The sequence below is a fragment of the Entelurus aequoreus genome, linkage group LG03, assembly GCF_033978785.1.
Source record: "Entelurus aequoreus isolate RoL-2023_Sb linkage group LG03, RoL_Eaeq_v1.1, whole genome shotgun sequence".
In the NCBI taxonomy this organism is placed as follows: Eukaryota; Metazoa; Chordata; class Actinopteri; order Syngnathiformes; family Syngnathidae; genus Entelurus; species Entelurus aequoreus.
Window position 1 is genome coordinate 44911125 of NC_084733.1, and position 144179 is coordinate 45055303.

At 41.2% G+C, this 144179-nt stretch overlaps 1 protein-coding gene across 7 annotated transcripts; it reads left to right on the forward strand.

Annotated features, from left to right (window-relative positions):
• Positions 1-31099: 31099 nt before the first annotated feature.
• LOC133646489 (uncharacterized) lies at positions 31100-111704 on the forward strand. 7 transcript variants are annotated; one of them, XM_062041899.1, is made up of 3 exons: positions 31100-32227; positions 32640-32740; positions 111213-111704. In XM_062041899.1, the coding sequence occupies exons 1-3, from the start codon at positions 31100-31102 to the stop codon at positions 111283-111285; spliced, it is 1302 nt and encodes a 433-aa protein (XP_061897883.1). In that variant the 3' UTR covers positions 111286-111704. The 7 variants fall into 7 exon arrangements, with proteins under 7 accessions (XP_061897883.1, XP_061897887.1, XP_061897881.1 ...); XM_062041903.1 differs by having other exon boundaries at positions 32662-32740; XM_062041897.1 differs by lacking the exon at positions 111213-111704 and adding exons at positions 37253-37363; positions 41434-41746 and having other exon boundaries at positions 31100-32740.
• The last annotated feature ends 32475 nt before the right edge of the window (positions 111705-144179 follow it).

Below are 144179 nucleotides of genomic sequence, written 5' to 3' on the forward strand. Positions count from 1 at the left end.
ACTGGATGAAAAGCGGACGTGACGATTTTTGGGAGGGGCACTGAAATTTGGGAGTCTCCCGGGAGGGTTGGCTAGTATGAGAATTAGCGGTGAATGCAGAGTTTGACACCCATGTCCTGACTGTTGAATTCGGGCTGTCATATTTATACATGCCAAGCAGCCTAGCAATTAGATTTAATTTTGGATGAAGATGGTCCTTAATGAGTACAATAGTGTTGCGTCCAGCTTGATTCTGCCTAAAAAGATAACGTTGAAAATGTAATGAATGAAAAGAGGACGGGGGATGGGGGTCGGTCTCTGAAAAATGAAGAGCAAGTCAGATAAGAGGAGACTTGAAAAATGATTGGTATATCCAGCTGGGGTATTTGATTAACTTGCTTCATTTTGTGTGTGTGTGTGTGTGTGTGTGTGTGTGTGTGTGTGTGTGTGTGTGTGTGTGTGTGTGTGTGTGTGTGTGTGTGTGTGTGTGTGTTCTATTGAATGCAGGGCGCCCTCTCCTGGCAGTTTTTGAGCTGTCATAAATCCTCTACTTTCTAATTATTGGTCATATCCATATGCTTGTGCAAAGAAACTGAGACAATTTGTGTTATCATAACCATACACTCTCTGTTATCAGTGTGTCCCTCCACTCATAATATGCTTCCTCTGCGCACTCAGCATTTCTTTGCAGCCAATTCAGAATATTCCTATTCATAGACAACAATTAGCGGGTGAATATTTCGTCATTCTGCCCATGCTGAGTATCTGAAAATGAACAGTTTATTGCGGTCGTTGACGCCATTTAATCTCCTGCTCTTGCATTTTCTTATTAAAGGCCTACTGAAATGAGATTTTCTTATTTAAACGGGGATAGCAGATCCATTCTATGTGTCATACTTGATCATTTCGCGATATTGCCATATTTTTGCTGAAATGATTTAGTAGAGAACATCGACGATAAAGTTCGCAACTTTTGGTCGCTGATAAAAAAGCCTTGCCTGTACCGGAAGTAGCGTGACGTCACAGGTTGTGTAGCGCCTCACATCTGCACATTGTTTACAATCATGACCAGCAGCAGCAAGAGCGATTCGGACCGAGAAAGTGACGATTACCCCATTAATTTGAGCGAGGATGAAAGATTCGTGGATGAGGAAAGTGAGAGTGAAGGATTAGAGGACAGTGGAAGCGATTCAGATAGGGAAGATGCTGGGAGAGGCGGTGGGACCTGATTTTCAGCTGGGAATGACTAAAACAGTAAATAAACACAAGACATATATATACTCCATTAGCCACAACACAACCAGGCTTATATTTAATATGCCACAAATTAACCCCGCATAACAAACACCTCCCCCCTCCCGTCCATATAACTCGCCAATACAACTCAAACACCCGCACAACACACTCAATCCCACAGCCCAAAGTACCGTTCACTTCCGCAAAGTTCATACAGCACATATATTTCCCCAAAGTTACGTACGTGACATGCACATAGCGGCACGCACGTACGGGCAAGCGATCAAATGTTTGGAAGAAAGCTGCGTACTCACGGTAGCGCGTCTGCTATCCAACTCAAAGTCCTCCTGGTTGTGTTGCTGTAGCCAGCCGCTAATACACCGATCCCACCTACAGCTTTCTTCTTTGCTGTCTTCATTGTCCATTAAACAAATTGCAAAAGATTCACCAACACAGATGTCCAGAATACTGTGGAATTTTGCGATGAAAACAGAGCTGTTTGTATTGGGACACAATGGTGTCCCAATACTTCCGCACAATCCGTGACGTCACGCGCAAACGTCATCATACCGAGACGTTTTCAGCCGGATATTTCCCGGGAAATTTAAAATTGCACTTTATAAGTTAACCCGGCCGTATTGGCATGTTAAGATTTCATCATTGATATATAAACTATCAGACTGTGTGGTCGGTAGTTGTTGGAAATAAATAACTTCATATTTTGTCAATACAAAAGGTTAAACATGATATGATGTTGCACATTGATGAACTTTTACGAGACTGCTATGACGGACACCTGCAGGAAAGCCGATCAATGCCAACATTTCTTCTGATCTGTGGGAAATGTTTTACAAAGTTGTACATCCAATATAGAAATTTTTTGTTAAATATGGTCTTTGTAGTTTTATTTCTTTTACATTTCTGAAACAGGGATTTAACTTTTTTTTTTATAGACTTGATGTTTTAATTTAGTGAATGGCTAATTAAGCTGCATCTCTTCACGTCAGTTAAAAGCAATACAAATAAAACCACTTTATTTTATTATACAGGGTGTCCCAGAAAATTTGACATCATTTTATAAGCAATTATCTTGAAAAATACTAAGTCTGGCTCAATTTTTAAAAATTGCTCAACTTAGGTGTTGAACATCATGAGTTCAGTCTGAGACTGATTTGTCATAAGTTTCATCCAAATTTTGAAGACACGCTGCACAGTCTTTGGTGGCTATGTGCGAGCATATTCTGAGACGCAAAACGACTTCTGAACGGCATGGCTCTACCTGAAAACAGAACAAAAATAAAATACTAAATATAACATCTTGATCTGTTTCTATTAGAGGTGGGACTCATTGAGCCCCTCACAATTCGAGTACGATAACGATTCAGGAGCTACGATTTTAAAAAAAATTGGTTATTTTTTGTACATTGATGCCTTTATTTTCGTTTCACTAAATAAGCGTCTATCAATTGCAACTTAAAAACAAAACAATCATTTGGAGTAAGAAAAAGGTAAAGGTGCCATATGTAGTTATGTGGTCAGAAATGGTACTGCAATCACAGTCAAAATTCTGTAGTCCCCTCCCACTCTCCATGACTTACGTTGCCAGATACGCAGCCGAATCCGAATCCTACTCCAAGGACCTTCAAATGACAATCGACGAGTCCTACGGTGTAGGTTTCTCTTGTTTATACTTCTTGCAAGATGGTTTACTAAGTAATTATGCCGCATTTTACTAATGTAACCTGTATGTACCTTTCAGCATTAATGGTGCCTTCACAGATGTGTAAGTTAGCCATGCCTTGGGCATTAATACACCCCCATACCATCACAGATGCTGGCTTTTCAACTTTGTGCCTATAACAATTATTTTCCACAGTTTCCAAAAACAATTGGAAATGTGGACTTGTCAGACCACAGAACACTTTTCCACTTTGCATCAGTCCATCTTAGATGAACTCAAGCCCAGTGAAGCCGGCGACGTTTCTGGGTGTTGTTGATAAATGAGTTTGGCTTTGCATAGTAGAGTTTTAACTTGCACTTACAGATGTAGCGACAAACTGTAGTTACTGTCAGTGGTTTTCTGAAGTGTTCCTGAGCCCATGTGGTGATGTCCTTTACACACTAATGTCGCTTTTTCATGCAGTACCGCCTGATTGATCAAAGGTCTGTAATATTATCGCTTACGTGCAGTGATTTCTCCAGATTCTCTGAACCTTTTGATGATATTACGGACCGTAGATGGTGAAATCCTTAAATTCCTTGCAATAGCTCGTTGAGAAATACTGTTCTTAAACTGTTCGACAATTTGCTCACGCATTTGTTGACAAAGTGGTGACCCTCGCCCCATCCTTGTTTGTGAATGACTGAGCATTTCACGGAAGCTGCTTTTATACCCAATCATGGCACCCACCTGTTCCCAATTAGCCTGTTCACTTGTAGGATGTTCCAAATAAGTGTTTGATGAGCATTCCTTTACTTTCTCAGTCTTTTTTGCCACTTGTGCCAGCTTTTTTGAAGCATGTTGCAGGCATCAAATTCCAAATTAGCTAATATTTGCAAAAAATAACAAAGTTTTCCAGTTCTTACATTAAGTACCTTGTCTTTGCAGTCTATTTAATTGAATATTGGTTGAAAATAATTTGCAAATCATTGTATTCTGTTTTTATTTACCATTTACACAACGTGCCAACTTCACTGTTTTTGGGTTTTGTAACAAAAGGGTCCCCAAACTTTGCAACTCGGGGGCCACTTTGGGTTGAAAGAATTTGGCCGGTGGCTGAGCTCACACACACACACACACACGCACACACACACACACACATCCATCCATCCATTTTCCACTGCTTGTCCCTATCGGGGTCGCGGGGGGTGCTGGAGCCTTTCTCAGCCGCATTCGGGCGGAAGGCATGTCATGGCTGTCTTGAGTTTCCAATAATTTGTATTATTTTTTTGTGATAGAGTGATTGGAGCACATACTTGTTGGTCACAAAAAACATTTATGAAGTTTGGTTATTTTATGAATTTATTATGAGTCCACTGAAAATGTGACCAAGGAAGGAACTTCAAGTAAAGCCACTGCTTCTCCACATCGAGAGGAGCCAGATGAGGTGGTTCGGGCATACGGTCAGGATGCCACCCGGATGCCTCCCTGGGGAAATGTTTAGGGCACGTCCGACCGGGAGGAGGCCACAAGGAAAACCCAGGACACGTTGGGAAGCCTATGTCTCCCGGCTAGCCTGGGAACGCCTCGGGATCCACCGGGAAGAGCTGGACGAAGTGGCTGGGTGGAGGGAAGTCTGGGCTTCTCTGCTTAGGCTGCCGCCCCCGTGACCCGACGTCGGAAAAGCGGAAGAAAATGGATGGATGGATGGATGATTATGCCCATCGTGATGCAATGGTGCAATGTAATTACTCTTGTCATGTTCCATCATGATTGTTTTGGACTTCCTTTGTTTAGTGTTTTTTTCATGTCCTGTGCTCTTATTTTTGTGCCTCTTCCTGTTTTTGGTCCATCTTTCTGTGACTACAACATTGCTTCTGAAGCCTGTTCTCCTCACCTGTTCCTGATTCACAATCAGGAGGGTTTATCTGCCAGTGTCGCCTTCCTTGCGACCCTAGTTCATTGTTCCAATGATTATGTAGTGCCTTCTTGTGTTTGTGCCTTGCCCACCCATGAATTACTTTTGTAGCAATGCTGGTGCTTTCTAATTTCGGTACCCAAAAAAAGACCTTACACTTGCACATCACCTGCCTTCTCTGCATACTGGGACCACGCCAACCGAACCCATGCGCAAACGCAATAACTCCTTAGCATCACAATGTCATGTCTGTGTTAATCATGTTTTTGTTTTGCTTGGGTTTTGGGCTCTTTTTTTAGTTCCTGGTTGCACTTCCTTGTTTGGTTTGGTTTCCATGGTCACCCATTAGTTTTCACCTGTCTTGTCACGCACCTGTTTCACGTTTCGAGTCACGCACCTGTTTTCACTGATCACGTCACTATTTAAATCTGTCTGTTTCTGTTGTTTGTCCTGGCGTCCTCACACATTCACACTCTGATGATCCATGCTGCTCTTTTTCATGTTTTTTCATGCCAAGTAAGTTTTGTTTATTAAGACCACAGTTAGTGCTGTTTTTTCTTTGTTCATAGTTTTTGTGCCCACGTGCATGTCTTTTGTTTCTTATTCAAGTTGTATTTCCGCCTTTGTGCGCGCCATTTGTTTGCTTCCTTTTTGTTGTAGTTCATTAGTGTTAAACAATAAATCATGTATTTAAATTCACGCCTTGCCCGCGCCAATTTTCCTTTGCCTTCCGGAGAAGCAAAACCCAAGAACCCAGTCTCGACAGTAGGACGCCAGCAGAAGAGTTTCTCCGCAAAAAAATTGGACAATTTTGACGAGGCAACGTGGGAGGTCCTCCGCGCGATGGAGGAAGAGACGCTGCGTTATTCCTCCGGTAAGCGCAGAGACCTGATGTGGGGGCCAGATGGAAATCTGGTGCCATTGAGCTCCAGTTGGTCAGAGGACGGCGCTGCGTCACCGCAGTCCCGGAAGCGCCGCTCCAGACCAAGGACATCAGGGAAGGCGAGCGGACAGCATGCGGCGCTGCCACAGGCTCCTCCCACTCCGGGCGGAAGCAGGTTGCTGCCAGCTCCACAGCTCCAAAATGACATCACAGACCAGGATTTTTTTTTTCTGAACTCTTTTTCTTTTCATCATCCGCCTCCAACCAAAGACTCTAAAAACATGATAAGACATTACCAAGACATGTTTTTAGAAATAAGAGCATGTCAAGCCAAGCCACCCAAATTTCATGCCCCGCCCCCCAAGACTCAAGCCACGCCCATGTCACAACAGGTTTCTTTTTTTTTTCACCCACTCAATCACATGTAGAAAAAAAAGGACATTTTGGACAATTTAGAGGGGAGGATTCTGCCCCCCTGACCTCCCTCCACCCACCCCAAAAGACGGTTCCAGACCGCGGGGAGCGCGTCTGGGATCCGCTCCTTGAGGGGGGGGCTAGGGCTGGGAATTGTTCAGGTGGGGTGGGTCAGCATCGCCATGCCAAACCACAGCCACCAGCACGGCCACCACCACCTGTCTTTCGACCTGCCAAGCCACAGCCACCAGCACGGCCGCCACCACCAGTTTTTCGACCATGCCAAGATCCACCTGCTCCACGCCCAGCTCCACGGCAAGCCCCACCACGCCAAGAGCCACCAGTACCTGCTCCACGCCAAGCGCCACCAGTACCTGCTCCACGCCAAGCGCCACCAGTACCTGCTCCACGCCAAGCGCCACCAGTACCTGCTCCACGCCAAGCGCCGCCAGTCGCAGCTCCACGCCAAGTGCCGCCAGTCGCAGCTTCATGACGCCAAGTGCCGCCAGTCGCAGCTTCACGACGCCAAGTGCCGCCAGTCGCAGCTTCACGACGCCAAGTGCCGCCAGTCGCAGCTTCACGACGCCAAGTGCCGCCAGTCGCAGCTCCACGACGCCAAGTGCCGCCAGTCGCAGCTCCACGACGCCAAGTGCCGCCAGTCACAGCTCCACGACGCCTACTGCCGCCAGTCGCAGCTCCACGACGCCCAGTGCCGCCAGTCGCAGCTCCACGGCGCCCAGTGCCGCCAGTCGCAGCTCCACGACGCCAAGTGCCGCCAGTCGCAGCTCCACGACGCCAAGTGCCGCCAGTCGCAGCTCCACGACGCCAAGTGCCGCCAGTCGCAGCTCCACAACGCCAAGTGCCGCCAGTCGCAGCTCCACGCCAAAACCAAGACACACCATGCCAAGACCAAGACACACCATGCCAAGACCAAGTCCAAGACCCCCCATGCCAAGACACACCATGCCAAGACCAAGTCCAAGACCCCCCATGCCAAGACACACCATGCCAAGACCAAGTCCAAGACCCCCCAGGCCAAGACACACCATGCCAAGACCAAGTCCAAGACCCCCCATGCCAAGTCCAAGACCCCCCATGCCAAGACCCATGCCAAGACCCATGCCAAGACCAACCATGCCAAGACCCATGCCAAGACCAACCATGCCGAGTCCAAGACCAAGTCCAAGACCAACCATGCTGAGTCCAAGACCAAGTCCAAGACCAACCATGCCAAGACTAACCATGCCAAGACCAACCATGCCAAGACCAACCATGGCCACGACAAGCTTCGCCACGCCAAGCTTTGCCGCCTGCTTCATCTGCTGCTTCTATGCCTGCCATGACGACGACGCCGCACTTGTCTTCTCGTCGGCCACGGATATGGCTGCTGCCTGGTCGTCCGCCACGCCAAGTGCGCCCACGTCATCGTCTGCCACGGATGTGGCCCTTCCCGGGTCGCCCACCTCGCCTGTGGCGGCGGCGTTCCACTCGCCGCCGCCACATGACTATGCCTCGGTGGATTCGGGGCCACTTGGCCTGGCGACCCACCGCCATGTCCCCCTCCCGCCCCCCCATGACTCTTGTTCATTTTTTTTGTGTTGGGACATCTGGGATCTGTCCGTAAGGGGGGGGCTCTGTCATGTCTGTGTTAATCATGTTTTTGTTTTGCTTGGGTTTTGGGCTCTTTTTTTAGTTCCTGGTTGCACTTCCTTGTTTGGTTTGGTTTCCATGGTCACCCATTAGTCTTGTCACGCACCTGTTTCACGTTTCGAGTCACGCACCTGTTTTCACTGATCACGTCACTATTTAAATCTGTCTGTTTCTGTTGTTCGTCCTGGCGTCCTCACACATTTACACTCTGATGATCCATGCTGCTCTTTTTCATGTTTTTTCATGCCAAGTAAGTTTTGTTTACTAAGACCACAGTTAGTGTTGTTGTTTCTTTGTTCATAGTTTTTGTGCCCACGTGCATGTCTTTTGTTTCTTAGTCAAGTTGTATTTCCGCCTTTGTGCGCGCCATTTGTTTGCTTCCTTTTTGTTGTAGTTTATTAGTGTTAAACAATAAATCATGTATTTAAATTCACACCTTGCCCGCGCCAATTTTCCTTTGCCTTCCGGAGAAGCAAAACCCAAGAACCCAGTCACGACACACAAATCATAATGATGTTTGTGTTAATGATTTTTTCTCTTGAATGTTTGACACCTGAATTGCATCTTTAAGCAAAAGGAGAATGAAAGAATGACATTGCATGATGTTCAGAAACAGACTCACAAATGACAGATAAAACAAAGTTTATATTATAGTAGTAGGTTGTGTGGTGTACTGTGAGTTGATGGCCCCCACAGTTCCTCACTTACCGAAATCTCCACTGCTGTTGTTGATAATGAGTACTGCACTATCTCTCTTCCTCAGGCTCCCTGCCCCGTATGCTCATCCCCGCCTTTTCCTATACACTCTCCCCCGAAAAGCTTCTAGCGGTATCAAAGCCCATCCTTTGAACTCTTACAAGCAAGCATAGCCTTGCAACACACCTCTGTTTTGCTGCGACTGAACTGCTGCACCACCAAATTGATTGCAAATAAGTATGACACAAAAGCTTTATGGATTAGAGACGCAATACTTTGTGTGGATCTCTCATGCGGTAGTGCAAATCTCCGAAGCAAGACTTATTTGTCAAGACGTGGCTTAGCTGAATATTCTTAAGTCTGGGGAATCAATTTAATTTAGTGACCTTGGACTCTTACACAATATATGCCCACACAATGTGTGAGTGATTATTAACGGCGTTAAATTAAAAATTAAAATAACTTCTTCATGCAGGACTTAAAATTGTTTATCCTTCCTTCTTTGGTTCATGCGGAATTTGGGGAAATTGTAAAAATTCTACTAAGGCTGTCAAAGTTAACGCGATAAAACGTTAACTATAAATTCCTTTAACATAATTTTTTTTTTAACGTGCAATTAACGCTCATGCGTCTTGACTTCCTTTTTCCCTTTCTGTAGCGTGGTGAAATATAATGGCCTCAGTTGCTGTTGAGCCACAAGCTCGAAAACAGCGAGCAGTAGTGCACAAATAAAAGGGTACGTTATAGAAATACCAGATTCAAAGCCATGGCAAGTCGTTCTCTTCGATTGCCGTGAGACGACATCATTGGAGCGAACGCCTGCTGGCGCCTGTGCCGTCTCATAAAGGAGGAAATTTGCTTCCGTGTTTGGTTAAAGTGAGTTGATAACATTAAATTTACATTCAAAAGGCCACTTTTGTATTGGAAAAAGTCAGATCCGCCTTCATAACATGTCCGTCGAGCATTACTGTGGTGCATCCCGAAAAGGGCAGAGGTCTTTTATTGTCCACACTGTCACGGATTAAAAAAACAAACACTTCGGTGCCAATTGAACAAAACTGCACCGCAAGAAAAGGTTCAAGCACAAAATCAAAAAACACGATGACAACAGGCGGGCTGCCGGTAAGTGCAAGAAGGCGCAGGACGGGATTGGTCTTTACTAAGCCAGGGATGTGAAGAGTAGTAGCATGCAGCATCAAACAATAACGAACGCCCTGGAATCAGCTCAGCCTCCAGCCTGGACAGAAATACAAAAACATATAAGGTCACTACATTAGGGAAAGCAGGCAAAAATTCAAAACAATGGAACTGACCCACCCTGTGTCACAGCAGGTGTGATGATATTACCCTACCCCCTCGATCAATGGGCACCGCCAACGGGTCTCCCTGGCTTGTCTGTAATCTCCAAAATAAATCAGATATTTGAGAAGGATCGAGTATGACAGAGCGTGACAACCAAGAGTGAGCCTCTGGACCATAACCCTCCCAATCCATGAGAAACTGAACCCCCGAGCTCCCAGCCACATCCTCTAGAGTCCTGAATAGACTTAACAGTAAAGACTGGATGGCCGTGAATCATTCTGTGGGGAGAAGGATTCACTGGTTGAGGCTAGAGGTCACAGGAAGCCACAGGTTTCAGGCGGGATACATGAAACACTGGATAGGATTTCAGGGATGGGGGCAGCTTTAACCTTGCCGCTGCCGGATTAATCATACGTTACACCTTGAAAGGGCCCACATATCTGGGGGCCAATTTCTTGCAATCCACGACTAGACAACCACACCCTCTGGCCAGGTTTGTAGTCATGGGCTGGAGTGCGATGTCGATCCGCCAGGCTTTGATTGCGTCTTTCCGTCCGGGACAGGGATACCCAGGTGTTACGCCACACCCGGTGGAACCAACGAAGAAGGGCAGCCGCCAAAGAGACAGCCGATTCTGCTCCCTGAGAGGGGAAAACTGGGGGCTGGAAGCCATTAGCCACCTGAAATGGAAGAACAAACGAGTGTTATGGGCATATTCTACCCATAGCAGGTAAAGGGTGTTGGTGACACGCACACCTCAAAGCCGCTTCTAAGTCCTGATTAGCCCGTTCAGTCTGTTCGTTTGACGGAGGATGGAATCCAGAAGAAGTGGGCCGTCGCGCCCACTGACTTACAAAACGCTTTCCATGTCTTGGAGGACAACTGCTGGCCTCTGTCAAATTCAATGTCACGGGGGATCCCATGCAAGTAGACCACATGTGTAGCGTCACGTGGGAGAGCGGTTTGCTGATGTCAGCGTTGTGAATCGAGTGGCCCATGGTGAGGGTGGGGTTATGGTATGGGCAGGTGTATGCTATGGACAACAAACGCAACAGCGTGTTCCAGTTCCTGCCAACTTCCATTGAAGAGGAGTGGACCAACATTCCACAGACCACAATCAACAACCTGATCAACTCTATACAAAGGAGATGTGTTGCACTACGTGAGGCAAATGGTGGTCACGTCAGACACTGACTACTTTTCTGACCCCCCCCAAAAACCCAATAAAACAATACTGCACATTCCAAAGTGGCCTTTTATAGTAGCCAGCCAAAGGTACACCTGTGCAATAATCATGCTGTTTAATCAGCATCTTGATATGCCACACCTGTGAGGTCGGAGGGATTGTCTTGGCAAAGACGAAATGCTCGCTAACCAGATTTAGACCGATTTGTGAACAGTATTTGAGAGGAATAGGTACTTTGTGTATATAGTAAAAGTTTTAAATCTTTGAGTTCAACTCATTATAAATGGGAGTAAAAACAAAAGTGTTATGTTTAAATTTGTGTTCAGTATATGAAGGAAGCTTGCGCAGAGGAATACAATGCGTAAATTTAGAAAATCTGTCCACAATAGTGAGAATTACCGTAAAACCTCTTGAAGCTGGAAGTCCAGTAAGAAAGTCCATGGCAAAGTGCGACCACAGGTGGGCAGGAATAGGGAGGGGTCGAAACAAACCTGCAGGAGCTTAGTGAGAGGCGTTGTTCCTGGCACAGATTGAACAGGCTCACAAGGCACGGTAGAAGCAGGGGACAGCCAGCCTCCAAGCCAGCGACAGACCACACCCCACACCGGCAGAAAGACTTAACGCCCCGCCTCGAGGGGCCCAAAGACTCACCGCAGCCAGAATGGGAAGACCGCCCCGCCTCACCAGCAACCGAGCCCCCACGAGACACGCTGACACACAAGGTCACTACCCTAGCAGCTGGCCGCCTTGCAGCCCTGCAGAATACCCTGATGAGCACCGATCTGCCATGATAGAGGCAGGTACTAGACCTAGCAGGCCCCAACCAAGACGACCATCCGGAAGGGGTGGACGGCGGGACCCAGGGGCACCCAAACACGCAGCTCGGCTGCAGTAGCCTAAGGCGCCGACCCCCGCCGGACAAGCAGGCCCCGAGAGTGCCCCGAAAAATCTCTCTATATATATACATATAGACACACATAAATGTATGCATTTATATATATATATATACACGTATACATATACAAATACACACATATACACACACACATACACAAACCATGAGCACACTACGTAAAATGACGTATTACCTGCACTCACTGGAGGCTTTGGTTTCAGATGCAGGAATACATTTGTTCTTCTTCTGCCTTTTTTAAACACTTTGCAGTGTGCAGTCATTTGTTCCACGCCTGTTATCGCAAAACTACTACAAATACACCTGTATTTTCTTTGAGTCAAAGGACTCGCTCCAGTTAGCGCTAGCATTAGCCATGTTTTGCCAGGTGTGCAGCTAAGGAACTAAAGGAGATGACGGACACTCCTGGGGGCAAAAAGCATCCCGGACAAAGAGGAGGAGGAAAAAAAAAAAGATTTTTTATTTTTTAAATCGTTTGCAACAAAAACTTATAAATTGGTTATATCGCTCAGGCGTAATGTGTATACATATACATAAATGTATATATACCTGTATATACATATACTGTATATATAAGTATATGTGTGTATGTTTATATATATAAATATATATATATATATATATATATATATATATATATATATATATATATATATATATATATATATATATATATATATACACATTAGGTCTGTAAAAATCATTTCGAGTTAATTGCGATTCTTATTTGTAACGATTCTTCATTGATTAAAAAAAATCTAAAATTGATTAAAAAAAAAATTAACAATGAATTTTTTTTTTTAAATTGTTTTAATCTGTCCTGTCCAGCCACTCATGCAAATCATATTGTTGATGTAGATGATCATATTTGCTGTACACAGTTACATTAGTAAAGAAAAGTGTTGGATACTTATCTTTCTTTATTTGCATTTCATTCCTTCATTTTCTACCGCTTGTCCCTCTCGGAGTCACGGGAGTGGCTGGAGCCTATCCCAGCTGCATCCGGGTGGAAGGCAGGGTACACCCTGGTTAACTCGCTGCATCATCCCAAACATTTGTATTTGACTTTATTAAACGTTTGGGTATAATTTATTTTGAAACAAAACCAGTTTTCTTTTAAGTAATATACAAATTTATCACAGCGGTTTATCTATTTTATGGAGGAATGTAGTCAATCATAGAACTGGCACTCAGTGTTATGAAAGAAGTATTGATTTTGAATCAAGAATCCTTTTGAATCGAGAATCAATTCTGAATCGAATCATTACCCCCAAGAATCGAAATCGAATCAAATTGTATGGTGTCCAAAGATTCACAGCCCAAATACACATGTATACATGCTTCACATACAGTCGGCTTTCCAAATTTTTGTACCTTTAGCCTAATGTGGCCACTTAGTCAAAACTTTTGTACACCCTTGGTATAGACTATGGTGTGTTGCCTTTGTGAGGACGTAGTCTTCCATCAGTTTAAATGTATTTTTTGTTTAGTCCTACAAAGTGTTTAAATCGTACTTATTATGTGCATTATAACATGCATCTTGTTTGTAGTTTGATTACCAAAATTGAAGGTGTTAAAATTGCCAAGGAAAAGCACTAATGCTAATCGGTAGCATGTCTACGGCAACTCCAATGTAAATTAGCATCAAAAGTGGAGCCTTTCTGCAGTTTTGAGCACATTCTTCTTGCTTTGTTGGCATTGAAAATTATAACATTTGCGAGAGGCAGTCCGATTGAGTCCACCCTAAGTACTTGATTGCTTGTTTCCCCAAGTGCTTGAGCTGGTGCCGAGTCTGCCACTGGACTTGACGTCACGTGCAACATAAGTATGGCACCATTTAATGTTATGTGAATCGATACCCAGTAGTAGTGACACGCTTTTGTAGGTACCTATAAAAATACAATATTCGTTACCCACCCTCAGTGTATGTACTAACGTGTAGAAAAAATCAATATTTTACTACATGTTACGTACTAAAATGAGCAGATTCGTCTTACATATGTACCTGTATAGTGCGCACATGATTCGACTATCAATCATTTAAACCCCCTCTGTGGGAGGGAGGTGAGTTGTGTACCTGAGGCCCTTTGCGTACATAAGGTGTGTTGGGAGGATGTTTCGAGATGGGGACGCAGGGTCCGTCATTGTGCTCATTCAGGCCTTGGTGGGACTAGAATGGGAACTGGACGCGACACGATGCGGCCAATTCGCTCAGGCAGGAGGCCTGCCTCAGTGCTCCCCTCTGGCCACGGTAATGATCTTTCCCCAAGTTCACCTACGGAAACCTTGCTTCCTCGTTAGGCCAACTCCGACGGGGCCAGGTTCTGCTTCCGAGGACCTTGCTAAACCATACAATCTCTACTGTGTTTGTCTATCTGAGTGTTTTAGACTTTTTCTTTGAGGTGGACACAGTTTCAGATGAAACCTGTTTATTTGCGGGGATGCCCATTAACTGCTCTGTTTAAAAAAAAAACTAAGAAATGGCGCCATAGGGTTTGCCCTTAGTCCCTTACCAATTGATTTGTCCTGATATTGATTTGGAGAAAGAAGAGGAACGAGGACCCTTCTTCTAAACAACTCTGTGCAGCAGCAGCTTTGTAACATTAAAACTATGGCCACAGCCAGGGCCGGCCCGTGGCATAGGCCGTTATAGGCAAATGCTAAGGGCGCCGTCCATCAGGGGGCGCCAAGCCAGTGCCACAAATGTTGGAGAAAAAAAAAAAGGTTGGTACTATTATTTCTAAATACAAAAAATAATCCCACATTAATTTAAATGCAAAGTAAAGCCTATTTAATAGAAATATTATTTGTTACAACATTACGCCCCCACCCCCTCATCCCCCCGCACGGTGCGCCCCCTTCCTTCCCGTTTCATGACTCTTTTTGGACGTCACCACATCAAAAAATCAACACAAGATGTCAAAACGGCCAAAACTGTCAGGTGCCCCAGGGAAGAAAAAATAGAAAAGAAGAGGAGAAACGAGAAAAAGACAGAGGTAGCAGGTAGGTAACGTTAGCCTACATGAAATTATTTGTCTGTTACAGAATGTGATAGTAACCTGGCTTTTTAGCATTAAGCTAATGTTACATGATTCGGCAATTGCTAATCAATAAATAGCTAGTTCTGTTTTAACGTCGGGTTAATATTGTGGAGGGGGCTAAATTGTTATGGAAAATATAATGTAACGTTAGGTAATTACAGTACTCCCACCTTACATTCCTCAGGGACATTTGTATTAGATCTTTTAAGCAGGTGTTTTTTGTTTACATTGTTATTGCCTTCTGGTTAGCTAACGTTTGCCCTGCAGGTAGTAGTCACTTTTCCACCCCTTTATATATTAAGTATAGTTGTAAGCCTAGTTGTTAAAGTGCACATCATTAATGTTAATTAAGCAATATCACATGAGAGGGAATGCTGTTTTTTAATTTGAGCACTGCTGTGATTCGGTTAAAGATAATCATAACATAACATTCTCATATAATATGTTAATTTGCTTTCTTTAAGTAAAAAAAAAGGTCAAAGACAAAGCTATCCGGTTTCTTGTATATGTATATAGTATATACACTTCACTGCCGATGTGGGGGGGCGCCACCTAAAATCTTGCCTAGGGCGCCAGATTGGTTAGGGCCAGGCCTGGCCACAACGTGCAGTCTGCAGTGTTACCTGTCCAGGAAAGCAAAAATGTGATTGTAATTCTTCTTGCTTCATCCCTTTAGGGACTACTGTCAGTAAAAAAATACAATTAATGGCGGGGTGACAGCTGCGGTGTGTTGTTTGTCTGCCTCAGCTTGTCTCTGACAAAATGAGCAATCTGGGAGAAAGCGTTAATTTACCCCCAGGTCTCACTCTTACTTCATCAATGAATGAATGGGGAAATTGGAGGAATGTGTTGTTCCATTGTCTTTGTTAACAGTTGCTGTGTTAACAATTATACAATTCCCTCTGTGCTTTTTCTGTCCTTATACTGTGACTACTTTGTCAGGAGTCTCTGTATGTCTCTCTCTCTCTCTCTCTTTCTGACTCACACATACACACGCACGCACATGCACACACACACGCACACACGGACGGTGCCATCATCAATTCACAGTTCACAGCTTATACATCTCATGTTGGCATCAATGGCCCATTTCGCTCTCATGTTATAGAGCTATGGACTTCATCCATCCATTCATAAAGAACTGTCATCTCAATGATGTACTGGTGCTGACTGTATTAGAGAAGGAAGACAAAGCGGTTGGTTGACTGAGCATATAAACATTGCAATGACAATGCAATCATGCTAAAATGATAGCAACTAAATCATATCAGCACAAATAATAGTAATTGCAAAAATGGTATGGTATGGTGTGATTTATTTGTTCCATACATGGCCTCCCTCAGTGCCTTCTAATGGTAATGATATTTCTGCAAGTTCCTCTATTCAAATACATTTTGGGGGCTGCTTTACCAGAAAGATAAGGACTGGGGGGGGGGGGGGGGGGGGGGGGACGACGACGACTATTAGTCTTGATAGTGGACATTTAATTTTTGGTCTATTTGTTTTGTCAAAACATTGCCTTGTCCAGGCAACAGGAATGCTCTGCTTTTTTTTAGGACCTACTGCAAAAACGGTATTCAAAGATCATCTATATCAGGGGTTCTTAACTTTTTTGACCTCGAGGGCCAACTTTTCCAGTACACCCTCTCAAATATTAACACTGAATTATAGGTAGCTAATTATAGGTATGAATCTTTGGGCAGCACATGATTCGATTCAGAATCAATTCTTGATTCAACATGATTGTTGCAATGTATTTGGTATAGTTGGTTTGTACACTGTGGAGTCTCACTCCAGCACCGCCTGACAGGTAGACACCTCACAGGGGAGGAGCAAGGGCATGGAGGTTGCAGACCTGCTCAGTACCCAGCCACTAGAGGTGAGAATCTTTGGGCACCTCACGATTTGATTACGATTACGATTCAGGAGCTATGATACGGATAAAGAACCCTTATTGATGCATCTTTAAATTATGCATTTTGATGCAGTTTTACATTTCTTTTAATTTCACTAAATAAGCATTTATCATTTGTAACTTAAAAAAAAACAGTGCAATTGTAATAAGAAACAGTTCAATAAATTCCCACAGCCATTAAATTAATGGAAATGTGTGCAAAACTGCAACATAACAGCCTTATAATAAAGGAGCTGGTCAGATTTCTCGGTAAGGTGGCTTGCTGCAGTCAGCCAAATTTTAGAACTGTCTGCATTACTTTCGAAGTAATGCAGACAGTTCTAAAATTACTCGAAGACTTCTATGGGAATGAAACAACAAAGACTCAGATTTCCCTCGCCCGGACGCGGGTCACCCCTCCAATGGGCTCACCACTCATGGGAGGGGCTGTAGAGGTCGGGTGCATTGTGAGCTGGGCGGCAGACGAAGGCAGGGCACTTGGCGGTCCGATCCTCGGCTACAGAAGCTAGCTCTTGGGACGTGGAACGTCACCTCGCTGGGGGGGAAGGAGCCTTAGCTAGTGCGCGAGGTAGAGAAGTTCCGGTTAGATATAGTCGGACTCACCTCGACGCACAGCAAGGGCTCTGGAACCAGTTCTCTCGAGAGGGGCTGGACTCTCTTCTACTCTGGCGTTGCCGGCAGTGAGAGGCGACGGGCTGGGGTGGCAATTCTTGTTTCCCCCCGGCTCAGAGCCTGCATGTTTGAGTTCAACCCGGTGGACGAGAGGGTAGCTTCCCTCCGCCTTCGGGTGGGGGAACGGGTCCTGACTGTGGTTTGCGCTTACGCGCCAAACCGCAGCTCAGAGTACCCACCCTTTTTGGATTCACTCGAGGGAGTACTTGAGAGTGCTCGCCCGGGTGATTCCCTCGTTCTACTGGGGGACTTCAACGCTCATGTTGGCAGCGACAGTGAAACCTGGAGAGGCGTGTTTGGGAAGAATGGCCGCCCGGATCTGAACCCGAGCGGTGTTTTGTTATTGGACTATTGTGCCCGTCAAAGATTGTCCATAACGAACACCATGTTCAAACATAAGGGTGTCCATATGTGCCCTTGGCACCAGGACACCCTAGGCCGCAGTTCCATTATCGACTTTGTAGTTGTGTCGTCGGATTTGCGGCCTAATGTTTTGGACACTCGGGTGAAGAGAGGGGCGAAGCTTTCTACCGATCACCACCTGGTGGTGAGTTGGCTGCGATGGTGGGGGAGGATGCCGGACAGACCTGGCAGGCCCAAACGCATTGTGAGGGTTTGCTGGGAACGTCTGGCAAAGTCTCCTGTCAGAGAGAGTTTCAATTCCCACCTCCGGAAGAACTTTGAACATGTCACGAGGGAGGTGCTGGACATTGAGTCTGAATGGACCATGTTCCGCGCCTCTATTGTCGAGGCGGCTGATTGGAGCTGTGGCCGCAAGGCAGTTGGTGCCTGTCGTGGCGGTAATCCTAGAACCCGTTGGTGGACACCGGCGGTGAGGGATGCCGTCAAGCTGAAGAAGGAGTCCTATCGGGTTCTTTTGGCTCATAGGACTCCTGAAGCAGCGGACAGGTACCGACAGGCCAAGCGGTGTGCGGCTTCAGCGGTCGCGGAGGAAAAAACTCGGACATGGGGGGAGTTCGGGGAAGCCATGGAAAACGACTTCGGGACGGCTTCGAAGCGATTGTGGACCACCATCCGCCGCCTCAGGAAGGGGAAGCAGTGCACTATCAACACCGTGTATGGTGAGGATGGTGTTCTGTTGACCTCGACTGCGGATGTTGTGGATCGGTGGAGGGAATACTTCGAAGACCTCCTCAATCCCACCAACACGTCTTCCTTTGAGGAAGCAGTGCCTGGGGAATCTGTGGTGGGCTCTTCTATTTCTGGGGCTGAGGTTGCCGAGGTAGTTAAAAAGCTCCTCGGTGGCAAGGCCCCGGGGGTGGATGAGATCCGCCCGGAGTTCCTTAAGGCTCTGGATGATGTGGGGCTGTCTTGGTTGACAAGACTCTGCAGCATCGCGTGGACATCGGGGGCGGTACCTCTGGATTGGCAGACCGGGGTGGTGGTTCCTCTCTTTAAGAAGGGGAACCGGAGTGTGTGTTCTAACTATCGTGGGATCACACTCCTCAGCCTTCCCGGTAAGGTCTATTCGGGTGTACTGGAGAGGAGGCTACGCCGGATAGTCGAACCACGGATTCAGGAGGAACAGTGTGGTTTTCGTCCTGGTCGTGGAACTGTGGACCAGCTCTATACTCTCGGCAGGGTCCTTGAGGGTGCATGGGAGTTTGCCCAACCAGTCTACATGTGTTTTGTGGACTTGGAGAAGGCATTCGACCGTGTCCCTCGGGAAGTCTTGTGAAGAGTGCTCAGAGAGTATGGGGTATCGGACTGTCTGATTGTGGCGGTCCGCTCCCTGTATGATCAGTGCCAGAGTTTGGTCCGCATTGCCGGCAGTAAGTTGGACACGTTCCCAGTGAGGGTTGGACTCCGCCAAGGCTGCCCTTTGTCACCGATTCTGTTCATAACTTTTATGGACAGAATTTCTAGGCGCAGTCAAGGCGTTGATGGGATCTGGTTTGGTGGCTGCAGGATTAGGTCTCTGCTTTTTGCAGATGATGTGGTCCTGATGGCTTCATCTGGCCAGGATCTTCAGCTCTCACTGGATCGGTTCGCAGCTGAGTGTGAAGCGACTGGGATGAGAATCAGCACCTCCAAATCCGAGTCCATGGTTCTTGCCCGGAAAAGGGTGGAGTGCCATCTCCAGGTTGCGGAAGAGACCCTGCCCCAAGTGGAGGAGTTCAAGTACCTCGGAGTCTTGTTCACGAGTGGGGGAAGAGTGGATCGTGAGATAGACAGGCGGATCAGTGCGGCGTCTTCAGTAATGCGGACGCTGTATCGATCCGTTGTGGTGAAGAAGGAGCTGAGCCGGAAGGCAAAGCTCTCAATTTACCGGTCGATCTACGTTCCCATCCTCACCTATGGTCATGAGCTTTGGGTTGTGACCGAAAGGACAAGATCCCGGGTACAAGCGGCCGAAATGAGTTTCCTCCGCCGGGTGGCGGGGCTCTCCCTTAGAGATAGGGTGAGAAGCTCTGCCATCCGGGGGGAACTCAAAGTAAAGCCGCTGCTCCTCCACATCGAGAGGAGCCAGATGAGGTGGTTCGGGCATCTGGTCAGGATGCCACCCGAACGCCTCCCTAGGGACGGGGCAGACCCAGGACACGTTGGGAAGACTATGTCTCCCGGCTGGCCTGGGAACGCCTCTGGATCCCCCGGGAAGAGCTGGACGAAGTGCCTGGGGAGAGGGAAGTCTGGGCTTCTCTGCTTAGGCTGCTGCCCCCGCGACCCGACCTCGGATAAGCGGAAGAAAATGGATGGATGGATGGATGCATTACTTTATTTAAGTTTAATAAATCAATTATCGATTATTGACATTTACTAATCAATGTTTATAATCGCTCATGTCCGAATTGCGATACACCTAAAAAAAATGTTTTCCCCAACCTCTACCAACCACTGTTGGAGGTTTTGGGGGAGGGCAGAGTGTCAAATTTTGCCCTGAGGGGGAAGCTGAGTGGAGCCTATGGCACTTTCCAGAAATCTTCCCGGCTTACCACCCGACCCACAACCCCCTCCCATAACATCCAGTGTCCCTACTTGCCTTGCACCACTGCCTTGACCCTGTACTCTTCCTCGTCCATCTTTGTCACTTCACCGATCACCAGGTCCTTCCTCTCCTTTCTGCTAGCATTGGTGCACTTCATGGACTGGTCTACCCATCCAAAGTCAGCACGCCCCATCTAGACTCTAACCTCCACCTCTTGGTTCTGCAGCCTGCCCACTGCCATTTGCACCTCCTTTTCAGCCCTACACTTCCACCCAGTCACTACGCTGGCTTCCATGTCCCTCACCATCTTATCTGCCGAGTCTCATAGTCTCATCACCAGTCTTGCCTTCTCCTGCCTGTACCCTATGGTGATCGATTTCAGGTGAAGGTGGAGTGTGTTGTTTCTATACAGGCTGGCCTATGAGTGGCACCTTGGGAGTCCTAGCCACTTGCGGACAAACACGTTGGCTTTTGATTCCATCTTGCTTGTGGTCGACGAAGTGACCTCGCACAGCTTCAGAGGCCACATTACCCTTGGGTACAGCGTGAAGTCGAAAAGGCCTTGTACTTCACAGGCAACTGGTTTGAATCAATTTTAGCCAAGCCTGCTGAGAGCTGCTACATTGTGGTATTTTCCATATCCTTGTCCGAAAGACTGGATGTGTATTGCCTCAGGATGGGCTGATCAGTAATGAGCAGAGGTGTGGACTCGAGTCACATGACTTGGACTCGAGTCAGACTCGAGTCATGAATTTGATGACTTTAGACTCGACTTGACAAAATGTAAAGAGACTTGCAACTCGACTTAGACTTTAACATCAATGACTTGTGACTTCACTTGGACTTGAGCCTTTTGACCGACATGACTTGCTACTTTCCCCAAAACCTAAAGCTTAAAAAGTTATTTGGGAGCGCTCTGTATTTTTCATTTTCTTCATCTGTGTCTATCAGCGTGTTGTTCCTGTCAGGGTGTGTGCTCTCAGTACAACAGCCAATCAAATTAGATCTACATTGTTTTCATCACACAGCATTCAGCCAATCAAAATGCAGGACAACCAATGAACAAGAGTTGTCAAACAACGCCATCCATCCATCCATTTTCTACCGCTTATTCCCTTCGGGGTCGCGGGGGGCGCTGGAGCCTATCTCAGCTACACTCGGGCGGAAGGCGGGGTACACCCTGGACAACAACGCGCCAGTGAGAAAGATTTATACCAAAGTTGGTTTCGTTCGGGTATAAAAACTACGACTTGGTCAACAAAAAACGAATTGCCGTATGCAAATCACGCAGTTCGAATATTACAGACGGAGACGCAACAACTTCCAACTTCGTTCGACATTTGAAGTTGCACAAAGAAGGGTAAGTTTTGAATGTAAGATAATGACTTTTATTTGCTGTGTAGTTAAATCAGTGAGGCTGTAAACTCACTGCTAACGTTATAACCATAGATATCTTATAAGTAGACGCAGCATCGAGGGCAACTGCCTACTGGCGCAGACGAGACGCGGGGCCGCCATCTTGTATTGGTGATCCGCTGCACTCAGTGCAATTCATTTGGCAGGAGCAATCAATCAATCAATCAATCAATGTTTATTTATATAGCCCTAAATCACAAGGGTCTCAAAGGGCTGTACAAGCCACAACGACATCCTCGGTACAGAGCCCACATACGGGCAAGGAAAACTCACCCCGGTGGGACGTCAATGTGAATGACTATGAGAAACCTTGGAGAGGACCGCATATGTGGGTAACCCCCCCACCCCCTCTAGGGGAGACCGAAAGCAATGGATGTCGAGTGGGTCTGACATAATATTGTGAAAGTCCAACACATCAGCGAAAGTCCAGTCCATGGTGGGGCCAGCAGGAACCATCCCGAGCGGAGACGGGTCAGCAGCGTAGAGATGTCCCCATCCGATGAACAGGCTAGCGGTCCACCCCGGAGCAGAGTAGAAAAGAAAAGAAAAGAAAAGAAACGGCAGATCAACTGGTCTAAAAAGGGAGTCTATTTAAAGGCTAGAGTATACAAATGAGTTTTAAGATGAGACTTAAATGCTTCTACTGATGTAGCATCTCTAACTTTTACCGGTAGGGCATTCCATAATATTGGAGCCCGAATAGAAAACGCTCTATAGCCCGCAGACTTTTTTTGGGCTCTGGGAATCACTAATAAGCCGGAGTTCTTTGAACGCAGATTTCTTGCCGGGACATATGGTACAATACAATCGGCAAGATAGGCAGGAGCTTGACCGTGTAGTATTTTATACGTAAGTAGTAAAACCTTAAAGTCGCATCTTAGGTGCACAGGAAGCCAGTGCAAGTGAGCCAGTATAGGCGTAATATGATCAAACTTTCTTGTTTTTGTCAAAAGTCTAGCAGCCGCATTTTGTACCATCTGTAATCTTTTAATGCTAGACATAGGGAGGCCCGAAAATAAAACGTTACAGTAATCGAGACGAGATGTAACGAACGCATGGATAATGATCTCAGCATCGCTTGTGGACAAAATGGAACGAATTTTAGCGATATTACGGAGATGAAAGAAGGCCGTTTTAGTAACACTCTTAATGTGTGACTCAAATGAGAGAGTTGGGTCGAAGATAATACCTAGATTCTTTACAGAGTCGCCTTGTTTAATTGTTTGGTTGTCAAATGTTAAGGTGGTATTATTAAATAGATGTCGGTGTTGAGCAGGACCGATAATCAGCATTTCCGTTTTCTTAGCGTTGATATGCAAAAAGTTAGCGGACATCCATTGTTTAATTTCATTAAGACACGCCTCCAGCTGACTACAATCCGGCGTGTTGGTCAACTTTAGGGGCATGTAGAGTTGGGTGTCATCCGCATAACAGTGAAAGCTAACACTGTATTTGCGTATGATGTCACCTAGCGGCAGCATGTAAATACTAAAGAGTGCAGGGCCAAGAACCGAACCCTGGGGAACTCCGCACGTTACCTTAACATAGTCCGAGGTCACATTGTTATGGGAGACACACTGCATCCTGTCAGTAAGATAAGAGTTAAACCAAGACAAGGCTAAGTCTGACATCCCAATACGCGTTTTGATACGCTCTAATAAAATATTATGATCAACAGTATTGAAAGCGGCGCTAAGATCAAGAAGCAGCAACATAGATGACGCATCAGAATCCATCGTTAGCAATAGATCATTAGTCATTTTTGCGAGGGCTGTCTCCGTAGAGAGATTTGCCCTGAAACCGGATTGAAAAGGTTCACAGAGATTGTTAGACGCTAAGTGTTCATTTAGCTGCTGTGCGACAATTTTCGAGATAAACGGAAGGTGGGACACCGGCCGGTAGTTCACCATGAGGTCAGGATCGAGGTTAGGTCTTTTGAGTAGAGGATGAATAACCGCTTTTTTGAATGCTAGGGGAACAGTACCAGAGGAAAGTGATACGTTTATAATATTTAACACTGATGGACCTAATAAAACAAAAAGCTCCTTGATAAGTTTCCCAGGAATTGGGTCAAGTAAACATGTTGTTTGTTTTGTCCCATTTACACATTTTAACAATTCCTCCAATGTTATTTCATCAAAGAGGGAGAAACTATTTTGGAGGGCAGTGTCCGTCGTATATACAGTCGTATCTGTGTTAATAGAACCCAGTTGTAGCTGAGATGCATTGTCTTTAATCTCTTTTCTAATGACTTCAATTTTCTTATTAAAGAAATTCATAAAGTCATCTGCTGAGTGGGTGGAGCTACTGGGAGGAGTCCCTTGTTGGGTTAGCGATGCTACTGTACTAAACAAAAATTTAGGATCATTTTTGTTGAGGTGGATGAGATTTGAGTAATATTTAGCTTTAGCTGAGGTAAGCATGCGTTTATAAGTTATTAAACTATCACTCCATGCTTGATGGAAAACCTCAAGTTTAGTCGCACGCCATTTGCGTTCCAGCTTTCTACATGATAATTTCTGGGCTTAAGTTTCTTCTGTAAACCATGGGGCACGCCTTTTAGGGGCCCTTTTTAGCTTTAGCGGTGCTACACTATCAATGGTGTCGCGCAGGGCGTCGTTAAAGCTGTTAGTGAGGTTATCAATAGAGCCCACATAATTTGGGAATGGTGCCATTACCGAAGGCAGTAGGTCAGTAAGAGTCGTCGTTGTGGCAGCATTAATGTTGCGGCTGCTATAGTAGTTATTATTATTATTATTAGTTTGTTGACAATGAGTCAGAACTTCGAATTTTATAAGGTAATGATCGGACATTACTTTAGTGTACGGGAGTATCGTAACTTTAGAGGTGGTGACACCCCTGACAAGCACTAGATCTATCGTATTACCGTTGCGATGCGTGGGTTCATTTATTATTTGTGTAAGACCACAGCTATCAATTATAGTCTGGAGCGCCACGCATGGAGGGTCCGATGGGGTATTCATATGGATGTTAAAGTCTCCCATTATGATTATATTGTCGGCATGCGTCACTGGATCAGCAACGAACTCTGAAAATTCATTGATAAAGTCCGAATAGGGCCCTGGGGGGCGGTAGATGACAGCCAGGTGCAGAGGCAGCGGTGTGACAAACCTCACAGTAGGCACCTCAAACGAGTTATATTTATTATTTAGGTCCGAGGTAAGGCTAAAGTTTTTGTTGTATATTAGTGCAACACCCCCACCCCTTTTAATGGGACGGGCAATATGCGTTCCCGTATAGCCAGGAGGAGACGCCTCACCCAGCGCAAAAAATTCGTCTGGTTTGAGCCAGGTCTCGGCTAGACCAACGACATCAAGATTGTTGTCTCTAATGACTTCATTAACTAATAACGTTTTGGAAGACAATGACCTTATGTTTAAAAAGCCCATATTATAGGTAGTGTGCTGTTTTGAGGCGTTTTTGTTGAAAGTATCCGTAGTAGCAATATTAATAATGTTACGTTTATTATGCGTAGTGCACTTTAAATAATTTCGACCATATCTAGGAATTGATATGACAGGAATTTTTAGATTGTTTGCCACCTCAGTAAAATGCATGTCCACCTCTGACGCAGAAAAAACATTATGTGAGTTGTATATTATTCTAAGAGAATTGCTATGTGTGCAGGGATTATCCAGCCTGGCGCTGGCTAGTTCTAGCTTAACAGACTCCTTATTAGCGCTTCTTTGTGGATTAGCATTTAGCTTTTTCGTTAGCCCCGCTAACAACAACGCATTTAGCTTTGTTGTTAGCCCCGCCCGACACCCCCGCTTCTGCTTCCGAGCGCATCGCTTACGTCTCTTTCGTTGACGGTCTCCGCTGGTAGTGGACGCCACTGCTTCAAAGGCCACTGCTGGATGTAGCTCGCGAAGAATTCCCAAGCTAGCGAGTAGGTCCACCGTACACGCATCTTTCAGCCCAAAATGGCCCGATCTCTCCACATCCAGAATCGTAAGTCGGTCGTAAGTGATCACGGAGTGAACACGCTGTGAGCCAGCCATGACATTGACTGAATTGACGGGTGTTTTTGCCAAATCGGTCTACACTTCCAGGAGCGCTCGCAAGAAGCTGCTGCCTTGAAGCGCCGCCATCTGTCAGCGCATTTAATTCATTTTACCTCACTGAATACCACTCATTTTCACACGCTTTTTTGTCATACTATGATAAAGGACACATGTTTTATTATTCATAGTTTGCTTAACAGTAATATAATATTCTTATATGCTATAAGTGACCAGACGTCCGAGATCAAAACTGGGAATATAAGCCCAGAGAAGGGGGAAAAAAACGGTCAGCTATTTTTAAGTTGAAGAAACAATATGATTACATTATATATACATGCGTATATCCTACATACACACTGTATGAATACATTAGATATCTATATATCTTATAGACCCTATCTCTGTTGCTGCAGCAGCAGAGAGTTTATTCTGTCTTGACACTTTGTATTGATACTTTGTATTACATTCTTCCCTTAAATGATCATGTTTACAGTGATTGTTATATATGTATTTTTTATGTATGTCGCTTTGGATAAAAGCGTCTGCCAAATACTTAAACATACACATATATAAACACCTGAAAGTCTTTATATCAGCTAAAAGCACCAATCTGTTTCACTGGATTCAGAATAAAACCAAATGCTGTCTTACCCAACAATGTTAGTATTTGAATATTGTTACTTGAAGACTTATTCCTGGTTACAATTATACTGTTAAGAAAGTATTGTCTTATATTTTGCCTAAAATGAGAATGCATCATAATCAGTGGCGGCTGGTGAATTTTGTTTTACGTGGGGCTGAAAGTTTGTAAACCAAACCCCTGTAGGGGCGTCATCCTCTCCCAGAAGATTTCTTTGTGATTTTCACATACACATATTGAAGATCTTTGCTCCTTCTCAACTCTGTGGTAATGTTATTTTCATAAAATACAACCAATAGTACATTAATGTTAAATCTTACTTGTGAAAAGTAATCCCCCGATTCCTATTTTCAACAGTTCGCTCATTTGAGCAGGAAAACGCTGAACACAAGCCCGGCATCTTTGTTTTCTACCTGTCAACTGTCGGTTTAGGCTGCTCACCGGCTCCTCATCACCACTTCAAGATGCAAATTGCTCGCGTCACAGCAACCAATACTGCGTCTACTTATAAGATGTCTATGGTTATAACGTCATTGCAAACACGGCAATATGTTGCGTCCACTGCAGTTTGCTACCTTATTCATACTTTTTGTCAAGTGATTTTTTTAAGCAGGGTTGCATGAGGTACCTATACTTAACGTTACGTTAGTCAATGTATCACACACAGCAATGTAGCAGCACCGCATATTTTAGCCACCTACAAAAAGACAAACATAGTCAAATAAAGGTCAGTTAAAATGTATACTATATTAAGAATATGTGTACATATTGCATAGGGCCCTGACATCTAAAAAGTACAACTCTGTTCATTGTTATGTTCATGTATTTGTTATGTTTTTCATGTGTACACACACATAAACACACATACAGTATGAGATGAGATCAATGAGATAAGGTAAGAACAGAATAGAAACTGCTGTGGAACTAGTCACAATGCAATATGCCATGGAAATACAATGTTAACACTTTTGTACAAATAAGTTCAGTTGCACTTGTTTTTCAAATGTGTTTATTCTGTAAAGGAATGAGTTAAATGTTTAAAATTGTTTAAACTATTAAAATGACTGGTTAATAGTGCTATTATGAATTGCAATGTCAGTACTATTTTTTTTCCTGCTATTTCAAATGCACTTGTTTTAATAAATAAATACAGCGGTTTAAAAGCATACACAATCTGTGTAAAAATATTAGTCTGTGGTTAAAAGGACTTGAAAGGACTCGAAACTCAAAATGCAGGACTTGTGACTTGACTTGAGACTTTCCAGTCTTGACTTTGGACTTGACTCGGGACTTGCCTGTCTTGACTCGGGACTTGACTCGAGACTTGAGGGCAAAGACTTGAGACTTACTTCTGACTTGCAAAGCAATGACTTGGTCCCACCTCTGGTAATGAGTGGAATGTTTTCGCCAATGGTAAACGTGACCCCATTGTTCCGCACCCCTTTTCGCAGGGACAACGTCCTTGACTTTCTTGCTTTGAATTTTATCAACTTATCCAGCCTCTTCATCTGCCTGGATATGCATTGGGCAGTCTGGAGCAAGCATGTGATGTCATCCATGTAGGTTCTCAGTGGGGGGAGCCTCCGTCCTGCTGGTAGGCGGGCTCCTCCAACCACCTGTCTTGCTCCAAACAGGATGACTTCAAAGGCTGTGATGGGGGAGATGGAGCATCCCATCGCGATCCTGACGTCCAGCTGCTTCCAGTCAATGGTGAAATTTGGCAACAAACAGCATATGTGCAAGTCCTGGAAGTATCTTATTGCCATGATCCTGATGTTCTGTGGGCTGTAAAATAAGTCCAGGGCGAATGCAACCAAGCTGTGTGGCACTGACCCATAGGCATTTGCTAAATCCAGCCACACTACGCAGGTCTATCATCTCCCACTTGGAAGACTTAATTTACTCCGAGATTATGGTGGCATGTTTCACAAACCGGGGAAACTTGGGATCCCGGCATTCTTGGAGCTGGTATAAATATAGCCATTCTCCATCATCATTGTCATTCTCATTAGGACTTGGAGCAGATGCTGATCGCTCAGAAAGCTTGGGTGGGGACGCATCATTTATAATAAAACCTTTTGAAAACAGGTTACAAAACCTCCTTTTAGTTGCTGACATATGACGTATACGTGCAGTGAGTAAGCATGGAGATGGCTTAAAACATATATTTTTTAAATGAATTATTTTAAAAAATTATGAATTTTTTTTTATAGTTCAATTTCAAAAATCAGTAACCAAGAATTGCAATTTAAATATGAATCGATTTGTTTGAGTACCCCTACTGAATTTGTAATCTTACAGTAATTTTGATTTAATTCATATTATTCATTAATAATATCCAACCTGCTTACAGTTTAACAGGTCACAACCTTGTCAAATGATTTAAAAACATGTGTTAATCATAAAGATTATTCTATATCTAACACATGAACTAACACATACAACAACATGCCCAACAAGCCTAAGGTCAGGCAGATTATAAAAAATAATATTAATTAAATATACTGCAAAACAAGGAACTTGTTGAAAAATACATTTACATACAATAATGCAGCGCTAAAATGAATAGATTTAAACTAAATTAATTACAAATATATAAATACTCAGTCAACCCGAGTCATACCAAAGACTATAAAAATGGGACCCATTACCTCCCTGTTTGGCATTCAGCATCAAGGGTTGGAATTGGGGGTTAAATCACCAAAAATGATTCCCGGGTGCGGCCACCGCTGCTGCCCACTGCTCCCCTCACCTCCCAGGGGGTGAACAAGGGGATGTGTCAAATGCAGGGGACATATTTCACCACACCTAGTGTGTGTGTGACAATCATTGGTACTTTAACTTTAAAGGCCTACTGAAATGAAATGTTTTTTATTTAAACGGGGATAGCAGATCTATTCTATGTGTCATACTTGATCATTTCGCGATATTGCCATATTTTTGCTGAAAGGATTTAGTATAAAACGACGATAAAGATCGCAACTTTTGGTATCTGACAAAAAAAAGCCTTGCCCCTACCGGAAAGAGCGTGACGTAGTCAGCTGAACATTTCCGCAAAGTTCCCTATTGTTTACAGTGATGGCGGCCAGAAGTGAGAGCGATTCGGACCCAGAAAGCGACAATTTCCCCATTAATTTGAGCGAGGATGAAAGATTCGTGGATGAGGAACATTAGAGTGCAGTTCAAGACATATATTTTTTCGCTCTGACCGTAACTTAGGTACAAGCTGGCTCATTGGATTCCACACTCTCTCCTTTTTCTATTGTGGATCACGGATTTGTATTTTAAACCACCTCGGATACTATATCCTCTTGAAAATGAGAGTCGAGAACGCGAAATGGACATTCACAGTGACTTTTATCTCCACGACAATACATCGGTGAAACACTTTAGCTACGAGCTAACGTGATAGCATCGTGCTTTAACTGCATATAGAAACAAAAGAAATAAACCCCTGACTGGAAGGATAGATAGAAAATCAACAATACTATTAAACCGTGGACATGTAAATACACGGTTAATGCTTTCCAGGCTGGCGAAGGTTAACAATGCTGTGCTAACGACGCCAATGAAGCTAACTTAGCAACCGGATCTCACAGAACTATGCTAAAAACATTAGCTCTCCACCTACGCCACCCAGCCTTCATCTGCTCATCAACACCCGTGCTCACCTGCGTTCCAGCGATCGACGGTGCGACGAAGGACTTCACCCGATCACAGATGTGGTTGGCGGCCCGGAGACGTAGGAAGTCAAGGTGAGGTCACCGGCTAGCGCGTCTGCTCTCCAACAAAGTCCTCCGGTTGTGTTGCTGTAGTCCGCCGCTAATACACCGATCCCACCTACAACTTTCTTCTTTGCAGCCTTCATTGTTCATTAAACAAATTGCAAAAGATTCACCAACACAGATGTCCAGAATACTGTGGAATTATGAAATGAAAACAGAGCTTTTTGTATAGGATTCTATGGGGTACTGTTCTGGCTCTGCCATTAGTATTGTGTGCACTGGCTCTTTAAGAGAATCAGGAAGTGAGTGTCCTGGCCATGCTGCGCAGATATGATGATGTAATGTGATTCAGACCACGGAGACGGCATGTTGTTCTGTTCTGTAGCTGTGTTAAGAGTTCATAAAGGCATTCCCTGTGAGTATTGCAGTAAAAAATTATGTTTAGATGGAATATATGTTAGAAAGTAGTACATTTAAGTAGTTAATTTAATGTTTAAGGAACTATTTACAAGTCTTATTTTGAATGCATTATTTTGGCTCATATCAATGTAATGAGACAGTATATGATTTATGTTAAGCTTTAATTAATAATTGCTGCATTATTTGTGTATACTGATGCATCTATACTGTATCTGTTTGTTATAGTTTCACACCTGCCATATAAAAACGGGTCCAACTCATCCTGACGTCTGCGACTTCTTGTGTGGGGGTGTTTAACTAACTTGAAAGTGAAAAGGTTTCATGAAGCCAGTACAGTGAAAAGGGACACCTTTCGATGAACTGTTGAACCCCAGGCTGCACTGTCATACGCTTTTTTCAGACCAGCACGACAGACGTTGTTAAGTCAGCGTAAAGGCATAGTGAGTACATCAACACGAACAATGGAGAACGCTGAATCTACGGTTTCCCGGGCACGCAGATCGTCCGGAAGCAGATCGTCTGCCGCAAGTCTAACGTTAGCAGCTGCCACAGCACGTGCAAAAGCAGAAGCTGCCCAGGCCAGAGCTGCATTTGCAAAGAAAGAAATAGAAATTAAACTAGAAAAAGCTAGATTGGAAGCAACACTCCATGCACTCGAGAAAGAAGGTGAAGCACAAGCTGCCGCCGCCGAAGCAGCAGTGATGGAGGACGCTGCTGCAAGACTGGAAACGACAGTGGAACATTATATTCATCTGCCCTCACTCCAAAGCGCCCATGAGCGGACAGCTGAATACATAAGAAAACACAGTGAGCCCAGCATTGAGCCCAGTGATAAAGAGCCACGTGAAATAAACACAAAGGACATTAAACTAGATGAAGGGATGAACAAAGTAAAAATTAAGGAATCAGATAGGGAACAGGAATCTGTACCCACAGTCTCAAAAGACTATCAGCCCCAAAGACCCCCAGAAAACAGTGCCCATAATATTCCTATGTATACATCGCCCTCTACTGTCCGCAACCAGTATTACTCACCCGCTCAATATCTTTCTAATGACACTAATGAACTTGCTAAATATCTAGTAAGGAGTCAGTTGTTAACGTCTGAGCTCACAAAGTTTGATGACAAACCAGAAAATTATTTAGCTTGGAAATCATCATTCACTAACGCTACCGAGAGTCTTGATCTTAAAGCTGGGGAAGAAATTGACCTCCTGATTAAATCACTGGGCCCAGAGTCAGTTAAACATGCACGTCGTATCAGAGCAGTGAATATAAATAAATCACCAGCTGCATTACAACTCATCTGGGACAGGCTAGAAGAGACCTATGGTTCGCCAGAGGCCATAGAGGGCGCTCTTTTTGCAAAACTTGACCAGTTCCCCAAAATAGGGCCAAAAGATCACCTAAAACTAAGAGAGCTAAGCGATTTACTGTTGGAAATGAATTCAGCAATGCAAGAAGGATATTTACATGGACTGTCCTATCTTGATACGGCAAGAGGCATCGCTCCAATCGTGGAAAAATTGCCGTATGGACTACAAGACAGATGGATGATGGAAGGCTCGCGCTACAAACAGGAATATAAAGTAATTTTTCCTCCTTTTACCTTCTTTCTGCAGTTTATTCAGACACAAGCAAAGGCACACAACGACCCAAGCTTCCATATCCAGCCATCATTCATCAGCAGAGTAAAAAAGGACAGATTTGGAGAAAATTACAGTAACAACCGCAGAACAGTTTCAGTGCATAAAACAAGCGTAACAGCCACACCCACTAATGAACCAGACAAATGGTGTCCTGTACATAACAGACCTCATGCACTACAACATTGTAGAGGTTTTAAGGAAAAACCTCTACAAGAAAGGAAGGGACTGTTAAAGCAACATAATATATGTTACAAGTGCTGTGTATCTACCAGACATGTGGCTCGTAACTGTGAAGCAGCAGTTAAATGTTCTGAATGTGACTCTGACAAGCACCTTTCTGCCTTGCATCCAGACTCACCTTCCCTTCCTCTCAGGTCTTCCTTACCTCCAGCATATCACGGCGGGGAGCAAGAAGATGGGCAGGAGGAAACAGTCGTTGCAAGTTGCACTGAGGTATGTGGGGAGGGCTTTTTAGGAAAGTCATGTTCTAAAATATGCCTGGTCAGTGTTTACCCAGCTAATGACCGCAGCAAGAGCAAAAGAATGTAAGCCATGTTGGACGACCAGAGTAACTTGTCATTGGCACGCTCAGAGTTTTTCGATATGTTCAAAGTTAACAGCCTTGCAGCGCCATACACTCTGCAGACCTGTTCTGGTGTAGGTCTCACAGCTGGTCGCAGAGCCTCTGGTTACGTCATAGAGTCCATAGATGGCGCCACTGCAATACAGCTACCAATGTTGATCGAGTGTAACATGATACCAAACAAAAGAGAGGAAATTCCCACTCCAGCCGCTGCACAAGGCCATCCTCATCTCGAACGTATTGCACACAAAATACCACCTCTAGATGACAGTGCTGAGATTTTTCTATTACTCGGAAGGGACATTCTAAGAGTCCATAAAGTGCGCAGTCAAATCAATGGAACACACAATGCATCATATGCACAGAGGCTGGATCTAGGCTGGGTGATAGTGGGAGAAGTTTGCTTGGGCAGCACTCATAAGCCTTCAGAGGTCACCAGTTTAAAGACTCACGTTCTAGCAAATGGGAGGCCCACTCATTTTCCTCCTTGTGAAAATCACTTCACTATCAAATCAGAGACTAATCTTCCAGATCGACAGCTAGCTCTCAGTAGCACAAAAATGAAAGAAAATGCAAGCAACGTAAGCTTTGGAAGAGACGTTTTCTGTCAGACTAAAAATTACAACAAGCTTGCACCTTCAATGGAGGATCTGTTATTCCTCAAAATTATGGACAATGAGTTCACACAAAATGAGTCAAAGAGCTGGGTGGCCCCACTACCTTTTCGTGAGCCAAGGAAAATACTACCAAACAACCGCCAGTATGCAGTTAGTCGCCTCAAGTCACTGCAACGCACACTCATAAAAAACCCAGATATGCAGTCCCACCTCACAGACTTTATGCAAAAGATGATGGACAATGGACATGCTGAGCTTGCACCCCCAGTACAGAAAAACAAAGAGTATTGGTATTTGCCCTTTTTCGGAGTCTACCATCCACAGAAAAAATCGCAGATAAGAGTGGTATTTGACTCCAGCGCACAGTTTGAAGGTATGTCACTTAATGATGCATTACTCTCAGGGCCTAACCTAAACAACAGTCTATTGGGTGTACTAGTGAGGTTTAGGAAGCATAAAGTTGCAATAACCGCAGACATTCAGCAGATGTTTTACTGCTTTCTAGTAAGAGAGGACTGTAGAGATGTTTTAAGATTTGTGTGGCACAAAGACAACAACCCCAAAAATGACATAGTGGACTACAGAATGTGCGTCCATGTTTCTGGCAATAGCCCCTCCCCTGCAGTAGCAGCCTATGGGCTAAGAAGAGCTGCACAACAAGGTGAGGAAAAATACGGGGCAGATGTGCGTCAGTTTGTTGAAAGAGACTTTTATGTGGATGATGCCTTGAAGTCTGTTCCCACTGAGCAAGGCGCCATCAAACTTGTCAAAAGAACACAAGAAATGCTAGCAGCCTCAAATCTCCGGCTCCTCAAAATAACCTCCAACAAAGTTGAGGTGATGGATGCTTTTCCAGTGGAGGACCGTGCCAAAGATCTCCAGGATTTGGACCTGTTCAAGGACGACCTTCCTGATCAGCGAAGCCTTGGCATAAAATGGAACATAATGTCAGACTATTTCACCTTTCACATCCCCCATACAGACAAACCCTACACACGCAGACGGGTCCTTTCAACAGTAAACAGTGTATTTGACCCGCTAGGGTTTCTGTCTCCAGTCATCATCCAAGGACGACTCCTTTTGAGAGAGCTTTCGCTGCACACTACAGAGTGGGATTCAGCCCTGCCCGAGGACATGAGAGGGAAATGGATAGAATGGCAGCAGTCCCTACAATGCCTCAGTAACCTCCAAATGCCGCGCACGTACTCCAACATCCCACTTTCTCAAGCCGAATGTGTAGAACTATGCATCTTTTCGGACGCATCTATGAAAGCAATATGTGCAGTTGCTTATATTAAAGTTACCGCTGCTGATGGCACAACAGAAGTTGGCTTTGTTCTGGGTAAGGCACGACTCACCCCCCAGCCGGAGCTTACAGTCCCTAGGCTTGAACTCTGTGCAGCAGTTATGGCTGTGGAAATGGCAGAAGTGATAAGCGATGAGATTGACCATAGGATAGACAAAATTGGCTTCTACACAGATAGCAAGGTGATCCTGGGCTATATCAACAACCAGTCAAGGCGCTTCTACGTCTATGTAAACAACCGTGTTAGACGCATCAGAGAGTCAACAACACCTGAGCAATGGCACTTCGTCGCAACGGATCAAAATCCTGCTGACCACGGCTCACGCGCTGTCCCAGCTTCAGAGTTGCAGAAAACGTCATGGTTCACAGGGCCGGCCTTCCTACAGTGCTCTTCAGACATCCAGCCAGAGCAACATCTGTATGAGCTACTGGAGCCAGACAGTGATGCGCCCAGAGGTAAGAACCCTCTGCACAAACACTACAAAAACCGTGTTAGACACAAAACGCTGGGAACGCTTTTCCTCATGGAAATCACTGAAAAGAACTGTAGCAAACCTGATTCACGTAGCACAATGCTTCTCATTTTCCAAAACAAACAAAGACTGTACTGGTTGGCATATCTGTAAAACAGCCATTACATGTGAACTGTTAGAGCAAGCTGAGAACATCATGATGAAAAATGTTCAGCAAGAAACGTATGCAGATGAGATCAAATGCATTTCAGCAAAACAAATCTTTCCAAACACAGCCCGCTCATAAAGCTTAACCCCATCATTGGAAATGACAGCCTATTGAGAGTCGGTGGTCGCATTATTCGCTCAGGCTTAGAAGCAAAAGAAATGAATCCTATTATATTACCAGGCACCAACTACATAACCACCCTCCTTGTGCGACATCACCATGAAAAGGTTAACCACCAAGGGAGACACTTTACCGAAGGGGCGGTCAGAGAAAGTGGCCTGTGGATTGTAGGTGCAAAAAGGTGCATTGGCAAAGTTATAAACAAGTGTGTTACATGCAAGAAACTGAGAGGAAAGTTTGAGGAGCAAATAATGAGTGACCTGCCAGTAGACCGACTTCAGCTAGAGCCCCCCTTTTCTTATGTGGGCTTGGACACTTTTGGCCCATGGGAAGTATTCACAAGGCGTACAAGAGGAGGACAGGCTAACAGCAAACGGTGGGCAGTACTCTTTACCTGCTTGTGCACAAGGGCTGTTCACATTTAAGTTGTGGAGGAGATGAGCTCATCAAGTTTTATCAATGCACTGAGGCGCTTTTTTGCGCTGAGAGGTCCTGCTAAACAGCTACGCTCCGACTGTGGCACTAATTTTATTGGTGCTCACAAAGAGATGACAACGTCAGTGCCAGACGAGAACAAAGTGCAACAATATTTACAGGAACACAAGTGCACATGGGTATTCAACCCACCCCATTCATCCCATATGGGGGGAGTATGGGAACGTATGATCGGCCTGGCGAGGCGCATTCTGGACAACATGTTGATGCAAGCTGGTCGTGCTCAACTTACCCATGAAATACTGACTACATTTCTTGCTGAAGTCACGGCCATAATGAATGCCCGCCCGCTAATACCAGTCTCATCAGACCCAGAGCATCCTTTCATTCTAAGCCCTGCTATGCTGCTCACACAAAAAACGCATGCTGTTCCTCCAATCTGTGACAACATCGACCAGAAGGAGATGCTGAAGAGCCACTGGAAGAGTGTTCAGTTCCTCGCAGACAACTTCTGGAGCAGGTGGCAAAAGGAGTATCTCAGCAGCCTCCAATCTCGTCAGAAATGGCACCACAAAAGGACTGACATTAAAGAAGGGGATGTAGTACTCCTTAAGGACGAACAAACAAGAAGAAATGAGTGGCCAATGGGCGTCATTGCAAAGACAGTTCCTAGTGTCGATGGAACCGTGAGAAAGGTTGAGGTTAGAGTCGCTAACCAAGGGACTGTTAAGACTTATTTTAGACCCATATCAGAATTGGTTTTTCTGTTATCCGGTGATGTTTAAGTTTGTTTATTTGTGGTATCCATAGGATGCCAGACGGGGAGTGTTCTGGCTCTGCCATTAGTATTGTGTACACTGGCTCTTTAAGAGGATCAGGAAGTGAGTGTCCTGGCCATGCTGCGCAGAGATGATGATGTAATGTGATTCAGACCAAGGAGACGGCATGTTGTTCGGTTCTGTAGCTGTGTTAGAGTTCATAAAGGCATTCCCTGGGAGTATTGCAGTAAAAAAATATGTTTAGATGGAATATATGTTAGAAAGTAGTACATTTAAGTAGTTAATTTAATGTTTAAGGAACTATTTACAAGTCTTATTTTGAATGCATTATTTTGGCTCATATCAATGTAATGAGACAGTATATGATTTATGTTAAGCTTTAATTAATAATTGCTGCATTATTTGTGTATACTGATGCATCTATACTGTATCTGTTTGTTATAGTTTCACACCTGCCATATGAAAACGGGTCCAACTCATCCTGACGTCTGCGACTTCTTGTGTGGGGGTGTTTAACTAACTGGAAAGTGAAAAGGTTTCATGAAGCCAGTACAGGTACCAATACTTCCGTTTAACTGACTATGTCACGCGCATACGTCATCATACAGAGACGTTTCAGCCGGATATTTCCTGGGAAATTTAAAATTGCACTTTATAAGTTAACCCGGCCGTATTGGCATGTGTTGCAATGTTAAGATTTCATCATTGATATATAAACTATCAGACTGCGTGGTCGGTAGTAGTGGGTTTCAGTAGGTCTTTAACAACCGATGGACGTAATACTGCCCCAAGTGATGGAAAAGTATATTACAACAGAGTACCGCTGCGGCCCATACAGACCACAGCTAAGAAACAGATGCAAGGCCGCTCGAGGCCAAACAATCTACGGTAATCTATATGACAGTGATCTAGTGTTTTTAGGGATTTGCTAGAAAAATGTGAGTGTCGCTTAAGTTTTTTTAACTGAACTCGAGGGCCGTTTGATGTCATTCCCAGGCCACCAGTTGAATAGCTCTGCTCTGGATAGTCATCGTTATCTCGGTGCTCCGCCAGAGTGGCTTTGGCTCCTGAGGACCTCACTAAACAATCCAATGTCTCTGTATATTTGTGTTTTAGCCTTTTTCTTTGTAGTAGCAAACGTTGCAAATTAGATCTGCTTATGTATAGGGATACCCACTAAGAAAACGGCCCCCTAGATTTCTCTCATAGTCCCAGATTTCCGTCCATCCATTTTCTACCGCTTGACGATGAAAATCCTTAGCTGAAGAAAACCTTAATTTACGGCATAGCTTTTTCATGTTTAAATTTTGTGTTAAATGTAAGTAAGGAAAGCATTGAAAAACATCAATCAAGCAAATAAAACGCATGCGTCTGGAGACTAATTTACTGGTCTAACATGTTCTGAATTGCACACATCAAAAACAATTCCTACATATAAATGAAGTTATAACTTATTGGTGATGGTCAATCAATGCAATGTTTAACTTAATATTGCATAATCTATCATATTATTGTAGAGATGTTATTGTTGACTTTAGCTGCTTTAGATTTGTGTGAGTTGTCTTTTATTTCCTTGTAGTTGAGATGATGTCATCTTCAGTATTTGTTCAGTTGATTGATGTTCATTGAAGTACTTTGTATTCTTCCAATCCTCCATTTACTTTGGTGTATATTTTACAGCTGGCGCTCCAAGTATCTTGAATTTGTCCCGGCTTACTTTAAACTGTGTGCTTTTTTGGCGATGTCAGTGTTGTGTTTTGTCAGATGCTAATTGATGTGGACGTTTGTTCCTTTCAGCTTGACTCTCTGTCTCAAAAAAGCCACATTGTTTTTTGGTTGGTGAGCTGTGTTGTTAATCCTGACAGACATTTGGAATGCATGCATTGATCTTGTTGACTTCCACATCCACCCGCTTTGTTTGCAGAAAGTTGGCCACCTGTTGCTCTGTTGAGGCAGCAGCATCGTGTCCACCTCTGTTATCAGATTACTTCTTTTTTTTTTTTTTACCTCCGCCAGGAGGTAAATGTAATCGCCGAAGTTTGTTTGTCTGTCAGTTAGTTAGTTGGCTAGTTAGTTAGCAACATAACTCAAAGAATTATGGGGTGGATTTTAATGAAACTTTCAGGAAATGTCAGAAATTGGATAAGGAAAAAGTGTTTGGATTTTGGGGGTGATTCAAATCAGTTCTATCAAGTTACCTTACGTTTACATTACAAGGCCCAACTTCTCTTTTACCGCCTCCACGCACATAGACAAAGAGAGTTTACTGACAAGAGGGTTCACTCTGTTTACTTCAGCAAAATAGCTCAAAAAATGATGGCCGAATTTGGATGAAACTTTCAGGAAATGTCAGAAATGGGAAAAGGAACAAGTCATTCAATTTGAAATCCGAATTGCTGCCTCGATTCTCCACACCCAAAAGTGGTTTTAGCAACATAAATGCCGGAGAAGGTGTCTGTACCGTCAAATAGGCGGAGGCCATAACTCACACGCAAAAAGGAAAACAAAAATTCTGCTGTCATCCAGATTTAGCCTTGCCCAAAAAATACTTTGGGGAGCGTGTATGCTTGTTTACACTATGCTGTTTGTGATAAATAACAGTGATCATGGCAGGTTACAATAGCAGTTTGTTTTCATGGAAGTGAAAACAACTGTGAAGACAGCAACTCTCGCTGGAAAAGCAAGTCATGATTTGATAATCCGTGGCCATAACAAGTGGCTTGTCAACATTTACTTATTGCTATGCACTTCACTGCCATTTAACGCTCAACCAAAACAGTGAAAAAAAAATCAGTTTTATTTCACAGACTGTGATCATAACTTTTTGGGGGGGTTTATGTTATTGTTAGTCTTCTAACTCAAAAAAGGATGATATAATACAACACCTATATTAATCTTGGTACTATTCTTATAGTGACAGTAAAACATCCTTCTTCTGGGCATACATTATGTAATGTATATGTTGTGCAAATATGTATCTTGCGTGATGACATGTTCGCCTTCGAAGTTCATATTAATAGTACTATAGTACAGGTAGTTATGATATGATAAATATTTACCTAAACATAATTTTTTTGGGGGGGTTGCAATATGCTGATGGATGCTGTCTATTGGCACAGCCTTGTAATTCATAACCTGAGCAAACAGCAATGGTTCATCGATCTTCATGATGTCAAAGAAGGAGAAGCTATACATTTATTTTTATTGCAAGATCTCTGCTGGGCAAACTGCCGCAGTGCGTTGTATCTTATTGACATGTCAACCCAGAAGCAATAACAGCAGATCATCAGAGAAAATTATGCTCACATTTGCAACCAACTGCACATAGCAGGCTAAATCTGCTTTTTGCCGCCCTGCTTCATTAGTCTGGAATGAGCTACTCGGCACACTCATATTGAAGAGCCACTTTACATATTACAGTATATTTAGAAATATTCAAATATTGTTTTTACCTAACAGTGTCATGGATTTTATTTTTGTTTTTTTGTTGAAGGAGGTTGTTCGACTAGTTCTGAGGCTATCGGTTATTTTAGCAATCGAGCAATCTATTAATTAGTTTTTTCAATTAATTAAGTAATCACATAAAACCCACACTATGGCCTCAATGCATATTTAGGAGAAATAATTGAAATAAACAAAGATTATTCTGCTTGATATAACCTTCATTCTTTTTTCTAATAAATCATTGAAAAAGCACTTCATTTGCATTAATACAAAATGAAAATACAAAAATCTCTCGGCTGTTTGCTGCCATACAGATTACAGCACACACACACACCAACACTCTTGTATGCGCTCTATTGCTGTGGCCGTGCAGAAACTATGTCTGTGTATTTAAAGTTCCATGTGGTGTGGATTTAATTTTTTTTTTTTGTTACAGTCAAAACAAATAATCGAAGCAACAGAGTATAAATTCAAGCTTTTTCTAATCAAATTAATAGATTTCATCGATTAATTGTTGCAACTCTTTATTTGACTAACATGCTTTACAGATTCTGAATTAACAAAATGTTCCTAATTGGAAATAAAATTTGCATTATAAAAAATTGAAATAAATTAGGGCTGTCAAGGTTAACACGTTAACACATGATTAATTTAAAAAATATCCCAATAATCATAAATAAACACAGATTTATGATTGAATATATATTGACCGCACATGCTCCTTTACCTTAACCACAAATGGTTACCTGAATGGCGGCGCAGATTGATTTAAAACCAGTGATCAGGTCAATGCACACATCAGTGCAGATGAGTGAGGAGACTCCCACTGATGTGCTCGCTGGTGAATGTCGCTTCATCAGCTATTTTCAGTATTATTCCTGAATTCTTCAAAATGTGCACTATGCTGTTACTAATTTTTCAGCAAAAATATGACATGCATTCAATAAAACATCTATGACGTCTATGACATTCTGATCGTAAAATGACATTTAATGCAGTAACATTTAATTCTGTGCTGTGTTTATGTTTTGGATTGTCCTTACACATTCATCGTTCACTCTGTCCTGTGCACCTCATTCACTGTCTGGTTTGGATCTGCAACCAAGCTGGACAGACACCGACTGAAACGGACAATCAGGACTGCAGAAAAGCTAATCAGTGTCGACTTTCCCTCCATTCAGGAAAACGAACATGTAGCATCACTGCAGACCCCTCCCACCTTGGTCACAAACAGTTCAAACTCCTCCCTTCCGGCAGGCGTTACAAATCACTGTACGCCAAAACTACCCGTCATAAGAACTGTTTCTTCCCTCAGGCGTTCAATCTGACGAACGCTGTGAAATAACTCTGGAACTAATCTGTCACTGTGAATGTTCAATTCATCATCTTTGTGCTTTGCTCTATTCACCACTGCACTATTATTTATTAGCCCTGCACATGTATGTTATTTAAGTAATTGTTTATATGTTTAGATAATATTGTTTACATTGAACTGAAGAGCACATGTAGCCTATCATGACAAAAATCAATGTGTGTTAAACATACTTGGCCAATAAAGCCTATATTCTGATTCTGATTCATTGTGTCACGGTTTACACCTGTGTCTCCTCCAATCATCTCTCCATTTTCCACTCACCTCTACTTTCAGGTGTACATTGTTGTCCAATTAGTCAAGGTATTTAGCTCACAGTTTCCTGTTTGGATCTTTGTCCGGTTGTCATACATATTTTGTGTTGAGTCTGCTCCATGCCAGAGGTCGTCTCTCAGCTCTTTCCTTACATGTCCTTAATGTTTTGTGTCCTTTGGACGTTGCATTTAACATTTCGCAATACAGCATTTTAACCTGTGAAACTGAGTTACATGCTGTCCGACAGCATGTATAGACAAGGCAGAACACTTTGTAAGTTTAATTGGCAAGTGATAAAAGCACATAGTGCTCCTCGACCTAGTAATCTTTTTTTTTTTTTTAGAAAGAGGACAGAGTACGCGGACGAATGCCAGGTCTGTGCGCACAAAGCCTAAATTTTATGACCCCGCAGACTCTCCTCCGTGCATTCATGTCACACAAAACAGTGCTCGCCGTGTATTTTTCACATCGACATGTGTTCCACATCTGGTTTTGGCCACCAAGGCATGTCATAAAATTAAAATCAGGCCAATGAATTAAATTTCTTCCACGTCACGACTCAGCTCTAAAACAATTTCTGACACAGCTGATGAAGCTTCTCGCCGAGAATACACCTCTTCCTCGTATCTTCTGGCATTTAAAGGCAGTACTGCACATACCACCGACCGTCTCTTTGGTTCACTGCTCTGCAAAAGGATGAACATGATGAAAAGTAAACATGGATTGTGAGATATGTAGCCTCTCACGGAAATTTCACAAGAAACTGCGTCGCAGATGTGGAAACTCTGATGACTGTGGACATTCCGCACAAAATCTACCTGGCCGCACGGTGGGTTAATTTGCAGCTCTACGAAGGCTCCTACAGACGCCAGCACATTTCCCGTGGAATGTCAGCAGTCGTCAGAGTTTCCACCTCTGCATTGTAATTTCTTGTGAAATTTGAAGATCGTTGTCACATCAAATGCGAATGGATGTGAGAAATACATGCAATGTTTTAAGTTAAAGTACCAATTATTGTCACACACACACTAGGTGTGGCGAAATTATTCTCTGCATTTGACCATCACCGTTGATCACCCGCTGGGAGGTGAGGGGAGCAGTGGGCAGCAGCTGTGGCCGCGCCCGGGAATCATTTTTGGTGATTTAACCCCCAATTCCAACCCTTGATGCTGAGTGCCAAGCAGGGAGGTAATGGCAGAGGTGTGGACTCAAGTCACATGACTTGGACTCGAGTTGGACTCGAGTCATGAATTTGATGACTTTAGACTCGACTTGACAAAATGTAAAGAGACTTACAACTCAACTTAGACTTTAACATCAATGACTTCACTTGGACTTGAGCCTTTTGACTTGACTGACTTGCTACTTTCCCCAAAACCCAAAGATTAAAAAGTTATTCAGCGCTCCGTAGCTTTCATTTTGTACGTGTCTGTCTATCTATCAGCGTGTGTGCTGCTTGTCATCTGCTTGTCAGCGTGTGTGCTCTCAGTACAATAGCCAATCAAATTAGATCTACGTTGTTTTCGTCCCACAGCATTCAGCCAATCAAATTGCAGGACAACCACCGAACAAGAGTTGTCAAAGTTGGTTTCGTTCGGGTATAAAAACTACGACTTGGTCAACAAAAAACGAATTGCAGTATGCTAAACATGCAGTTCGAATATTACAGACGGAGACGCAACAACTTCCAACTTCGTTCGACATTTGAAGTTGCACAAAGAAGGGTAAATTTTGAATGTAAGCTAACGTTTATTGGCTAAGTAACGTGACTTTTATTTGCTGTGTAGTTAAATCAGTGAGGCTGTAAACTCACTGCTAACGTTATAACCATAGACATCTTATAAGTAGACGCAGTAGACCAAGGTAAAATTTTGTTTATGAAATTCAAACGTGTGCACAGGCCTGACGGACATCGGCTTTTGGTGTGCCAGTATCTCTGCGGACTCCGCTCCGTTTACGTTCCTCTCAAGTCTGTGAGAGTCCTGACTGAGTTATTAATGTGAAATGTGTAGCTGTACAATACCAGAGATGGTATACAAATACTGGGGTAAAAATATTCACCAAAAATTTTCATTGAAAAGTGGGGCGTATAAAAACCAGACTGTTTTTGAACATCAGCTGGTAACGTGTATAAAAAAGCACCATTTAAACCTCTCTGCCTTTATGGGCAAGACCAAAGAGCCGTCAAAGGGAAAAGATTTTAGACCTGTACAAGGCTACGACACCATCAACAAGAATCTTGGTGAGAAAGACGCTGTCGCGCAACAATTTGAAAATGGAAGAAATTCAAGATCTTACCTTTTAAGAAAAGCATGATTCTCAAAAGCGAGAGGGATCCGCCCAGATTTACACGAAAACTGACAAGGTTGGAAGAATGTCATATAAGCAGATGTTGGGGTTGCTGCAATTAAGGTTTAGTCACTATGTTACTGATTCCCGGTACCTAGGAATCAATACCAGTACTCAACTGTACACAATTTTGGGTGTATTCAAATGTATTGATGAGTGTTGTTTTATTTAACACTGAGCTGTGCTTTCCAGTTATCTTGTTTTCTTACACTTCTGTGTCTCATTTACAAGTACTGTACTTTTTTATATACAGTAGTAGACTTTTTATAAAGTTGCAATTCTAAGACGTTAGATGGCAGTAGTGTATAGACGACAGTTTGTTGCCCTAGTCAGGAAGTAGTCTTTGCTATTAAGTTGAATTTGCCAGTCTTTTAATTTTTTGAGCCCTAAAAAGTGTTTATATTGTCAGTATTGTACTTATTATACACCAGCTGTTTGATTGTAACGTGCATCTTAGTTGTTGTTTTTGTTACCAAATTTGGAGGTGGAGCAGCACGGTGAAACAGGTGTTAATGCGTGTGCCTCACAATGGGAAGGTCGTGGGTTCGTTCCCCGGGCTCCGGGTCTCTCTATGTTGAGTTTGCATGTTCTCCCCGTGACTGTGTGGGTTCCCTCCAGGTACGTCCTCCCACCTCCAAAGACATGCACCTGGGGATAGGTTGATTGGAAACACTAAATGGTCCCTAGAGTGTGAATGTGAGTGTGAATGTTGTCTGTCTATCTGTGTTGTCCCTGCGATGAAGTGGTAGTTGTCCAGGGTGTACCGCCTTCCACTCGAATGCAACTGGAATAGGCTCCAGCCACTCCCGCAACCCCGAGAGGGACAAGTGGTATAAAAAACGGATGGTAATTGGAGGTGTTGAAAATCTTTGAAATTGCCACGTAAAATTGCTAATGCTAGTCAATAGCGTGTCTATACCATATACATCAAGGGTTGGAATTGGGGGTTTAATCACCAAATGATTCCCGAGCGCGGCACACGCTGCTGCTCACTGCTCCCCTTACCACCCAGGGGGTGAACATGGCAATCGTTGGGACTTTAACTTTAATTTTTACATGGTAAATTCGCATCAAGCTAGCGCATTTTTAAAAGTGTAGCCTTACTGTACTTTCGAAAGCCATCTTCCTGCTTTGTTGGCATAAAACAATTGTAGCATTACCTTACAGGCAGTTCAGCTGAGTCCACTCTTAATGCTTGAGTAGGTGCGAGTCTGCAACCAGATGTGACGTCACGGGCAACATGTCATCACTTGGACTATGGCGTGGTTTGTTCTCCCGTGGTGCAAATCATTTGGACCGGACATGGCGTGAAGATGAATACATATTTAATTTTAACACTCAAAAAAGGAATAAACGAAAGGCGCACACAAGGGCAGAAGTACAAAACTTGGCTATACAAACAAAAACTCGCACAAAGGCAGGACTATGGACAAAAAACAAAACTTGCAAACTATGGCATGAATAAAGAAAACTTACTTGGATGAGAAAAGGGCATGAAAAAGAACAGCATGGATCATAAGGTTGTGTAGACAGTGTGATGTCGCCAGGCTGACTTACTGGCAACAATGGGCTTAAATAATAGTGACATGATTAGTGAAAACAGGTGCGTGACTCAAAACGTGAAACAGGTGCGTGACATGACAGGTGAAAACTAATGGGTTGCTATGGTGACAAAACAAACAAAAGTGCACAAAGAGTCCAAAAACAAAATCGAACATGACAAAAACAAAACATGATCACACAGACATGACACAACAAAGGTATCGACAGACTTCGGTGGGTAGCTATAAAAGTACCAAATTTCGTACCCATTCCTAAATAGATGAATAATCTCTCTCCATTCCATGTTTGTAGGGAGAGAAATGCTGAATATGATGCCACAAATATCAAACATGGATGTGGATCTCTGCCAAAAATGTAGAAAGACTTTACCGCATTGAGGGGCTGATGAGTGTGCCCATTTACTGTAGAATCGTGGAAACAATCCTTCTGGCCTCAACTAGAAGCGTACTTGCAAACCTTGAGACCTACGTTTTCGGGAGGTGGGGGGTGGGTGGAGCGAGGGAGTGGTTGGGGGCGGGGGGCGTGGTTAAGAGGGGAGGCGTATATTTACAGCTAGACTTCACCAAGTCAAGTATTTCATTTATATATATATATATATATATATATATATATATATATATATATATATATATATATATATATATATATATATATATATATATATATATATATATATATATCCTGAAAATATGCAAACAAAACTGTGTTTAAATAATTGATACTTCAAACTTGCATAAATAAATCTTAAGGAATATAACATAACTTGGCTTCTGAGAGCTTCAATATGTAATGAATAAAATGCTAAAGTTGTTGATAAACAAGCAATTACTTTAATAATTAAATATGGTCATTTTGAATGAATTATTATGATAATTTAAAATTAATTATTTCAAATATGTTTATTTTAATGTATAATTCTATGGCTGGATGTAATAAGGAGTCAGAAAAAATACAAATAAAAATACAATTAATTTTGATGTTTTTAGCAAAATATAGTAAAAATGTATTTAGTTTTTTAAAAAAAATTAATAAATATATTTATTTTTAGGTAAGATAAACATAATAGTACAATTTATCTCTAGTCTGGATGGTTTAGTTCTTGTCACCCTGTTGTCCTCCCGTCTCTTCCCCAAGGATGGCTCCATGAGCTGGGCAAACGCCTGGAGATGCCCTACGCAATGTTCCCTCTAATTTTTCATGTGTGTGAGCAAACGCACAAACTTAGACTTAGACTTAGACTTAGACAAACTTTAATGATCCACAAGGGAAATTGTTCAACACAGTAGCTCAGTTACAATGATGGAAAAGTGTAAGGATGGAAAGGACAATGCAGGTATAAATAGACTAATATAGCTATAAAAAAAATCTAACATACCCGGTATATACTTTCGATACTGTTGATCATAATATTTTATTAGAGCGTATCAAAACGTGTATTGGGATGACAGACTTAGCCTTGTCTTGGTTTAACTCTTATCTTACTGACAGGATGCAGTGTGTCTCCCATAACAATGTGACCTCGGACTATGTTAAGGTAACGTGCGGAGTTCCCCAGGGTTCGGTTCTTGGCCCTGCACTCTTTAGTATTTACATGCTGCCGCTAGGTGACATCATACGCAAATACGGTGTTAGCTTTCACTGTTATGCTGATGACACCCAACTCTACATGCCCCTAAAGCTGACCAACACGCCGGATTGTAGTCAGCTGGAGGCGTGTCTTAATGAAATTAAACAATGGATGTCCGCTAACTTTTTGCAACTCAACGCTAAGAAAACGGAAATGCTGATTATCGGTCCTGCTCAACACCGACATCTATTTAATAATACCACCTTAACATTTGGCAACCAAACAATTAAACAAGGCGACTCGGTAAAGAATCTGGGTATTATCTTCGACCCAACTCTCTCGTTTGAGTCGCACATTAAGAGTGTTACTAAAACGGCCTTCTTTCATCTCCGTAATATCGCTAAAATTTGTTCCATTTTGTCCACAAGCGACGCTGAGATCATTATCCATGCGTTCGTTACATCTCGTCTCGATTACTGTAACGTTTTATTTTCGGGCCTCCCTATGTCTAGCATTAAAAGATTACAGATGGTACAAAATGCGGCTGCTAGACTTTTGACAAAAACAAGAAAGTTTGATCATATTACGCCTATACTGGCTCACTTGCACTGGCTTCCTGTGCACCTAAGATGTGACTTTAAGGTTTTACTACTTACGTATAAAATACTACACGGTCAAGCTCCTGCCTATCTTGCCGATTGTATTGTACCATATGTCCCGGCAAGAAATCTGCGTTCAAAGAACTCCGGCTTATTAGTGATTCCCAGAGCCCAAAAAAAGTCTGCGGGCTATAGAGCGTTTTCTATTCGGGCTCCAATATTATGGAATGCCCTCCCAGTAAAAGTTAGAGATGCTACCTCAGTAGAAGCATTTAAGTCTCATCTTAAAACTCATTTGTATACTCTAGCCTTTAAATAGACTCCCTTTTTAGACCAGTTGATCTGCCGTTTCTTTTCTTTTCTTTTCTACTCTGCTCCCAACCCGGGGTGGACCGCTAGCCTGTCCATCGGATGGGGACATCTCTACGCTGCTGACCCGTCTCCACTCGGGATGGTTCCTGCTGGCCCCACTATGGACTGGACTTTTGCTGATGTGTTGGACTTTCACAATATTATGTCAGACCCACTCGACATCCATTGCTTTCGGTCTCCCCTAGAGGGGGGGGGGGGTTACCCACATATGCGGTCCTCTCCAAGGTTTCTCATAGTCATTCACATTGACGTCCCACTGGGGTGAGTTTTCCTTGCCCGTATGTGGGCTCTGTACCGAGGATGTCGTTGTGGCTTGTACAGCCTTTTGAGACACTTGTGATTTAGGGCTATATAAATAAACATTGATTGATTGATTGATACGAATATATACATAATATGTGTACAGAATAATTTATATACAGATATATTATATTATGTCTATAACATATATACAATATAAACCAATGACCATGTACAATATTACAGTATATACAGTATATATGACAGCAGCAGCATAAAATAGAGAGTAGGTCCAGCAGGAAATAGAAAATAGACATTATAAATAAAGAGAAGTAGCTAACATGTCAGGTGTCAGGTAATAGGCAGATGTCATCTATTGCTGTATGGTGAGTGATTATACAGCTGGATGGAGTACGGAATGAAGGAGTTCTTGAATCGCACAGTGCGGGAAGGAAGTTGAAGGAGCCTGTTGGAGTATGAGCTCCGCTGTCCCTTAATTGTCAGGTGGAGTGGGTGGGCAGGATTGTCCATGATGGCGAGCAGTTTGTCCAGTGTCCTCCTGTCCCTCACTGACACAAACGCCTCCAACTGCGTGCCAATAGTTTGGCCGGCTTTCCGGATCAGTTTATCAATCCGGTTTGAGTCCCTTTTGCTGGTGCTGCTCCCCCAACAAACCACTGCAAAGTACAGTGCACTGGCCACAACAGACTGATAAAATATCTCCAACAGCTTGCTGCACACATTAAAGGACCTAAGCTTCCTCAGGAAAAAGAGTCTGCTCATGCCCTTCTTGTAAACAGCTTTGCAGTTGTCCTTCCAGTCCAGTCTGCTGTTCAAGTGGACTCCCAGGTACTTGTACTGCTCCACTACTGCCACCTCCCGGCCCTGGATCTTGATGGGCTCCACCGGGGTCACTCTCTTCCTGAAGTCCATGACCAGCTCCCTGAGCATTCAGTGGAATACAGACGTGCACACTGTGGTCATACCAGCAGCACATTTGTCTCAAACCTGACATAACAATTTAAATGTCTTATTATTATAATCAAGTGACAGTAGTCAATTTCAAGAGATTATTTTGTAATACATGTGATTTGGCCCACTTAGATATATATATATTTTTTAATCAGCTATGCACTAATCCAATCCAATCCAATCCACTTTATTTATATAGCACATTTACACAACAAGAATGTTTCCAAAGTGCTGCACAGCCATGTTAAAAACAATATTAAAAACAATATTAAAAACTATATTAAAAACAATATTAAAAACAATATTATGCTACACCAATGACTGAATAAAAACAAAGAATAAATGAATAGAAAACCAATACAGAGACAATATAAAAAATAAATATGATTAAAAACGATTTTAAAGGGTGAAACCAATTAAAACAGTAAAATAGACATCAAAATGTATAACCCTGACCCTAACCACACAGGACAACAGAGGACAGAAGACCACACAACTCACGTAGTGTTAAAAGCCAAAGAATAAAAGTGGGTCTTTAGACGAGACTTAAAACACTCCACTGTGGGAGCAGTTTGAACATGGAGGGGCAGAGTGTTCCAGAGTTTAGGGCCGACCACAGAGAAGGCCCTGTCTCCCCTGGTTTTAAGTCTCGTCCTGGGCACCACGAGCTGGAGCTGGCTCTCGGACCTCAGAGCGCGCGCAGGAGTGTAAATTTGGATGAGGTCCGAGATATACTGAGGTGCCAGTCCATGTAAAGCTTTAAAAACAAACAGCAAGGATTTAAAATCAATTCTAAAATGAACAGGGAGCCAGTGCAAACTCCGAAGAATTGGGGTTATATGCTCACGTTTCCTGGCCCCTGTTAAAAGTCGTGCTGCCGCGTTCTGGACTAACTGCAACCGGGAGAGAGCTTTTTGGCTAATGCCAGCATAAAGTGCATTGCAGTAGTCTAGGCGACTTGAAATAAAAGCATGCACGACTTGTTCAAAAAGGTTAAAAGATAAAAATGGTTTTACCTTTGCTAAAAGACGAAGATGATAAAAACACGATTTTAAAACGCCATTGACTTGTTTGTCAAATTTAAAATCGCTGTCTATAGTGACGCCAAGGCTGGTGACTTTGGGACGCACATGATTTTGCAATGGTCCCAAGTCAGTGAGGGCCGGACCAAAAACTGAAATTTCCGTTTTTCCCTCATTCATTATTAAAAAATTCTGGGCTAACCAAGCCTTGACATCACATAGACAGTTGAGAAGGGGTGTCAGGGGGCCGTGGCCTTTTGAAATTGGCATATACATTTGGCAGTCATCTGCATAAAAGTGATAAGACACTCCATGTTTCTTAAAAATCTCTCCAAGAGGGAGAATGTACAAGGAAAACAGGATGGGGCCTAGAATGGATCCCTGGGGGACACCACAGTAAAGCGGAGCAGAAGAAGAGGTGGCGTCCCCCAGCCTGACAGAGAAGGACCTCTCTGACAGGTAGGATCTGAACCACTCTAATGCAGTCCCCCTGACACCCACACAGTCTCTCAGGCGGTCTAAAAGAATTGTGTGGTCGACTGTGTCAAAGGCAGCTGTAAGATCTAAAAGCACTAAAATGGCAGAGCTACCAGAATCAGACATTAAAAGCAAGTCATTAAAAACCTTTAAAAGTGCAGATTCAGTACTGTGCAAAGCCTTGTATCCAGACTGAAATGGATCTAAAGTGCTATTTTCATCTAAAAAAGGCTGCAGCTGCGCTAAAACACATTTCTCCAGAATTTTTGACACAAAAGGTAATTTGGAAATGGGCCGATAATTTGACAAACATGTCGGATCTAGACCTGTTTTTTTAATCAAAGGCTCGACAACAGCTCTTTTACAAAAAGAGGGGACCCAGCCAGAAATCAAGCTGCTGTTGATGATGTCCCTAACAGACAAGTCAATAGTGCCCCAGATTTCTTTAAAAAAGCGAGGGGGGACTGGGTCTGTGGGACAGGACGAGGGTTTCAGTTTGTGGACTATTCCTGTAAGCTCAGGCATGGACACGGGCTCAAAGTGACTAAACACAGCCAAGCACTGAGTGGCCACATTAAAACTCAATGGAGAGCGAGAAAGATTTGCCCGAATAAAAGCAACCTTATCGTTAAAAAAGGAGAGAAATTTTTCACAAGTTTCACTTGTCATCTCCAGTAAAGTGGCTGGATTCGGATTAAGAACATAACTAATAGTATTAAAAAGAACACGTGGCTTGCTGACACTATTTAAAATTAAGTCTGACAGATATTTTGTTTTCTCAGCTTTAACCACACTTTGATAGTTCTGACAGTTTTCTTTTAAAATTTGATAAGAAACCTCCAAGTGATCCCCTTTCCACTTGCGCTCCGCCCTTCGCCACTCACGCCGAGCTGTGCGTGTGGTTTCATTGAGCCAAGGCTCCTGTTTTGGCTTTGGACGTATAGCTTTGAGGGGCGCTATACTATCCAGAACCTCAGAACATGTAGAAAGAAAAGAGCACATCAATTGTTCAGTGTCTGCAGAGTGTGATATACTCTGCATGGAGACAGTGAATAAAGGGGAGAAGGTGGCTGCGGTGTCAGACCTAATAACACGCCCATGACGCACGGCAAGTGGTTTCACATCAGGGTCCAAACTTAAATTAAACATAACAGGACTGTGATCAGAAAACACAGCATCACCAACAACGACATTGTCAACATTAAAACCATGAGACAATACGAGGTCTAGCGTATGCCCACGTTCATGTGTGGAACCAAACACAGACTGTATAAAATTAAAAGAGTCAATGACATTCAGGAAGCTCCTGGATAGAGGTTCGTCTGGGCAGCAGGTGTGAATATTAAAGTCACCAACAATAAGAACACGATCATATTTGGGCAGAATTTCGGCCAGAAATTCAGAAAAGTCATTTATGAAGTCTTTGTGGTACTTGGGTGGTCGATAAACTACAGCACACAGGACGACATCAGAAAGACCCAGCTCAAACATGCATAGTTCGAAGCTTGAAAAGGAGGATTGCAGGCGGATCTGACGGCATTTAAAGTCATTTTTAAAAACGACTGCTAATCCTCCTCCTTTTCGGCCAGACGACCGCGGAGAATTAAAATACGAGCACTCCGGTGATAAAAGTTCATTTAGAGGAGCGAACTCACCAGTTCTCAGCCAAGTCTCCGTCACACAGAGGAAGTCCAGCCCGCGGGAGACGAATAAATCCTTCAGGATAAATGTTTTGTTTGTCAAGGATCTTGCGTTAACAAGACCGAACTTAACGGGGGCCGGCGCGTCCAAGGCTGGTGCTGATCTGGGTGGGGCCCGACACAGAGCCCGCAGGTGGCGGGAATTCACTCCGCACCTCCGGGGGCGGGGACAGCAGGAGCGCGGCGGGCGAGCTTCCCCCTGCAGGCCAACGACAGGAACAATCCAGGACCCGGCGGGATCCAGCAAACGTGGGTGCAGGAAGAAACCAGGTACCGGTCCATACCTCCTTCGGGAAGTCACGGAAAGCCGGGCCAGGAGTGCCCTAACTTTCACCAGCTGGCCGCCACGTTTACCGCGGCGCCGATGACGCTTTCGCCGGGGGAGAGGAGCCAGAGGGCGAAAAAGGAAGGCAGGAATCCGGCCAGGTGAGAAAGCTGACTGGGACGTCGGAAAACTAACGTCGAAGTTGATCATATCCGTGTGAGAGGGACAAAGATCCAACAGCGTTTGGAGGTCATACACAAACAGTGAGTTGACAGGTACAGCAAAAGACGCGAACAGCACAAAAACAAGCAAAGCTGACAGCGAGAGACGGCAAGCCTTAGCACATACTGGCGCCATCTTGGATCACCAACCCCCATTATAGTATTTTATGCCTGGGTGGGGGTCCTGCTTTGGAAAGATTGTGTACCCCTTTCAGAGATCACATTTAGTTCCCCTTAAAACATTCACATGTTGCATGAGATGAAGTGTTTATTAACTTTCTGTCCGTAAAATAAATATTTTTATTAGCAATTATGTAGTCCTGTAACATAATTTCATGATTAATATCGAAAAAATAACATTCTTAACAAATGACAGTAGAATAAGCACACTGATTGAGGAGTCATAGTAAACCGACCTGAAATTTACACTTTACGTGTAGGGTTGGAGTTGTCCAATTTTTTGTGTGGCCATAAACGCACCAGTGGCTAATTGCCATAGTGTATGTGTTGGTGCAGGTGAGAGAGAGAGCAAGCGGCTGCTGTTGATATAACAGATGACAAAGAGTTGCTTTTGGCTTTGTTTGTACGGTAGACAACGACCAGTTTTGCTAGATAAAAGTATTTTACACATTTTTTTGGTGTGGTTATGGCCAACAAACAGTTTAGCTAAATAAAGGGACCGATGGACCGATTAAGTGTCTCCACTCTCCACAGACGTTACAATAATTTAAGTGTTGACCAACATTGTTTTATCTGTTGTGGCCGCCTTTCGTCACCTGTTACTCACAGTTGCATTGCAAAATCATACAAAACAAACAATTTGTTTACTTTGTTTAGAGTGGGATTTGATTTTTTGTGCGGCATAGATTTGCTGTGCGCAGAGGACACGTGAGCAGTGCGCAATTGCGCAGGTGCGCACCTTAGAGGGAACGTTGGCCCTACGTCAACAACACGCTCGGCGGCCCGTCGGTGTGCAGCTCGTACATCGCCGCCCTCTACTTCACCCTCAGCAGCCTGACAAGCGTCGGCTTTGGCAACGTGTGCGCCAACACGGATCTTCTCCATCTGCACCATGCTCATCGGCGGTATGCCGGACGCCTCGTATGGAATAACGTGATTGGGCAGGCACGCTGTTTATATCGTGGGAAAGCGGACGTGAAAAAAGGCTGTCCTCACTCAGGTCCGCATGGAGCTGGAGGGGGCGTGGCCTCCAGCTCTGGCTGAAAATCGGGAGATTTTCGGGAGAATATTTGTCCCGGGAGGTTTTCGGGAGAGGCGCTGAATTTCGGGAGTCTCCCGGAAAATTCGGGAGGGTTGGCAAGTATGACTAGAAGAGAATGAGCATTCACATTTGTGTATCAGAAATTATGAGAATATTAAATAAAATATGACTCATTTGCAAGGACATTTGGTGTGAAAAAGTGACAGACACCATTGTGCTGTGGCAAATGAGTTGACCATTAACAACAGCAAGCTATTATTATCGTAATGCTGTGAATTATTAGTACGGTACTGAGAGAGGCTAGCAGACAGCATTATAGTGACTTTGTGTGCTATTGGAAGACAAATCCTTAGGCTGATGCACTGTCTGGAATAAAGAACAAGCATTAATTCCTGACAGTGTTTGTTTTGTCACTGTTTATTGATTTAAATTAATTTCAATGGGAAACGTTGATTTGAGATACACACGTTTTAAGTTAAAAGCCCATAAGATGAGGTACTGCTGTAGTTGGCAAGACTTGGCAACACCCTTGCAAAGACATTTTGATCGATGGTGACTAAGGGTGCAACAATTAGTTGACAAAAATAATTCAAAAAATATATTCTATTATCGACAAGTTGTTTGATGAAATTTGAATTGTTAGACCGCCAGAAATGTTCATGTTTACACTTTAATTCATTTAGCTAAATAATTGCGGCTAAATAACCCTAACAGTACTGTAAAAAATATGTTTTGCACTGAATGTCATGTTTACAGTAGTCTGTTGATTAATTTTTTACTGTGCTGATACTGTATACTGCACTTTGACACTGATACTGTATGCTGTACTTTGTGTTTTTTTCGAAGTTATTGATATTATTGTATACATTTTTCTTTCATTAAAATTAAATGTATTATATAGGTTTTAAAAATAAGTTAAAATAAAGTCGCAGAATCAATGTCAAACTTAAACGTGTACAGATGATCTTAAGTAATAATCGTGACTTGTCGACTAATCGAAAAAATAATTGCTGACTAATCGGCTATTAAAGTAATTGTTACTTGCAGTCCTAATGGTGACCATGTCATTTGTTCCCCAATCCTTGTCATTTATTTTACAGTCCTGTGCTTGTCAGTACTTTGAAGTTGCACACTAAATTTTGTGGTTATTCAGTGGATTTGTTGTATAGCACATTGAGCTGTGTGAGAAATTTCAGGTCACTCAGAATTATGGGGTCAACATTTGGATTGCTACTAGTATTTTAGAAAAAATAATAGCACAGGCAACAAGGTACAGGGAGCATGTGCTTAATTATCAGTGTACTGTACAACTCCATTAACATGACAGTTATTTAGTGAATATAAATTAACCTGTTCACATTTTGAGGGGTAATCCAAACAAGGCCTCCACTCAGCCTTCAAAATAATCATCAAGAAAAACCCTCAAACACTGTTCAACATTCCTTTGGCACATTTTCATGGGTCACCATCATGAAAGAACATGTTCTTCTTTTCAAGGACACAGTACATTTTTAAATTCACGACTGACTCATCTTTTTTTGTTCTCTTGTTTATAGATCGTATTTCAAATGATTTCCCAATCATTTCTTACCCTAGCTCGTCAAAGGATTTTTTGAAATCTATTTATTTGTCAGTTTGCTAATTCTAACCGACTCTAAAAGCTTTTGCAAATCAATTTGATTGTGCAGGTGGAGTAAAGTAAAGGCGGAGTAAAGGCTTAATTCAGATTGCGCTCTTCGATAGTGATTCATTCGAAAAGGTCAGACAATTACCAAAATGGTACCAAAACTGATTTGTCTACCCTCAGAATAATGCAAAGCCGTTTTAGACAACCAAAAATATCAACACAAAACATAATAATAGAGAATAATTATAGTTTTGCATGCAGAAAACAAAATACATGACGAATGAAATGGATAAATTAACTTTTAACATCACTTTTGGCAAAGATGGTGATGGGAGGCGGGAAAAGGGTAGCAACTTGAATGCCACCTTCTTACTAATACTTTTCTCACCTTCTTTATCAAAGTCAAAGTTCTGGTGCTTGCAAGTTCCTTTGGCCCAATGGTGGCTTATTTTACAGTCATTCTCAATAAAAAAGTGGGTAGAGCAACCGTGCCAGAAACCTGAGGGTTGCAGGTTCGCTCCCCGCCTCTTACTATCCAAAAAACAAAAAATGGCTGCCGTTGTGTCCTTGGGCGGGACACTTCACCCTTGCCCCCGGTGTCAATCACACCGGTGAATTGAATGATGAATGATAGGTGGTGGTCGGAGGGGCCGTTGGCGCAAATTGCAGCCACGCTTCCGTCAGTCTACCCCAGGTCAGCTGTGGCTATGAAAGTAGCTTACCACCACCAGGTGTGAATGAATGATGGATTCTACATATAAAGCGACTTTGGGTACTTAGAAAAGCGCTATATAAATCCCAGGTATTATTATTATTATTATTAAAGCGACTTTGGGTACTTAGAAAAGCGCTATATAAATCCCAGGTATTATTATTATTATTATTATTATTATTATTATTATTATTATTATTATTCTATTTACATATTTATTTATTTTTTTTAATTAATTTTGGCCAAAGGGGGCGCATTTCAATTTCTTACACACACTTGTTATTATATATGTTGGCCAGAGGGGGAGCACTTCAAATGTTTACACTCACTTGTTATTTCATATGTTGACCAGAGGGGGAGCACTTTTAAAAAGCGACACACAGTCAATTTGAAAAATCTCTCCTTTTTGGGACCACCCTAATTTTGATAGATTTCACCACCAGGGGTGCAAATGAGACATTCTCTATTAGATGCAATGGTTTTTCGTATTGGAACCATGATTTCGGTCCTAACTTGTTCACCGGTCCTCATATGGAAGGTACTTTTCCTTGTTGATGTAGAAATACAAGAACACACGCACACACACACACACACAACATTATTGTCTTGTGGTGTTTGCGTTTGTTTCGGCATTTCTCGGCCAACGTAGGTATCTGCCATTTTGTTTTGAAGACTCACAGAAGGGCAAATAGACTTAACCTTTAATGTCTTTGAATATTAAATGTGCTAAACATAAATGAAAGTCTGCAGTTTTTAAATCCAATGTTTTCCTTTTTCCAGTTTCGATAAAATTGATCGATTCCTTTTTTAAAACGATTTTGGATCGATACCTATCTCTCGGAAGGCAAACTTGCCAAGCACAGATTGGTATACTTGAAATTTCGGAATAGAAATCCTTCTATTGATACTGTATTATATCGATCAATCGTTACATCCCTACTATTGACTAGTGAGTGAAGCACTAGTCAATAGTAGCACTGCCGAAGCAGGATGTGGTGATGACGTAAGCAAGAGACGATTGTCTGGAGCGGGGGCAGCATGTCTGCCCCCTGGGATGTGAACGTACTTTCATACTGTATATCCGAGATCTATCTGTAGACTGTAAACTACAAAATGTGCAATGTGCAAATATTAGGACAGTAACCATCAATCAAAGATGATTTATATAGCCCTAAATCACGTGTCTCTCAAAGGGCTGCACAAGCCACAACGACTTCCTCGGCTCAGATCCCACATCAGGGCAAGAAAAAACTCAACCCAATGGGATACAATGAGAAACCTTGGAGGGGACCGCAGATGTGGGGACTCCACCCAAGATCGTCTTGGGTGGAGACAAGTCAACAGCGCAGAGACGTCACCAACTGATGCACAGAAGTGCAACTGCAGTGCCAAGCAAGTGTGACATTAGCCTCGCAACAGCACCCGCCGTTCGTCGCGGACAAGGAGCAACAGCAGTAGAGTCTCTAAACACGACAACAGTCCCCAATAATACCAAAAAAAGATAGATTTGTTGCAATTAGTTTTTATAAAGAACAGCTCTCTAAAAAGATTGGCTCGGTCTCTAGAAACTAAAAAAAAATCTCAACAAAGTACATTGTACAATAAGCAGCAACTGTTTAAAAATAGATATAAGAAAACATATATGTTAGTAATAATTAATAACAGATTTTTTAAAAATGTATATACAACATTTTTTAGCCCTTTAAAAAAAAAAAATAGGCATTAATGCCGATCATGCAAATGATAACATGGTGTCATATCAATTCGGCCCCCAGCGCCACAAGTATATTGGCAATTTGGGGGAAGCCCTGCTGATGATTACACACGGTGTGAAAAAAATTGAGGAAAACTTTTTGAAAAACTTCTGTCAGAAAGTGGGGTGTACAAAAACTGACAGTCGTTGCCACATTTTCTCTAAATACCACAAATAAGCCCTGCTTTGAGGTGGCGACTTGTCCATGGTGTAGCCCGCCTTCTGCCCGAATGCAACTGGGAGAGGCTCCAGCCCCACCGTGACCCAGAAAGGATGGATGGACCACAAATAGGCTAAACAAAGCTTTTGTAGTAACTGTGAATAATCATGAATAATCCAAATTCAAAATGGTGATCAATCAAATTAAACATTTGTATCATTTTTTTAAATTCTGAATCATGCGATCAAGTAATTTACAAGACCAAGAATAATCACAATTTAATCAATCAGATTTTTAAAACTGATTATTTGATAGCCCTACTTTCAAGCTACCACAGCAATATTACATAATTGTATTGAATCTAGCTAAAAAGTGAGGAACGTGTTATGATTATTTATTTTACTGTATTCAAAGCTGCCTTTTAGTGTTAAAACCAAACTATAAATTGAAGGGATGTGAAGAGTAGAATGTAAGAGCCATGACTTATGGATTAGTTGCTGACCGGCGACCGCTCACACAAAATTAAAGTCTACAGAGTGTGGTGCCATTTTGTCATTAGTTTTTCCTTTCAATTTTGCATAAATATTATTTTACTGCAGGCTATGCATTACTCTCTATTCATGAAGGTAATGCATGGCCTATTTAATTTTCTGCACCACCAACCCATTCATTTCTCTATTAGTTTAACTGGAGCCTGCTTTCATTCAAGGTGGCATCTTATCTCCCCCTTCAGTCTGCATCGTGGAGATTATGCAAGCTTCAGCGAAAAGAGTCGGAACTAGATGGGAAATAAAATAAAGTTTGCAGCCCTGCTTCAACTCGGGCAAGGGGTCATAACATTTGATCGTCGATTGCCTTGTGGCTTCTGTGGTTGTCGATTTGGAGCTTTTTTTTTTGACGTTAGGAATATGTCTTTAAAACCCACAGCGCTTGTCTTATATGCTTTCTTACTTCGGCCTCTGAAATAATAGCAGGGTTTAAACTGCTTTTCGGAAAAGTGTCCAGTATTTAAAGGCATCCCTCAGAATCACACTGTTTCATTAGATGACTGAGTACCTCAGTTAGATTCTTCATGTGTGTAAACATGTTCCCTAATTCTCTATCCCTCAGAATGATTCTTCTACCGACTCTAACTAATTTATTAGTTTGAATAGAAATTGGTCATCTGACTATCAGTTTTTTATTTGCTCTTAATCACACTGGGTTTGGGGAAATGCAATGACACACGTTGGATTTTCAATGTCTTGCTGAGACCATGAGATGGTGCTGTGTTGCCAATCTGGATGTACTTCCTTTTAGACACAAAACTACATCACTGGATCATAGTGACTGACTGCAGGAGAGAGGCAATTAAAAGACATAAAGTGCTGCACAGTGGTTAGCACAGGCTCGTTATATTATTTGGAATAAATGATAATAGAACCATTACAAAACGGGTTCAAAAGGCTCCCAATTTGACTGCTAATTTGACATTGCATATTCCAGTTGTATTATTTTCTCGAAACCATTATTAATCTACTCTGTATATATATATATATATATATATATATATATATATATATATATATATATATATATATATATATATATATATATATATATATATATATATATATATTACACATTTTTGTATCGATCCAATACCAAGTAGTTACAGTGGCAGGATTGGCCATATCAGTGTTTATACTTAAGATTGTCAAGAATTGTCATAACATTTTTGATTAAAAGTGTAAATTGACAATATCAATTATTTTATTCACATACAAAATGTATAAAAAAGTCAATAGTGCAAAATAGTTAAAAGCAAAACCTATTATCGGTTCTGATTTCCGTAGTTTGTAAACCACAACAACAAAAAAAGAAAAAATATTGATCCAATCACTGTTGTATCGACCATATACTGATACTTAATTTGCTATTGTTACTGTTTGGTATTTGTATCAATCCGCCCAACAGTGCTTAGCACAGTGATCAAAACATATTTGATATCTATATAAGTACACTCATTTTAGAACTATATGAATATAAATATTGTATATACATTACTTATCTCTCTCTCTCTTTATATATATAGTATGTATAGTATAGTATACACTACCGTTCAAAAGTTTGGGGTCACATTGAAATGTCCTTATTTTCAATGAAGATAACTTTAAACTAGTCTTAACTTTAAAGAAATACACTCTATACATTGCTAATGGGGTAATGACTATTCTAGCTGCAAATGTCTGTTTTTTGGTGCAATATCTACATAGGTGTATAGAGGCCCATTTCCAGCAACTATCACTCCAGTGTTCTAATGGTACAATGTGTTTGCTCATTGGCTCAGAAGGCTAATTGATGATTAGAAAACCCTTGTGCAATCATGTTCACACATCTGAAAACAGTTTAGCTCGTTACAGAAGCTACAAAACTGACCTTCCTTTGAGCAGATTGAGTTTCTGGAGCATCACATTTGTGGGGTCAATTAAACGCTCAAAATGGCCAGAAAAAGAGAACTTTCATCTGAAACTCGACAGTCTATTCTTGTTCTTAGAAATGAAGGCTATTCCACAAAATTGTTTGGGTGACCCCAAACTTTTGAACGGTAGTGTATATAGATGTAAACGTATATATGTATATGCATATACAGTCAAACCTGTCTATAGTGACCACTCAAGGGAAACAAAGAAAGTGACCGCTATAGACAGGTGGCCACTATACACAGGTTGGCCGCCATTTAGAATTTCTGTATATGTTGACCTTTAAACAATTACGGATACATGTGCATGTGCATGTATCCGGAATTGTCGTAAACAGTTTCTAAAATACAGTTTTGCATACTTTCAAAGCTTGAACAGTGCTTTTAAAGTTAAAGTTAAAGTACCAATGATTGTCACACACACACTAGGTGTGGTGAAATTTGTCCTCTGCATTTTGACCCATCCCCTTGATCACCCTTGATCACCCTTGATTTTGAATTTGAAGCTGCTCATTGTTGCTCACGTGAACAGGATGCTGTTTTCCATTCATGCCAGACTTTTGAGGATTAGTCATCTACGCAAAGTTTAAGGGAACTTCGATGACATTTGCCGCGTGGCTGCATGGTCTGCCTGTGACCTCCCGGTTGGGATCCTGTTTCGGCCATACGGAGTCAAAAAACTGCTTTGGGATGCAAAATGTGTGACCACTGGACGCTTTAAACAGGTAGCCGCTATTGATAAGTTATATTACTACTTTTTTCAGCGGGGGAAATTTTTGTAGCCCCTACCGGCAAGTGACCGCCATAGACAGGTGACCGCTAACACAGGTTTGACTGTATATGTTATATGTACAGGCTATATATGTGTGTATATATATATATATATATATATATATATATATATATATATATATATATATATATATATATATATATATATATATATATATATATATATATTTATATATATATATATATATATATATATATATATATATATATATATATATATATATATATATATATACACAAATATATATATATTGTTACTTTACATGCAGTTTGCTTTCTTCCCCCGGACAAATTTTTTTTAGCCCGATGCGGCCCCCATCTCCAAAAATTTGATCACCCCTAATTGTGCCAAACCCCTGTAACCTAATGAAGACAAGCAGTGTAGAAAATAACTACCACCTAGCAATGACCTGTTAGTTTTGTCTGCATGACTGAAAGGGTGAATCACCATGTCCAAGTAAAGAGCTTTTATACAATAGATTTACATCTCTTTCTCTCAACATGAAGCTTCTAGTAGCTTCTGCACTGGCATATAGGAGCAAACCAAGGACCCATAAAGTATTCAATCTGTGTGCCATCACAATGCATCAGCCTGCTGTCTCGGCCTGGCTACCAATCACACAAGCAGACTGTTAAGGGAGGTTTTAGCAGCCTGTCCAAACAGTACAAGGTCAATACTCCCAGAATGAGTGGCTGAATTTAAACACACTCCCACTATGGAACGATGGAAACAATGCCGCAGAGAGGAAGTGGGCAGGCAGGCTCATGCTTCAAGACGGTTTGTTTAGGTTAATATGGCTCATTTTATGTTTTTCCTCTCCGCCAAGGAGGTTTTCACCAAAGGCTAGTGTGAACAGGGGTTGCACGAAAAATACAGAGTTTTATTTTGTTTTATTTTTTTCCCCCACAATATTTTTTAATGGTGCATTAATAGTTACCTGCAAAATTGTGGCGATTAATCAGAGTAGCTCTGAACGCAGAACAAGTGGTCTTCGTAAGGCCCTGCGATACAGTATGTGAGGTTCCTGCTTTGTCACTGATTAGAATATAATGGCACATTTTTACACTTTAGTCTAATGTTCTCGTGGCACAGTGCAGTGGTGACTGTCGTATAGAAAAGAAAGTAGTAGGTTTAAGTCCCTGTCAAAGTTGATATAGTAAATTGTATATATTTATGTTAAAATTTGAAAATGTTTTCTTACAAAACAAACATTTGGTAACATTTTAGTATGGGGAACATATGCACCATTAATTAGTTGCTTATTAAAGTAACAAATACTTAATTTAGAGTCATTTGTGCACTAGGGTAACATATAAGGGTTAGGGTTAGGGTTAGGTTTACTAATAGGCAATAATTCTGAGGTTATTGAGGGAAGACTCTTAGTTAATGGCTTACTGGTTGTATAATAAGGCCATGCAGAATAAGGTATTAATAAGTACTTAATAATGACTAATTAGGAGCCAATATGTTACTAATTTGCATGTTAATAAGCAACAAATTAATGGTGAATATGTGTTCCCCATACTAAAGTGTTACCAAACATGTTTTTCAAGTTTGATTGAAAAAATTATACAATTGTTTTACATAAATAAATTGTGAAAAAATGTAAAGGGAGAGGGGGTCTCCTAATAAAATTTCGCTTAGGCCCCAATTTGCAGAGTAGGCAAGCTCTTTTGCGGCTGTCTTGAAAAATAGCTGTCGTACCACAACAGAGTGAAACATTTCTTGTTTGTGCATGTCCTCTCTTATAAAGAATAACTATTTTGGATCCAACACCAGGTCCTCAGACTAGCATGAACTGATGAAAATGTCTTCTTAAACATAATCTGTACAGTGTAGTTGTAATGATGAGAATACAATGTCTTGGATGAATGAGAATATTCACAGGCGTCTTGCAAAATGCGTACATGTTATTGTTGAAAATCTATGACAAAGCTGTTTTTTTAGCAGGTGAAGATTACAGAGTGCCAGCATCATGATGGATTTTGTTGACAGAAGAGCATGTACTGCATTCTGTGTCTGTAGCATTCTTTTACCTCAGGCCAAAATGCAGTTTTTAGCATCCAAATCCCTGCGCCTTATCTTGCTATACCAATCATTTATTGTGTCTGTCTCCAGTGAAGGAATTTAGGAGATGGCAGCCGTGTGGAGAGTTATTCTAGTTTGAACACACTCTCACACATCATCTCCTGCCAGTTCTTGTAATGGAACAAGCCTGCATGCACAGAGGATGCTAGCTGCCATTCTTCCATGCTGGCTACAGGCCCAGAGAAATGGATGGGAAAAGGGCTTCGTGTGTGTGTGTGTGTGTGTGTGTGTGTGTGTGTGTGTGTGTGTGTGTGTGTGTGTGTGTGTGTGTGTGTGTGTGTGTGTGTGTGTGTGTGTGCGTGCGTGCGTGCGTGCGTGCGTGCGTGCGTGCGTGCGTGCGTGCGTGCGTGCGTGCGTGCGTGCGTGCGTGCGTGCGTGCGTGCGTGTGTGTGTGTGTCTGGACAAGAAATGAAAATTTCTGGCTTGCCTGCTTAGGTTTGTGGTCAGGAAAATAACTCTCCGTCCAGGTAGAGTGGATCTGATTCTTCTGGGAGACGCGATAAAAACATGTTTTGAAAAACAACACACTTCACAGCATGATACACTTCAGTAATGGGCCTTTCCCGTAACATTGCATTCTCTTCAGCATCACTGCAATTCCTGTTCTTATCAGCAACTCCATCGTTTGCAGTCATTTCACGTATTTTTAAAAATAGTTCTGCAATGTTTTTCTCTGTCACTTCGCTTGTGTCGGTAAGAAGCTTGCTATAGTGCATGGTGAGCCTCTTTATATGCCAACATATCTACTCATGGGGGAGCTCTTGTGTTTTAATTCAAACCAAGTTTAGAATAAAACATTTTTACACTGCAACATTCCAGCTGCTATAACCTGGCAGAGCACACATGGTAACTCTCACATATTGCATTTGACCCTGGGGGAAGATTTTAATTGCAGGAGAGGGATCTTTTGACCGTCTGCCTATTGTTTCTTTGACAGTGCCAGCAGTGTGTGGCAGATAAAACATAAAATTGAAGGATTATGGTAAGTCCTGGCAGTGCTGTGCCCTCCACTCCTTCAGCATCCCACTGACATTGGGAATTTGTCGCACGATGTAAGGGACTTTCATCTCTAAAGGTCCCTTGAGGGCTGATGTATTCTAACTAAAAGATGTCAGATCAACCTTTTCCAACCCTTTCAAAATGTGTCAAGGTAGACGACGGACTTCTAACAGAAAGTATGAATATTGTAGGAGTCAGGATGACTGGTTTGTATGCTGCCATTTAGCATGTGACTTGAACAGACAAGAGAAAGCACATAATAAGAACTTGGGAGAACGAGAAGAAGGAAAGATTGACTAAAGGACCGTTTGCACGAGCTTATTTGTAACTGAGGCAAGTGTTCATTACAGTGGAACCTCAATTTACAAACTTTTCTGGTATTTGAACATGGTTCATAAATACAAAAGTTGGTATATTGAAGCACATTTCCCATAAACAATGTAAACATAAATAATGAGTTCCTAGCCTCGACACAAGTTCATATTTTAGTAAAGGCGCCTTTGCACACAACGTAAAGCGCTCTACAGTACTGCGTATAAAAACAAACATGACAAGGGGATGATTGATCAACTATCTTTTTATTAAAAAGCAAAAAAACAAGCTGACCTGTCATCCTTGCATGCAGTCGCCCTGCCGACACACACACGCACACACACACACACACACACACACACACACACACACACACACACACACACACACACACACACACACACACACACACACACACACACACACACACGCACAAACACACACACACACACATTCCAGTATTTGTTTCCTTCTTGAGACCTCTGAAAAATGCCTACCTCTTTAGGACTACCCTTTCTAGATATATACAGATTTGTATTTACAACATTAATAATATATACATACTATGCAAATATAAAAAAGGTAAGCTTATAGTTATTTTTTTTAAATTTTTTGGTTTGTAATTGGTTTTTAATCTTCATTATTTACTTCAAGTTATTACAGTGTGTCTCAATATACATATTTTTTTAAATACATTTTGGCCAAAGGCGGCGCATTTCAATTTCTCACTCACACTCGTTATTATATATGTTGGCCAGAGGGGGAGCGCGTCAAATTTTTACACACACTTGTTATTTCATATGTTGACCAGAGGGGGAGCACTTTTACAATAAAGACACCGACCACCCACCAACTCTCGGCCAGCCCTTGTCACACAGTCCCAAAGGGTCCCGAACTAAAACCAAAATGCTTCATTGATGAGAGATGTCCTACTATTTTTGCCGGTCCTTGATTGCACCGTAGTTGTTTGAAGTGTGATGCAGCTGTTCTATTGATGTGTACAACCTTTTCCGACGCTGCCACAGTGAGACTTATTTTATGCCACTCCTTCTGGGTATCATTTTGTCCACCAAATGTTTAATGATGTGTGTGAATGCACAAAGGTGACCTTTGTTGACGCTATTGACTTGTGTGGAGTGCTAAACAGGCCTATTTGGTCTACTAACATGCTATTTAGGCTAGCTGTATGTATCTATTTTATCATTATGCCTCGTTTGTAGGTTATATTTATTTTACTTTACTTATGTCTATTTTATATTTATATTTATATTTGCATGTCTCATGACACTTTATTTGTACTTCATATTGTTTTCATTTCTGATTGTGGTTTGTATGCCATGTTATTACAGACCACTGCACGTTTCCCAGCTTTCCCAAGATTGTAATAAATCCACTGGAACAGGGGTGTACAGTGCGACCGATTTACTCATATTTGCATCTAAAAATAGGTTGGGCGAACAGACAAAATAAATAGTAACACCCCTGCGAGTATGGATTTCAATCCTTTCATTCTCAATTTGCTTCTAAAATAAATCCGCAAAAAGTAGATCCAATAGCGTAAGATTTGGGGAAAATAAACATTGTTGCCAACAGACCATAGACACAATTTCAACCCTGGCCTCCGCGCATCTGCTCAGCGCAGACGTGATTACGTACACAGCATCGCCGCTCTCGCAACATGCCAGCTTAGCATGTTACTCAGTGGCCTAGTGGTTAGAGTGTCCGCCCTGAGATTAGCAGGTTGTGAGTTCAAACCCCAGCCGAGTCATACCAAAGACTATAAAAATGGGACCCATTACCTCCCTGCTTGGCACTCAGCATCAAGGGTTGGAATTGGGGGTTAAATCACCAAAATGATTCCCGGGCGTGGCCACCGCTGCTGCTCATTAATCCCCTCACTTCCCAGGGGGTGAACAAGGGGATGGGTCAAATGTAGAGGACACATTTCACCACACCTAGTGTGTGTGTGACAATCATTGGTACTTTAACTTTAACTTTAGCCAGTCACCGCGGATTTCAGTTCAACAACTACAGATACGAACTCCATAGTAAATAAACACATGTTTCCACTGCTCGATGTTGTGCTCATTCATGTCGATGGTGTTTTAACGTTATGAGGACGTGCTGAGATGAAATAAGCAAACTATCCGTTGGTGGTGATGAAAAATACTCTGTTGCTCAAACGGCGTCTTCTCATACAATCTGCTTCTGACTAGTTAAGAAGAATGCAAAAACGTTCAAGAAAAAGATAACATTTATTATTACTGGTCAGTAGGCTATTGCAGTTTATATTTTGTGCCTCTACTGCTAAAATACTTGCCAACCTTGAGACCTCCGAATTCGGGAGATGGGTGAGGGGTGGGGGGCGTGGTCGGGGGTGGGGCGGTGGTATATTTACAGCTAGAATTCACCAAAAGTCTATATATATATATATATATATATATATATATATATATATATATATATATATATATATATATATATATATATATATATATAAGAAATACTTGACTTTTAGTGAATTCTAGCTATATATATATTTATTTTATTATATATATATACATAAATAAAATAAATAATTGAACTTCAGTGTTCATTTATTTACACATGTACACATAACACTTATCTACTCATTGTTGTACTTGAAAGTGCAATGCTTTGCAGCCAGAAGCACAGCCTTATATACTACATGCATACTAAATACACGGTAATGAAAACACAGTTGTTCCACTAACTGTACTGTGCTTGCTGCTTACTTACTAAAAACAAAAACCACACATACCTTTCACTATTTGAGTAGCCTTTGTTCTGCCATTTGCGTACTGGCGAGCGATCTCTGAATCCGGGAACATATCCTTCACGGATTTGTTGAAGACATCTGCAAATGAGAACGGGATGTTGCTTCCAGCTATCAGCATAGCCATCTTTGTCTCGGCATATGTTACACCCTCGGGTCTCCGTTTAGCGAGGTGGCCCATAATACTGGGCTGGGACCGGTGCTGCGTTGCCGACGCTTTGTGCTTCGCTGACCGTTCATGAGTGAGTATATCCGTTCGGCCACCGTGTTCAACGGAGAAGTCTGTTCTACAAAATTTACAGGCAACATACCCCTTCCCCTTCGAACTGCCCTGATAAACTGAAATTCTTGTTTCCATTCGTTTTGGAACTTACAAGCGTATTTCTTCATCTTACTCGTCGTTGGCGTCGCCATTGCTGTATCTTCCTCGTACGCATGGAGCTGGAGGGGGCGTGGCCTCCAGCTCCGGCTGGAAATCAGGAGAAAATCGGGAGAAAATTTGTCCCGGGAGGTTTTCGGGAGAGGCGCTGAAATTCGGGAGTCTCCCGGGAAAATCGGGAGGGTTGGCCAGTATGACTGCTAATGATTGGACTAGCGATAGTATTTCAAAGTCGCCTTTGCAAACTTCGGTCTCTGTCTCTTCTTTTCTCTGGCTGTGGCTCATCAACACAAACATGTCTGCACTTTTCAGATGGCAATTTCATGTACTTTAACATGCGCTGTACTACTAACAGAACAGGCACATCACTTGCAGTTAAGAATGTATTGTTTGTGGTAAAATCAGCACCTCTATTGATATTTTTGGTGCTAATTGTTTTCATTTGAATTTGTCTATTTTGTTTTGGTGGGATATTTATGTTGTTACAAAATGCTATTGTATTTGAATTGTGTGTGTCATGTCCTTGTGATAGTTTTGTTTGATTTCAGCTACACTTTCAACATAAATTAATCCATCTGTTATAATAACCATATCATACCATACCAACGCCAAAGAAATTCAATACATTTTTCGAAAAATAACATAAGGACTACTAATAAATACATCATTTTGAAGGGGCTCAGCTGTTTGCAATTTGCTCTGTCAAATTTGTCAAACCAAAGAATGAGAACATCACAGGCTAGTTTATGTTACCATTAGTGGTTTGAAAATAAAATAAATTAAGTGTCTGTATTCTTCAGAACTACAAATTATATTGAAAATAAAATTGCTCATCGGTCTGAGGAATTTGTTTGGCATTCATGCTTGTCACTCACAGCTGTCTCGTACACACGTAGACACAGAACATTTTGCAGTCACTAGCAACTGTGCTTCTAGTGAAAAAGCTAAGCGTACAGCCCTGTAGAAGACAGCCAGCAGTTTCCTTTAACTTGGACACACACATCTATACCTTTAGCCACTCTAAGCCAGTCATTTCCAGGAGTTATGTCACCCTCTGAAAACCTCTGTTTTACTCATCGTGATTACTGAAATCTTGAGAACAGTAAGCCTAGGTTTTGGCAAGGACGTCAAGATACGATGCATATTCTGCTGATATTTGAATCACAATACAGTACATAACGGTATTATGCCGATTGCAATAGAATTGCAATATTCTATATACCGTATTTTCCGGAATATAAGGCGCACTTAAAATCCTTTTTTTTCTTCTCAAAACTCGACAGTGTGCCTAATGTACGGAATGATTCTAGTTTTGCTTACCAACCTCAAAGCAATTTTATTTGGTACATGGTGTAATGATAAGTGTGACCAGTAGATGGCAGTCAAACATAAGAGATACGTGTAGGCTGCACTATGATGGCAATGTGACTCAAGTAAACACAAACATTTTATATTTTCCATTGAAATTATACAACATTACACACGGCCCTCAAAAATCTATCAAAATGTTTTAGTGTGACTTTGGTAAGCAATGAAGCCGCACCGCTTGATGGATTGTCGGCGCATTGAACATAAGAGTATTATTATGGTGTGTGTATAAGGTAAGACATTATCTGGCATTTTGTTTTGCAATATTATGATCTGTATTTGGGATCTGCATACATCCTGAAAAATTGCGCGCGTCCACCTTTGCCAACGCCGTAGTCGATAAGCTTCTTGTTTTTCTCGGGCATTCATCCTCCGCTGTTGCCATTTTGAATATAAAGTAGTGTAAAGTTCTTACTTATATCTGTCAGTAAACTCGCCATGAAAGGGCTAAAACATACCGGTATAGTGAGTTTACATTTTTCACCCAAGGCACTTTAGTTATTAGAGTTCCGGTCGGACATTTTTTCACGGGACACATTTCCGGCCTTGTTGTTGTTTCCGGATGAGGAGATGCTGCTCCGTCATTGATTTAAGTAAAGTCTGAATGTCATTAAAACAGTTAGCTCCATCTTTTGACACTTCTTCCACTTCCGTCCTTGCACGCTACACCGGTAATACACAGATGATGGGGAGAAGACGCTGCCGAAGGTGAGCCACGTAAATAAGACCGCCCACAAAACGGCGCATCCGGAAGCGACTGTCAAAAAGCGACTTGAAGATGATCTGTAAAACATCATCTATGCAACATTTTGACCAAATAACCACCATTACATGTTATGTAGATTGTAAACCACAAGAAAATGTTTTACATTTAGAAAAAAAAAAAAAAAATATGACTCCTTTAATGCGCCCTATAATCCGGTGCACCTTATATATGAAAAACAATCGAAAATATTGGCAGTGTGCCTTATAATCCGGTGCGCCCTGTGGTCTGTAAAATATAATAGTTCAGGATGATGGCACTTACTAAATCAGCTTTTTCAAACCTGGGGGGAATACTTAAAAACTATACACTAGGAATGGAGACTTGGTAACGAGTAAATAGCTGTTATGGTCATTAATATCAGACATGAAAACGTGGTTGGAAAATAAGAAATGTGATTCAAAACTATTTTGGTGATTTCAATACAGATGTATAATATTTAAAACAATGTCTTTGTCGTCTCATATTTGTGATGTACTTTTTGGTCATGTCGGTCATGTTGTAAATCTTGTTGACTAAGGAAAGCGTCATCATAATGCACACATGGTCACAGGCTTACTGAGGCAGCGGGGAGGTTTTCACTTGTCTCTCTTGTTCTTAGCCGTGCTTTGCCCTCCTGAAGTGCTGCATTATTGATAAACCTCTGAAGGTTTTCCACATTTCAGAGACCATCTTTTCACAGCAAAGTCTTGGGAACATAGATATCATGTGTAATAAGATAGAAAGACGGTTTTATGTATCAAGATGAATCGTGTCTTGTTTCCATATCTACTGGGTTAAGCCTCTTCTGTCTTTCAGAAATAGTGATGCCCCTGTTTCGAACTTTAATCAAGGGTCCTTGAATGCACCAAAATGATGTTACATTACAACAATGCTGCCATAAATAGATGTATCATAATTCTACCTTTCTTATATCAAATCATACTGGTTCCCAAACGTTACAAATGTGTGTGGATGCATAAAGGTGATCATAATGGTGATCGTTGATGATGTTATGACATCTGTGTTGTGTGAACACTAAAAAGAAATGACACATTTTGCGTTTTTGCAAGGGTGTGTAAATCGTGTTACATATTCCTAATTTGATTCGAACAACCTTACCATTGAATTTTGACAACGAAATGTGTAACTTTTATGACGTCCAATTAAAATGAAGGAAACAAAAATCTTTTAATCTTGACAAATGCCCAGACCGTCATTATGTGCCGCCCCTAGTGGTTGTGGCCCTAAACAACCCTGTAGGGTATTAATGCGTCGGGCCCGCCCTGCATATACATGCTACTGATTAGCATCAGCAATTTTACATGGCAATTTCAACACCTCCAAATTTGGCAATGAAACTACAACTAAGATGCATGTTACAATCAAACAGCTGGTGGGTAAAACATCTAATGCTCGTATTATGAACTCTTTGTAGGGTGCAACAGTAGACTAGATTCAGCTTCATAGCAAAGACTAATACTATACTGTACACCACGACTATCTAACGTCTTGGAATTGCAAGTGCATGCAAAGTCTTTTATATAAAACAGTACTTGCAAATGGGGCTCAGAAGTGTAAGAAATAACTAAATATAAAAACTGTCCAGCCCCGTTAGAGGATGTCACTTTTAAATTTTAAATTAAGAAATATATTTTTTATTATTAAACATTTAACATTTATTACCACATAAACAGACAAACAAAAGTACTGAGAATTGGTACCATGATCGATTCTTAAGTACCGAATCGATTCAAATGCAAAAAGTACCCATCCCTGTGTTATTGAATTATTTTAAATAGAGTTGAATATTACTTATTTTACTTAATTGAATATTCTAATACTCTCAAGTATGTTTTTGTTAACTGAATGGTCAGCTCTTTCTTAAAGAAAAGGAAACTTTGAATATGACATTGTGGAGAAAAAAAGCGCCCGTCATTATAATAATAATGATTGGATTTATATAGCGCCTTTCTAGGCACTCAAAAGTGCTTTAAAGTAAGAGCCCATTATTCATTCACTCCAGACTGCACGAGTGTATAAATGTCCAAAACACAATGAGTACACCCTGTGTTTTTATCTTTGCAAATACACAAGCATACAATCATATTGGTTTGGATGGTCAAAAGAGGTGCCAGGAACGAGGCAAGCTACTGTTTGCACCAACTCCATTTGAACAATAAATTGTTCATATTAAATTCTAGTTTCCTTGCCTTATTCAGACAAGCCATTAGAACAAAAACATTTGGTAGGACTTTGCCCTTTAAAACGGGAGGTTCGAATAGACACAACGGCAGTGGTGGCTGGCGGACTAGTGAGGAATGCAGGCAGGCAAACTAGATGTCATAGTCAAAAAAATAAGATAATCAAAAATACTAAAAGTTACACAGAAAAAATGAGGAACTGTGAGGCGTAGAGCACTCTAACAGATGAATAACCTGGTGCCTATCAGCTCAAACATGGTGTAGTATAGTTAATACTGAGATATCGCCAGAGCAGTTGGGACGAGAGTAGAGAACAGAGAGCAGGAAAATGGCCGCTGAACCGAACTTGTAAATAAAGAAAAGCTAAAACTGAACTGATTAACTGTTTATTTTAAACAACACAACTTTTGGTGACGAGGAGGCAGTTTTGCCAAGGACCTAGAGACAAAAAATTGTACGTCAATACGGAAAAGTGAGACGAAAACAGCAGAGTTATGTCGACTGACGGGCAGCAGCAAGGAGCGGCACCCGCAGCACCGGGACCCAGCTACCCTCAACTCGCCACGTCGGTTCCGCTGAACCTGGAGCATCTGATTTAATCACGCAGTATAACCTGTGGAAGGACTCCTACAGCTTTTTAGAAGTTGTTAGTGGGACTATCAATACACAGGAATCGGTGAGGAGAGCCTCTCTGTTGCATTGTATAGGAGCGCCTACACAGAGGATTTTCGCTAATCTACCCCGAAATAAAAGGTACAAACTGTTGCCGCTCTGGATACAAATTTCACTCCACTGAGAAATGTTGTCCTGGAGATACACGTTTAGGCAAAGTGCTCAGTGCCCAGATGAGACAGTTTTTGGTGCACTGAAGAACGACATGATTCGAGATCAGATAGTAGAAAAATGAAAAATTTGCATGACAAATTGATGCAGGAAGATGGACTGATTTTAGACTAAACACTTTCAACTGCAAGAGCTTATGAAGCAGCACAGGCGAAATCTAAACTTTTCACAGGGAGTGCTGGTCACAGAGCAAGGGATAACCACGTCCATTTCACTAAGAGGAATACAGGTGTAGATAATGGACGGAAAGCCGGGAATATGCGAGGAAGAAAAGGCAGCCACAAGTAAGCCAGCAGTGACGCCCAGTGTTACAGATGCGTAATGAACACTCACACAGCAGATGAATGGGGTGCCAAGACAGCGACATGTCTTTTCTGTCAGAAAACGGGACATTATGCACACATGTGTTTCAAGAAGAAAAGGGAAGCACGAGCAGAAAACAACAATGACACAAGTAAGAACAGGAATAAAGGCGAAGGAAATACAATACCAGGTAAACCCTTGAGAGCGTAGTACAGGATTCTGACTCAGACTTTATCCATGCTGTCAATCAGGGATGGGCAAACTAAAGCTCGGGGGCCAAATATTAGAACAAAAATAAGCAAAGATCTGTTTTTAGAATTGCCACAACAAAACTGCTACTAGTCTTTGACGAATTGGCAAAAAAAGGGTGAGCAACAACACTGCCCCCACTGAAATGTAAGTGTTAACCCTGTAATACAATTTTTGTGTTTCTTTGAGGTCCCGATATCATATTGTTGAAAATAGATGTAAGTATAGCCCATGTTTGGGAAGTCTACTCTACTCTCAACAGATATGATATGCTTTGAAATGCATCATGTGCTGGCCTGGCCCGTCTGTCAAATTTCAAAAGCCAATGTGGCCACTGAGCCAGAAAGTTTGCCCACCCTTGCTGTAGATCCTGAATGTACTGAGACAGTTAAGGTTAATAAACTATGCCTGAAAATGGTTATAGGTACAGGAAGTGGTAAAAACTTCATAGGACAAGACCTGTATACGGGAACAATGTCAAATAAAACCAAACTGAAACCAACTAATAAATATTACATATTTACATACCTATGCACGGGCTTCTTCACTTACATGTGTAGGTTATTTTGAAGCAGAAATGAGATGGAAAGACAACGCAGCCAAAGACAACATATATGTGATAAAATGACATGTAGAACCACTGCCAGGCAGAAAAACAACTAGCCTTATTCAGTACATACTAACTGTGATAGACTACTTTTCTTCATTAGATGCATTAAGAGCGTTTTGGCAGTGTGGCTTAGCCCCAAAATCTTGACCACTAACGACATTCATCACACACATAGGGTGCGACCACTTCTGAAAAATTCCCTTTGGATTATTAAGTGCACCGGAAGCCTACCAGAAGGCTATGGACTCTATTTTGTGTGGCATGCCTAGTACTGTTTGCTATATAGATGATGTGGTGATATTCAGAGAGAACAAAGAGCAACTTGAACAGAGACTGAGACAAGTCTTCCAGAGATTTGAGGACAGAGGTCTAACACTCAACAGAGACAAGTGTATCTTTGGACTACAAAAGATTGAGATAGTTGACATGTAATCATGGCTGTAACTACCATTGAGTACACCGAGGTCATGTCCTAGGTATGTTTATTTAGGAGACAAAAGGATGATGATAGGACTGACTGTAAATGCACTTTGTGTAGGACATCATGTGCGCTGTACATCACCATGCGGTAGATCATACTCTCTCAGAATACGATCTTTGGTCATGCGCAGCCCGCTACAACGCCAACAACGTAACGCAATAGTGTGCCCTTTTACAATAAATATAATCATACCTGGATGAAATTGATGTGAAACATTGTCGGTATAATACTCTCGTCGTGTCGGTCAGGTGCCGGCAGAAGACGCACTTTGCGTCGGTTTTCGCTATCAGTGTGTGTGTTTGTGGGGGGTTAGGGGGGGCATTTCATGCTAAGAAGCACAAAAAAATGTAAATATATAAATGACAAGGCGCTTCATATAATATTTTACCCCAAAGGTATCCTGACCACATTTTGCTATGTCACTGATTAGAATATGAGGAGAACATTTCTCCTGTATTTACAGTGGATCTGGGCGGACATCATTAGTACTTGCAGTACAAAGCAGAAAATCTTGGGTTCGAACTCTGGTCGTGGTTCAAAATTTAGTACGTTTTTTAAATGTATGTTTTAATGATGTTAAAATTGTTTAATATGCTAAACTTCAAGATATTAATAAAAAAGTGGACTGTTACAAAATCATGCTGATTATCAAATATGATAATTTATAACTGATAGTTATAGCTCAATTAAAGCTTTTGTTATTCCCAAAATTAATTGTGTTGCTCAAGGTAATACAATTTATATGGTGCTGGGATACCCATGATTTCAGCCTTTCAAAGTTCCTCTTGGACAACCAATTTTTGACCTCGGTATTTGTGAAATCCTAGTTACGGCCCTGCATGTAATCACTGCTGAAGGAATCAAACTAGATCCAAGAAAGGTCACGGCCGTCTGCAAAGCACCTTGAACTAAACGTCCAGATATTATGCTCAATCCTTGGCAACTGTAGATTTTTAATGAACTTTATACCAAACTATACAAACTTGTCAGAACCACTACAAAAGCTGACTAGAAAAAAACAAGTCTGGGAGTGGAAAAGTGAAACAGAGAGATAATTTCAAGCAATGAAAGAAGCATTGGTAAGTGAGCCATGCCTGGCCTACTTTAAACTAGGTGCACCCACAGTAGTCATTACTGATGCAAGACCATTAGGACTATGTGCACTTTTGCTACAGACCCAGCTGGATGGACAGAACATATGCAAGCCATTCATTGACTCCAACAGAATGCCGGTATTCTCAGATAGAACGTGAGGCTTTAGGACAGGGGTGTCCAAACTTTATCCAACAAGGGCCGTGTTCAGTAAAATCTAACGATGCGGGGGCCATTTGGTACATTAAAGATGCTAAAAGCAAGCCGATGTACGTCAATATATGCTAGGCTAGCTGAACAAGGAATCCATGTTAACTTTGTTATAGGTGACTGAGAAAATTAGTGTAATCTAATAACTAGGGCTGTCAAAATTGACAAGTTAACTCATGCGATTGATAGATTCTAACAATAAAAATGCATTTTGTAACGACCTGGACGCATGGTGATGCGGGTGTTGTTCTCCCAGGAATGCAGACGGGCTTCGGGCACAGCTTGCAGGTAAGAATGATTTATTTAAGAAATAAATAATATTTGAACAAACAAAACCGTGCTCATAGCACTTAAGGTAGAAACAAAAGGGCTAGCGTGGGAGCTAGCAAGCAAAATTAGCCTAGCGTGAAAACTAGCAGCTAAAGAACAGGAAACAAAGGTCGTCATCTGTTGTGTGAAAACAAATTAGGAAGCCAGACCGAGTGAGGCCAGGGCAAAGACTAAATAGCCCTCTGATTAGTGCCCGGACAACAGGTGAGCGTCTCGAACACTAACCAGAGGCAGCTGAGCATAATCTGCCGTCATGGCAACAGAAACAAACAAACACAAGGTGCTGAAAACACATGTGACTTGAAAAACGTAAACAAACTATGATCCGGGCAGCGGATCCTAACACATTTGTGACCAACTATCGGGGTCTCTTTTAATTTATTTGAATTTGTTAAGTTCATATAAATCATGCAAGCGAGTTTATGCGACTAGAAATATGTGTCATTAATCATGATTAATCCAATTTCAAGCAGTTTTTTTTTTTTAAATGTATCGTTTGACACCATTACTAATAACATATTGATAATAATGACTTCATTTAAGTGTTACTGTCTGCTGAAAGGGCCAATAAAAATGAGCGGCGGGCCAAAATTGGCCCCCGGACCGCATTTTGGACACCCCTGCTTTAGGATGTGTATGGGCTGTAGAACAATTTAGAACATGCGGGGAGGGAAGTTTGTGCTGAAAACAGATCACACACCCCTCATTTTCATGTTCAACCCAGAGAAAGCAACACTGTCACCACCACACTTGGCTTGAAACTACAACCATATGACTCGCATTGTCGGAGAATACCAAGTATGTGGAAACATATGTAAACAGAGTTTTGTTAGTGAAGATGCATGACGCACAGGCCATTAACCTTGAGGACATAAAACATAAAATACCATGGATGACACTGTGGTGGAATGTCCGAATTTTAAACAGCAACAAATGTGAATTTAGTACAAAAGTTTTATTTACCCATAATCAAATGGTACAAGGTTGGATTGAATTGCCATGCAAACAGACAACGTCTCCGGAGACGTTGGATGAATCGAGAATCATGCGAAACACACATAGACTTTGTCTACTTGGCCATTTATGTGTTTCCCTCGTGTCTCAAGGTCCAGTTGTTTTGGACCTGTTTGTTCTGCAACATCCTTGAATCCCTTAGCAATAACAAACAATCAAAACATTTTGTACAATGGTCAGGCCGACCATACGTTCAACTCTAACCCACATATGCTCTTCCAATGGTTCAGAATAGAAAAAAGAGAAACTAGCAGACATTCCACTACTGTTGTGTCCTCCTTAATGCTTTTCGACATCGCTCTCTTTCCGGACTTTGACAGACACAAAATATGGTACAAAAGGTCAGAAATTCCACCACAACACACTGAAGCAACTAAAAACAATCATGGAGACAGGAAACTGTTGTGCAGATGTGCAGGAGAGTTATTCACCTATGATGGACTTGTGCTGAGGGGACACATGATTTTGCTACCTAAAGCAATGGTGAAACAAGCACGGAGGATTGGACACACGACTCACCAAGGAGTGATTCGTACAAAACAATATCTCAGGACCATATTTACCTGGCCCAACATGGACCTAGATGTGGAGCGACTCATCAGAAACTGGTCCACCTGCGAGCTCTAACATCCACTACACAAAGATCAATCACTAGAACTACCACCGAGACCATGGACTAAGATAGGTATTGATCTGGTCGGTCCCATCCAAATCCCGTATATGCTAACTGTGATAAACTACTACTGTATACTTAAATTCCAGAGGCTGTAGTTATTTCACATATTTCCTCAGCCACTGTAGTTACATAACTTATGAAGATATTTGCCAGATTTAGCTATCCCATGGAGTCTGTTACTGATAATGGCAGATTTAACTTATTGAGCAATTTCTTATTTTATGTGGAATTAAGCACACCAGAGCATCGCCGTATTATCCAAAGAGCAATGGAAACATTATAATGTTTCACACAAAAAGCCTTAAGAGCGACCAAGTGTGAAGGAAAGACATCAAAGGAGGTACTTCCAAAGATATTAATGGCGTATCGCTCAACTCCACACAGAGCGTCAGGAGAAACAACTGCTGTGCTAATGTTTGGAAGAGACATACGCACTAAATGTACAAGTTTAGAGAAGGCAGGTGGAACTCCAAGAGAAAAGGAGAAAGATACAGATATCGGAAACCGTCACAAGGAATACAAAATCAAAACGAAATAGTATGCTGACCAGACCAGCAGAGCAAAAGAGCACAACTTCAAAGTTGGTGATGAAGTTTACATTGCCAGCATGGAGAATGGAAAGCTTAACATACAATTCAGAGACACTCACTATGTATTGCTGAGAAACACTGCCGACAACTGAATGAAAACGAATAGAACGTGTAAATAAAGAAAACATAAAACTGAATGAAAGGACTGTTTTTTTAAACAACACAACACATGGCTAAATGGGCAGAGACTGATGAAGTGCACCTGCAGCGCCACTCGAAACTCTGCCTCACCCAGGGCAAGCTGGCAACAGGAAGATGCAAAACAAAGGCAGTAAAATGACGACAGGAGACCAGAAAAATAAACATAAGAATGATCATCAGAATAATAAAGACTACATGTCACGACTGGTGTGAGAGGCAGAATGTTGCAGCGCCCTATTATTGTAAAGACCGGAACTGCAGGATGATCTTTGAACTCTTGAAGGCGGTTGTGTTGAAAGGAAACGTGCCCCTTGGGTTCCTGCCTGATTTTTCTTCATATTGAGCTTGCCGCACTTCACGCGGTCATTCACTAATTAAAAAATGGAGCCCTATGCACAGTGCTCTGTCTATAGAGCGGGGCGGCCCTGTCTGGAAATAGTGGCTACTTGGCAGCTTCATCAGCTTACTCCTTTTCAAACAAAGCTATGCTTTTTTGTCGTTGTTTTTGTGCAAAGTTTGCACCAACATTGCTTATACTGTAGCTTATCAGAAAGAATGAAAGCGCATAATTTCATGTGCTTTACCTGACCATTAAGTCCATCCAGAAGACAATTTAGAGACAAGCCTTTAACCCTGAAACATTTCAAACTGTCACTGCTGTACATCAGTTCGAGCAAATTTTTTTTATGAAACGCAATTCACTTTTACTAATTATTTTAAAGTCATTTCACAGCATTTGTCTGTTTTATATAAACACATTCAACTTTAATGCATTTTGCCATCACTCTGACAGATGCACAAAAAATCTACAACGACAAAAAAGATGATTATTTTTGTATTTAGTGGCTGCAGTGAGCCCTTTTTGCAATGCACATCCTTTCAAATCTGGGCTTCAAATCTGATATTGCTAATCTTAACTCTTGCTCAATATTAAGATGGGATCTGTACTTTGTTTTTTATTGCAGCAACAGTAGAAAACGGCATCTCAAGAGATAAGATGTTGCAAAAGTTAGTAGAAGGTTATTAAAACACACCCGTCTTTCTTCATGTCCTACTGTAGGTATGTTAAATCCAAAGGCTATATATGATTCCTTTTTTCTCTTCATTCCTGTCACAGATGCCTTCATCTCTCTGCCTCCATTAGCTCTGTACACACGTGTTCCTGTATACTCACCACTTCTACTGGGTAGAACAGGGAGCCTGTTGATCAAATTGAGCATGTCTGCCATCTAACTACAGGCTTGAATATTCTTCTAACATAAATACTTGAGTGTAGACACATAATAAAAATTTCCCCTGCCTTTCACGCCTTGCCTGACACCTCACCGTGACGCTCAAGGGCTATTTAAGAAACACTGCTCTAATCGTTGATGAACTGCAAAAACTTCCTGAGCCTTTAACTGGTCTCATTATCTTTATTGCACTAATATCTAATAATTTTTGCACAATACTGTAATGTGGGATGCACGAGTGAGAACAACCAACTCGCAACTGCGAATACGTTCTATTGTTCACAATCAAACAGACGTCTTTTTTTTTTAACGACTTTAAAGATGATAAAAACGCTTGGGAGATGTGGCTAATGGGAGTCACCATTGTATCCTTCAAATTACATGTGCAATGAAGTGTATATTGTCGTTAACATCAGTACACACAAACAAGTACGGAGCCCCTAAAGGGACATGGATGTTTTGCGAGATCTCGCAAAACATTGCGAGATCTCGCAAAAGGTTTTTTTCCTATGTCAGTGAACCGGAAGCAAAACAGACACAGCAATGGAGGAGCAGGAGCATGCGGGAGCCTACCGTGAGTGACTGCTCGCTGACTGCTAGCTGACTGCTCGCTGACTACTCGCTGTTGCGAAAAAGCTAAGTATCGCTCTATCTGTGTGCTTTTAATTGTTTTACAGCTTTCTTTACTACTTCCCAAACATACTTAGTAGTCTTATTTAACTTGCAAATCACCTGATCTCTGTCTCACCACCCTTCTCTCAGCTAGCTAACTGCTAAGCTAACGAAGCTAGCGTGGAGAAAGGCGGCGTCGGTCTGAAGGAATCTGCTCCCCGCACGTCGTGACCACTTCCCCGAAAACAGCAAGAACTTGACTCTGTGAAAGAAATACCGTGAGTATGGCTCCCTGCTCTTCGTGCACTGTTCCCATGGATAGGTTGGCTCTGCTAGAGGGCCGTGTCCGCCAGTTAGAGCAGAGTAATCTCGTAACTTTAGACGTTGCGGACACATCTGCTAGCGTTAGCTGTAGCGAGCTAAGTAGCCCAGTTTATAGCAGCCCTAAGCGGCCTGTAAGCAACGGTGGACCGGTTGAGACGCATAATAGATTTAGCCCTTTAGCTAGTCCTACACCCCAGTCTACCGGGCACCACACTTTAGTCATAGGGGACTCCATCACCCGAAACATAAAGCTTAGCAAACCAGCCACAATTAAGTGTATTCCCGGGGCCAGAGTCCACTAGCTATGCAAACATAGTTGTACACATTGGCTCCAATGACACTAGGATGAGACAGTCAGATTACAAAGAGGAACATAGCTAGGACTTGTAATCTCGCTAGAAAGATGTCCAGGCATCGAGTACTTGTCTCTGGCCGCCTGCCTGCGAGAGGCAATAATGAGATATATAGCAGATTAGCCTCGCTTAACAAGTGGCTGCCTAGTTTTTGTAGACAACAAGGACTAACGTTTATTGATAATTGGCCCTCTTTCTGGGGCAAACCGGGCCTGCTGATGAGGGACGGCCTTCACTCTAACCAGGAAGGCACCATCATCATGGCTAGGAACATAGATTATTGTTAGAGTCACACTTGAGCAAGCCCGGTCACAGGCAATTACAGTGTCTATTAGACTGGGTGAGGAGTCAATTAAGCTAGAACTAGCCAACGCCAGGCTGGAAAATCCCTGCACACATAGCATTTCTCTTAGAATAATACACAATTCACATAATGTTTTTTCTGCAGCGACTGTGCCAGAGGTGGACATGCATTCTACTGAGGTGGCAAATTATGATGCGTTCAGTGTATCGCAGCACCAACCAAACAACCTGAAGATTCCCGTCATATCAATTTCTAGATATGGTCGAAATTATTTAAAGCGCACTACGCAAAATAAACACAACGTTATTAATATTACTACTACGGATAACTTTAACAAAAATTCCTCAAAACAGCCCACTACCTATAATATGGGCTTTTTAATCATCGGACCGTTGTCTACTAAAACGTTATTAGTTAATGAGATCATTAGAGACAACAATCTTAACGTCATTTGTCTCAGCGAAACCTTACTCAAACCAGACAATTTTTTTGCGCTGAACGAGGCATCTCCTCCTAACTATACGAATGCACATATTGCCCGTCCCCTTAAAAGGGGTGGGGTCGCACTAATATACAATGAAAACCTTAACCTTACCCCTAACCAAAGTAATAAATATACTGTAAATCATTTGAGGTGCTTACTATGAGGTCTGTCGCACCGCTGCCTCTCTACCGGGCTGTTATCTACCGTGCCCCGTGGCCTATTTGGACTTTATCAGTGAATTCTCACTGATCTCGTGAAGCACGCCGACAATATAATTATAATGGGGGACTTTAATATCCATATGAATACCCCATCAGACCCTCCGTGCATGGCGCTCCAGACTATAATTGCTAATAGTGGTTGTACACAAATAATAAGTGAACCCACGCATCGCAATGGTAATACGATAGATCTAGTGCTTGTCAGGGGTGTCACCACCTCCAAAGTTATGATAGTCCCGTATACTAAAGTAATGTCCGATCATTACCTGATAAAATTTGAAGTTCTGACTCAATGTCAACAAGCTAATAATAATAACTGCTTTAGCAGCCACAACATTAATGCTGCCACAACGATGACTCTTTCTGGCCTACTGCCTTCGGTAATGGCACCATTCCCAAAATATGTGGGCTTTATTGATAACCTCACTAACAACTTTAACGACGCCCTGCGCGAAACCATTGTTAGTATAGCTCCGCTAAAGCTAAAAAGGGCCCCTAAAAGGCGTACCCCATGGTTTGCAGAAGAAACTAGAGCTCTTAAATTATCATGTAGAAAGCTGGAACGCAAATGGCACACGACTAAACTTGAGGTTTTCCATCAAGCATGGAGTGATAGTTTAATAATTTATAAACGCATGCTTACCTTAGCTAAAGCTAAAAAGTAACTCAAATCTCATCTGCCTCAACAAAAACGATCCTAAATATGTGTTCAGCACAGTAGCATCGTTAACCCAATAAGGGACTCCTCCCAGTAGCTCCACCCATTCGGCAGATGACTTTATGAATTTCTTAAAAAGAAAATGTAATTAATTAGAAAGGAGATTAAAGACAACGCATCCCAGCTACATCTGGGCTTTATTACACAGATACAAATGTATATATGACAAATATTGCCCTCCAAAATAGTCTCTCTCTTTTTGATGAAATAACATTAGAGGAACTCCTATGGCGTGTAAGTGGGATAAAACAAACAACATGTTTACTTGACCCACTTCCTGGGAAACTTATCAAGGAACTGTTTGTAATATTAGGACCATCAGTGCTAAATATTATAAACTTATCACTTTCCTCTGGCACTGTTCCCTTAGCATTCAAAAAAGTGGTTATTCATCCTCTGCTCAAAAGACCTAACCTCGATCCTGAACTCATGGTAAACTACCCACCTTCCGTTTATTTTGAAAATCCTCGAAAAAATAGTTGCACAGCATCTACATGCTGCCGCTAGGTGACATCATACGCAAATACGGTGTTAGCTTTCACTGTTATGCTGATGACACCCAACTCTACATGCCCCTAAAGCTGACCAACAAGCCGGATTGTAGTCAGCTGGAGGCGTGTCTTAATGAAATTAAACAATGGATGTCCGCTAACTTTTTGCAACTCAACGCTAAGAAAACGGAAATGCTGATTATCCGTCCTGATAGACACCGACACCTATTTAATAATACCACCTTAACATTTGACAACCAACCAATTACACAAGGCGACTTGGTAAAGAATCTGGGTATTATCTTCGACCCAACTCTCTCATTTCAGTCACACATTAAAAGTGTTACTAAAACGGCCTTCTTTCATCTCCGTAATATCGCTAAAATTAATTCCATTTTATCCACTAGCGACGCTGAGATCATTATTCATGCGTTCGTTACGTCTCGTCTCGATTACTGTAACATATTTTTTTGGGGTCTCCCTATGTCTAGCATAAAAAGATTACAGTTGGTACAAAATGCGGCTGCTAGACTTTTGACAAGAACAAGAAAGTTTGATCATTGTACGCCTATACTGGCTCACCTGCACTGGCTTCCTGTGCACTTAAGATGTGACTTTAAGGTTTTACTACTTGCGTATAAAATACTACAAGGTCTAGCTCCATCCTATCTTGCTGATTGTATTGTACCATATGTCCCGGCAAGAAATCTGCGTTCAAAGAACTCCGGCTTATTAGTGATTCCCAGAGCCCAAAAAAGTCTGCGGGCTATAGAGCGTTTACTATTCGGGCTCCAGTACTCTGGAATGCCCTCCCGGTAACAGTTAGAGATGCTACTTCAGTAGAAGCATTTAAGTCCCATCTTAAAACTCATTTGTATACTCAGCCTTTAAATAGACCCCCCTTTTAGACCAGTTGATCTGCCGTTTCTTTTCTGCTCTGCCCCCCCTCTCATTTCTGGAGGGGGGTGGGGGGGGCACAGATTCGGTGACCACAGATGAGGCGCTGGCTGTCCAAATTCGGGGACGCAGGGTGGACCACTCATCTGTGCATCAGTTGGGGACGTCTCTGCGCTGCTGACCGGTCTCCGCTCAAGATGATGTCCTGCTGGGCCCACTATGGACTGGACTCTCACTTTTCTGTTAGATCTACTATGGACTGGACTCTCACAATATTAAGCTCGATCCACTCGACGTCCATTGCACCGGTCGCCCACATCTGCGGTCCCCTCCAAAGTTTCTCTTAGTTATCCCATTGTGTTGAGTTTTTTCTTGCCCTGATGTGGGATCTGAGCCGAGGATGTCGTTGTGGCTTGTGCAGCCCTTTGAGGCACTCGTGATTTAGGGCTATATAAGTAAGCATTGATTGATTGATTGATACCCATCATCTGTGCTCTGTTGTGGGACCACAATATGATTTGATGTCTTTATATGTTAGGCCAATATTAAAATACAAAGCAATAAACTTCTCCCATGGATGATAGGTAGGCTCCTCCATCGCTTTGTCTGTTTCACTTCCGGTTCACAATCGCTGTGTCTGTTTTACTTCCGGTTCACTGACATAGAAAAAAAAACTTTTGCGAGATCCCGCAAAAAGAATTGCGAGATCTCGCAAAACATTTTTTTGCCTCCATGTCCCTTTAGGGGCTCTGTAAACAAGGAGGAAGCTACATCATGTTTTTTTTAGTCGCAAGATTGCACCCGGCTCCATCGACACAAATGGAACCAACACAATGTAAGTTGCTTTTCAAAGTTGTCCCATCAGCGAGAGGTCCCACAGAAATTATATCAAAAATATATAATGTATTATATAATGTTTATGTTCAAACAGACAGTAAGTCTTCTTATAGTGTGTTTAAAGCCAGCAAGGCAGTGTTGTTGTGGTTTGGAAATGACAGCACACAACTGTGACGTCATCAGAGGAGTACAAGTCTCTGTTTTTTGCCGTGTACACGCATGCTCTCAATGGAGAGTTTTGGAACTCTACACCTTTAACCACCGGACAAAAGTATGTGTTCAAGTGAGGACAAGAGGCCTAAATGGAGAGATAAGTATCAAGCATCCGTGTTCGTGTGAAAATGGCCTACATGTCCATTTCTGGTCCTCTAATTGATCATAACTTTGCCTTGTACCACGGACAGCTTCTCCAAGATGTTATCCAGTTTGTGATTCAGTTCAGAAACCACAAAAGTCTTCAGTGCCCAAAGCTCTGCCCACCCTTCAATCATTTGTGTAGCTTTGGGATACCCTGAACGGCTGCCAGCAACTTCCAAATTTGGCGATACACCAGGGTAATTCCTACTCCAATTAGCAGATGTCTTGTTATCATGATTCTACATAGGTTGATGTCTTTAATGTCCTCGACTAAAAGAATCACCAGGCATACAACCCTCCCCTTCCCTGAAGACTCCAGCAACAAACGTTCCGACAGGACAAGCAGGTTCATCCAAACCTAAGCTTCTCTTTGAGAAGATCTTGTCAATTTTGTTGTGAGGCCAGTTGATTGATTCCAATGTTTAGATTTTAGAGAGTGCAAAAAGAGACTTCAAGAAAGTTAAGACAAGACAAGATGAAACAAGGACGCAAAATCAGGAGAGATAAGTGAGATGGAAGGGAATCGTCTCCCTTCTTTGAGAGCCAGACAGAAGAAAGTAGGGATCGGAGTAAAAGTTAGGGTGAGCACTGAAACCTGGTTCCATAAAGAGACTTGATTTGCTGAAGTAACTGAACCGAAAAAAGAATAAGCTATCTGCCTTACTCAGTTGGTTAATGAATGCAGACAAATCCACATGCAACAAGTGCTAAGCAGTGATATTTTGCAAGTAACGGTCTTGTAAGTAGTGTAGCATCTTGGCAGAAGCACACACGCCCTAATAACGCCATTAGCACCACAGGGCTAGCCTAGCTAGTATCCACAACAACAACACAGCACTTTCTAATTAAGCAGCAATGACAGTTAGGGCGAGCAAGGTTGTATTAAGGAATATTTAGGATTTTTAAGCATCAAACATTACACATCAAGTTAGCCGTTGTTTGCACATTCTCTATGTTCTGTAATCCTGCAATATATTCATAACAATGTGTTGTAAGTGTTCTTATTTTTAATGTATTATTTAAATACTGAAGTATTTAAATTAGTAGTCTGTTCAACTTGAATTTTACAAAATTCAATAAACATAAAAAGGCATTGGGTTTATATGTACAAAAGTTTGCATGTTTTGGTACTAGTATCCGTTACAATGTAATCGTCTCTACTTAAAATAGCCATTCAAAAGATATGGGTCATTCATGAATTTCACATCTCCAGCAGGCAACGACCCATTAGTTAGGAATTACTGTCTTAGATGATGGCTGTGGGAAGAATCTAAAAAAAAATGCCTGTAATGTACTGTAGCCTACTTGTCATTGTTTAGTGTGGTTTGGGTGAAAGCTCCATCACTGTTAAACTTAAAATCACACTAAACTAGGTGTGACAGCTATGATTCACTTAATTGAGACTTATCGTATTTTCCACACTATACGCCGCCATTTTTTTTTTACCACGCTTTGAACCCTGTGGCCTATAAAAACAGTGTGGCTAATTTATGGATTTTTCTTCACAAACAGCCATAGTGTTTTGTATTCAGCATATAGTTTTCATACAACACCGACAGAAACACTGAAACACTGAGGAGTTGTGAGTCTGTTTAGCCGATTGGAGAGCCAGCTTCCACAGCTAGTGGGTCCATGACAGTGACTTGTGTTTTGTGCGATCAACCGTTTAACAGGAACCGTTTAGAAACAATTAAAGTGTGTAAATAAACATTTACAACATCTTTCGTATCAGTGTGTAACTGCGGCTCATGGTCCGGTGCGGTTAATATATGTAATACTATTTATTTATTCTAAAATCTGGTGGGTGTGGCTTAAATGCTCTATAGCCTGCAAAATACGGTACTTCTTTTACCTAAAATTAGACTTAACAGATATAAAAGTCAAAACTTGTATTTTTGAAACAGTCATAGTGTTTGTCTTTTGATGAACAGACAGGCTCCATCAATATGAAATAGTAATTATTTTGTTTTAATTCAACCATTCTTTGAATCCAGCATCTGACTTAAATGAAATATGTGCATCAGACCCAAAATGGAGAATTGAATGACAGTTTTGTCAGTGTGTATCGTTATTGTGTAAACTCTTGGTAGAGAGTCAGATAAGATTACTCACAGTTTTGTGTTATCCGCCATGATCCCCACGTCAGCATGTTCTGTGCTGCTGGAAAACAGCTCATAAGTCGGCAAATATACACAAGATAAACTTGGCAGAAAGCTAGAGATGTGTTTTACAGCAGATGATTAGCACCAACATGAGGGTTTTAGCATCTTTGCAACACTTCCTGTTGTGTGGCGACTACCAGATGTCCGCCTTTGTTTTTAAATGTGCTGTGTTGGGCAGAGATCCATTGACATTTTCGCACTCTCAGACACAAATTACATCTCACAATGAACGGCAGTTGCAGATTAATTACCCTTGTTACAAAGTGGAAGGCACACATTTATATATATTTTTTAAGGTAAACACACCCGATACGCATCATTTAATGAGAATCCAGCTGAAGAGGACATGTGTAATCTACTTTCGCTAGGGGGCCATATGCATGTTCCTCATGTGTTTGCTTTTCAAATCTCATCAAAGTAGGCCCAATGTGTACATAGCTGTGGCGCATTAGGCCCCAGATAATTTTATGTAGGAGCACTTTGTTTTAATTCGGCTCAGTTAGCGTCAAATACGACCTCTAATTTGTCTTTTTGCCACTTCAACAGATGCAGCAGGGCTGAGAGTGCGGAGGGAGAATTTTCAATGAAAGCTCCTGCATAATGCATGCTAATTAGTCAATTGCATTTTTGTTTTTTTAATCAATATCGTTCACTTTGTTAGTTCTAATCAGTTGTGTTAAATTCACCCAAGACTTTAGCAGAATATCTACTACACAGTATATCAAAAGTAGGGATGGGCAATATAGCCTAAAATCTTTATTGCAATATATATAGCTTTCTCCTGCAATATATCATAATGTATTATTTACTACATAAATGATAATAGCACCACTTCAAAAATTATTACAAAGGCTCCTAATTTGGCTGCTGATGTATGTGGTAACATATTGCATCATTTCCAGTTGTATTATTTTGTCGAAAATATTATTAATCTACTTGCTAATGTCTAGATACTGTCTGTTGTAACATTGTTCTACCTAGGGCTGTCAAACGATCAAAATATATCACGATTAATCATATTTTGTTCATTGTTGACGCAAAAATTATCTCAATTAATCACATCTAAATATAATTTTTCATCATTGATAAGTGTACTGTAGACAGATGATATTCAAGTTCTTAATAGCATGACTGGACAATACGTTTTAATTAAATGTTTTTTTCTAAACGAGCTAGTATGTTTTTTTTAAACAGCTCAACACAACAGCTAAACATATTTTGATGACAAAAAAAAAAATACCTGCAGTGCGTTTGGTGTCTTGCCCGATTTTGTATTTTGTAGGAATACAGAACTTGTATTCCTGATCACACATTGAAAACAATAAATGTGGATTGTTACAATCATGGTTTATCGTCAAAGATGTTTGATAATGTAATCTGTGATATTCCTATTTGATTAAATGCTTCTGATATTCTGTACAATGCATGGTGTACAAGTTAATGATATTAATATTTCTGAATGACAGTGTCTTAACCTTTTTTATATATTAAAAAAAGGAACATTCAGCCTGCTAAACATTGTGTAATTAAGGACTCAACCAGAATATGTTATAAAATAATTCACACAATATTTCAGCCTGCCACAAAAATGTACCCCCTATATTCTTCAACTGATGTATTAGCATTTATTTAAGTGGAAATATCACAGATTACAAAACATATTTGACAAAGCACGATGGTAATGTACAGCGTTTTTATTTTGTTACTGTAGTTAAACAAGATTTAAAGCATAACACTTTTATTTTGAAGCTGGAAGTGTGTGAATGGTTTGAGACGAGGTGTCTTGACAGACTGATTGTTTGCAAAAAAAAAATCCTGCCTACAATCCAGCTCCAGCAACAATCTACATTTGAAGTTATTAATGCACCTTAAAGGCCTACTGAAACCCACGACTACCGACCACGCAGTCTGATAGTTTATATATCAATGATGAAATCTTAACATTGCAACACATGCCAATACGGCCGGGTTAGATTAGTAAAGTGCAATTTTAAATTTCCCGCGACATATCCTGCTGAAAACGTCTCAATATGATGACGTCTGCGCGTGACGTCACGGATTGTAGCGGACATTTTGGGACACCATTGTGGCCAGCTATTAAGTCGTCTGTTTTCATCGCAAAATTCCACAGTATTCTGGACATCTGCGTTGGTGAACCTTTTGCAATTTGTTTAATGAACAATGGAGATAGTAAAGAAGAAAGCTGTAGATGGGAAGCGGTGTATTAGCTGCCGGCTGCAGCAACACAAACACGTAGCCGGTATTTCATTGTTTACATTCCCGAAATATGACAGTCAAGCTTTACCATTGGCCTGTGGAGAACTGGGACAACATAGACTCTTACCAGGAGGACTTTGAGTTGGATATGCATGCTTGTGGAGATGGGACAACAGAGACTCTTACCAGGAGGACTTTGAGTTGGATACGCGCTACCGTGAGTTCGCAGCTGCGGCTTCCAAACATTTGATCGCTTGCCCGTACGTGCGTGCCGCTATGTGCATGTCACGAACCTAACTTTGGGGAAATATATGTGCTGTATGAACTTTGGGGAGGTGAACGGTACTTTGGGCTGTGGGATTGAGTGTGTTGTGCGGGTGTTTGATTTGTATTGGCGGGTTATATGGACGGGAGGGGGGAGGTATTTGTTATATGGGATTAATTTGTGGCATATTAAATATAAGCCTGGTTGTGTTGTGGCTAATAGAGTATATATATGTCTTGTGTTTATTTACTGTTTTAGTCATTCCCAGCTGAATATCAGGTCCCACCGCCTCTCACAGCATCTTCCCTATCTGAATCGCTTCCACTGCCCTCTAGTCCTTCACTCTCACTTTCCTCATCCACGAATCTTTCATCCTTGCTCAAATTAATTCGGAAATCGTCGCTTTCTCGGTCCGAATCGCTCTCGCTGCTGGTGGCCATGATTGTAAACAATGTGCAGATGTGAGGAGCTCCACAACCTGTGACCTGTGAGGCTTTTTATCAGCGACCAAAAGTTGCGAACTTTATCGTCGATGTTCTCTACTAAATCCTTTCAGCAAAATTATGGCAATATCGCGAAATGATCAAGTATGACACATAGAATGGATCTGCTATCCCCGTTTAAATATTCATTTCAGTAGGCTTTTAACTATAATCCAAACACGGAAGTGAAGCTCCTCCAATCTCTCTGAATGCAAGTGTAGTGAGTCTCATTCTGCGTTGTGTAGTTTTTTTAAATAAAGGACACTTCGCCATGCCGTCGGTTCAGTATTTATTGGTAACCTGTGTTGGAAACACGAAACACACAGGTCACAACTTTCGGGCGGAGTGATATCTGCTCCTTCTCATTGAAAAGTCCGAAAGAAGAGGAAGTAACAAACATTCCTTCTTTTAAAAATAATAATAAATTAACTTACATTAACAAAAACGTTTTATCACAAAATAATAATAATGCACAAATCCACATACCTGCGTTGGAAACACGAAACACACACACACACACAGGTCACAACTTTCGGGCGGAGTGATATCTGCTCCTGTGTGAGGTAAATACCACGTGTAAATACTAACAAACAATTCACACAGTCGACGCTCTACTTCTAAATAAACGAAATTGTGCATAAAAATTACTTTAAACACATCACTTGTACACACAACAGTATTGGGTTAACTTTTAAAGTATCTAGAACGTTTAGGAAGAATATTTACAATATGAAGAAACACGGAGCATTGAAGAACCATTACCTTCTCATTGAAGGAAGAGGAAGTAAAACAATCGAAAAAACAGCAAAGACATTTCCTGCACCGGACATCCGGTTCTTCAAAATAAAAGCGATACTTCAAAATAAAATATAACACCCTGTCTAGTTCATAATATAGCGCAACAACATCACACTATTACACAAGCACGCAGCAGGCATTTGCTCCAGTGGAGACAGTTCACGGCAAAAAGTAGTCTTGTCTTAGTGTAACAGGGTCAATTATGTCTTGTAAATAATGTATTTATAATGCTTTATTATTGTTATAATTACACAAAATGTGTAAGTTACATGTAAATACCTGGATATTGTTCAATGTTTTGTCAATGTGGAACCATTGTCTCGTTGTCCCTCCTACTGCAATAATTACTGTGACACCTGTCTTTTTATATGCGTTGGACACGCCTTCCAACTTCCCTTTTGTCCACGATAACGGGAGAGGTAGGCGTGCATGCGACGACAGAAACATTGTCATGTTAAGAATTTAAGTTCACTATCTTTTTCTGTATTATATTTGTGTAGGGACTTGACGATGGAAACAAAGTTATTGACGACAATTGTATGTTCTGTATTGTCATGTATGTTTATTTCACTGTTGTACGCCCTTTAGTCCACGATAACGGGAGAGGGACTTGACGATGGAAACAAAGTTATTGACGACAATTGTATGTTCTGTATTGTCAGTAAAGTGCAGCTGAGCAATCCATGGTGTCGGTCGTGTTCCATTAAAGACACACAACGCGGAGGAAAAGACCACCGGTTACACTTGGTGCCGTACGACCCGTTGCATCGCCGACCAGCGCTCGTCTGGTGCCCGGGAAAGCTGCTGGAGTTCCCGCCCGCTGCACTCGGCTGCTCCTCCCTCCCTCTCCCTTCCTGTCGCCGAGGACAACGGCGCGCGCTCCCGTGTGCGCGCGAGGTGTGCTGACAAATCACGCTGTTTTAAAGTGTATGCGCGCGATTTAAGCTCGTTTAGGTTTGTGCTGGTGACTTATAATATCCAGCTGGTACATTTTATGAACATTTTTGTGACAGATAGTCCTGTCATAGCAGAAAATAGTGGTGAATGGGCAAGCCTGTTTGTATGAGTGTTTAGTGAAGCCTTTTGATGGCGTTTTATTTTCTGTTCATCTATTAATCGGTGTGGGCTTATGAGAGGCTAGATACGCCCTAATAGCACAGGGGGGGATTTTTTTTTTCTCATGCTAGTGCTGTGCTATGTATTTATTTGTCAGGGGCTATTTACAGTGGGCTTTATAGTGAAGTTGTTTTTTTTTTATGTGTGAACTTGTGTCACTATTGCCCTTGTTTTGCTATACTGCCTTCGTGGGTATTTCTCTTTGTTGTTATAGTGAAATATTTGCATAATATTTGAGAATCCTACAATGGCTGGTCGTGGGCATAGTGTCACATTTGGAATGGGGAGGGGTAGGTTGGTGTCAAGCAGTCCTAGCTTCATGATAGACCAACCAGTTTTTAACCCGCTACTGACCCCCATCTCTAGCTCTACGCCAGTTACTCACGCAGTGCGTGAACCCACACAAGTCATATCTGTTGATGCTTTTGGAGAGATGATCACAACTTTAGCTAAACAGATAGGAGACAACATCTCTGCCAACATCAGCATGATGCACCAGCCAAGTGCATTTCAGCCTCAGTCCACCGCTGTGAGCCCTTCCTCCAGGCATGATGGTTCGCCACAAGTGAAAGTTGTTGTGCAGCCTGACGTCAAAGCACCACCTTACTTTAGGGGCGATAATGCTGATGTGTTCTCAATTCATGAATGGGTAGACATGATTAAATGTTACCTAAATAGAGTAAAATGTGACAGTCCACATGAAATGTTTGAGCTAATTATGTCCAGACTAACAGGCAAAGCGAGGGATGTTGTAAAGGTGTCGCTGCGCAGCCGCCCTGAACTGAATACAGCTGACCAGCCCACTGCAGTGTTTGACATTTTGAAAGGTAACTTCAGTGAGCTATCATATTCTAACTTGCCTATGAAAGACTTTTACTGCACTATTCCCCATTCTGGTGAGAGTGCTATGGACTACTGGATCCGTCTTAACAAGTCCATTGATGCTGCTGATGAGTGTCTCCATAGGCGGGGCAAATCTGTTGAGGACCCCAGTGCTGAAATTGTCATGATGTTTATTAACCACTGTCCTGACCCTCATCTTGCCTTGTTGTTTCAACTAAAGACGCCTGAGCAGTGGACGGCAGCTGAGGTTCAGGAGCGTCCGGATGCTCATATAAGAAAGGTTAGAACGACAGCAGCCCAGTCTCAATGTGTGATGGGCTTGTCAGCTTACAATCAAAGCCCAGTGACTGATTATTCTTCGCCGCAGGCTGTCTCGGTAGCACGCCAACAGTTGTTGCTTTCTTTTCCTCAACCTTCCCCTGGCCTTTCCTGCAGTCAGCCTCCTGATGCACTTGTGGCTGTCGCACATCAGTCCACCTCCCCATTCCACCCATCTTCTGCTGTCAATGTGGCGCCGGCCGCTTTTGACCCACCAGCTAACGACCCTGGTGCTCAAGTTGTGGCCATGTTTGATAAGGTTCTGTCCTTGTGCAATGCATCTTTGGCTAACAATCAAAGACCAAGAGGCCAAAGGTCAGGCACCCATCAGACTGGTCAACCCAGAAACTATCAAAGTTCTGTGGCAGTCGCATGTCGAGTATGTACTTCCAGTGAACATTCAACTCATGCACACTGTAAGCTCTACAGATTGTGCCTCAACTGTTTGAGACCTGGTCACATGAAGCGTGAGTGCCCACAGGCCTCACATTCCCCGGCTATACCGCCATCTTTTCCACCCAATGCTGATTTAAACTAACCCGCCTGTGTAGTGAGAGGGGTAGCATGGGCGATGCTAGTAGCACCCTCAGTGAAAATGAAGATGTGCAATTGACCTATATGAACTGTTGTAGTAGCCTTTCTGATGACAAAACAGTGATTGTTGTGGGTTCCCATAGAGTGGAAGGAGCTAGTGAGTTGTTTTATGCTCCAGTGTCTGTGGGGGGCCAGTCTGTTTTAAGAGGGATGCTTGATTCAGGTAGCATGTCATGCACGCTAAATGTGGAGGCGGAGTCAAAGCTTAGAGCTGTTGGGCTACTCCCTAGTCCTCGGCCTGTGCCGGAGAAGGTGGTCCTTGTTGGCTGTGGTGGCCTTATGACACAACCCAGGTGCATTTATGACCTGGAAATTGAAGTTTATGGGTCTAAGTTCATTGTGCCAACTTTACTTGTTCCAGGGCAGAAAGATGAGATGATCATTGGGACCAATGTCATAAGACCCATTATACAGGCAATGAAGTCAGATAATAAGTACTGGCAGCTGGTCTGCTCCAATACTTCTGACCCCAATTGTGAACAGTTTCTTGGACTACTCAGCTGCATTACACGCTGGTCTGGTCCTGAAATGCCTGAAAAAGTTGGTACAGTCAAGCTAAGACAATCTGTCACTCATGAACCTCGGGGAGAGTCTCTAGTATGGGGGAAGCTGCCCAGCAGTGCTCCTGTGTCACCTGGGAGCACTGTCATTGTGGAGCCCACCTCTTCCCGTTCAACCCCTAGAGACATCATTGTTGGCCGGGTCGTGACACCCATGTGGGGTGATCGTTGGGTCCCAATGAAGATCTTGAACCCAACAAAGAGACCTGTGACACTGCGCCGTAACGCTAAGGTAGCAGATGTTTTTCCTTGTATTGCAATGGAAGACCTTCCTTTGTCACAGAGTGTGTGTATGCAGCAGACCTGTGAGGGAAGTGACCCAGCCTCCAAGTCAGGTACCACCTCTAATCCCCTTCAGCAGCTTAAAGACTGTGGCTTGGCGGATGTTGATCTTGAAGGCTGTGAAGTATCAGAGGAATGGAAACAGCGACTTGCTGAACTGGTCCTCACCTACGAAGATGTATTTTCTAAAGACAAGCTGGACTGTGGCGAGGCAAAGGATTTTGTCCACCGAATCCACCTCACTAATGATCGCCCTTTTAGACTCCCCTATCGCCGTGTCCCTCCAGCTCACTATCACAAGCTGAGAGAGGTGCTGTCTGAGATGGAGTTTAAAGGAATCATCAGCAAGTCAGTCAGTGAGTATGCCTCACCCCTTGTTCTAGTCTGGAAGAAGTCAGGGGAGTTGAGGATCTGCACGGACTTCCGCTGGCTTAACGCCAAGACCGTGAAGGATGCACACCCGCTACCCCACCAGGCTGACTGTCTTGCCGCCCTTGGTGGAAATGCCTTTTTCAGTACCATGGATCTCACATCGGGGTTTTACAACGTCCCCCTCCATGAGTCTGACAGGCGGTATACGGCCGTCACAACACCCTTAGGCCTATACGAGTACAACAGACTTCCCCAGGGCTTGTGCAACAGCCCCGCATCCTTTATGCGGATGATGATCAGCATCGTTGGGGACTTGAACTTCTCCAGCCTCCTCTGCTATTTGGATGACCTGCTCGTGTTTGCTCCATCCGAAGAGGAAGCCCTGAAGCGGCTGGAGAGTGTCTTCCTGCGTCTCAGAGCCAACAACCTGAAACTGGCGCAGAGGAAGTGCTACTTCTTGCGTAGGACCGTGAAGTTTCTGGGTCATGTAGTGAACAGCGGTGGTGTTGCAGTCGACCAGGAGAAAGTCAAAGTCATCTCCGCTTTTGAAAAAAAAGATCTTATGGAGGATGACGGCTGCACCCCATCACAGCGGAAAGTCAAGTCCTTCCTGGGCATGGTGCTATACTACCAGCATTTCATCCCTGGCTGTTCTTCTCTTGCAAAGCCACTTTACACATTGACTGCAGGACAGAAGAGGAGTGCCAAGAGCTCTTTTGGGCGGAGAAGAGCAGGCACTTTCAGAAAACTGACTCCTCAGGACTGGACTTCTGCTTGTGAGAAGGCGTTTGAGGATCTGAAGAGTGCACTTCTTAATAGTGTGGTGCTGGCACACCCAGACTTTGAAAGGCCCTTCATCCTCTGCACCGATGCATCCCTTGATGGTCTGGGTGCAGTCCTGTCCCAGGTCCCTGATGGCGAAGAACGAGCGAGACCCATTGCTTTTGCAAGCAAAACTCTCAGCCGCAGCCAAGTCAACTACCCTGCTCACAGACTGGAGTTCTTAGCCCTTAAATGGGCAGTTTGTGATAAATTCAGCCACTGGCTCAAGGGTCACAGGTTTACTGTCTGGTCGGATAACAACCCCCTCACTCACATCCTGACTAAGCCAAAACTAGATGCCTGTGAGCAGCGGTGGGTCTCCAAGTTGGCTCCATATAATTTTGAGATTAAGCACATCCCTGGCAGGCAGAATGTGGTGGCAGATACACTCAGTAGAGACCCATTCGTGACTCCTTTGAGGGAGCGGCTGCTGGGTGAGCCCTATGCTAAGCTGCTGAATCGGGTCTGTGATGTCAGTGATGGATGTGTGCAAGATGCGTTCCGCTTCACTTGCCAGCCACAATCACTGAGGTGTCATCCTCACATTGACACCATTGAAAGTTCAATGTCTGAAGAAGATGTCTCTTCAATCCTTTCTTCTTTGGATGAATGGGACAGTGCTCCTCGCCAGCGTGCTACCTCACTAGCTGACCACCTCACAACATTGGAACCTCCTGGCCAAGACACTTTGCCTTCCCTATCACTTGCTGACCTTCAGTCTCACCAACAAAGAGACCCAGTCATCTTAAGAGCTACTTATTATGTTGATAGAAAACGCAGGCCCTCCAGACGCGAACGTTGTAATGAAAATCAGACAACTCTGAGAGTCTTGAAACAGTGGGATAGGCTGATACTTCTGGATGGCATCCTCTATAGAGTCACAAAGGACCCTTTGACCAAGAAAAAGAGGTACCAGTTTGTTGTGCCAGAGTCCTTGAAGGCAGACGCACTGTCTGGCGTTCATGACCAAGCTGGTCATCAAGGTCAGCCCCGCACTCTTGCTTTAGCTCGCCACCGCTTTTTCTGGTATGACATGGAGAAAGATGTCCGCAGTTACGTGAAACAGTGCCGCAGGTGTGTCCTTAGCAAGACCCCCGAGCCTTCAGCAAGGGCCTCGCTACAAAGCATCAAGACCTCTGCTCCCCTAGAGCTTGTGTGTGTTGACTTTTGGACAGCTGAAGACAGCCACAACAAATCTGTGGATGTTCTTGTAGTCACTGATCACTTTACGAAATTGGCACATGCTTTTCCTTGTCAGGACCAGACTGCAAAGAGGGTTGCTAGGAAATTATGGGACAGCTTCTTCTGCATTTACGGCTTCCCCCAGCGCCTTCATTCAGACCAGGGTGCAAATTTTGAAAGCAAACTGATTGCTGAACTCTTGATGTTGTCAGGAGTTGACAAGTCTCACACTTCCTCCTATCATCCTATGGGAAACGGTGGGACAGAGCGGTTTAACCGCACCTTGGGCAACATGTTGAGATCATTGCCCCCTCGCTTCAAGCAGAAATGGCCCCAAATGATCCAGACAATGACTTTTGTGTATAATTGCACTGTGCATGAGACGACTGGGTTTGCGCCTTTTTATTTGATGTTTGGGAGAACCCCGAGATTGCCGGTAGATCTCCTCTTTAAGAATGTGTTTCGGGATGAGACTGTGTGTGACTATAACATATACGTAAAGTCCCTTTTAGAGGACCTGCATTGTGCCATGACACTTGCCCAGAAGAACTGCTCTGCTGAGCAGAAGCATCAGAGCAACCAGTACAACAGAAAGGTCAAAGGTCAGCCTCTTTCACTTGGTGACCAGGTGCTGTTGGCAAACAAAGGTGTCAAAGGGAAGCGTAAACTTTCTGACAAGTGGTTGCCTGTTATACACACTGTGGTGGCCTCAAAACCCGACCTGCACATCTACCGGATCAAGGATCCAGAGGGGAATGAACGGGTTGTTCACCGTAACCTGTTGCTCCAGGTTAACTTCCTGCCGTTAGACGGAGCTTTGGATGATGATGCTGGACCAGTGGTCATGCCTGCCACAGCAGTATTTGATGGGTGTGAGTCAGAGGTGTCGGATACAGCAGCTGCAACTGTTGGGACATCCCATGCTGGTTCCCTCTTGAGTGCTGATGCTTGTGATGATGGCCGTACTGCCTCATGGGTCCATGAGCAGTCTTCCTTTGATGAGCCTCAGTGTTCAGAGTCCGCCGAAGTAGTCTCCCCTACAGACAGTGGCCATATTGCTGCTCTGGATCCCCCGATAGCTCTCCCTGCTCCCTCACTACAATTAGTCCCAGTTGGTCCACCTCAAGCATCTGGTGCTGGGAACCAATTTGCCTCACGGTTTGGCAGAGTCATTAAACCCGTTTACCGTTTAATAGAGTCCATGGTTCAACTTGAGTCCATACTAGGGGTCGAGCCAGGCTCCCATACTGTTATTAATGTGTGAGATATGACCAGAAAGCTGTTTTATGCTGCTCTTTGTGTGGACTCAATGTTCTGAAAAACTAATGTTTTCCTACTCACCCACAATGTTTGGCCTGTGTATGTGTGGTGTATAAGGCACCTCACCTTGTCTATAGAGTACTATGAGTTCTTGCTAGGCGCCAAGCAAGTCTCTTGTTCTCTTATCCTTTAAATAGGAAGCGTATATTGCTGTTTAATGCAAATTTGTGATTTTCATGGCCATTGTGTTTACACATGCGTACTGTTCTTGCAAACCAGACTTTTGTGTAATTCTTGGGGGGTGAGTGTAACAGGGTCAATTATGTCTTGTAAATAATGTATTTATAATGCTTTATTATTGTTATAATTACACAAAATGTGTAAGTTACATGTAAATACCTGGATATTGTTCAATGTTTTGTCAATGTGGAACCATTGTCTCGTTGTCCCTCCTACTGCAATAATTACTGTGACACCTGTCTTTTTATATGCGTTGGACACGCCTTCCAACTTCCCTTTTGTCCACGATAACGGGAGAGGTAGGCGTGCATGCGACGACAGAAACATTGTCATGTTAAGAATTTAAGTTCACTATCTTTTTCTGTATTATATTTGTGTAGGGACTTGACGATGGAAACAAAGTTATTGACGACAATTGTATGTTCTGTATTGTCATGTATGTTTATTTCACTGTTGTACGCCCTTTTGTCCACGATAACGGGAGAGGGACTTGACGATGGAAACAAAGTTATTGACGACAATTGTATGTTCTGTATTGTCAGTAAAGTGCAGCTGAGCAATCCATGGTGTCGGTCGTGTTCCATTAAAGACACACAACGCGGAGGAAAAGACCACCGGTTACATTAGCAGGAAAACAACTTGCCATTGCTTTCGACCAGACATTTCCACTATGTTCCTTGTTCTTTGTCCATTTTTGTTCGCTATTTTTTGCTTGTTGCTCAACATTAACCAGTGAACGCAGCCACATTTCCCACGCTACGGAATGGCCCAAGGGTCATAAAGGACGCCTGTGTGTTAATTGCCTGTCAAAAAAATGAGTACCGTTAAAGGATAATAACCCGTTATTGCATTAATCTTGACGTTAAAATGTAATAAGCATGTATTATTTTGTTGTGTAGATACATCATATTAGTTTTGGGTAGGGTTGTGAAAGATAAACCGATGCGACCGGATATCCGATTTGACAAGCAAGCGATTAAGTCAGCGATGCACTTTTAGGTTAATTGAGTTATTTGGCGGGACACAGCCAAAATACTTTTCTTAAGCTCACTGGCTACTACAGTAAATGTTCACATTTTTGCAGCAGTTAAGACGTAATCAACGTGAGGATTTGAAATTATTTCGAATTTTAGAGCAAGTTTGTATTTTTCAGCTAAATTTGTCCTTCTATTAAGTCCAGCGCTTCTTCCACAAATACCATTGCGTCTCCATGAGCGAAATAGTCACCATCCTTCAGTTTCAAATCTTTTATTTCACTTACCTGTTCCATTTTGCGTGGCCGGAAATGATTGCTCACTGTCACCAAGACATCCTAACAAAAACCTTTGTCATCATTACGGGTGTCCTTTCCCAAGGTCTGTGTCAGACCATAGTAGAATAATAGGTGACACATTCTAGAGTTCAGTTCAGTTCAGTTTCAGTTTATTTCGAACATGCATACGATACAATGTAATGCATCACACAATTCCAGTTGTTTCATTACAGCACGTCCGAAAAGGAGTAGGAAGAAGCAGAGCTTATTTAATCCTACCCCTTTTCATACCATAGCAAATGTATCCAATTCCCTTGTTCTCTGTAACAGAACAGTGAACAAATTAATAAATAATATACCATAGTAAGCAAACAAATATTAAATACATAAATAATCTTTGTCTCAATAAAAAAAGAAAAAAAAAAGGGTTCAAGATGTTCACTTTGTGAACACTTGTAGTTTGAAAAGTCTCTTAAACTGAATCATATTGGTGCTTTGTTTGATTTCTTTGGTTATCCGTTACATAATTTAATTCTGCATACTGATATGCTAAAGGTTTTAAGTGTTGTACGAGCATACGAATGTTTTAAATTACATTTCCCTCTAAGGTTATATTTCTCCTCTTTTGTTGAGAAGAATTGTTGTACATTCTTGGGTAACAGGTTATAGTTTGCTTCATACATAATTTTAGCTGTTTGCAAATGCACCAAATTGTTGAATTTCAATAACTGTGATTTAATAAATAAAGGATTTGTATGTTCTCTATATCCAACATTATGTATTAGGCTAATTGATGTTTTTAATAACACTGTTAGTGAATGAAGCGCACATTTGTAGTTGTTTCCCCACATCTGCACAATAACTCAGATATGGTAACACTAGTGAGCAGTAGAGAATATGAAGTGATTTTTGATTTTTGCTTTATTCATTATTGACGTGTTTCTTGCTACTTTATGTTGTATATTTTTTACATGAGATTTCCAATTCATTTTATCATCTATTATTACACCCAAAAATGTGTTTTCTTTTACCCTTTCAATATTTACTCCATCTATTTGTATTTGTGTTTGACTGTCCGTTCTCCTGTTACCAAATAGCATTATTTTAGTTTTACTGAGATTCAAAAATAGTCTGTTTTTGTCAAACCATCTTTTTAATTTGTTCATGTTATTATTTGTATTATCTTCTGTGTATTCTCTCCTCAACAAAATGCAGTTGTATCATCTGCAAATATTAGTAACTTTAAGTCCTTTGTAACTTTGCAAATGTTGTTTGTATAGAGATTGAACAATTTTGGACCGAGGATTGATCCCTGAGGTACACCACAAGATATGTTCAGCTCTGTAGAAGTCTGTTCACCTATCTTCAGGTATTTCTTCCTGTTGGTTAAGTAACTTCTTATCCAGTTCAAAACCAACCCTCTGATTCCATACCTTTCTATTTTGTTTATTAAGATGCTGTGATTAATTGTGTCAAATACTTTTGTTAAATCCATAAACACTGCAGCAACACATGTTTTACTATCTATTGCATTGGTAATCTCTTCCGTTATTTTGATTAATACCATTGATGTTGAGATGTTGGTTCTGTATCCATATTGGTTGTCTGAGAGTGTTTAATTGTTCCTCCACCTTGTCAATAAGAGTTGCGCTGTGTCCTGAGATTCTGCTTGGCCTTGTGATTTTAGGATATACACTCAGGCTATACATTGTGTCAATAAAGTCATCTATGGGCTTTTGTTTGTTAGGGTTCAAGAGGTCAATGTTGAAGTATCCACATAAGAAGGTTATTTTTTCACTGATGTCAGTAAAAGTTGCCTTGATCCAGTTCTCAAACGTATTAATGTTTGACTTTGGTGATCTATGTATACAACTGATCAGTACGTTTTTGCTTTTTTCTTGACATATTTCAATGGTAATGCATTCTAAGTTATTATCAATAGCTAGTGACATATTTTTTACCACTTTGTAGTTTAGGTTCTTCATCACGTACACAGCTATTCCCCCTCCGTTCTTGTTGGTTCTGTTGATATAATTTAGTTCATATCCTTCTGGTTCAAAATCCATTCCTTTTTTAGCATCCATCCATGTTTCTGAGGTGGCGGCTTGTCCAGGGTGTACCCCGCCTTCCGCCCAAATGCAGCTGAGATAGGCTCCGGCACCCCCCGCGACCCCAAAAGGGACAAGCGGTAGAAAATGGATGGATGGATGGCATTAAATTGCTCAAAAAAATTTTTCACATTGTTGTAGTTAGCATACAAACTTCTGCTGTTTAAATGCATAATCAACAGTTTGTTGTCTATTTTAATGTTTCCGCTTAATTGTTCGTAAAAACAATTATTCCTTGAGTGAAAGAAAACATTTGTATCTGGATCTATATCCTTATCTGATTTCGGACTATTGTAATATATGCTGCTGAAGGTTTTCAGTTCCATACAAGTAGACCTAGATTATGTCATTCTGTCATTTAAAACATTAACACAGGCTATTCTATCATACTCTTTGACTTTGTTCTTATCAAAAGCATATGCAATATTGTTTGTTCAATGAAATAATTTTTTTTACTGGTCTTCTTCAGCCATTTGGGCAAATTATATTGTTGATATTTGGTATGTACAGTGCGATAATGGAACAACCTACATCAATAAATACATAGACATAGACATAGATAAATTTTATTGATACACAAGGGAAATTGTTCCACACAGTAGCTCAGTTACAAAGGACAAACATCTTTAAATAATGACTTTAATGTGTAATTAATGACTTATAATTTAAACTAAAAACATTTGTTATTACATATCATTCAATCATTTAATATAAAATTACATTTAATTATTAAAATTTTTGATTATTGAGACTTGCACCTGGGGATAGGTTGATTGGCAACACTAAATCGGCCCTAGTGTGTGAATGTGAGTGTGAATGTTGTCTGTCTATCTGTGTTGGCCCTGTGATGAGGTGGCGACTTGTCAAGGGTGTACCCCGCCTTCCGCCCGAATGCAGCTGATCCATTCTATTATTTTGTCAAAATTATTAAGGACAAGTGGTAGAAAATGTATTATTAATCTACTTGTTCATTTACTGTTAATATCTGCGTACTTTCTCTTTTAGCATGTTCTATCTACACTTCTGTTAAAATGTAACAATCACTTGTTCTTCTGTTGTTTGATACTTTACATTAGTTTTGGATGATACCACGAATGTGGGTATCAATACGATACCAAGTCATTGCAGGATCATACATTAGTCATATTCAAAGTCCCCATGTGTCCGGGGACATATTTCCTGAGTTTATAAACATAATCTAAATTTAAAAAACGAAAGAAGATGTTGTGATGCTTAAAAATATCGACGTAATCATAGTAGTATCGACTAGATACGCTACTGTACTTGGTATCATTACAGTAGATGTTAGGTGTAGATCCACCCATGGCGTTTGATTACATTTTGACGCCGGTGAGCTATGGTGTGTCGTGAAGCATGTTTAGTTATTCCTCGTCCTGCAGGGATGATACTTGTAAGAAACATACTTTATTTGTGGCCATGGAGGCGAGGATTAGTGATTTAAAAGTACCTAAAACACTGCCGACTGGGGCTGGACTTTAGCCGCTGTCTTATAGCACCTCTTCTGGTGTTATAGCTTCACCTTTATTGTTAGTTTTTAAGCCAAAATGCGTCTGTTCTCCCCTTTCTGTCTACACACATTGTCTGTTTGTATAAGTATTCTGTGATTGTGCACTGCGGAACTTGCTCCTCTGCGGTACTTTTCAGAGGCGGTATGATTCATTAGTATCGTGGTACTATACAAATACCGGTATACCGTACAACCCCAATATATATACAAATGTTTGCACAACTATTTTACCTCTGGGTGCCATTAAATAAACCTTGACCTTGATATACATGTATATGACAATAATAACAGACACTGATATAGTAACTGCCCAATATATTTTGCATTGTACTTTAGTGGTTTAATGGCAGTTTTACTTATTTACTCTCATCAAAGCTCTGATAATCATCTTCATGGTTTTTAGGTAACATATGGTGGTTAAGGGGCGCAAATACAAGTTATAAAATAAAATAAAACTGTGACAAGTTTCATCTTAAAAACAAAAAAGTACAAATAGGTTATAATAGATCACATCAATTTAATGCCTAATGCATGTAAAACCTGTGGAAATATTGACCAGGTTACTCTCCCACTAGTTTCTCCTTATGTTTTGAAAGTCTACTGTATTTTTGCACATGTTATTTAACACTTTGTTCCGCACTTTGCTTTTGCTCACACATTTGTCTTAGTTCACAGTGTTACTTCCGCTGGGAAAATCTATTGTGCTGCTTCATTCAGCCAAGTAATCACACTTGCTAGAAGTCATTTCTTAACAAAGAGAAAGACTTGGCATACTTAGCACATTGTTTCCCCCCCTCCCCTCAGAGCTTTACAGAACGTAATTCATCAAGACCTGTGTTGACCCCGTTGTTGCATGGCTGCTGCAGTGATATAAATGCATGTGTGACTGTAGGGGAAAAAAGTGAGAAATGCTATATACAGTTCACCCTTCTCATTGAGCGAGGAGCTTGTGAACTGCAAGTAGGCTTTTTTTGGAAGAGACCCCACGTGAACCCATCACCCTGAACGATATTGTGCCGCTGTTTGGGTGTCAGTGCTTACGTAAGACATATCTCATTTACACAAGCAGCAAACAAAACTGTAGCAGCAGATGAGATCAGATAAACGAGGAGCAGCATCATCCCAGCAGCAAGCCGAGCCAGATCTTCCCAGCATGCAGACAGAGAATTGAATTAACCCCCAATTTGATTTGTCTGTCAGACATATATTTCCTCTTGGACACATTTAATGTCCCAATGGTGGAACGGTTTCGATATTGTGCAGGTGCTCCACTTTGTTTACAGGGATACTGTCGAGTGAATCAACTGGACATTGTTTAGAACAATGTGAAGCTGTTAAGAAAATACAGTGTTGTTCACAGTTAAAGAAGAACTGCACTATTTTTTTAAATTTTGATTAACTTGTAAATAAAAGTCTGCTTAAATGGAGTCAATGGGAGGTCGTCTATCCTGCCCATAAAGCCCTCTAAATAACCATTTCAAAACCATCAACAATACTACATTTACATTTCATGATCTGAATATTAACCAAGTATTAGTGATATTGTTATTATAACGCAGACACACTATTTTTAGTGGCGCCATGATCACTGATAGCTAACTAGCTTGTTCTGCTATATTTACATCAGCTGGTGAGCTGCTTATTCACCTCAGAGCTCGAGAAATGTTTATTCTAGATCATAATTATTGCTTGTCACTTTGATTGTAGAAAGATGAGGACATAATTCGACAACTTGGTCATTTTTGTCATCCAATTTAAACCCGAAAATCAATCAATCAAAGTTAATTTATATAGCCCTTAATCACAAATGCCTCAAAGGGCTTCACAAACTACAACAACATCAGCTCTGATCCCACATCCGGGCAAGAAAAAACTCACTCAATCCCCACAATTAGAGTGAAAAATGGCAAGTCAAAAGAAATAATTTTAAAAAAGTGTTTTGTTTTTTTTTCTCCAAAAGTGGGAAGAATTAGGCGGAAAATTGGAAAACATGGTGAAAGTGTACAGAAAAAATCCCAAAAGTGTTTAGCAGAAATATTTACAAAAATAAACAGTACTTAATTTCCTGGGTGACACTTAAAGTCTACTACCTTCTTTGTAAAAGTAGACAAAATCCCAAACAATTCTCCTCTTCTGCTGACAACCACTAGCTCCAACCCAACACCCCTCAATGCCAGGCAAAGGCCTCTTTTTATATTCCTGGCCCCTCCTCCAGAGCATAAAAAACACAAAATCTTCAATTAAGCAAAATCTAGTCTAAATCAACTTTTAATCTGATTCTTTCAGAATTAATGAAAACAAATAAAAATATTACAAAATGTAATTTTTGTAAATAATATTTTTATATAAATGAAAAAAAAAATAGTGACATCACTGAAATGCGCCCCACAATGACGCTTTAAAATGTGCGCGATGACGTCAGCTCAGTTTGACTCCGGCGACCGTGAAAATTACCAGGCGAGTTGAGAATACTTTTGTTTGACCACAATTGTCGGTTATAGATACTGAGGATAGGAAGAGACTTTAAATGTGCGCCCTCCATGCTCTGGCGGGTTGAATGAAAGACTCGGTCAGCGGAGTGAATGTGTGTGCGTATCTCTAGTGCAGTGTGTGTGTGTGTTTGTGTGTGTGTGTGTGTGCGCGTGTAGAAGCCACTCCGTCACACAACCCAATGGGAATAATGAGAAACCTTGGAAGGGACCGCACATGTGGAGTTACTGGACATACATTGTTTGATTTCATTTAGACACACCTCCAGGTGACTACATTCTGGCATGTTGGTCAGCTTCAGATGCATGTAAAGTTGGCTGTCATCAGCATAACAGTGAAAGCTAACACCGTATTTGAGTAAGATATCACCTAGCGGTAGCATATAAATGCTGAAGAGTGTAGGGCCAAGAACCAAACCCTGTGGAACTCTACACGTTACTTTAACATACTCCAAGGTCACATTGTTATGGAAGACGCACTGCATCCTTTCAGTAAAATAAGAGTTAAAGCTAGAAAAGGCTAAGTCTGACATACCAATAAGTGTTTTGATACATCGAAAGCAGCGCTAAGATCAAGTAGCAGTAACATGGATGACGCATCAGCATCCATAATTAGCAATAGATCATTAGTCATTTTTGCGAGAACTGTCTCAGTCGAGTGATTTGCCCTGAAACTGGACTGAAAGGGTTCACACAGATTGTTAAACACTAAGTGTTCATTTAGCTGCTGTGCAACAATTTTTTTCGAGGATTTTTGAGATAAAGTGAAGGTGGCACACCAGCCGATAGTTAACCAAGAGGTCAGGATCGAGGTTAGGTCTTTTGAGCAGAGGATGAATAGCCACTGTTTTGAATGCTAGAGGAACAACACCACAACAAATTGATAAGTTAATAATGTTTAGCACTGATGGCCCTAATATTACAAACAGCTCTTTGATAATTTTCCCAGGAAGTGGGTCAAGTAAACATGTTGTTTGTTTTGTCTCATTTACGAGTTCTTCTAATGTTATTTTTTCTAAAAATGATAGATTATTTTGGTGAGCGTTATCCGTCATTCACACATTCCCATCGGCATTAATAGAACCCAGTTGCCTGCTGCGTAAGCGCTCGCCCTCCTTGCCTGCTGAAAAGGTGTCCGTCCGGCGCCCACACGCCTCCTCATCGGCCAAGAGTGTGGCCGTTCCATGGACACTCTGCATCATTGGCAGCAACGCCCAGGACCCGGACGTGGACCTTCACGGCAGCTGAGAAGCCATCCTCGCTCTGGTCATCCTCCTCAGCGACCATGAATGTGGGCTTTTCATGGACGCCCTCCCAGCATTCAGCAGCAATGCCCAGAACCTCACGTCCGCCTCCTCGTCGGCCATGAAGTTGGTAATTCTGCAGTCGCCCGCCTCGCCAGCTGCAGCGGCGTCAATGCGTCGCCGCCCCCTGACTCTGCCTCGCTAGCTGAGAGGACACAAGGCTTGGCGACCATAGGCCATGCCCACTGTGTGTGACGACATTTCCGCTACCCCACTTTACCAGGTGGCATATTTAGGCCACGCCCCCTTTTGGGTCATAAACCATTCTCAATCCCCTGAAGCCCCCCTTAACTGGTCAAGTATCATATTACTGTGGCCTCATTGGATGGCAAAATGTTATGTAGTTAATAGGGTTCCACTGCACTCCACCTGAGCTTAAAACATCTGGAAGGAAAGGACACACACGTGCGGATGTTGTTTCTGGACTTCAGCTCGGCATTCGACACAATTATCCCGCAGCACATAATAATAATAATAATAATGGATTAGATTTATATCGCGCTTTTCTATTGTTAGATACTCAAAGCGCTCACAGAGAAGTGGGAACCCATCATTCATTCACACCTGGTGGTGGTAAGCTACATTTGTAGCCACAGCTGCCCTGGGGTAGACTGACGGAAGCGAGGCTGCCAGTTTGCGCCTACGGCCCCTCCGACCACCACCTACCATTCATTCATCATTCATTTCACCGGTGTGAGCGGCACCGGGGGCAAAGGGTGAAGTGTCCTGCCCAAGGACACAACGGAAGCGATTTTTGGATGGTAAGAGGCGGGGAGCGAACCTGCAACCCTCAGGTTTCTGGCACGGTTGCTCTACCCACTACGCCACGCCGTCCCTTGGTGAGCAAACTGGCCCCCCTTGGATTCAGCACCCCCCTATGCAACTGGCTGCTTGACTTCCTCACAGCCGCACCCCAGTCTGTGAGCGTGGGCAACAACACCTCCAGCACCGGCTCCCCCCAGGGCTGCGTCCTGTGTCTGCTGCTGTTCACACTTATGACCTATGACTGCTGAGCCAGGTCCACTACTAACCACATTATGAAGTATGCGGACAACAAAACAGTAGTGGGCCTCACCCGTGACAACAACGACATGGACTACAGGGAGGAGGTGAAACATCTGGTTGACTGGTGCAGAACCAACAACATGGTCCTGAACGTCGACAAGACCAAGGAGATCATCGTCGACTTCAGGAGGCACCATTTCAGCCACACTCCACTCCTCATCAACGGCACAGCGGTGGAGTTCGTAAGCAGCACCAAGTTCCTGGGAATGCAGATAACTGACAATATGACCTGGTCCCTACACAGCCTCTTGTAAAAATAGCTCAGCAGCGCATGCACTTTTTGCGTCTAGCTAGCCCCCTCCCCCCATTTTCACCACATTCTATAGAGGCACTATAGAGAGCCTACTGACCAACAGCATCTTTGTCTGGACTGGAGCCTGCAGTGCCTCAGACTGGAAGACTCTGCAAAAAGTGGTGAGGACAGCGGAAAAGATCATCAGGACTCCTCTTCCTCCCATCCAGGAAATCGCAAAAAAGCAGCTGCCTGACCAGGGATCAGAAAATCTGCAAAGACTCCTTCCACCCCTGCCAAGGTCTGTTTTCACTGCTGGACTCTAGAAAGAGGTTCGGCAGCCTCGGTAGCAGAACCTCTAGGTTCTGTAACAGCTTCTTCCCTCAGGCCATAAGACTCTTGAACTCATCATAATAATCCCCTCAATCCCCCCCCAAAAAACGGATTAACTCGCTGGAATATAAAGACAATTTAAAGGCCTACTGAAACCCACTACTACCGACCACGCAGTCTGATAGTTTATATATCAATGATGAAATCTTAACATTGCAACACATGCCAATACGGCCGGGTTAACTTATAAAGTGCAATTTTAAATTTCCCGCTAAACTTCCGGTTGGAAACGTCTATGTATGATGACGTATGCGCGTGACGTCATGACGGCAACGGAAGTATTCATGAGGGGTTGAAACCTAACCCAGCTACACTCGGGCGGAAGGCAGGGTATTTGCCCTGGACAAGTCGCCACCTCATCGCAGGGCCTATGCAGATAGGTGCATGTCTTTGGAGGTGGGAGGAAGCCGGAGTAACCGGGGGGAACCCACACAGTCACAGGGAGAACATGCAAACTACCCACAGAAATAATCTAACCCAGGACCTTCTCGCTGTTGCCCACTGTATATCCTGTGTTCTACATGTTAGCTTTTGAAAAATTTTGTGATTAAACATCAACAATTTTGGTTCAAGATATAAGCACTTTTACTTTTTAAGATTTCATAAAAAGCTTGGATTCTTTACGACTATCCTCTAAGTAAGATAAATTAATATTGATAATTCTAATCTACATTTTAAAAACAGCCTTGTGGTCTAGATAATGTATCGGATATGCTTTGGTGTAAACATTGCGCCTCCTAATCCCTTTTGTAACCAGTTTTTTGAGTCTATCTGCAAGATTGTTGATTGTGATGGCGTTCCCAGATTGCAAATGAAACCACACCCCATCCTCTCCAAAAGTTTCATAATTTATCTTTTGAAAATGTACCCTGTTTGAATATATATCTTGAAGTTGTCACCGCTATTTCATTTTCAGAAATGGTCAAAAATAAACTTCATGAACATTCACCCGGTCGCAAAATTAGGTACACCTGCACACCTCCTCAATCGATTGCAAAACAAAAGCTACTTTTAGCAGAACTTATGTCAGTGAGTGTCGCACTTCAGTGTTATTATGCACAAGCCAAAATTTGAAGAAAATAATGTTATCCTACTTTTTCTTGTGTTTTCTCATAGCTCACAAGCTAAGAGCTTGTGTCATCACTTCACTGCGATGACACGACGTAACCAGCTTGCAAAAACCCAGTGAACAATGGCATCCACAATGCTCTGCAAGCTCACGCCAAAATCCATGAACCTTATGATTTGATGATTCGGCATTGTTTAACACAAGTATCCTACATTGTAACACTATTTATAAGTCAGAAGTGACACAACTCAGTATAGCTTCCCTTTAAAAATCTGCACGCCTTATTTTTGTGAACCTTGAACTGACCGGGAATTGTGGGTTTTACGATAATTAATTTGGACAAGGTGGCGAATAGAGAGGAGCACATCAGTGCAATGTCACAAGAGATGTTGAAATGTGTCACCTTTGCATGCAATTTGGCCAAAGTCAAAGAAGAGCAATGATAAGGCCTGTTGATGGATGATTAGACTGCCTGTTTAGTATTGCATTCACTGCATTCTCATTGCAAGGACAAAACTCATACAGCTGGAGGTTGATTTTTCTGGCACAGCACATTTTTGCAGTTTCCAATACTAAGGCTTAGTGCCTTATATTTTATGGATATATGTTTGTATTTGACATGTATATATTTGACATGTTTTTTAATTATACTTTACATTGCCAAGTGCTGCCAACATCTATCTATCATCTATCTATATATTTGTTTTACTTAATTCTTGCTATCTTGGCCTTATTCCATATGTTTCTTATGTTGACAAGAACAAGAAAGTTTGATCATATTAGGCCTATACTGGCTCACCTGCACTGGCTTCCTGCGCATTTAAGATGTGACTTTAAGGTTTTACTACTCATGTATAAAATACTAAACGGTCTAGCTCCATCCTATCTTGCTGATTGTATTGTACCATATGTCCCGGTCAGAAATCTGCGTTCAAAGAACTCTGGCTTGTTAGTGATTCCCAGAGTTTAGTATTCTGGAATGCCCTACCGGTAACAGTTAGAGATGCTACCTCAGTAAAAGCATTTAAGTCCCATGTTAAAACGCATTTGTGTACTCTAGCTTTTAAATAGACCCCTTTTTCGACCAGTTGATCTGCTGTCTCTCTTTTCTGCTCTGCCCCCCTCTCTTGCCTGGAGAGGTTATCAGGTGAACACAGATCAGCCTCCACGGATGACGCGCTAGCAGTTCAAAGTCAAGACCAAGGATGGACCACTCCTCTGTGCATCAGCTAGTGACGTCTCTGCACTGCTGACTTGTCTCCATTCAAGATGATCCCCTGCTGGTCTCCCATTGGACTGGACTTGCACATGAAGTCGGTACCCAGGGTGACCACTCTTTATGCATCAGTCGGTGACGTCTCTGCGCCCCGACGTGTCTCCATGCAAGAGGATCCCCTGCTGACCCCACTATGGACTGGACTCTCATATTATTATCTGTATCCACTCGGCATCCCCACATCTGCGGTCCCTTCCAAGGTTTCTCGTTGTTCCCATTTGGTTGAGTTTTTTCTTGCCCTGATGTGGGATTTGAGCCGAGGATGTCGTTGTGGCTTATGCAGCCCTTTGATACATTTGTGATTAAGGGCTATATAAGTAAACTTTGATTGATTGATTGATGTTAGCTGTTTTTGCACCAAACACACCTAGACAAATTCCTTGTGTGTGTGTGAAAATACTTGGCAATAAAAACGATTCTGATTCTGATTTTGACAGGTTAAATTAATATTTGAATGTGATGAGACAACAGTTATTCACAAAGATGATACCTTTTATTGCTGATCAAATAACAACCAACACATGAGTAGACTGTTCAGGGCTTTGAAAGGAAGAGGAGGGGAAAAGGTAACAGGGAGAAATATTACCGTATTTTCAAGGCTATTGCTGGGTTGCAATCATGTGACTGAGAGGAACGTCCAGGTTCCAGGCGGTTGTCTGGAGTGCCATTAGGCTACTGTTCATATACGTGCATTATTGCAAATTTGGGGGTATATATATAAGTGTATATATACAGTATGTGTGCATGTGTGTGTATATATGCAGGTATATATATATATATATATATATATATATATATATATATATATATATATATATATATATATATATATATATATATATATATATATATATATATATACTACCGTTCAAAAGTTTGGGGTCACATTGAAATATCCTTATTTTTTAAGGAAAAGCACTGTACTTTTCAATGAAGATAACTTTAAACTGGTCTTAACTTTAAAGAAATGCACTCTGTACATTGCTAATGTGGTAAATGACTATTCTAGCTGCAAATGTCTGGGTTTTGGTGCAATATCTACATAGGTGTATAGAGGCCCATTTCCAGCAACTATCACTCCAGTGTTCTAATGGTACAATGTGTTTGCTCATTGGCTCAGAAGGCTAATTGATGATTAGAAAACCCTTGTGCAATCATGTTCACACATCTGAAAACAGTTTAGCTCGTTACAGAAGCTACAAAACTGACCTTCCTTTGAGCAGATTGAGTTTCTGGAGTATCACATTTGTGGGGTCAATTAAACGCTCAAAATGGCCAGAAAAAGAGAACTTTCATCTGAAACTCGACAGTCTATTCTTGTTCTTAGAAATGAAGGCTATTCCACAAAATTGTTTGGGTGACCCCAAACTTTTGAACTGTAGTGTATATATATATATATGTATGTATGTATATATATATACACACAAACACATGCATATATGTATATGTATATGTTTCTGCCCGCGTGAGGTATTGTCTCTCGCTGGCTTGGTGGCTGGCTGTCTCCTGCTTCTCCCATGCCTTGTCCTCTGTTGGGCGCGTCTTTCTATGGCCTGCTGCTGGCCTGCTGGGTGGCACGGTGTGCCCGGATCTGAGGGTGCCGCCGCTGGCCGGCTTGCCTGCGTAGGGGCGATGGTCCTTTATTCTCTGGGTACCGCAATTTATTTTGTAATCGTCTTTATTGGTAAATAATGATGACGCTTATGATAAGTGTCATAAGCGGGAGAGTTCACACTGAAGTTGCATCATAACACTATCTGATTGATTTGTAATACAAAACTCATAATAATAATGTCTATAATATTGCTGATAGAAAAATTACTTACTGTGATAGGCAAATTACACTACTACAATAAATCACACTACTACAGCTTTGCAGTATAGGTGTGCCACTTAAACGTAATTGATGTAGTTTAATAGCCTTAGTGTTATTTTAGAGTAGTGTTTTGGGGGCTCTGAAGACTGGACGCACTGACAGACTCATAGTCAAAAAGGTGGAGATCTATGGGTGTTTTTTATCTTCACTTTAATTGTTTTCACCATAAATGGCAGGATATTGTGATAGTCCATATCACCCATCTCTACTGACCAGGTGTTGCCTGTGGGCCTTGAATTTAAAACCTGTGGTCTAAATGCCTTATATTACCATTACAGTAATAACAGGAAATTAACAATTTTGCTTTTCAACTATTTTGATTCCTTCAGTATTTACTGTGTAATTCTAATACAGTAACAACAAGTTGTAAGCAAAAAAAATCTTGCAAGTGCAAACATTCTGGATCAAAATAATTGTGCACAGACAACATATCTTTGGGTGGACATCCAGCCCCTGGCTTAATATGATCAAACTTTCTTGTTCTTATCAAAAGTCTTGCAGCTGCATTTTGTACCAACTGTAATCTCTTTATTGCTAGACATAGGGAGACCCGAAAATAATACGTTACATTACAGTAATCGAGACGAGACGTAACGAACGCTTGAATAATGATCTCAGCCTCACTGGTGGACAAAATGGAATGAATTTTAGCAATATTACAGAGATGAAAGAAGGCTGTTTTAGTAACACTCTTAATGTGTGACTTAAACGAGAGAGTTCGGTCGAAGATAATACCGAGATTCTTTACCGAGTCGCCTTGTGTAATTGTTTGGTTGTCAAATGTTAAGGTATTATTAAATAGGTGTCGGTGTCTAGCAGGACCGATAATCAGCATTTCCGTTTTCTTAGCTTTGAGTTGCAAAAAGTTAGTGGACATCCATTGTTTAATTTCATTAAGACACGCCTCCAGCTGACTACAATCCGGCGTGTTGGTCAGCTTTAGGGGCATGTAGAGTTGGGTGTCATCAGCATAACAGTGAAAGCTAACACTGTATTTGCGTATGATGTCACCGAGCGGCAGCATGTAAATACTAAAGAGTGCAGGGCCAAGAACCGAACCCTGTGGAACTCCGCACGTTACCTTAACATACTCCGAGGTCACAAAATTATGGGAAACGCACTGCATCCTGTCAGTAAGATAGGAGTTAAACCAAGACAAGGCTAAGTCTGACATACCAATACATGTTTTGATACGTTTTTGATAGTGCCCTTTTTTTTTCTTTAATTCTGCTCACAAACACTACTAATATAGTAGAGAAAAACAAAGTTTCTCAAACAAAACAAATGTTCAAACAAACATTTTACAAAGTGATCACTGCAGACACAAGTATAGTCCCATTGTATTCCACAAGTTGATGGCAGTGATATTTTTTAGAGCCATTTCTTTTGACGCACTTTCATTTTTCCCTGACTTTATTACCTTTGTGAAGGACTTCTTACGGGACTATATGAAAGCTCTTTCCTATCTCTCTATTTGAACGATTAGAACACCCAAAAACAGAACAGCAATACCGCATTTTGTGCTTAAACTCTGCACTCACTCTCACTTGTTTTAATGCTACACTCAAGCTGCTTGACCATCATCTGAATTAAGCCGCAAAGAAGAAAAAAGGCAGTGACGTCATATGCAACCTAGAAAAAGAGTGCACCGGTATTTGAGCTGCACCCACAAATTTTAGGAAAAAATATATTTTTACATATATTAGCCGCACAGGACTATAATCCACAGATATATACCGGTACAAAAGGTTTTGTAAATGTTTTTTTACAAACCTTAATTGTTTCCATATGGTGCCTGTAACACGGCAGTAAAACGGCTGATCAAACAAAACAGAAGTCATCGTCATGGACCCACTAGCTGCAGAATCTAGCTCTCCAACAGCTAAACAGACTTAATTACTCCACGGTAACGTTTTGGTGAATTTACAAAATTGAAAAAATACAAAAATAATGCCATTGTAAGTTAATAATACTAACACAGACACTCCTAAATGTGTTAGCATATAGGCTAATGCTAACAACGCTCGCTTCTTTACATTATGATACCACAAACAAATATGCATGAAAACACTCCTACAGACATGGGAGGGTTTAGTGAGTAAGAATTGTTTTAGTTATATTGTAAAACTTACAAACGTTGCTTGTATTGATGAATGAAGAATCCTTTCAAACAAATACACAATGGACAAATATATTTACGGCATGAAACAGGAAGTACATTGTCAACCCACAGCACCTGCAGTAAGTAAACTCATTCAAAATATGGCGCCATAGCACAAACAATACCACACCTTTTCAGTGTCTCTGTGTTTTATGAAAACTATTTGTTGAATACAAAACAATATGGCCATTAGCAAAGAAAAATTTATTAATTAGCCGCACCGTTTCATAAGCCGTAGGGTGCAAAGCGTTGGAAAAAGTAGCAGCTTATCATCCTGAAAATACGGTAAGTATTACATGGATACAAAATGTTATCAGGGAAACATTACAAAAAGATTCTGGCCTTTATTTGCATGATATAATCTTGTATTCTTGCAGATGTATCAGCTGCAATTTGCCGGATTCGTGTATAGTAGATGCCATTTGAATGCTTGGCTGTGACATTTAGATGATGCTCAACTGGTAATAAGGCAGCAAAATGTGGCAGAAAAATACACAACCACTGAGGCAACTTTCATGTTTACAATATTATCGTATGCTAACATCCAAAAGCTGCAGTAAAAAAGTAAACCAATCACAGCAGTTATTTGAGTGTCATTCTACAGGGCGTGGCATGTGGTGGAGTCTTCAGCTAGCTCCCAGTTTGATGTACAGTGTTGTACGTTCCTACACTCAGAGATGCTTTCTCTCAGATCCTACTAAGATGGCAATCCTATATGAACTATACAATCAATAAGACAATCTATATGTTCTCTTTTTCAAACCATTTACCTAAACTCAAGAAATGTGTTGATGCAGAAAAATACAGCTTCTTAAATACTCAGACCAGCTAGTCTGACAGACATGCCATGTTTAAAATAGGCATGGGCGATTTGGCCTAAAATCCATCTAATCTAATCAGGATATGTATTGCAGCTTCCTGGGACAACAATGTATATCACAATATACATTATTTGGTATGTAAATAATAGAACCATTTCAAAACAGGTTACAACATATCCTAATTTGGCTGCTGATGTATGGTAACATTGCGTCATTTCAGGTTGTATTATATTTTCAAAACTAATATTAATCTATTTGTTAATTAATTGGTTATGGTTACTTTCTACTTTAACAAAGTTACATCTACAGTTGTCTTAAAATGTAAAAAGCACTTATTTCTTCTGTCAATACTGCGAATGTGTTGCAATAGTTACAAAGGTTCTTTCTTTTTTTGCTGCTGATGTTTGTGGTAATGTTACTGTAAGTCATTTCTGGTTTTCTCTGCCCTCTGTAAATATGTGTATTCTCTCTAGAATTCTGTTAAAGTGTGCAAAGCATGTACAAGTTGTTTTTTTTTACTACACTAAGAAGGGGATTCACATGGCCCCCCATTCGTCATATATTGACACATGAGACGAGACGAAATGGGGGGTGCAAATCCATTTTAGTTGCCAGATTGCAGTAGAGTGTTGAATATCTTAAAATGTGTTTTGTGGCAATTCCAACTTTGACCACAGCATCTGTCGCTATGTGGAGGGGCACTTTCCATAATTTTCAGCAAACTCCATTGCAAAATGAATAACCACGCAAGATGCTTTCAGGAATGGGGCCATATGAATCCCTTTCCTACGGAACTTTACATTCAAGCTAGTTAAGCGGTTAGCATAGCTCTGTGTCTCCTCCTGTTTTGTCTTGCTTGGTGAGTCCATGTTTAGCTTTTCCTCAACTTCCAGTGATAATGTTAATCGTAAGAAATGTAGTTGATTTGCCGACATAAAAGCAGGGAATAGTAACTTAGAGTGGCTCGGCACTGTGGAAGGACATACATAAGCCGTGCTAGCTAGCTTAGATAAATGTGACATTTCATTAACGACTCATTCCCAAAAATACTTGATTTGTTTTGCACAATTTTTCAAACCGATACTGATATAATTAACTTTCTGCTTCTCAAGATTGATACGATAACTTTTTATTTTTTATTTAGATTTAACTGTAGTTTGCACACACCTAGAGGTAAGAAAGAATCAAACAAAGGTGGATTTGACAAACTGTACCTAAGATTAGTCTTAATCAAATATGATTGTTAGGAGTCTTGAGGCAGGAACCCAAGATGCAGGGCAGAGATTTTGCTAAAATTATGATCACTTATTCCAAAGCTGCAGACAAGGCGAATTGGCAAAAGTGATCAACAGAAGGCAAATCATACGGCTTGAAAAATTACAAAATACAACTGAGGCAAAAAAGCTGGGAATAAACAGAAAATAGTCCAAGACAAAAAGCGAAGCAACACAACTTGGAAGAGGAGAACACAAATAGTGGTATATAGTCAGGTAAAAGTGACAACCAAAAAACAGAAACAAACACAAGGGGCGAGGGAGCAAGAAGCCAGGAGTACAATAACCTGAGAATACTTGTAAAAACCAGGATAGCACAGACACGACGGGCAGAACATCCAAGCAACAATTGACAAACTTCTTCTTCTCAATGTTTGTGTTCTTTCTTAAGTCAAAAAATGACACTGTACAAGCAACGGAACGATTTTTAGCCGATATTGCACCTTAAGGAGAAGTACAACGTATTCGTTCAGACAACGGCACAGAGTTTACAAGCCGTGATTTCCAAACGTTACTGACCAAGAATAGGATTAGGCATGAGACATCTGCGCCCTATTCACCCCACCAAATCAGCACTGCCGAACGAGGCTGGCGAACCTTAGTAGAAATGGCGCGATGCTTTTTGATCGAAAGTGAGTTACCACTTAAACTGTGGAACTACGCTATGCTAACTGCGGCATATGTTAGAAACAGATGTTACAGCAGGCGCACAAAGAAAACACCTTACCAGCTTTCCACGGGCAACAAGCCAAATGTGTCAAAACTGCAAAAAATGTGGTTCTGTTTGTTATGCATACAAACAAGAAAAGGGGAAACTAGATTTCTGATGTGAAAAGGGATTTTTATCGGCTATGACAAATATAGCCCAGCACATCTAGTGTACCAACCGGAAACGGAGAGAGTACAAAAATATAGGTTGGTAAAATGCATAACCAAAAGAGAAGGATACACAGACAACTGAGTCATATGTTGACTATAATGACAGAGATCTAGATCCCAATGTAAGCAATAACAAAGAGAATGTTGTCATTAACGATTCAGAAAGAGAACGTGTGTCAGATCAAAATGTTGACAGTGGTGTTTCTGAGACTTCGCCTGTACAGACTGAACGTGCCCAGCCAGGCAAAGTCACTGAGGTGGCAACCAGGAGAAACCCACCGAGAGCTAAGAGGAGACCAGCTCACCTACAAGAGTATGAGATCCATGACATAAAGGACAAGCTGCAAACATGTGTGGACTCTTGTTACAGAGCGCTATGTGATATTCCTCAAACTTACCAGGAAGCCATCACCTCATCTGACTCCAAGCAGTGGAAAGATGCTATGGATGAGGAGATGCAGTCACTGACAGAGAACGAGACATTCACTCTCACCCACTTACCAGCAGGCAAGCGAGCAGTGGGGGGCCGATGGGTGTATGCACTCAAAAGTGATGTTAACAGACATGACAAATACAAGGCACGATTCGTAGCACAAGGATATAATCAGAAACCGGGCATCGATTACAATGAAACATTTTCACCCACAGCTGATATGACAAGTGTGCGGGTGCTGATGCGGAAAGCAGCACAGGAAAATCTGATTTTGCACCAAATGGATGTTAAGACGGTGTATTTACACGCACCAATTGATTGGGAAATATACATGGAACAACCACAAGGTTGTGAAAAAGAGCCAGAGCTCTTAAGTCAGAAACTTGTATGCAAGTTGAAAAAGTCTCTTTATGGATTGAAACAATCGGGTCGAAACTAGAACGCAATGTTACACACATTTTTAGTGCAAACACATTGACATGAAGTATCATTTCATACATCAAAATGTCATTAATGGAAGGGTTATTTTGGAGTACTGCCCTACTGAGCAAATGGTTGCAGACATTTTTACTAGACCAGCTACAAGACAAAAGCTGAGAAAATGTGTTCAGTGCATGTTTGGTACCCAAGTGTTAAGAAACAGGTGTTAATGCACTATTAAGAAAGTTCACACTTTTTACAAGTGTAAGAGTTTTTGTGTTTGTTGTTCTCAGGTAACAGTGAGTTAAGAACGAGTGGGGGTGTTGAGCATTCTATTTTTATTGCACCCTTACTCACTGTATAGTTTTCTTTTATTTGTGTATTGTTAATGCAGAAGCAGATGTGACGTTGGCAAACGTGCGAGGTCATCACGTTGTTGTTGTGAACGCGCCTTCTCTCTCTTGGCGCCATGCATGAAGAACGGTCTGTTTGTATGAAAAATAAATATGCCTCGGCTACGTGGCAGAAGAGAAGACGCTGAGTTGGCTCTCTGTTTACCGTCCCTACGCATGCGAACGTTGTTGCACTCTGCATATCAACCTCGTAACAACAATAGAGATAATTATTGTTATTATGCATTATCAATAGTGCCATTTCTATTGGTATTTGTACTGCTCCATTTGTAGTGTAATAATGCTCAATGTCATTTCTGTATTGTTAATATTTATTTCACTAACTGCTTCTTTGCTATCACCAAATATTCATCTAAATACTTTAAATAAAGTCAAATACAAATAAGGCAACGAGAGAAGTATCCCACACTTCTCTTTTGTAAATTAATTTTGTACAGCCGATATGGGCATCTACATCAACAATATGATTTGCCTGAGAAGCATGACAAGACAAAAAAAAATTTAATAAAAAACTTGTTTTGCCTTTTTTTCCCTGTTTCAATTTTTTCGGCACATTGCATAAAAAAAATAAACAAAAAAAACCCCCTGACAAAAATTGAAAAAAAAGCTCAAAAGTTATACGGAGAAAAAGCTGAAATGTTATGAATAAGCAATAAGTAACAACGTCTTTAAATGTGTAACACTTTAACTTTTCAAGAAGGCTCAAAACTATTTGTGACTTTTGCTTAAGTTTAACCTTCAACTTTTCATTGTGTTTCTATTGTGGCAAATATCAGATTAATTCTAAAAAAGGGGAGCAAAGCCATTTTTACAACCCAAAGGGGGGCTTGGCAAAAAAAAATAAGTATGGGAATCTCCCATGTTTATTTCATAGTTGTGTGTGGGGTCTCTCACATCAAAAATAATCTGTGAGTATATTTAAATACATTCTAAATGGACTGTGGTCATCTTTGCATGGCAATCCTGTTATAAGGCCAGAATTATTTCAGTAAACTGTGATCTCTCAGAAGATGTTCTCACACTTGCCTGAACTGTATTTTTGGGCCCCGTGAGAAAGTGCACTGGCTTTACTATCTGCTTGAGTGGATATACAACAGTACATCCCAAATATACTTAATTGGGAGGAATGTTTTTACCATTTGAATCCCTCAGAGAAAACATCTCAAAGCACTTAGCATTCAATTGCTTGTCACGATTTTAGAAACAGTGGAAACAGCTTAATTTATTTGCTTTACAGTGGAGTGCCATGTTATTTCTGGAATAGTGTCCCTCGTTACCAACTTTATAAGAATAAAGTATGAATATAAACACAAGCTGAGAAATGGCAAGGCTGATGCTCTGTTAATATAATGAGAACAGTTTTCTCAATGTTAATATTGGCTAATACTGTACAGTGCATGTGAGGATGTGAGAATGTTACAGTATTTGTTAAGATTGTTTTGTTGTTATTAGATAAATTATTCAACTTTCACGTGTTTGCTTTATATATAGTCTGATTAGGCCCAGGCGGGAAAACTTTGTCTACAAGTACAAACCCCGTTTCCATATGAGTTGGGAAATCGTGTTAGATGTAAACATAAACAAAATACAATGATTTGCAAATCCTTTTCAACCCATATTCAATTGAATGCACTACACTACAAAGACAACATAGTTGATGTTCAAACTCATAAACTTTGTTGTTTTTTTTGCAAATAATAATTAACTTAGAATTTCATGGCTGCAACATGTGCCAAAGTAGTTGGGAAAGGGCATGTTCACCACTGTGTTACATGGCCTTTCCTTTTAACAACACTCAGTAAACGTTTGGGAACTGAGGAGACAACACTCAGTAAACGTTTGGGAACTGAGGAGACACATTTTTTAAGCTTCTCAGGTGGAATTCTTTCCCATTCTTGCTCGATGTACAGCTTAAGTGGTTCAACAGTCCGGGGGTCTCCGTTGTGGTATTTTAGGCTTCATAATGCGCCACACATTTTCAATGGGAGACAGATCTGGACTACAGGCAGGCCAGTCTAGTACCCGCACTCTTTTACTATGAAGCCACATTGATGTAACACATGGCTTGGCATTGTCTTGCTGAAATAAGCAGGGGCGTCCATGGTAACGTTGCTTGGATCGCAAAATATGTTGCTCCAAAACCTGTATGTACCTTTCATTCATCTATTATGTCAGACCCACTCGACATCCATTGCTTTCGGTCTCCCCTAGAGGGGGGGTTACCCACATATGCGATCCTCTCCAAGGTTTCTCATAGTCATTCACACCGACGTCCCACTAGGGTGAGTTTTTCCTTGCCCGTATGTGGGCTCTGTACCGAGGATGTCGTTGTGGCTTGTGCAGCCCTTTGAGACACTTGTGATTTAGGGCTATATAAATAAACATTGATTGATTGATTGATTTCAGCATTAATGGCGCCTTCACAGATGTGTAAGTTACCCATGTCTTGGGCACTAATACACCCCCATACCATCACAGATGCTGGCTTTTCAACTTTGCGCCTATAACAATCCGGATGGTTCTTTTCCTCTTTGGTCCGGAGGACACGACGTCCACAGTTTCCAAAAACAATTTGAAATGTGGACTCGTCAGACCACAGAACACTTTTCCCCTTTGTATCATTCCATCTTAGATGAGCTTAGGCCCAGCGAAGCCGACGGCGTTTCTGGGTGTTGTTGATAAACGGTTTCCGCCTTGCGTAGGAGAGTTTTAACTTGCACTTACAGATGTAGCGACCAACTGTAGTTACTGACAGTGGGTTTCTGAAATGTTCCTGAGCCCATGTGGTGATATCCTTTACACACTGATATCGCTTGTTGATGCAGTGCAGCCTGAGGGATCGAAGGTCACGGGCTTAGCTGCTTACGTGCAGTGATTTCTCCAGATTCTCTGAACCCTTTGATGATATTACGGACCGTAGATGGTGAAATCCCTAAATTCGTTGCAATAGCTGGTTGAGAAAGGTTTTTCTTAAACTGTTCAACAATTTGCTCACGCATTTGTTGACAAAGTGGTGACCCTCACCCCATCCTTGTTTGTGAATGACTGAGCATTTCATGGAATCTACTTTTATACCCAATCATGGCACCCAACTGTTCCCAATTTGCCTGTTCACCTGTGGGATGTTCCAAATAAGTGTTTGATGAGCATTCCTCAACTTTATCAGTATTTATTGCCACCTTTCCCAACTTCTTTGTCACGTGTTGCTGGCATCAAATTCTAAAGTTAATGATTATTTGCAAAAAAAAAAAAGTTTATCAGTTTGAACATCAAATATGTTGTCTTTGTAGCATATTCAACTGAATATGGGTTGAAAATGATTTGCAAATCATTGTATTCCGTTTATATTTACATCTAACACAATTTCCCAACTCATATGGAAACGGGGTTTGTACTTCTCGATCATTGAGACTTAAGAAAAAAAAAACAGTATTTCTGTCAGCAAATTAGTGTAGCCTCCGTATCCTGAAGCTGCTACTTGGCAGTAACTAGGAGATGGCATGATTTTACTGCCTAAATGGGATGCCATGGAAATCATAACAAGTAGACAGGAACAGATTGAAGTTAGTTTTGGGAACAATTTTAGCCAAAAAAAGCACTTTTGTTATATTAATTCAAATACAAAACACGCCTAAAATTAAGGTAGCCAAAAATATTGATACTTTGATTCCACATTGAACACGTAAAAAATCCAACAATACCTGTTTTTTTTCAGTATCATTAGCATTGACCTAGGAACCAGGCTATGTCTATGATGTGTCATTAGCTGTGGGTTTTCGCATTATTTGTTTTTTTATTAAGTCAGAAAGTTTTTACTTGAAAAAAAGTTCATGTAATATAGCTTTATGTGAAAGTTTTGCAGTGTACAACAGATCATTTTTGACATATTTCTGCTCAAATTATTTATGGTTCTGCCGGGTTTCGGATATTTGTCTCCGCCAATGTTAAATTCATTTCTACACCCTTGAGTGTTAGTAGCAAAGACTGTACAGCACATTTTCCTCAGAGAGCTGTGTTGATTATTTTCGTGTGAACACTTAAGATGAAAAGTCTGCTGCGGAGAAGAAGTGGATAATATTTATTTAATTTTAAAAAATTGTTGAAAAAATGATTGAGCGTATTTCCATTATCACTGCTAGTCTGCACTTACTGAAATGACTGTTAAAATAATGTTTAAATGACGGACATTTATCCATAAAAATGTGGAGAAGCTGCTGCAATGTGTTTGAAGGAGAAGCCGTACTGTAGAAGTCCACTCTCCAAGGTAAATGTTGTACATTATTATTACATAACTTCATAAAACTACTGTAGTTGTTAGTTCATTTCAATTAATTTCAATGGGAGAACATTGATTTGAGATACAATAAGTCTTTTGAGTTCGGAGCTCTGTCACAAATGCAATTAAGCCCGTAAGTTGAGGTACTACTGTACATAAGGGAAATTGGTTCTAATATTTATTTTGTAGCCTACGGCGGTTTGTGGACATGATTTTCGTCCATGCAGCATTTGTGTAAATGGGTGCATCCTGCCAGTTGTGGGGCTAGAATAAGTTTACTGCCAAAAAAGAAGGACTTTTAAGTTCCTTTGCCAGAGCTTTAAAGGGAAATTGAAGTTCATTTCCTGTGGTGTTTATTTTGTTATTGATTTTTACATATCCATAATGCTGCTTTCGCAAACAACAATGATGAAGTTAGCATTACCAACACATGTCAACAGACTGTAAACTGAATAATTTTCCATACAAATGGCCCATATTGTATGTCGACAAAAGTGGCTAACTATGTATGTTGACTTTTTGGTAACAAGAAGAAGACGGTGGACCAAGGACTTGATGAGTCGGTGGACTTCGACTGGTTGGTGAAATAAATGAGACCGACTTAAACCGTATTATAGAAGCTCTTACTCTTCTAATTTAGATTTAAAAATATATTTTTTGACCATTTTATGTGGTTTAAAATGATTATGTAAAGTTGATTGTTCATCTTTTTCCCAGTTCCCAGAGCACACATCCCTAATTCAACCACATGTATTGGTTTCCCACTTGACTACCTTCAGTCTCATTAAAATTGAATTCCTTTTTTTAGTATTGTGCATATACCCATTGCAGGAGGAATGATTTTTTCCAAGAGTCTCATAAATCGCTGCTCTACCTGGTTAAACATGGGGATGTTTGGAGCCTGGCCGGCCGTCTCTCTTAGCCAACATTATAGATCTGGATTGACAGCTGCTCCCTCCTGTCTGCCGCTGTTAATCACTGAAGGATTTGAGCTGCCGGCAAGCAGCTCTGACAAGCGACCTTGAGTACTGCTGGGACTGAAAGACTACAAGTAAAAAGCCTGCTCCCTTGTTGGAGAAAGTGAGGCGCTTCTCAGTCGGTTGGTCACAAAAATGTTCAATAACAGACTTCTAATGTACCATGTTGCATTGTGTACTTTTTCCATTTGAAACTTTATTGTCAAATTTGCCAAAGACCGAGTCACAGCTCACAATAATAGGCCAATCCTGACGTGTGTGGGCCCACTCACACATAAACTCTGGTACATTTTGTCACACTGATCCGTGCCCGAGCACAACCTCTTTTGGCACAATTGGAAGCCGGTAGGCCATGTCACGGCACAATTTCATGTACGTGCACAATGAAGCTGAGTCAGATAAATAAAACACAATTCATCATTTACTTCTCTCACAAATTAAATGACGAGGTAGGGTTGTACGGTATACCGGTATTAGTATAGTACCGCGATACTAATGAATCATTTTCGGTACGATACCGTCTCTGAAACGTACCGGTCCCGCATCCCCCCGTGCCCACGTCGAAGTCACGTCGTGTCATTGCTGGTTTACAAGCAGAGGAGCATGTTCGGCGGCACACAATCACGGAGTACTTACAAGCAGACACAGTGTGTAGACAGAAAAGGGAGAATGGACGCATTTTGGTCGAAAAACTAAAGATAAAGGTGAGGTTATAACACTGAAACGCCCTCAGGAAGAGGTGCTTTAAGACATGGCTAGCTAGCTAGCGGCTAACGTCCATCCGCCGTCGTCAATGTTTTAGCTACTTCTAAATCACTAATCCTGGTCTCCATGGCGACAAATAAAGTATGTTTTTTTTACAAGTATCATCCCTGCAGGATGAGGAATAGCTAAACATGTTTTACTACACACCGTAGCTCACCGGCATCAAAACATCCACTGTAACAATATCAAGTACAGGCACGTATCTATGATTATGTCGATATTTTTTGACATCACAACATCTTTTTTCGTTTTTAAAAACATTTATATTATGTTTATAAACTCAGGAAATATATCCCTGGGCACATGAGGTCTTATGACCAATGTATGATCCTGTAACTACTTGGTATTGGATTGATACCCAAATGTGTGGTGTCATCCAAAATTAATGTAACGTATCAAACAACAGAAGAATAAGTGATTTTTCATTTATTTATTTATTTCAGGCAATGACATAAAAACGTACAAAGTTGACAACACATAATAATATAAATTAATATAGTGCAAAAGGTAATGTATAGTATGTAATGCTTGATTGTCCAGGTTTGCCTGAAAGGGAGTGGGAAGAAGATAATTTATTTATTCCCACCCCCAGTTCTCCATTCAGTGATTATTCACATGAGTTTCACTGTTACGTTGTTCAAGGATTATAATACAGATGTTGTATCATACTGGCATTACCACAGGTAACAATAATTATTACACTGTAACAATAATTTGTATCAACAATGTAGGAATAATGAATATACCAACAATGGTAATAGACAACATAGCAATAATGGTAAGGAAACATTGAGCACATGTTAACACTTTGAGACAGAGTATAGCAGCAGGTCAAATTAAAGACCCTCATCTCTATATTTGAACCAGACCCCATGTTTGTATAATAGTTTAAATCGAATAATAGTTTGGCATTGCTTGTGATGTAAGTCCAGTTTGTTCCATTGTTTTACTCCGCATACAGACACACAAAAACGTTTACGAGTGGTTTGAGCTCTGGGCAATAAGAAATATCCAAAGCCTCTCAAGTTAGGAGCCTGCAATCGTCTTTTAAAAAAACGTTGTAGATTCCATCCATCCATCCATTTTCTACTGCTTAACAGATTATGAGTATGTTCTAAATAACCAACGTTGTGAATGATCTGCACGGCTCTTTTCTGTAATATGATCAGAGGATGAATTGTGTTGTGGTAAGTATTCCCCCATACTTCAACACAGTATGTAAGGTATGGCAGTACCAAGGTGCAGTATAGAGTACGGAGTGCATTTTCATTGAGGTACAGTTTTGCTTTGTTTATAATTGAGAGGCTTTTGGAGATTTTTGTTTTAATGTGTCTGACATGAGGTTTCCATGATAGTTTACTATCAATTATTACTCCCAAAAATGTATTCTCATTTACAATTTCAATTTGGGTACCATCAATACTTATTTTCTGTTCAGACGTTATGTTGCGATTTCCAAACATCACTATCTTAGTTTTATCTATATTCAAAGATAATGTATTTTTGTCCATACATTTTTTTACTATGTTTAGTTCTGTGTTTACTGTATTTATGAGCTCATTATAGTCATCACTACTGTAGAATATATTTGTGTCATCGCGTTGGACGCGGCTAAAAATGTTACACACAGAAGAAGAGCAAGCAGGAGGAAGTATGTTAAAGCCTAACGTGAGCAGATATTAACAGGAAATGAACGATTAAAAAGAGTAAGAGAGACGATCCTATAACAACAACTGTTGAGCTGCTCTGTTGCTGTCTCATGGCCATGAGGCATACACGGGGAAAACCGGTCAATGCATGAATCGTTGATATCAGTAGCATCATTACAGTATAGATACTCGACTGTTTAGATCGTTATTTTTATGTTTCTAAAATCTTTTTTTGGGGGGTCTTTTTTGTTAATGTTTACATACTCAGCCTCCATAGCAGAACTTCCAGGTTCTGTAACAGCTTCTTCCCTCAGGCCATAAGACTCTTGAACTTATCATAATAAACTCCTCAATTCCCCCCCAAAATGGATTAACTCACTGGAATATAAAGACAATATAACATACATCATAAACGTGGACGCATATGCAAAAGTGCAATATATTTATCTGTATAGTAATCTATCTATTTATATCTGCACCTTATTGCTCATTTATCCTGCACTACAACAAGCTAATGCAACGAAATGTCGTTCTTATCTGTACTGTAAAGTTCAAATTTGAATGACAATAAAAAGGAAGTCTAAGTCTAAAGTAAATAAGGCGCCGGACAAAAGAGGACTTTGAGAGCGAAAAACTAAAGGATTTCAATGAGTAGTCAATAGTTTTTGCTTATTATTGTATATTATTGACTTAGTTTTGATCAAACAATTGTATGTCATAAAAAATAATACGGAACTAGTTTAAATATTGCATTGATATTGTTAAACAGTTAATATCACTCACCTTAGATACATTTAAAACATACCAGTGATTGGATGATTTACTCATGGATGATAGGATTCGGCAGCATAAAACCCTGATCGAAACATCTTTATCAGACATAAACAACAGGATATGTGTAAATGTTTTTTTTATATTTTTTTTATGAGGTTTTCACAAATGACGTGCAACTTTTGTGAAAGTATACTCCCATGGTGAAAAAAAAAAAAACTTGGTTGAAAATAGCTCTGTGAAAACCTACTTCTTAAGTTAATTGGAATCAATGATCGTTGGGAACCGGAATCAAAACACGGAACCAAAATTGGAACCGTCCAACTCCAAACAATGCCCAACCCTAACTGTGGTACCCCAAAAATATAAACCTATATTTCCTAGCGAATGATAATTGTGTTTACAGCCAGAAAACATAAATGAAGAAAGAAAAGAATAAATTAACATTTCACATCCCTTTTGCTTTTATTAAAGACACTTTTTGGTAAACATGGTAATGAGCAAGGAGGGAGTCCACATGGAAAAGTGCAGATTTTAACCATTGCCATACTTGCCAACCTTGAGACCTCCAAATTCGGGAGAGGGGGGGGGGGAGTATATTCATAGCTAGAATTCACTTAAATTAGTGTATTTCTTATATATATATATATATATATATATATATATATATATATATATATATATATATATATATATATATATATATATATATATATATATATATATATAAATAAAATACTTCACTTTCAGTGAATTCTAGCTATATATAGATATGTATTTTATTATATATATATATATATATACATATAAATAAAATAAATACTTGAATTTCAGTGTTCATTTATTTACACATATACACACATAACACTCCTCTGTACTCATTGTTGTATTTGAAAGTGCAATGCTTTGCAGCCTGTAGCACAGCCTTTGAAGGAGTATAGGTATGTGCAGTGTAATAATCTGGGTTGGAGTCAATAACCAGGCGAGGTGATGAAGTTACGTCTCTTTACTTCATACTTCAGAACCGACTCCCACACTTGCCGTCAGGGTGCGCAATATAACGTAAACCGTCGGCCAACCAAAAAGTAACCACAGAACACTATAGTGTTCTGTGGTTACTTTTTAAACCGTTGGCCAACCAAAAAGTTACTTTTTGGTTGGCCAACGGTTTACGTTGTATTGCGCACCCTGACGGCAAGTGTGGGAGTCGGTTCTGAAGTATGAAGTAAAGAGCGGACGTGACGACAGGCTGTCCTCACTCAGGTCCGCACGGACCTGGAGGGGGCGTGCCTTAAGTCCGGCTAGAAATCGGGAGAAATTCGGGAGAATGGTTGTCCCGGGAGCGTTTCGGGAGAGGCACTGAAATTCGGGAGGGTTGGCAAGTGTCCATTGCAATCATTTCTACATTTTGAAAACATCCAGTGGGGCGCATTGAAGTGTTTATTATGTTGTATTATGCTAAGGTAGTCCAGTTAACTGCCTTTTTATGCTATTTTGCAAGTCTCGTGTCACATGACTTCAAACGTGAGACCTCATTGGCTGGTTCTGAGACATGATTGATTGCTTCAGTCTTAATTTACTTAATTTAGTCTTGCTTTTTGAAGCAGCAAATTTTTCGACACTTAATTTTTCAGCACGACATTTCTTTAAAATGCATTTTCATACACTGAATTCATTTTTCAATGTAATTGTCAGCATAATTAAATGCAAAAATAAAACAGTTCACAAAATTTAAGCGCAAAAAATTCAGTTACATAAACTCAGTGTCAAAATAAAGCTTTTGTAATAAAAACCCAAATTAACCTCCGTAAGTTGTAGTCCCTCCTTTTCAACTACAACCACTAGCTTCCCCTCTCAGCAGCCCGAGAGAGGAAATGTAGTATGCAGAGACAGCAGGCATAGAACAAGTAAACATGTATTTAATGAAAGCATGTGCAGCGAGAAAGTGTACAAAAAGGTTAAGACTTGTTCAGGTGGCAACAAACAATAATCCAGCCCTGTCCAGAGGAGCGGGTATGGCAAGAAAAAACATTGTGATTGGCAAACAAGGACAGGTGTGTCATGATTGCTAATCAGGGACAGGTGAGGGAGGCAGCGGTCAGGCCAGAGATGAAGTGGCAAGAAATGAAAACACACAGGACGTGGACACAATAATATATGAGCGCTGCTACTGCTACAGGGCAATACTGAACATTCAATAAAGTGACAATCATCAACAATAATAATCCTACAATACTCTGTTTGTGTACTAGGAGAGACACAGCCACTAATGCACGTCCAGTCGCTTTTTTAACTATCAGTGAAAATATTCCGCAGGTGCTGCAGTCAACAATCTCCTTCCAAATGCGTAGCTAAAACAGCTAATGAGCGCACCCTCGCTGACATCACACTATATTTGGCAAGTTAAAGGCACACACTTCTCTCACAAAACATCTCTTCACTGCATACACCAGATATATTAAAGTTAAAAAAGTAACACATTAATTACTAGTCAAACTATTCAAAAATAATTATTTTAGTAACTGTAAGTAGTTTTTACATTTGGGTTATGATAAACTAGTTTTTGATGTTCTCATTGCGGAAAAAAAAAATATTTTGGTCATGGAAATTCAGTAAATAGTTTGGGAGAAGTCATGGAAAATCACTGATAGAAAAAGTATATGAACTTTGTGTATGAGACTGGAAATAATCCACAGTCAAGGAAAAGGCCGTTATACAGTCAGGTAAAAGTTATGGGTTATTAATGCGCAGGTGGAGGGCATTTTTTTGTAAATGACATATCAGCAGGCACAAGACATTAAAATACCGTTGAGAATTTGTTGAATTAGGTCGTGACGTTGAGCAACTCAAATCTAACATTGAGACAACATGCTTTTTGATGATGTTTAATCAATGTTGAGTTCTGACCAGTTGAGTTGAGTTTGAGTTTATTTCGAACATGCGAGCATACAACATGATACATCACAATTTCCAGTTTCTCTTTTCAAAATGTTCGAAAAGGAGTAGGAAGAAGCAGAGCTTATTTAATCCTACCCCTTTTCTTTTACATAACAGTTGCTAAAACTTTTGTTCACTTCCTGTTCTCAATGTATTCACAATATACTCCAAAAGTAATCACAACAAAAATAAATAAATAAATAAATAATACTCTGTGAAGTAAGTTACATTTCATACGGTGAGATGAGTAAGATTTTTTTTTTTTTAAAATCTTACGTTAGTAAGATTTTACTTAGTAAAATTATACCATTGTGGTCATTTTCCAACCAGTACTTTACAACACAAATACAACGTTGAAACAACATGCTTTTTGACAATGTTTATGTAATGTCAGGTTGTGACCTTGATTTGAAACTTGGTAATTTCCCAACCAACAGAGTGGATCCAACGTTAGACACCAACCTTGTCTCAATTTACAAATATAACTTTTTTACAACATTGTTTCAAAAGTCAGTTTTAAAAGACATGTAAGTATATCAAGTGTATCAATGTTGTGTCAATGTCTTATGCCTGCTAGGATTTGTCAATCTGTTGCAAGAGTAAAACAAATCCAGCTGTAGATGCAATCACGTTTATCATTGCACAATGCATCTACCTAATAGACATTGACATCATAAGTAAGGACACAGACGGGGATGAAGAACATGCGGTCAGAAAGTGAGGAAGGGAAAATAATGAATGGCATGAAAAATGATTATTACCACTACTGTGCTGGCTGCTATATTTGTACTAGAGCAAACATCTCACTATTTCCTGCTCTTTTTCTTCCCACTGTGTCTCGCCATCTCATCGCATAACTCTCCCATTTGTTCTGGTAAAGACTCAAGTGTCAGAAGTCCAGAATCCAGATTCCAGATTCCAGTCACAGTTTAGCTCCAGCCATGCTGTGGGAACCAGCAGCAGCAGCAGCAGCTTCAGCATCGGCAGCAGCAAATCTCAGTGTTGCCTGCCCATCCTCTCTCCTGCTGCACTGCCACTTTGCTGTGCTGCAGTACATGGTCCTCACGGCGCGCTCGCAACTCAACGCAGTGGCGGTCGCAGCATCTCACTGACAATTACCCATCTTTTTAGCCCGGTTGCTTTTGTTTTTTTTCCCTCCGGCACTTGTCACCAGTGAGTCTGGATAAATGTAAGGGCAAGTCATAGGGAAGACAACATGCAGGTGACCAGCTCAGGAAGTCTATGATCCAATGTACTTTGCACATGTGACTGCTGTCTTCAGGTGACAAATCAACCTCTGCTCTTAGATGCCTCCTGCTTTTAAAGACTTTGCCAGGTAAGTTAGCTATCCGCATCTTATGGATTTTACTATGCACATAATATGACCTTAATAATAGCCATTTCACCTGATTATATTTTTGCCAGAAGTTGTCAGATTGATATGTTCAAGTCTGCCTGCTGTAGAATTGGTGAACTTTGTACTAAATTATACTTGACATTTGGGGCCACAAACAGTAGTTGTACAATTGACCCATTCTTTGCTTTGTGTGTATAAGAGTGTGTTTATGGAAAAAAAAATATTATTTAGATGTCACTATCAGTGTTGCTGCAGCATGTGTATACTCCACACGTGCACCAGGGAATACTGTATCCGTCTAATGCAAGCTGTCATGAGGGTGGGTCACATTTGCGTGGGCTGCATGTGTGATGTTTTTTTCCTGTGCGTGTGCTTCAACTGTCCCTTGACTGTAAGTGAGAGAGTAAGCTTATGTTGAGATAATACTCATCAGGTTTTAGGTGCCATGAGTGTGGTTAGGGACTTGGTGGCCGCTTGCAGGTTTCAGGGCTTTCCCTATTTCTTGTCATAAGTCCTCCCAGTTTTTGGCCCAGTCTGTTGGAGGACATGCAGGTGGGTCCTTGCTGTCCATTGCTGCACTGCAGGCAGCCCTCTCACCCACCCAGGGTTGCTACGTGCTACCGTACTTTGACACAGACAGCGTAGGCATATCAGTCGGTGCCATTGGAACAGATGGTTGTAGCTCAGTGCCTCCCTGCAGTCTGCACCGTGCTGTATTTGGAAGTGCAAGTGCAGTTAAAGTCTGGCATGACCATTTCTTTGCTCAGATGAATGGGTCAGCCATGCTGACAACCCCGGGATCTCTTGCTGCTTTAAATGTGAATCTGATCTACCGCAACATTGTTTGGATTCACCAAGTGGGTTCCTTGCCATCCATCCTTGGGCTGTCCACCTACAAGCCTGCTGCTATGTGTGTCACGCTGACTCCGTAGGGATGTATATTTAGACTGCAAGGTGTGCGGCAAAGAGCAAGCGCGTCTCTTTTGGAAGTGTCCCTGCAGCAAGGTAGTTTCAAAATAAAACAACTTATTTAGGTGGGTTTATCTAGATATGCTAATCCCATCTTTAAAAAGTCAAAAACGTAATGAAGGATTTTACATGTGCTTTAAAATGCTGCTTTCAACTGATGCCCAGCAATTATTAGTTTTTTAGTGCATTAGGGCGGAATGGGGGGCCCTTCGGGTGTCTTCATGCCCAGAATTTGGTGTTACGCCCCTGCCTCTATGGTGCACACATGCATGTAGAAAAGTTTGACTTTTGCATTAGGTCAAAGGCATAGTGTGGCATCCATTCATAAATAATGGATGAATGAGAATAAACTGCATGATAGATACAGATTTTACAAGCAGCACAGTTGAACATGTGGTTAGTGCAGCCGGGAGGTTGTGGGTTCACAGGTGTGAATGTTGATGGTTGTGATTGACAGGATTCAAGGGGTATACCAGAGGGGTCAATCGTGACCCTGTTGTTGTCTCATAACTTTTCCTTAAGCCATATGTTAAGCCAAATAGATGGTTATCGTTCAAAGCAAGATTATTTTGCCAGTATATATAAGGATTCCCAGGCCCTGAGTACTGTACTCTGTGTGTTTTCACAGACATTTTTAGAAACAAAACTAATCTTTTTGCCGCACTCCTGCCTCGCATGCCTGTTTATCTGTCAAGACCAGGCACTTTCCCACAATAATCCTATTCAACAAAGTTCAGTAAACTTCCTCGGCTCTTATATAAGCATTCAGGCCCAGAGGCTTGCTATTACACAAAAATGATGATATTATGGTATTCCACACTGTCATAATCCTAAATGAATTCAGCTTAGAAGGCTGCATGTTCAAAGATATGGAAGTAACAATGCAGATGATCAACGTTAGACCGTGTTACTTGTATATGTCCTCTCAGTCGACACAACCGCTGACATTTTCCAATAAATCGGCAGCCTTTGCCCTTGCAAAGTTAACCTTTATGGCTGTCCTCACCGGAATTTTGTGGAATTTTGTACAAAAGTAATGGCTGGGCAACAACCCCTTAAGGTGGATGTATAAAGTGAATTATTGTAAAACTCCCTGAATTATAATTTAAAAAAATAAAAACAGTTGAAAAAAAAAAAAAAAAGCGTGACCCCGAAGGACAAACAGTAGAAAATGGATGGATGGATGAAAATAAAAACAAAAAGCATTTAAAAATTTAAATAATCTGCTGCATTTTGTAGTACAATTCTTCAACGCATTTTGTAATACACTTTGATGGATTTTGTAATAACATGTAACATATTGCAAAAATGTTTAGAAAACGTGGGTTCTGCACCTTTTTTGAATACAATGTAACAATAACAAACCCCCAACACTGATGCCTTGATTAGAAAAGCGATCACAGCAATGCAATGCATCAAATATTTACATTTACATAGCGAAATTTTTTAACAACATGCAATTGGTCAGTGATTAAACAAATGTATTTTCTCTGCTTCATATTTAAATTATAGTTATTTATTCTTCGTATCATGTATGTACAGTATAGCAATAGCATAACATAATCCATATTGGATGAGCCCATGTCTTCCAAAATTTTAGTGCACTGGTAATATTTCATTAATGTAACTTTTGTCTCTGGCTTAGCTTGCATTCACACTCCCCATTATAATCAAAAAAGTTGTATTAGATTACTAAATTTATTTTAATTCAGATGCCGCGTTTTTTGTTGCTCTGATACTTTTTCTAATTAAGGCATAACATTCAATGGATTATTATTACATAATGCACATTATTACATTTTACTAAATGTTTTTGTAATGTTTTGCATTTTTTAATAACGTTTGTAATATGTAACAAGTTATTGCAAAATGGGTCAGTTTACTGTATTACAGAAAGCATTCAAGAATTTTATTAACAAATGTGGTAGATTATTAGAAAATGTGGCATTATTACATAATGAGGTAAACAATTATTTCATGATTACACAAAGTGCCATGGCCTGTCACTCCAGGTCATGTCCTGTTTTTGTTGTATTGATTTCTTAGGTTAGTGTTTAGTTCTCATGTGTTTGTGATTTAGTTTCTGTTTTCAGGGCTTCTTGGTTATGTTTGGTTGCTAGGAGCCCCACCTGCTTCTGATTAGCAATCAGGAGACTCACCTGCCTCTGATCGCTAACCAGAGAGCTTTATATGTCAGTGTCACCCTGCCTTCCTCGCTGGTCCATATTTCGCGGTTCATGTTGGCTCTACGCTATTGCTTTTGTGTCACGTTTTACATATTTAGACATTTGTAGTTTGACCTTGAGCTTCACGTGCGCGTTTCAGGGCACACTTTTTTTTTGGTATTTTGCCTTGTTAAGAATTAAAAACTCAGCTTACCTGCATGCTCCCTGTTGTCCTCCGCATCATTTGGAATCACCGCCAACCAAACCACAATGCAAAATAAGGCACCGTTATTACATACCGCGTTGTTACACAACCTCCACCTAAAGCTTCATTTGAACACCCTTTTGTTACGTACGGCGAGGGAAGGCGACAACACCACAGCAGGAAGCAGTTCAATAGCTTTATTGTAGCTGATGATGAATGTGTGGGATGTGTATTCTACTCTAAGTGATAGGTGCAAAACGATGTGTAGAATTAACCATGAGAATGTTACCAGAGTTTGTTGTATGTGCGTGTTGGATGAATCCTTCGTCAGACCAAAGGGGCAAGGCGGGAAGGCAGTCCATGGGCAGGCAAGCAGTCGGGGGCTGGAGAGAAGCAACGAGGTCCGTGTCCAAGCAGGGGTCAAGGATCGGGGGAGGCAGTCCGGGATCCAGAGGGAAGTAGAGGCACACAGCTCGATCACGGCAGACATGGGAAGTACTGCGGGAGACACGAAGGACATAAGACACGGGAACAGGGAAGGCACAGAGAGAGATCGAGTACGCGGGAGGGAAGCCAGAGACGGGATGCTTACTACGGGAGTGAACTACGTTCCGGCACTGGATTTACGGATCCGCTGGTCTTTATGCTGTCTGACTTAATTAATCCCAGATGCGCTGATTACAGATTGCCTGCAGCTTTGCCGGCGCAGAGCGAGCAGGGGCGTGTCCTGGCGCATTTCAAGTGGAGGTGCCAGCCGAGCGTGCAGCAGAAGGCATGAGGGATTGTGCGTGCGCCGTGACACCTTTGGTGTAATTGTCAATTATTTAAAGGGGTCATAATATTATTATAGTTTACATTCCTTGTGGTCTACATAACAAGTAATGGCAGTGTTTTGATCAAAATTGTGCATAGATTAGGGTTGCAGACCATCTTCAAGCTGCTTTCTGACTCTCTCTTCAGAATGCGCTGTTTTGTGGGTGGTCTTATTTACGTGCCTCCCCTTCGACTGCATCTTCACCCCATCAGCCATGTTGTAGTTTTTAGCGATTCCATATCCAGTCTACTGACATAAATAAGTTATATATATACGCTACTTTGTATTAGAAATGGCAACAGCTGGGGATTTAGCATGCATGTGCATGTACAAGCCAGTCTGCCCCACAAGAGGCTAAAAAAAAAAGACAGAACTTATTGACTACAACTGAATAAAATATGGTGGACTCCCACAAAAGTTCTTCAGGTAAACCTCTACCTCTACCATATCTGTTGACGTGACTAAAGCAAAATACGTCACTAAAGTGTCAAATTCCAAGCAGCTTGTTTGGGGGACATTTTGAAGAAGGCAAGTTTACTTTATAAATAGCTCCATGGTTTGATTTAAATTTTCGGGGACTTATGGGGATCCCAAGACACAAACACAGGTACCAACAGGTAAGAAATATTGGTTTTGCATAATAGGACCTATTTAAGGTACATGTTATGCCCTTTTATTTAGCTGTGTACTAATGCTGGACCAGTGAGCCCTGCAGCATAACTGGACATCAACCTGTCTGTCAAGGACAGGATATAAATGTGTCTCATCACCTGCTATGATGCTTTCAAAAATCTGACAGAGGATCATAGTGCATCAAGGGCAGGACAAATACATATGTTGAACTACTGAGAAAGATGCTGTCTCCTTCACTTTCTGAACAAAATTAACAACTCAGGATTGGTGTTTGAATTCGATTGCTGCAACAGCTTGCTTTCTTAATGTATTTTCCTTCGGTTTGATTAGGTTAGTGTGTGTATGTTATGCTTCGTTCAGTAGAAATGGAACTGACCTTGCCAGTTATTTTCCCTCTGAGATTTTGTTTACCAGAAGCAACAAATAAATACTACAAAGTACAACCATAAACATGCAAGGCTCAGTGCTTTAAGGAATGCAAATTGCTGTGACACTCACAGTCATGACGGTAACTCCAACACCGAGGCTCATAAACAGTTAAAACAGCTGTCAAATAGCCTTTCATTGTTCTTTATCGTGAGATGTAGCTGTTGCTGTGAGAGCATATGTGGAATAATGCCACGGGCACATTGTCACACCCATTTACATAATTGTAGACGACTTAGTGATGGCTGCAAAAAGGAGAGATTCATCCAAATTGGGTAAGAGGTTTTTTAGATGTCATATGTCGGCGTTTTGAGGTTTGCAGATGGTTGTGGATGTGATCCCATCAATTTGGAATGTCAGATTTGAGCTGCACAGATTTAAAGGGGAACTGAATTTTTTTAGGGGGGATTTTGCATATCATTTACAATCCTTATGTAAGACAAGCACACATGTTTTTCTTTTTTTTTAAATGCATTCTATATAGTAAATAAGTGCGATTAAAAGTCTGCTTACAATGGAGCCCATGGGAGTTGCTTGATTCTGCCTACCAGGGGCGTCACTAGCTTTTAAGGACAGGGGGGCTTAGCCCCCAGGAGATGCACAGGATGCGAGCGAACGTAGCGCACGAGCACAACACTTCACAAACGGCTAACAAAGACTTAGAAATTATTCATTGTTATTATTATTATTATTTCAGTGGGTTTATTTTCAATCTGTGTTCAGTACAACAACAAACATGGGTTTGCACAGTGACATTTTGTTTACAGCATCAACAAGAAACAATTACTTGCATGATCCTTCAAGATACACTGAAACACAATGAAAGTCATGGCATTAGCCTCTATGTTATTCATTCACAACATAGAGGCTAATGCCACCACTTTAGCTCACAATACAATAATTGTTTGTTCCCAAATATTTTGAAGTTGCACAGATTACATTGTGGGCACATATGTGACTAAAATGTTTTGTTTCAAGCCATGGAAATAATACTTAATTACTTGAATTAAAGTAATATCTGGATCGGGATAATTTGGCTTGTATATAATGTATTTTTATATATATATTATGGCAAGCCGTTAAGGAAATGAAATACTGTATATATGGAAGTCTGAATAGAAATGAGAAACGTTTATATATACTGTAAATAAGAAAGATTTAGTCTGCTGATCTGAAAAAGAGCCAAAGCTGTCAAAGAGCTGAGGGACCATCTGCAATGCTGAAACAAATAATGCAAACAATAAAATGTAACTTCCAGTTCTTGAGATTAACGTAGTACCGTTGTCCCGTCGTCCCGGGGACGGTAAAAAAAATGCACGGGACGAAATTAAATGCTGCCCGGGACGATGGCTTTTAACCATGTTTTTTCTTTTCTTTTCATGTATTTATTCATTTTACATTTTATATTAAATGTCTTGGTTTTTCCACCCTCTGAAAATCCTATGAAATGTTTAACAAGCCATCCTATAATAATACAACAGCTATTAATGTAACAATACAATAAAACAAATATATTTAATGATGTTTTTTCATTATTTTAACAATAGGCTAATGCATATTACTTTATATAGATTCTACAAGAAACACAAAACTTAAAAACTAAATTATTTACAATTGCAGACACAAGGTTCTTGTTCTGCAGTGCTGTGTGCTAATGTGCTTCGTACACCAAGCAAGGTCGCAGAGAAAATGCGGACTGGATTTTGAGTGATGTGGGCATTTTTCTATATGAACAAGTGGAATGGATTGGATACCAACGCACTAAAGAGGCTCTCTACCTTATCTTATGAAGTGAGGGGAAACTGAGTGAATAATGACAGGTTATATGATTATTTATTTAAACTCATATTCGGGCCACTTTATAATGAATATGTCAATATGTCATGAATAATGAACATTTTAGGGGGGCTTGAGCCCCCCTAAAATAGAACTAACAACACCAATGCTGCCTACAAAGCTATTAAAAACAAATTCAAACACCTCCTTTAAGGTTTTATATACATGATGTAAGTATATATGTAATGTAGTAAAGGATGCACCTTAATAACTTTTATTATTTATGAATTTTGCTCATTTTAATCATACGTGGTGAGTTAATTTAAAAATAGTTTTTTCACAACATCCTGACTATTACTAACTGCAGACTTTATGAGAGCCAACAAACATAATAAAACATCACTTACTGTACAATGTCTGCGGTCATTAGGATGCTGACCGATAGAATCTTGTTATATCCTCGCAAAGAAAAGGGGGGTGGAACCAAGAGTCTTTTTATGTCGTTCTCGCCAATTCCGGGTCTAAATTGGCTCTCAAAGTTTACCAACAAGTCGGATTACGTCCTCACTCTTTTGCTATCCAGGTGAGAGGCATTATTTTCGATTTATAATAAAGTTTCACGAGCAAGGAAACGAGGAAGCAGCTGATCAGTCGATCATGTCAACATTGGCACACAAGCCCGTGATCACGGCGGCGCTATAGTTTGTCTGTGTTAAGCGCTTTTAATAACAATATCACTAATACTTGATTAATATTTAAGTCCCAAAATGTAAATGTAGTATTGTTGGGGGCTTTTGGATGGTTATTTATTGGGTTTTATGTGCGGAATAGAGTACCTACCGTTGGCTCCATTGTAAGCAGAAATTTATTTACGTTTATTTGCGAGTTAGAATGCAGTAAAAAAAAAACATCTTCAGCATGTCTTTCATAATGATTGTGAAGAATAGGCAACATTCCAAAAAGCAATTCCCCTTTAAGGAGCAGTATAGAATTATACAGTAACTAGTAAGTCTCTTTCTTTGCACAACTGTTGTAGAGTAGAATTTACTTTAAAGCCACTGCTGTCAGTACAAATGAATGGTAGAAAACTCGTATTTGTTTACAACCAAAAACATGGTCAGAAGATTAAGAAGAATGTACAAATTAACCTCGACTGTATAATACTCCTGAAGTTGTACAAATTGGAATTTGATCAAAAGGGGTGTCTGGATAAAACTTTACTTTAGATACCGATATTCCAGCCTTTAGTATTTATCACGAGCAATATCATTCTGATATGATATCAGCATGAATCATAATATATACTTGTATTAGTTTGTAGTGTGAAGTGTTAGAAAAGGTTTGACCAAGTAAAAATACTCAAACAAGAGAACATTCATTTTTAATTTAATATATTATTTACCGTCAGGAATGGACTTATATGGGTTGGCATTTGTTTTTTGGTGACACCCAATAGTCAAAATAATTGAGTTAAGGTCATGACACGTTTGTTACTGGATACTTTCTAATACGCTTCTGCCGTGAAGTGTTTGTATATGTAAATGATTTGCAACTATAATTATTTGATACTTGTTTGTATTGACAATTGTGATGTTTTACACTGTGGTATTGTTTAATTAAGGACACTTATTACGTATATCTAGCTTTTGTGCTATTGCGTGGTTAGCTGTTGTGTAACTGCTAGCTCCTAGTAGCCTTCTATGTTTACTTTTCATAAATGACTTGACTAAAATACAAGAAAAGAGCATCTGTGTTTGCTTATCGGAGGACATATTGGCTATGTTCACACTGCAAGGTTGGATGTCCAATTCAGATTTTTTTGTCAAAGTCGATCTTTTTAGTGGCCGTTAACATTACAAAAAAATATAATTTATAATCTGAACGCAATCTAACCTGCACGCAGAAATGACGTCATGACATCGCACGCACTGCAATGTTCACGAAAGTAAATATGGCTTCCATTGGCGCATTTGTGGCAATTTCAAAGATTTTGTGCAATCAAAGTCAACATTTGCTCAACTGAATTATTGCGTACAAGTATTTTGGCTCTCGCAGTTTTACGGGATATTTTGCTCCGATGTCTGCTTGAAGAGCAGACATCTATGGGCGAGCAATCAGAGACAGGAGTGGTAAAACTTTCACTTGAGATCCTAAAATATTATTTCCACTAGAACTGAAACGATTCCTCGAGTAACTCGAGGAATTCAATTACAAAAAAATATATATATAAATATACAAACCCCGTTTCCATATGAGTTGGGAAATTGTGTTAGGGTAAATATAAACCGAATACAATGATTTTTCAAATCATTGTCAACCCATATTCAGTTGAATATGCTACAAAGACAACATATTTGATGTTCAAACTGATAAACATTTTTTTTTGTGCAAATAATCATTAACTTTAGAATTTGATGCCAGCAACACGTGACAAAGAAGTTGGGAAAGGTGGCAATAAATACTGATACTGATTACTTGAATTAAAGTAATATCTGGATCGGGATAATTTGGCTTGTATATAATGTATTTTTATATATATATTATGGCAAGCCGTTAAGGAAATGAAATACTGTATATATGGAAGTCTGAATAGAAATGAGAAACGTTTATATATACTGTAAATAAGAAAGATTTAGTCTGCTGATCTGAAAAAGAGCCAAAGCTGTCAAAGAGCTGAGGGACCATCTGCAATGCTGAAACAAATAATGCAAACAATCAAACACTTATTTGGAACATCCCACAGGTGAACAGGCAAATTGGGAACAGGTGGGTGCCATGATTGGGTATAAAAGTAGATTCCATGAAATGGTCAGTCATTCACAAACAAGGATGGGGCGAGGGTCACCACTTTGTCAACAAATGCGTGAGCAAATTGTTGAACAATTTAAGAAAAACCTTTCTCAACCAGATATTGCAAGGAAGTTAGGGATTTCACCATCTACGGTCCGTAATATCATCAAAGGGTTCAGAGAATCTGGAGAAATCACTGCACGTAAGCAGCTAAGCCCGTGACCTTCGATACCTCAGGCTGTACTGCATCAACAAGCGACATCAGTGTGTAAAGGATATCACCACATGGGCTCAGGAACACTTCAGAAACCCACTGTCAGTAACTACAGTTGGTCGCTACATCTGTAAGTGCAAGTTAAAACTCTCCTATGCAAGGCGAAAACCGTTTATCAACAACACCCAGAAATGCCGTCGGCTACGCTGAGCCTGAGCTCATCTAAAATGGACTGATACAAAGTGGAAAAGTGTTCTATGGTCTGACGAGTCCACATTTCAAATTGTTTTTGGAAACTGTGGACGTCATGTCCTCCGGACCAAAGAGGAAAAGAACCATCCGGATTGTTGTAGGCCCAAAGTGTAAAAGCCAGCATCTGTGATGGTATGGGGGTGTATTAGTGCCCAAGACATGGGTAACTTACACATCTGTGACGGCGCCATTAATGCTGAAAGGTACATACAGCTTTTGGAGCAACATATGTTGCCATCCAAGCAACGTTACCATGGACGCCCCTGCTTATTTCAGCAAGACAATGCAAAGCCACGTGTTACATCAATGTGGCTTCATAGTAAAAGAGTGCGGGTACTAGACTGGCCTGCCTGTAGTCCAGACCTGTCTCCCATTGAAAATGTGTGGCGCATTATGAAGCCTAAAATACCACAACGGAGACCCCCGGACTGTTGAACAACTTAAGCTGTACATCAAGCAAGAATGGGAAAGAATTCCACCTGAGA

What these genes read in the sequence shown, in the direction of transcription:
- LOC133646489 (XM_062041896.1), top strand. Translation starts at nt 31,100, where the DNA reads ATGGAGAACGCTGAATCTACGGTTTCCCGGGCACGCAGATCGTCCGGA. An exon ending in TCGTTGCAAGTTGCACTGAG is followed by an intron (nt 32,741 to 37,252) that starts GTATGTGGGGAG and finishes TGTTTGTTATAG; the next exon opens with TTTCACACCTGCCATATGAA.